Source organism: Tasmannia lanceolata, unplaced genomic scaffold (assembly GCF_043159265.1).
Source record: "Tasmannia lanceolata isolate RefF3 unplaced genomic scaffold, GAP_Taslan_0.1 ptg000044l, whole genome shotgun sequence".
In the NCBI taxonomy this organism is placed as follows: domain Eukaryota; kingdom Viridiplantae; phylum Streptophyta; class Magnoliopsida; order Canellales; family Winteraceae; genus Tasmannia; species Tasmannia lanceolata.
This window is the reverse complement of record NW_027518721.1, coordinates 22550039-22693042: the sequence shown is the minus strand read 5'-3', so window position 1 is coordinate 22693042 and position 143004 is coordinate 22550039. Positions and strand designations below refer to the sequence as shown.

At 38.1% G+C, this 143004-nt stretch overlaps 10 protein-coding genes across 14 annotated transcripts; 5 read left to right on the top strand and 5 right to left on the bottom strand.

Annotated features, from left to right (window-relative positions):
* Positions 1-18807: 18807 nt before the first annotated feature.
* Positions 18808-22045, top strand: SGR5 (C2H2-like zinc finger protein). 2 transcript variants are annotated; one of them, XM_077374696.1, is made up of 3 exons: positions 18808-19414; positions 19643-20030; positions 21110-22045. In XM_077374696.1, exons 1-3 carry the CDS (start codon positions 19294-19296, stop codon positions 21888-21890), a joined length of 1290 nt encoding a protein of 429 aa, XP_077230811.1. In that variant the 5' UTR covers positions 18808-19293; the 3' UTR covers positions 21891-22045. The 2 variants fall into 2 exon arrangements, with proteins under 2 accessions (XP_077230811.1, XP_077230810.1); XM_077374695.1 differs by having other exon boundaries at positions 19631-20030.
* Positions 22046-41112: 19067 nt separating this feature from the next.
* LOC143863507 (homeobox-leucine zipper protein ROC8-like) lies at positions 41113-46155 on the top strand. The gene is made up of 10 exons (XM_077374186.1): positions 41113-41716; positions 42461-42578; positions 42658-42846; positions 43143-43610; positions 43881-43982; positions 44065-44274; positions 44377-44557; positions 44658-44926; positions 45013-45102; positions 45279-46155. Exons 1-10 carry the CDS (start codon positions 41484-41486, stop codon positions 45654-45656), a joined length of 2238 nt encoding a protein of 745 aa, XP_077230301.1. The 5' UTR covers positions 41113-41483; the 3' UTR covers positions 45657-46155.
* Positions 46156-52131: 5976 nt separating this feature from the next.
* Positions 52132-53833, top strand: LOC143863642 (protein BASIC PENTACYSTEINE2-like). The gene is made up of 2 exons (XM_077374366.1): positions 52132-52276; positions 52725-53833. Exon 2 carries the CDS (start codon positions 52785-52787, stop codon positions 53646-53648), a length of 864 nt encoding a protein of 287 aa, XP_077230481.1. The 5' UTR covers positions 52132-52276; positions 52725-52784; the 3' UTR covers positions 53649-53833.
* Positions 53834-65270: 11437 nt separating this feature from the next.
* Positions 65271-66971, bottom strand: LOC143863777 (putative clathrin assembly protein At1g25240). The gene has a single exon (XM_077374541.1). The coding sequence runs from the start codon at positions 66623-66625 to the stop codon at positions 65477-65479; it is 1149 nt and encodes a 382-aa protein (XP_077230656.1). The 5' UTR covers positions 66626-66971; the 3' UTR covers positions 65271-65476.
* A 3042-nt stretch (positions 66972-70013) lies between these two features.
* LOC143863928 (calmodulin-like) lies at positions 70014-74646 on the bottom strand. Its single transcript, XM_077374726.1, has 4 exons — positions 74469-74646; positions 72414-72571; positions 70506-70586; positions 70014-70415 (listed from the first exon to the last, which is right to left on the bottom strand). Exons 1-4 carry the CDS (start codon positions 74542-74544, stop codon positions 70281-70283), a joined length of 450 nt encoding a protein of 149 aa, XP_077230841.1. The 5' UTR covers positions 74545-74646; the 3' UTR covers positions 70014-70280.
* Positions 74647-79711: 5065 nt separating this feature from the next.
* LOC143863927 (uncharacterized) lies at positions 79712-86059 on the top strand. 2 transcript variants are annotated; one of them, XM_077374725.1, is made up of 5 exons: positions 79712-79894; positions 79992-80093; positions 80187-80325; positions 80811-80892; positions 82022-85572. In XM_077374725.1, exons 1-5 carry the CDS (start codon positions 79867-79869, stop codon positions 82034-82036), a joined length of 366 nt encoding a protein of 121 aa, XP_077230840.1. In that variant the 5' UTR covers positions 79712-79866; the 3' UTR covers positions 82037-85572. The 2 variants fall into 2 exon arrangements, with proteins under 2 accessions (XP_077230840.1, XP_077230839.1); XM_077374724.1 differs by lacking the exon at positions 82022-85572 and adding an exon at positions 85581-86059 and having other exon boundaries at positions 79714-79894.
* Positions 86060-88129: 2070 nt separating this feature from the next.
* LOC143863518 (uncharacterized) lies at positions 88130-93975 on the top strand. 2 transcript variants are annotated; one of them, XM_077374199.1, is made up of 4 exons: positions 88130-88311; positions 88556-88591; positions 89460-89642; positions 93542-93975. In XM_077374199.1, the coding sequence occupies exons 1-4, from the start codon at positions 88255-88257 to the stop codon at positions 93746-93748; spliced, it is 483 nt and encodes a 160-aa protein (XP_077230314.1). In that variant the 5' UTR covers positions 88130-88254; the 3' UTR covers positions 93749-93975. The 2 variants fall into 2 exon arrangements, with proteins under 2 accessions (XP_077230314.1, XP_077230315.1); XM_077374200.1 differs by lacking the exon at positions 88556-88591 and having other exon boundaries at positions 93542-93974.
* Positions 93976-94510: 535 nt separating this feature from the next.
* On the bottom strand, positions 94511-109271 carry LOC143863517 (65-kDa microtubule-associated protein 6-like). The gene is made up of 12 exons (XM_077374198.1): positions 108799-109271; positions 107222-107425; positions 99237-99497; positions 97571-97786; positions 97341-97496; positions 97101-97260; positions 96582-96733; positions 95877-95964; positions 95711-95784; positions 95547-95621; positions 95110-95460; positions 94511-94946 (listed from the first exon to the last, which is right to left on the bottom strand). Exons 1-11 carry the CDS (start codon positions 108868-108870, stop codon positions 95119-95121), a joined length of 1800 nt encoding a protein of 599 aa, XP_077230313.1. The 5' UTR covers positions 108871-109271; the 3' UTR covers positions 94511-94946; positions 95110-95118.
* An 8131-nt stretch (positions 109272-117402) lies between these two features.
* LOC143863694 (uncharacterized) lies at positions 117403-130563 on the bottom strand. Of its 2 annotated transcripts, XM_077374450.1 has the most exons (9): positions 130221-130563; positions 128795-128897; positions 128043-128122; positions 127604-127933; positions 127289-127365; positions 127140-127182; positions 126954-127022; positions 119518-119650; positions 117403-117725 (listed from the first exon to the last, which is right to left on the bottom strand). In XM_077374450.1, exons 1-8 carry the CDS (start codon positions 130272-130274, stop codon positions 119636-119638), a joined length of 771 nt encoding a protein of 256 aa, XP_077230565.1. In that variant the 5' UTR covers positions 130275-130563; the 3' UTR covers positions 117403-117725; positions 119518-119635. The 2 variants fall into 2 exon arrangements, with proteins under 2 accessions (XP_077230565.1, XP_077230564.1); XM_077374449.1 differs by lacking the exon at positions 119518-119650 and having other exon boundaries at positions 130221-130557.
* Positions 130564-133727: 3164 nt separating this feature from the next.
* On the bottom strand, positions 133728-134707 carry LOC143863428 (uncharacterized protein At2g29880-like). Its single transcript, XM_077374092.1, has 2 exons — positions 134381-134707; positions 133728-134297 (listed from the first exon to the last, which is right to left on the bottom strand). The coding sequence occupies exons 1-2, from the start codon at positions 134705-134707 to the stop codon at positions 133728-133730; spliced, it is 897 nt and encodes a 298-aa protein (XP_077230207.1).
* Between the last annotated feature and the right edge of the window lie 8297 nt (positions 134708-143004).

Sequence of the window (143004 nt, the reverse complement as noted above, 5' to 3'; positions counted from 1 at the left end):
TATTATCGGGGGAGTCTTTGACTCATTTGATCTTTATTGTTGTTATTAGGGAGTCATTTGTCTTGGCTTTGTAAGTAATTAGCTTTTAGAAGGCCTGCTTGGCCTCATTTGTAGAATCCTCTCTGAGGTTGCACCCAATTTATTCCTCTGTTAATTAGAGACCAATTTAGTCAATTAGTTGTCTTAGCCTTGCTTACCCCTTGCAAGGGCAATGATAAGGTTATTTGGAGCCCATATTTGTGTGTGTTTGGGAGACCCGCCCGGTCTCATTCTCTCGCTAGTTCTCCTCTTTGTGCGTCGTTTGGTTTTTGGGAGAACACCCTACTCGGCTTGGCTTCATACTCCTACCCTTATGGGGTACTGGGCGCACATTTGTTGCACCCTAGGGCTAAGTAGCTGTCCGGCCCGGCTGGGTGTTTTACCTCTGCCAAATGTGCAAATTCTTGTTCCATTTCTTTTAGAGAGTCCTTGACTCATTTATCCTTTTAGTTGGTATTGTTAGAGTCTTTGACTCATATTCCCTTTCTTCTAGCGAGTCTTTGACTCATTTTTACCCCATTCTTGGTAGTGTTATTAGAGTCTCCGACTCATTTGTACTCCCTCCCTGGTGTCATTAGTGATGAGTTTTTTCTTTCGAGACTAACTCAGTCTTATTAGAGCCTTCCCTGCTTGGGATCTTAGATTGTTTTTCTCTGTTCTTGGGACACTTCTTCGCGTGTTGTGGTTCGTCTCTTTGAGACGCTTGTTGTATGTTCGGGGTTTCCCCTTTTGATTTAGGGCTTTGCCCTAGTTTGTGATTATCCTTGCGTGTTCCCTTGAAGGGTGAAAGCATTTAAGAATCTAAAAGCATTGGAATATTTTAAAATCCAAAAATATCAAAAATTTAAAATGTCAAAAACATTAAAAACTTTAAAAATGTCAAAAACATTAAAAACCTTAAATCTTTTGGATTGTTAGGTTTTAGTTAGGAGAGTTCGTTTCGAACTACGTTGGCTTGATCCTCTTCCACGAGGTACGTAGTGCAGCTTGAGATTCTTATCTCAGGTCCAGTCAAACTTTGTAAATAAACCATTCAAACTCTTTAAAAAAGTACAAAAATATTTCATAAACCTGTTTTTCAAAAATCTTCCTCTAGAGTTAGGACTTTGTCTTAGAATGAGAGTTTTAGAGTTAGGGGTTTGTGTTTGGTTTTAGTCTTTGATTTGTTATGTGCTTGTTTGCGTTTGTTTTAGGGTTAAGAGTTCCGTCCTTGGTGTGTTGTTTGATTGTTGTGTGTTTTGTTTGTGTTTGTGTTTGTGTTAGAGTTAGGAGTCTGTTACGCCTCCGTCCGGTCAGTTGGCGATTCACATCGCCGACTGATGACTAGGTCTAGGATGCGTTAGTGATCCCATTGTTTTCCTTAGGAAATACAGCCTAGTTACACATAGGTTGTAGGAACCACTTGCATTAGCTTAGGGCTAATATACATTTAGTTAGGGCATATAGGGTGTCCTAAAATCCACCATTTACTGGAATTTAAATAATCATACAAGAAACTTTAATAACTAGTCCGGTCTTTTAGATCGAGTCTAGGATAGATGTCTAGGTGTCTTAGGCATCCTAGCTTAGAATAGGCGCGAAGAACTACGTTGCCTTGATTCTCGTGGAGGCGGGGATACGTAGGCTTCTTTGGATGAATACCAGACCATCCGAGGACTCGGGCTAATAATTTAGAGTCTTAGGATTTGTTGTGTAGTCATCGTATGTTTTGATGTGTTTTCTTACTTTCTTGTACTGATCCTATACCTTTAGCTATAGCTTGCATGTGTTTGCACATCAGAATTTAGACACCCATTAGACATGTCACTCATAACCTAGCTTTGCTTAGGTGACACATTTTTCATTTCATTTTGTATGCTTATTTCTTTATCCTCAGGAAATGCATGCTTAGGTAGACGATTCCTGAGAATTGTTCCTATTTCATAGGATATTCGCCCGAAACTCTTTGAAGTTAATAATAAATAGCATAAGAGACCAAGTGCTTGCACTCGGACGAATTGGGGGTGCTCTCAGACCTTCTCCATTCGTAATCAGGCACGAACCCATATATATTTCTGATTATCCATGGTATACAGAGCATATTTTTGTTTAAAGGATCCATGGCCGTATACCGTGGATGGCGACTCTGAGTTTGTTTAGATACGTTTCGAATCCGGACTTGTTCCCGAATCGAGATGTATCTCTTTTATATCGCCACTCGTGCTATGCTATGAGGGTGGCAACCGTTTCGAGAGTTCCTTCGTAGAGCTCTCCTTCACACGTGGATGATCCAAGAGGCCGCTGGGGTTCGTCCCCCACCTCTCTCCCGGATCGGGGTCCACAGTTGGTAATTCGCAACAATATTCAAGATCCGGAGGAGATGCTCATGAATAAGTATTTGGGAGGCCTTCAACTTCATATCCAAGACACCCTTGATGTTCTTGACATCTGGGATTTGGGAGATAAACACCAAAGAGTTCTCAAGGTGGAGCATTCGCGTTCTCGAAAGCAACAATCCACATCCTTCACAAATCGATCAATTCAAGGTTCAGTTGGCACCACCAAAGCCGGAAACACAAGTGCACACACCAATAGCATCAACAAAGCCTCTGCCCCTCCCAAGGGTTCTAATCAACCCCCTCCTACCCGTCAAAGCTCTACAACCGGTATGCGTTGTTATTCATGTGGTGAGATAGGACATCGTGCTAGCAATTGTCGGAAGCGACAAGCGGGTAAAGCATTACTTGTGGAAAATGAATCTGATGATCCGGGTGAGGAAGACACTGATATTGACCCAAAGGATGATGAGAGTAACTTGGAGGATGAGCAAGTGCTTAATGCCGATACCGGTGAGTTTCTTATGATGCGAAAATTTTTTCTAACTCCAAAACAAGAAGCTGGAAATTGTTGGTTGCGCAACAACATTTTCCACTCGGCATGCACCGTTTCTGAAAAAGTATGTCGATTATCATTGATTCCAGATGCTGTGAAAATATAATTTCTGAGGCGGTGGTAAGCAAGCTGAAATTGGAGTTGAAAGAACATCCAACCCCTTACAAGATATCTTGGTTAAAGCGAAGTATGGAGGTAACCGTTTCCAAACGTTGTCTTGTCAATCTTTCTATTGCTTCCATCTACTTTGACAAGATATGGTGTGATGTTATACCTATGGATTGTAGTCATATCATCCTTGGCCGTCCATGGCAATTTGATAAGAAAACAATCCATGACGGGTATCGCAACACTTACTCTTTTGACTATGGAGGAAAGAAGATTACTTTAGCACCTAGTAAAGAGCCAATTCAAAGTCCTTTGGTTGAAAAGTCCCCATCCTCTAATTTTCTTGTGATGAAAGATGTAAAGAGTGCTATGGAAGGGGTTAGTGTTATATACATCTTACTTAACAAGTCCGATATTGGAGATGTGGTTGCACCAATCATTCTGAATCAAGTCAAGCCTCTTTTGGAAGAATTTAAAGATATATTTCCATTAGACCTTCCCTCTGGCCTTCCCCCCATGAGAGACATTCAGCACCAAATTGACTTGCTGCCCGGTGCATCTTTACCCAACCTAGCTCACTATCGGATGAGTCCAGTGGAGCATGAAGAACTACAACGGCAAATCATGGAACTATTGAACAAAAGGTTTCATAAGGGAGAGCCTCAGCCCATGTGCCGTTCCAGCCCTTTTGGTGCTGAAGAAAAATGGCACTTGGAGAATGTGTGTTGATAGTAGAGCCATCAACAAAATCACCATCAAATACCGCTTTCCGATCCCTCGTCTTGATGATCTCTTGGACCAACTTTCCGGTGCCACCATCTTCTCAAAGTTAGACTTAAAGAGTGGATATCATCAAATCCGAATCAAGCCCGGAGATGAATGGAAGACGGCGTTCAAGACCAAAGATGGACTATTTGAGTGGCTAGTCATGCCATTTGGATTGTCTAATGCACCTTCCACCTTCATGAGCTTCATGACACAGGTTCTAAAGCCGTATCTTGGACGTTTTGTGGTTGTTTATTTTGGTGATATTTTAATTTTTAGTATGACTACTAATGATCACTTGCAGCACCTTCAAGATGTGTTACGCTTGCTAAGGCAAGCACGCTTATTTGCAGCCCCTGAAAAGTGTTACTTCATGGTGCCGCAAATCCTATTCCTTGGATTTAACATTTCAAGAGAAGGAATTTCAGTTGATGATGCCAAGATCAAGGTGATCCAAGAATGGCCAACCCCAATAAACGTGCATGAAGTTCGAAGTTTCCATGGCCTAGCTTCCTTCTACCGACGATTCATTGCACACTTCAGTTCTATTGCTGCCCTACTCACTTCTTGTATGAAGAAAGGTATTTTTGAGTGGACCATTGAAGCCCAAAGAAGCTTTGAACAACTCAAGAAAAAGTTATGTACAGCCCTGGTCCTTGCGCTTCCCAACTTCGATCTCATTTTTGAGGTTCATTGTGATGCATCCAGAACCGGCATAGGAGGAGTTCTAAGTCAAGGAGGACGTCCCATTGCATTCTTCAGTGAGAAGTTGAATGGTGCCAAACTCAAATATAGTATCTACGATTTGGAGTTTTATGCCTTGTTTCGCACACTTGAGCATTGGAGGCAATACCTAATCCATAGAGAATTTATTTTGTACACTGACCATGAAGCATTGAAGTACATTTCAGGTCAACAAAAACTAAATTCTCGGCGTGCAAAATAGGCGGAATATCTTCAAGATTTCACCTTCAACATCAAGCACAAGGCAAGTGTACAAAATCAGGTTGCCGATGGTCTTAGCCGAAAGAAAAGCTTGCTCAATACCATGCACACTACTGTGCTCAGCTTTGACTCCTTCCAACAGTTATACATGGAGGATGAATACTTCTTCAAACTCATATCATATGCTCAAGATAAGAAGCTTTCTGATTTCACCTTATGTGATGGTTTTCTCTTCAAAGAAAATCGCTTATGTGTACCGGATTGCTCTCTTCGGCAAAAGGTGATTGGTGAGATACATAATGAAGCTCATTTCGGTCGTGACAAAACTCTCCAACTTGTTTCAGCGAAGTACTTTTGGCCGCATCAGAAATTGGATGTACATCGTTATGTTATGAGATGTCGAAATTGCCAAATTGGTAAGGGACAAACTACAAATGCCGGTCTCTATTTGCCTTTGCCTATACCACATGTACCATGGGAGGATATATCCATGGATTTTGTCCTTGGATTGCCACGGACACACCGAGGAATGGATTCCATATTTGTGGTCGTTGATAGATTTTCCAAAATGGCACATTTCATACCTTGCCGAAAGACTATGGATGCCTCGTGTATTGCTAGCTTATTTTTCAAAGAAATCTTTAGAATGCATAGAGTACCAAATACCATCACTTCAGACCGAGACATGAAGTTCCTTAGTCACTTTTGGCATCAATTATGGAAGAGTATTGGGACCACACTGCAGTATAGCATTGTGTTCCACTCTCAAACTGATGGGCAAACCGAAGTTGTAAACCGATCATTGGAAAATTTGTTGAGAACCTTGATTGATGACAATCCCCGTTCTTGGGAAGACCGCCTATCATTTGGAGAATTTGCTTACAACAGTTCGGTGAACCGTTCTACAGGTTGCAGCCTTTTCTTGGTTATCTATGGGCGACAACCCAAGTCAGCACTAGATCTTGCACCTACTCCATTTGCTGAAAAGCCCATTGCCCAAGTTGAAGATTTTGTATCTCAAATGAAGCTTATACATAAAGATGTTCATCGTAAGTTGGAAAGTAAATCTGAGACCTATAAGAAGGCTGTTGATAAGAGGCGTCGTGAAGTCATATTTGAACCCGGAGATTTTGTTTGGGCTTACTTGCCACCAGAACGTCACCCCGTTGGAAGCTACAACAAGCTTAGTGATAGAAAGCTTGGTCCACTTGAAGTACTTGAACGCATCAATCCCAATGCATATCGTCTCAAGCTTCCTTCCCATATGAAGATACACGATGTGTTTAACGTCCGCCATTTGACACCTTATGTGGGAGATTCCACTGATGATGATACCTCGAATTCAGAGACAAATTCTTTCAAACAATGGGGGAATGATGCAGCCCACACCCATGAGGTTGACAAGTTTGAAGCCCAGATGAACCATCCTAAGCAAGTGAGAAGGTCAGCCCGCATCCAAGCCCAACACAAGGCCCATGTCCAACTTGAATCCATTAAGCATAAAGACCACCATGGACACGCTGATCGAGCTGGAGTCTTGCATTAATGAGTATGATCACTTTTTGGAGTCCGTTGTTGGACCTCTAGATGGACGAATCAGAGAAAATGCTTAACTAGGAAGTTGTAGGTCTTTGAATTATCTTTCTAACAGATATTCATGGTCCTAATTTGGATAGTGGTTGAAGAGTTATGGCTATTTTGGTAGACTGTGTTTGCTAGCTTTGACTAGTTAGCGTGTTTAGAGTTTCTAAACTATTAATGATGTATGTGAGTCCTTCAACTAGTTAGTGGACTAGTTTGAACGAATTTTCTCATGTGTTTCTCTATTTAAAGAGTATCAAACATATTTAATGGAGTTAGTTAAATATTTGAATGAAAATTTGCTTAGTGCATTTTTCCTTGAACCATGAAGAGTTTTTCCTTAAAACCTAGAAGAGTTTCACTCCTTCCTTGAAAAGTAGGAGCTTTCCCCTATTGTTTGCATCATTGAAGAGTTGCAACCATCAATCTAGAAGAATTGATGTTACCTATCTTCCTTGGCAATCTAGAAGAGTAGCCATTGAAGTTATTTTTCTCTATTTTGCCCTGCTCTATTTCTAGAAACCTGTCCATTTGCATTCATCCACTTCCATCACCATTTCAAGCCCTTTATAGTATTTTTCTGAGCAAACTTTTGTGAGCAAAGTTGTAGATCTTTGAGTCCTTGAAATTTTGGCTTTTGAATCAAGTCATTCCGACCTATATCGAGGGAGATACGCTCATTTTACCGAACTTGCGCAAATCTGTTTTTCTTGAATCCGAATTCCTGAGCATTTGAGTGTGTGTCTGTCACTCTCCCGGTCCTTAGTCCAAGAAGCCTAGGAAAGACTTGCATCACATTATTTGGAAACCAATATTTGTGGCAGCTTCCTTCACCGTCGCTGCTCCTCGACGTTGCTCTGGCAGCAGCGAGACATCCCTCCCTCCCTCTCTCTCTCTCTCTCTCTCTCTCTCTCTCTCTTAAAACATGTTCATGAAGATGATGGATGTATTTTGTATCCAAAACTAAAATCCAAATCAAAATACAAATGCATGAGGTATCCAAACAGGCCCTTATTCTATAAAGTGAATTCCTTCTTGTGCAGTGATGCCCATATGAATCAGCCCTTTGTCGTCCAAAAAAAGGTGCAATGAACTGTTACAGTCCTGAGTAAGGGCCTGCCAAGGTATTGGACTAGGTAGGACCCAGCCTAATGAGACAGGTTTAAAGGGCCTAGCTTAACGCGTTCCATCAGCTCTAGAGCTTTTGGCGTATTGGTTAGGTACCTAACATGAACTCTCGGCACTTGAGATGCACAATGCAAGGACCGATTCATTTTTGAGTTGAGTCAAGTTTCGAGTTTTTGAACCATGGTGCAAACATTGTAGATTAGAAATTACACACAAATTACACGGAGATTTGGATTGCAATTTACACACAAGTTGTACAAGATTTATATTGCAGATTACGCCAAAGTTGTAGTGGAACACTAAGTGTAAAAAAGTTCTTTTACAAGTTTTTTTTTTTTTTTTTTATAGTAAAAATAGAGCTGAGCTTAAAAATGTAAGCTAATCAATAGCTATAAAGAAATATACAACTATAGACACATTTACATGCTCACTTATTACCAAATTTGGTTTAATTCATCTGAGGTGGTTGTTCTCTCCGGCAAAAGTGAGCTACAAAATGGCTTTCCCTTATCATTGCCTAGCAAATCCCATATACTTAATAGCTATAAAAAAATTATATTTTTTCATGCTATTTAATACTGAATGAAAACTTTACATTTATAAGGTTTTGAATAAACTTTGCATTTATATGCTATTCTAGCATGCCACAAGTTCGGTGAAATGCCCGGATAAATTGAAACGCCTAGGAATATAAATGGGGAGGTAAACTTATATCGCGAAAAAATTCACCCCCGTAAAAATTGACTCCCCCATTTATTTTTTACAGGGACAGAAACAGGTCCTGAGCATTGTTCACGCCAATGTACTTTGTACATATGAATGTTGTGACCCTTCATCTAGTGGGCCATGTTCTTGTTAGGTCACCATTCATAGAAAGGAACCGATTATTCGGTGGCTTATACACGGACGTCAAGTGGATAGAAGACCCATTTCATCAAACAGTTGTGCCATCTGTTGGACAGCAAGTACGTGTCTTTGGAGGACTCTCCTTCCATGGACTTTACCCTTTTTTATAACATTAATACATAAAGTTCATATCCAGTGCATCATTTTTTTAGTGCTACCATCACTGTTTCGAATTTGTTGGCTGCCATTTTGGGGGCAGGATTCGGTACAGTGGATAGACAGATAGAGAGAGATAGAGAAAGGAAGATAATACGTATAAAGAAGAAACAGTTTATCTTGTTTTGAGCTATTATAGTATAGGAATATGTTATAGGGTTCATTTTAGGAGAATTTATATGATGGGTGGCCGTGAAAACATGTGAAGTCTAAAAAAGTAGGTACGGCCTACTTTTTTTGATGATTCAAACCGTTCATCTGCTTGGGCACAATGTAAATAGGTTGTGCCCCAAAAATCATTTCCATAGAATGATCCTAACCCTCTGATCTGTAGAAGATTCCATAAATGATTTTTGGAAATCTCCATATTCAAATCAGTTCAGATCGGAAGGTTAAGATCATCCTATGGAAATGATTTTTGGGGCAAAACCTATTTACGTTGTGCCCAAACAGATGAACGGTTTGGATTATCAAACCTATTTACGTGGGCCGTACCTAGTTTTTTTAGACTTCACGTGTTTTCACGGCCGCCCATCATATAAATTCTCTCAGTTTAGATAATAAGCTACTGCTTATACTTTGAAAGAAGAGGCTACGTTTATCTACAAATAAAAAAGGAAGAGGATGGCTTATTTAGAGAGATATCATTATAAATTAAGTCCCTTTAAATAAAATTTGAACTGCTTTGGAAGAATGAAATGAAAATGGCCAATGGTTCTGGACCAATTGATTTTTTTGTGTGTTCTGGATCAATTTTCATCTATCTAGATCGCAACCATTCAAAATGTTCAAACAATCTAAACCTACAAATAAATGTTTGGTCGAGTTTATTTTTTTTAATCTTTTAAACGTCCAATTGCATGCTTACTAATTTGGCAGTTGGGTTCATCCAATTAGAGCAAATTTTAAAGGAAAATGATAATTTCGCTTTCTTTTTTTCGTACCAGCCCCCCCCCCCCCCCCCCCCCCCCCCCCTCTCTTGGTAGTTTGAAAACAATTGAAAGATGTCACGGAAGAACTAAACAAAGGTAGCCATGGTTAAACTAGGTGAGGTGCACTTGTACTTTTGCAAGACTAATAATTAATTTCCAAGAATCCCACACATATGCCATCTAACATACTATTTATTCCAAATAAACCTTGCCTGTTTAAGTCCTGTTCTTTTGAGATTATGCCAACCCCTTGATCGTTAGTTCAAAACCAATTATTGAGTGCAATAATTGGTTGGCATAATCTTAAACGAACAGGGCCTTAGATCTCCTAACTAATTATTGGACTTAAATTACATATTTTCTGTCCAATAATCAGTTTGGAGGCTCACCATCAGTTATTATAATCTCAAACAAACAGAGCCTTAATATGAAAAGTACAAAAAAAGATTGAAGCTTTTAAGGCTCCTAACATACACATTCTTTGCTTGTGCCACCTCTATACGGACAATACATACAAAGAGACCCGCAACTTAGTGAATCTTTGAGAGATGTGTACTTATATTTATGATTACTTCTTTTTCTTCTTAATCTGTTTGATTTACCTGATAGTGTAGTGGTTATAACTTCTCTCTTCTTTTCCTCCTAATCCAAAACAAAAGATGTTGCGGAGATATAATTTGAAGTTTTGAAACGGTGGCCTTAAGGTTATGGTCTCAAGAACTAGGAACTAATAAACAATTAAACAAGGATTGGCTGTGCCCCTCTACCATGTGAGACTTGATAATTAACTATTAATACACCTATTGATGTGAGCCTTACTTGTGCCACTTCTATCTTTCAGATCCAGTGACCATGAATCCAGCTTAGAACACTCGTGATCCATCAAGCTTCTTAGGGTTCTGCCAATAAAAGCTAAATGGTTGATTTTTTTTTCAGGTCTTTCAGTATGGGATGTTCTTTTGGGAATTGGACTAAGACCAACAAGATCAATAGCATCGATTGATCAACCTAGAATTAATCTTACCGTTGATCCATCAAGCTTTTTTTTAGGCAGAATACCGTCGCCTATTGTCACTAAGAAACTGAAAGAAACTTCAGAAACGGAAGAAAGGGTTTTTTTTTTTTTGCCACTATGCCCTCACATGCATCACACGTGCAGGCCAACTATTTATGTAGGAACTATACATAGAAAATACAAATGAAAAAGGTGATCAGACAATTAGATGCCAGGCTTGAGAGGGATATAAGGGTAGAATCCAGATTTGATTTGTTAGAGAAAAACAATGATATCCAGCAAGAAGAAAAATTAATTATCATATGGAAGGGCCCATTAAGACAAGACAAGCTCAGAATATTGTGTTTGGAAACATCCCACTCTCATTAAATTCCATCCAAACAAACCCACGCTCTTGCATTCCTGTCCATATGTTCTAAATTGCGACTAGTCAAATTACATATTACATCTAAGGAGAAGAAGAAATGAGAAACAAACAAGAGCACAGTGAAAAAGAAGAAAAGTGTTAGAAAAATCAAATACGTTATCAGAGTTTAGAAATAAAAAAAGAAAAAGAGTTCCCTTTCCCTATCATTCAATTTCCTTTGATGTTTGCTCAATGTCATTATCATCTCAGGTTATGCTTCCTTAATGGTAGCATGCCTATTAAAATCAGAAATTTGTGTTTAGCCTCATGAGGGTTTATTAAAGTAGAAGTTAGTTTATGTGATAAAAGGTGTTAAGGGGAACCATTCAAATAAAGAGGTGCAAAGGGCATGATAAATTCGCCCCATATTTTGTTCCCCGGGCCACCCACTTGTAGTGTAAAAAGAGGATCATAAATACACTAGAGGGGGCTGGCTTAGGAAGAATTTATCACTTCCCATAATCAATACCCAACAAGATCAATGCATGGTTTTGTCTCCACTCTCAAAGTTCACAAACCCAGCTGTAAATTTTTACAAAGGACTGAAAAAATCAACAGTTATGTTTTCCATGGTAGGGAACCCTAAACAAGGCCCAATGGATCAAGGGCTTAAGATCATCTGATCGAGCTGTTGCCCTAAACTTGGTTCAATGGATCAAGGAGTTTATATCATCCGATTGAGTTGCTTCCTTAAACATGGATCGATGGATCGATGGTATTTTTATATGTAGGCAGGTGTTAGGTAGGACCACTACCAGTGTATTAATATATATATATAAAAAGATTGTAATCAAGAGCACAAAGCATTACCTCTATCCCTAGAGGTCATATCTAAAAGAAAGGGGGAAACAAAGGAACTTAGGTGATCCAAATTCTTCAAACTTACCCTAGATTCCCTAGAGACAATAACTAGGGGAAAGCAGAAAAACAATAAATTCCCAATGATCTAATATAGATTGTGGATGTAGTTCAACACTCAACAGATGAGTGCTGGATGGGTGCAAGTGTCTTTTATGAAGGAACATGAAAGTAGACTTTCTTTCTAACCATTTCCATCCTTGAATTGCAAAACCAGGATAATACATGTAATCAAATGATGATTTTAGAAGGACCCACTCTACAGTTATATACTCTGGTTAATACAATACAATACAATGCTTGGAAATTACACTATGCTCTCATCACTAGGTTTTATACCATACCACTCACTAGTGAAGATAAGAATGCAAGGAAAAAGGTGGATAGAAAAAGAAGAAAAGAACAAAAGGCAAAGGTTTCAAATGCTAGAAAATGCCAAGCGCTTGTGGTGGAACCATGGCAGTGATTTGAGTGCTTCAAAGGTGCCCCCCCCCCGTGGACCCATGCAGGCCTGTCGGCCCGAACCTCAGACCCGGCCCGATATCCATCTACTCGCCAAATGGCACTCTCACAACCGTCTGATTATTCTGCCAGCTGGATCCCATTCCCTCTGGGCCCCACCACAACTCCAAAGCTTTTAATTACCAAAAGCGTCTGACACTTGCCACGTGTGCGAAGCACTCTCTTTATTGAGTAGGTTTTGTCTTTATGCTGGCACATGGGACAACCCCAGACGACGGTTAGATATAAAACAAGCGTCAAATCAAGAAGGGTTTTTACTGTTCCGATTAGGGTTTAAGGCGTCAAAAGGACACTAAAGAAATCCCTCTTTAGTCCTTTTTGACGTTTCCTCTGTCTAAATTGACCGTCACGATGACGACACCCTAATTGCTCCACATATGTTTGTAAGCTTGTGGGTTGGGGAGAATCTAATGACGGCGTCAAGGAGAGACGTCTGTCGCACGTGAGAGACCTCTCCTTCTTTTCTTTCTACTTTTTTTTTTTTTTTTTCCTTCTTGTATTCTCACCACTCTTTTTGACCATTTTCCACCCTTTCTTTATTGTGTGTCCAGTGCTCTTTCGGTACCTGTAATAATTCTCAGCTGCCAAAACCTTAAAAAAGAGAGAGAGTGTGTGGATGAGACTAAAAAATGGGGGAGTTAATATCTGTTTTATTGGGGATTTTGTTAATGAGGTCTTGTAGTTTGCTTTATTTGAAAGAAGAGTCTTCTAGTTTGACAATTTGCAAATACAGTCATTAGGTAATTTAGGTTAGAGTGAGATTAGTGAGATTTGCCTATCGACATCCATTTTTGTGACTAAAATACCCACTCTAAAAAAAAATTTGACGCATAAATAAACCAAAATGTCCTTATATGTAAGAAGACAAGAACTAAAATACCCTGGAGAATTATAAGTTTTAAATAAAGGGCGTGGGAATATCATTTCCATATATGCTAGAATTCTTGATGAAGCACGCATCTCTTGAATTCGGTAACAATATTCAGGAGAAGCAGCAACGTATCTTGCTACTTCCTTTCTAAAGTTAGAAAAAGATTACCATCAATAGATTTTAGGCAATATTTTAGGAAGGGTGATGATATTTTCACCCCCTGTATTACGTGCACGCTCAAATCACATTATAAGGGAGCGTGCATGTAATGCAGGGAGAATGAAAATATCATTTCCCTTTAGGATTTTTACTTCTATCATGAGTCCAAAAGTACTAGTTTTGTATTTTTTAGGAGTAGTAGTTTTAGGACTCTTATTTTGGTTATTAAAAGAACCGTATGTTACTTTGGGGATGGACTTTTTGATTGAACAAAAAATCACATGTTTTGTGTAGAGAAGATTGAGCTTCTTCTTGGAGTTTGTTCCCTATTGTGTTTGGATTATTGATTTCTTCATCTTCCGCTCAACTAATTCTTCACACATGTTATACACAGGTGTGAAAATTTGGGCCCACACCATAAAAACACAAAACTCGGGGTGTAAAACTGTGTCCTACCTTATACACGAGGACTCGGGTGGAGATTGTGGGACACACCTAATGCATGGATTTGAGTTGAGTTGGTGGGATCTACGTAATAAAAACATATCACTGAGCTTACAAAGCATTGCTGATATTTTGTTCTTTTTACAAGGTTAATTTTCTTGTTTACACGTACCAGGATATTTTGGTCTTTTATGAGTAAAAGCAATCTACTACGGGTATTTTTGTCACAAATTGATGGGATGACCTGATTTGCAAAATTTAAGGATGCAACTCGGGTTGGGTTGGATCGGGTTGAGGCCAACACAAACCCAACCCGAGCCTCAGGTTGAGGATGGTACGCCCTACCCCAACCCAACTCTAAATCAATCAACCCTAACCCAACCTATCTAACCCAAATCAGGTTGGGTTGAGTCAAGTTGGGTTTGAGTTCACCAAGGCCAAACAGAAAAATACAATAACCGAAAGAAAATCAAGATGAAATCAGAGGACAAAAGTTGGGTTCAGGTCTGGTCGGGTTGCCAAAGTCCCAACCTTAACCCAACCTGAAATTAAATCGAGCTGGCTTTTCCCAATACTAACCCAACCCAACCTGAGGAAAAATCAGGTCGAACCCATCGTATTCGGGTTGAGCCCGACCCAAGTTGCACCCCTAACAAAATTCAGTCAAACTTGATGACTCTATTTGTAAATCGTCAAACTGAAAGACTACTTTTGAAAATAAAGCAAAGTACCCCCTTCTTTTTTTGTCTACAGAGTGGCTTGATGTCATGATTCTCACACGAGGGAGTGAAGAGAAAAAGGCGTTTCTTTTGCAGGATAGAAAGTGAGGGCGAGCGAGACCGGACCCACGCACTCGAGTCTGTCCAGCTTTTGACACGGGTGGCCGTGTGAGTTCTCACGAGTAAGATTTTTTGAAGAGAGAGAGAGAGAGAGATTAAAATGAAAGAAAAATGAACCTCCGTTTACATTTTGACCCCAAGGGGAAGATTGTATGGAACTTCGGACCAAATCAATTTCACGTCAAGAGGTTTGACTTACGTTTGACCATGGGGGTGTCATAATTAAAAACCCACTCCTTTTTACCGCTCCTCATCGTGCTTTGGTTCTTTCCTGCTCTCTCTTTTCTCTTTTTGTTCGTGCCTTTCTTTTTTTTCCTTGGTTGTTTTTATTTAAGCTTCCAGAGGAAAAAGTGGCCGAGAAAAGCTAAAAAGGGTCGTCTTTCTTAGCTTGCTTTTGATCCTAAGCTTTGTCACTGCAAAGTTTAAAGGAGATGTCCAGAAAAGCTTAATGAAAATTAAGGACATGCCTGTAATATTTTATGGGAGAAATGATCTGGGGGTGAAGTACCTACACTGGGTAAATATTATCACCGTCTCAATTTAAGATTATATGATTTCAAGTGCATCCCTACTTGAAATTGAGCCAATATTACTGTGTTTAACGAGCTTGCGGATTAGCTTCACAAAGTTGAAAGTTGAAGAAAAAAGATAACACCTTTTTGCTTCTTACTAGGCTTTCGGATTCGTATAACTACATGTTAACGACTCTATTGTATAAGAAGAACACGGTGAAGTTAGAGGAAGACATGACATCAGTCTTATCGAATCATATGCAGAAAAAATATTTTCTTGATGGGAGTCGAGAGCATAAACTAGTTTCTCATGGTGGAAATCAAAGAGAAAGGGCGCATGACAAGGGTTCAAACAAAAGAAGATGAAAATCCATGGTTAGTAGAAAGGACGTGCAATGTTATCATTGCAATGAATACTGCAGCATCAAGCAGGACGGTTCGTAAAAGATCTGATAAGGTGGACAATGGTGCTATAAATATGGTGGTAGCAATAACATATGAGCAGAGTGAAACGGTAGGATATGTTCTCACAGTCTCCATAGGCAATCACACTATGCATCTATGAAACATGCTGTTGTATGAATGAAAGAATAGAAGTGTGGCGGGTTGTAACATCTGGCTTGGGACACGATGACTAGTGTTCCTTTGATCTTGATGACTAGTTGAAAATTGAGTGGCATGCGAATGCATAGCGTCTCTTTTGTAATTAGTACAAAGATGAGTTTATAGGGTGCAGATGATGGTGAGAAGGAGACAATACATGTGATAAGTAGGACAGATCAAGACCGCATTCTAAGATTGACTAGTTGAGTCAAATAGTTGGTAGCTACACACATGCATTGGTCATGTTGATCAAGTCAGGTGGAGTTGGAACTTGGATGATTCGATGATGTGTAACTGATATTTCAGAAGGCCAATGTTGCTTTTGCAATGATAGTAGACCGATAGCGACCTTGATGGAAAATCTTTGTGTCCGGGAAACAAGCCAAGGTGGAGATTATTAGGAAAGTTTACATCCCACGAATCCTACTTGTTGTGGGAAGCAAAAAACGGGCAAGCAGCTCTCTTTAGCTTTTTGTGAACCCTAAATATAAAACTCCTCTTTAACGAGAAAGAGTGGGCGGATGCATATGCCGGAGAGTGTTTTCTTATGGTACGTGAGGAAGAGTGATACAGAGGGAGGGAGGGAGAGTTTCCTCTCGGGTTTCTCTTGCGGGTTTTCCCCACTGTAATCCTTGTATTTTGCCTTCTCATATTGGAAGATTTTGTTTTCAACCGCAAACATAGGCATCTTGGCCGAACAACATAAAAACTCGGTGTTCATCTTGTGGTTAAGCTTTTGTTTCTAGTTATCAGTTTATTTGTGCATGATTGGATTGGATTTTGCCCAATTTCTCAATAGTTAGGCTATAGAGAAGATTTTTTGAAATGGATATAGAGATTATTTATACAACTACTCTCGCTTATTCCTCTTATATATCCAAAAGGATAGAAATAGTATTATTTTTGTTGCTTTCCACGATTTTAAATTGATTATGGAAATGGTATTCCTTTCAGAGGGAAAAAAAAAAGAGGTGTAGTTACTCTCTCCCTCTCTCTCTCTCCCCCTTTAATTTCATCTGTTTTTCGGAGACTTGGCTTTTCAGACTCCGACAGCACCCATCAAATAAATTGTCAGCTTCCTCTCGTTCTCTTTAACTCTACCTCTTTCAAAGAAAAATAAATGCAAAAACCTAAAAGAAAGATCCCTACATTTTCAAGAGAGTGAGAGACTAGGAGTTTCCCCAACCTGCCTTCTAGGCTAATTGGCCGTATATACACGCTCACTTTCGATCAGCCCTCCGAATACAAACAAATATAAACCAGACAGCCAGCATCAGGTGGCAGAAATTATTGAAGTAAATAGATAACCATGTCTGTATCCTGTTAGTGTGCATATCTCTTTGAAATTAATTAGAAAAATATCGGGCTCTACACATCGGTATCGGCCTCGTTTCGTACGTCCATTAATGAAAAAAAAAAAAACATTTGTTTGGGTTGGTGTGATTGGGAACCCAGTAGCAAGAATTTTTAAATGGAAGTTTAAAGTAAAGAGAAGGAAAGTGACGATATCTTATGACAAGTTTAATTAATTTAACAAGGGATGATTAGATTCGGGATCGAGAACGCTTGGGAGAGATGATTGCCAGAGACATTCTCATTGGATGCTGCATGTGTTGAGAATCCTTCTCCCATCATCTCCCCATTCCTTACCACCCATTAAACAAACAAAGATAACATGCTTTCTCTTCCCCTTTTTATATTAACTTAAACTAGAGTTTGCTCATAACACGCTTTCTCTTCCCTTATTATATTAGCTTAAACTAGGATTAGGGGACTTGGGTCTTTTTTCTTTATTGTGTTTTGATCTTCCCTAAACAATTGGATTTTATTTCAATTGATTTAGGTGGAAGAATTATGGTATTGGTATGGGAAGGGTCCCACAGCTTTTGATATAGACATTCACTAGGAAAGACCCTACAGTTGAGGAGTCAGAGAGAGAAGTGGCAGATAAAATGAAACGTTTGTTATGACTATAATACCCTTGAAAATGACCAAACTTCTTCAAGAACTATGGTTTGGAAGAGCTGAACTAGTCTAAGAAAGGAAAGATAAATTGTATGGTTTGATCTGGTCAATGTAGTACCTTTCCTCAGAAACGATAGGGACATTTTGGTAATTTGATGTGATATACGATATGATTCTGTCGTCGTGAGATTACAATTTCAAAAGATTCCTTACCCACTTTCTTTCTACTTTTTTGTCCTTATTAATTCAATCAATTTCTCAGTATTATTAGCTTTTTGACAGATTTTAATCCACAACTTTCTTCTACAACAAATACTCATTTTTCTTTCTTTTATTTCTCTTAGACTTCTTGCTATTATTGTGGTAGATGTCTCTAATTAAGGCCCGATTTTTTTCTAAGGAAAATTGGCCTAAAATAATTTTTTTGTCCTAGAAAAATAGGCGCAAATTTCTTTTTTTTTATGGGTAAGCTGGGGTTTAACGGAGACCCTGCCGATTTATTAGAAAAAGAAAAAGATAGAACAATAAAAACAAACAAGTCCTAACTCGGAACAAGCGAGACGGGGGAACCAAGGCTAAACAAAAATGAGCGACAAGCACTAAGCCTAAGAGAACAGAGGGATCAATACCTCTGAATCACATATAGGCGCAAATTTTTATATAGGAAAATTGGTGTAAAATTTGTTTTATGCCCATATAACGTGGGAAAAAAGAGAATAGAGCCATGTAAATCTATATAAGTGGGACATGTATACGAAATCCTGATCGCTCATATCGAGACCTAAGCTAAAATGGTATGATCAAACTACTGAGGCCCATGAAATCTTACTTACTGATCTTTTCATAAACACTATATTTAGAAGCTACTAATAGAAGTGTAATGCTGTCTTATTCTTGTGCTATGGCCCTTCCACAATAGGACCCACTAGATAATGAGTCTTGATCAAGGGCACCCCGTATACTTCCATTTCTTCTATGCACTTGTGTTTGTCTCTTGTCTTCTTTTTTCTTTTGTTTCTCTTCATCATGTTGTCCGGCTGACTAGTAAACACCTAGTAAAAACAAGTTTAGCTAAATCTTGCCGAGAATTTGATTTATCTGTAAAAGATGAGAGAGAGAGAGAGAGAGAGAGAGAGAGAGAGAGAGAGAGAGAGAGAGAGAGAGAGAGAGAGAGAGAGGCTCACGTGTATTTGGGGTCTGGCCTGCATTTATGCATGCAAATTACTGTGTGATGAATTATGAGTGTTTGTTTCTTTGTGGGGATGTTTTATTTCTGTCCCAGAGTGTGGGCTCAAGTTTCGAGTAATGTGATTGGATCAGACCCTTTGCAAGTTTTATTTATTAAGAGTCTCACCACACCACATAGCTGAAAAGAGGTATAGAGAGAGGTGGTGAATGGAAAGCTGAAAGCTTAAAGCTGAAAGAAAGCTGAAGACAACCGAAAGAGCTTTTCTTCATGTTCTACCTGTATTTATCTCCCCATTACTTATATTATTAGATCGACCAAGTAGAGCTGCACCCACAATTCTCACTCATCTCCAAATCTAGATATCTTGGGTGCTTTCCATTTCATAAAGAGAAAGCTAGATAAGAGAGAAAGGGAGAGGTGGGTGTTGGAATTTTGAAGAAATCAAAACAACCCAACACAATCCAAATACAAATTTGCCCATGTTTTGTTCTCTATCACCATCCCAAGGCAACAACGCCTCTTCCCAAATCCCACCTCAGTCATTTCCCTTAGAAAATGGTACTAACAGCAAAAGGAAAAGAAGGCCAGCAGGCACTCCAGGTATTCCCAAACTCTCTCTTTCTCTCATATAATTTTTCTCCATATGGGCATTTTTTGTTTTGAACGGCAAAATTAACTTACTAACCATTAATTATACCCAAATGTTTTTCATATTTAGCCATATGGGCATTGTTACAAATATTTTGAATTTCCTTCTTTGATGGGTGGTCTCCATTTTTATTTTTTTTATATTTGGGTTATTTTTCATTGTTGTAGATCCTGATGCAGAGGTGGTGTCACTCTCACCCAAAACATTACTCGAATCGGATCGTTACGTTTGCGAGATATGTAATCAAGGATTCCAAAGGGACCAAAACCTTCAAATGCATCGGCGGCGACATAAGGTCCCATGGAAATTGCTCAAGAGAGAGACACCGGAGGTCCGAAAGCGCGTCTTCGTGTGTCCCGAACCGAGCTGCTTGCACCATGATCCTTGTCACGCACTCGGCGATCTTGTCGGAATTAAGAAGCATTTTAGAAGGAAACATAGCAATCACAAGCAGTGGATCTGTGAGAAGTGCTCGAAAGGATACGCAGTTCAGTCTGATTACAAAGCCCATCTCAAGACTTGTGGGACTAGAGGCCATTCTTGCGATTGTGGTCGCGTCTTTTCGAGGTTAATTTCTCCTTATCTTGCCAATTTCATATAAAAACAAGCCTTAGGGACAAAGATTACCACTCATTTGTTTTAATTGTGGAATAATTATCGAAGCCTGTTACGTGCTTAATTCGCAGTAACACAAATAAACAAAGGAAAAGATAGAATAGAAGGAGAAAGGTTGATCCGAGACGACTAGACCTCCTAGAGGTCCAATTCGAGAGGAACCACTACTCTTTGGAAACATATCAAAGCCAGCAGAATTAGGCCTATGAATCCATGCTGGATATTGTTAATTGCTTGACTGATTTTATTTGGGTTATTATTATTATTTTTCTTTTGATACATCCTTCTCCCCCATTCAACATCCAAAAACCCAAAAACCAAGAATAATAACAAGACCCCAAATTAACGTCAAAAACCCAAATTCTATGAGGAATAATTAAGACACAAGAATCATGGATCCCCGTGTAATTCCTTGTTGGGTTTTTATCATCCTTCCTGAATTCAACAATACTGAGTGTCAGCGTCGTTATAAAAACTCAAAATTCAAGATCATATTTTTCTGGATCATCATGTCATTACTAAATTAATTTAACCTGTTCGGCCATTTTTCTTCCATTTTTTTTATCAAAGAATACATGATCAGTCTCAAAACTCAAGACACGACTCCCAACATACACCCCCATTGGTTATTTCAAGATCAACCAACAATTAATATTTTCTTGTTTTTCTTTTATTTTTTTCCTTTTTTTTTTTCACATCAGCACTTTAATGCTCAAACCCCAAAAGGCAATACCAAAAATTCTTCTTTATTTTATTATTTTGATTTTCTTTCCCCTTTTAGAATACATATCTTGACTAATTCTCTCTCTACCATCCATATTAATTTCTTTTTCTTTGATTCCACATTTCATCTTATCCTTTAATCAAAACACCACCCTACAATCCCCCTAAAATTCTCATTTTTTATCTTTGTGGTTTGTATTGTCTTTATCATCTTGCCCAGGTTTTCCAAGTCTTTCTTTCATCATTCCATTCAAAAAATAAAAAATAAAAAATCTTATTTTTATCCTTTTTTCCATTTGGATTTCCAGGGTGGAGAGTTTCATAGAACACCAAGATGCTTGCAATGCCGGACGAATCCGGCCCGAATTACATACCCAACAGCCCGCTTGCTTGTCTAGAACAGCATCAAGCCCAAGCCCATCAAGTGAAACAAACTTTAGTGCAGCCACATGGCCTAGTTTGAGAATTCCAAACCACTCCACTTCCATCTTTCTTCACCACAATCGCAATCCATCGATACCGACCGATCCCAAGAACAATCTCGAGCTTCAGCTCTTACCCTCTCCCAATAATCCCCCCTCTAACACTTCCCAATCCCCCAATTCAGATGAAAACCAGGCCACCCAATTGCAACTCTCAATCGGTTCGACAAACCCCGATTCGAAAAAAATCAATTCTACTGAAGAATGTTCATTAAGTACCATTTCGCAACTTAAAGAACAAACCCGCGAGCAATTAAGGCTCGCCTTCGCGGATAAGGCCTTTGCGGATGATGCGAGACAGCAAGCAAAGAGGCAGATCGAATTGGCCGAGCAGGAATTTGCGAATGCCAAGAGAATTCGACAACATGCGCAAGCGGAGCTTGATAAGGCTCAAATTCTCAAAGAACAAGCAACAAAACAAATCAATTCTACACTTTTACAGATCACTTGTCATTCCTGCAAGCAGCAATTCCAATCTTCGGCAGGTGGTGTTCATCCGGCGGACGAGAATTCATTGGCAATGAGTTATATGTCATCGGCCGTAACGGAAGGAGAAGGCGAGAACGAAAATCGGAGGAATCGCCGACCCATAATCTCCAACACATAACTTAATTTATTTCTATCTTTCTCTATTTCTGTGTTGTTGTAATTAATTACCTTTTTCTGATGTTGATTAATGGAGTGTTGTAACCTGCAATGTTGTGTTTGGGCTTTGTTATTTTTTTATTTATTTGAATGAAGAAGGAGATGGTGTTGATGATTTGCAAATATTGTTAATATTTCTATTTTCTATTCTCTATTTTCTCATGTGGGTATTTGTAATTTGCATGTTTTGTTACGTAAATCAATGACATCTCAGATTATTATTTTTCTTCCTTTTTCTTAAAGTTTAAAAATTAGTTTATGTTGTTGGGTTTTGTTCTCTAAATATGATGGTTGAAGAAGGCTAGAGAATAGTAGTATTTAGATTTTGTTTTGGTTGGTATAGTATTTAGACTTTCTTTGTACAAGCCTAGAAGGGATTTCCTTGTTGTAGGACGACATGGGGAGAATAGAAAGAGTATTGAAAATGGGTACTGGCTGAAAATTAGCAGTCCCATTTAAAAAATACTATAAAGTAGGAGGGAAAACATGTCAAAGTTTCTGATGCCCCCAATAGTCCTTTTCATTGCTGTTCTCTCCTTTTTAAGTGCATATAAATGCCATGTTTTTCAGTGCCATGGTTCAAAGGAGTTTGAAAGACATAAGACATAACTCTCTCTCTCTCTCACACTCTCAGAATCAGTAGCCACAACAGAGGAGCAGAGATTGGCATCTTTCCATTTATGCAGAGACCGTTCAAGCTATCAGTTAACAAGCATTTACACATTAAACTGTGAGTGGTGGCTGATCACTTTCAGAGCTTTAAGTCTAGACTAAAAGCCACCAACCGGGTGAACTATAGGAAAACGTTTCCGTTTCCATGCTTTTATAGGGCACTGTGCCCTTTCAAATCTACTCTTCTTTTTATCTAAATTTATGAGTTATGGGTGTCTTTAACTTTTCTTTACAATAGTGAAAGGGAAGGAGCTTGGACTTGGAGGGCTATTGTCCTTGCTACCTATATACATTTAAAGAGAACTGGACAAAGAAGAGCCTTACTTTTACAAGATACAAGACTAGTTTCATGTCTAAGCAACCAATGACCTTTTCATTCATATCTTTTTCCTTCTAGCATCTATATGAGAATCTTTTTTTTCGTGTCCTTTACAATATATGTGTAAAGGGAAATGATATTTTCACCCGGTTTTCCTGCATTTCTACCCCTTTCTGCTTGTCTTTTCCTATAGATGATTGCATCTTCACCTCCCTTTGTTTAACTTTTTCTGAGAAAGCCAAACAAAAGGAGATGAAAAATTGCAACTCCCCTATGTAAATTGGTAAGCCAATGAGAGGGCACATTAACTTTGTCCCTTAAAGTGCTCACTAAGCCAGAATGCTTACTGAGAATATAGGCAAGATCAGAGATTGGCAAAAATTGTACACCAAGTAGTCTTCTGGCAACCTGTTCACGAACAAAATAAAAGCTAGTCTCAGTGTGTCTTGTTTGTGCATGAAAATTGGAATTAGATTTGAGATAAATAGCGGATGTGTCGTTGCAGCATAGAATAGGTACACGAGGTAGTGTGATCTTGTTACGGTCCTCACACCGGGGGTGGGGTGGGCACCTTGGTATGGGACTAGGTGGGACCCAGCCTGGTATGGGACAGGTTTAAAGGACCTTGCCTAACGCGTTCCATCAGCTCCAGAACTGTTGGCATATTGGTAAGGTATCTAATATTTGGTATTAGAGCAACTACCATATCCCGTGATAGAAGGGGCGACTCGTGGAAACGGCTACCTGAAAAAAAGGCCAGAGTGATAGCCATCAGGGAGTGGGTCGCCGAGGACGTCGGATGCAGAAGCATGGTGGAATGTTACGGTCCTGAATGAGGCGCCTTGGTATGGGACAGGGTTAAAGAGCCTTGCCTAACACATTCCATCACCTCTGGAGCTTTTTGCATATTAGTAAGGTATCTAACATATCCTCAATTCAAAGAGAAGAGACTCAATCCAGGCGAGTTCCGCAGTAGTGTTGGTAAGAACCTTATATTCAGATTCAGTTACTTCTATGAACTCTAAGAAATAGTGTTCGATCTCAATAACTTTGATTATTAGTGATGATTTTTTGTGGTGAAGGATACGTAATGACGCCTCTGAATATTAAATTATTTTTTAAGAAAAAATATTAACTTTCTCCAACTGTTAATACCGTCACCATTGAACATAATAGAGGGACGGTCGTGGTACCATCGCGTTTCTTGTCGTCATAACTCTTAGTGATGATTGATGAATTCCAGGACGGAAGATTAACCTTCACCAAAAAGATATATATGGTGAAAGTAATATTTTTAAAAGCGGTTAATTATTTCTTGTATTGTGAGATCGCCAACTAAAAATCATTTGAAGGTCGTCAAACTCATCGTGTGTTTGGTAGATCGACAATTTAACATGGTCTTGTGATCTGATCTATTTTTCATCGCGCGTCTGTTATATAGGCTCATAGTAAAGTCAATTATGCCGACTATATCCCACCACTGGAAATTCCATAGGCAGTTATGTTATCTTCCACCAGAAAGCACCAAATTGATGCCAGTTCTAGCAGTAAAGTTCAAATCCATGTTGTCTCTGAGAAGGTCTTGTTAGAAGTTCTCAATGTACATCAGATTTGCTCCCATCAATCTCTTGTTTTCAGATATTTTCAAAATATCTTGTTTTTTAAAATAAAAAATGAGTTTTTTTTCAAAGAGTCACTTCTTTTTGTTACATGGTAGTTCCATTTGAAAGCCAGTTGCGTTGTGAAAAGGTACTTTGATTATTCAAAAGACTATTTTAATTGAAATTAAGGATACTTCCATTTGAAATTGTGCCTTCATGTCTTTTTATCCTCTATAAAAGAAGGCTTAGGGCCTCATTGCCATTAAAAAAATGTCCATAGGATCTCATTTTGATACATATACTCCTCATTTACTCTTTTACTCAAAGTATGGGCATATGGGTTGCTATTGAACTTGGGGTGCAACCCTTGATCAAAGTATATGCATTTTGACAACCCCCCCCCCCCCCCCCCCCCCCCGATACTTTAAGAGAAAGCCTTAACTGTCTTACCTGGCCAATCTATTGGGTTTCTTATACCTCATTCTATGTTTTCTTTGGGTTTCTTACTTCAAGTATTTGAATCTCCACCATTCATCATACCAATTTGTCCCAACATATGTTTTCACCCAAAGCCCACTTGGCAGCGATCTCTTCCGTTGGCAATTGAAGCAACTTACCTTGTATTTTATTACTTAAACTAGCTGTCAAAGGTTATTACAATTGAGAGCAAAAATCACTGTTTTTGGAAGGCCAATCTATTGTTTTTGGATTGAGAGAGGGAGAGAGTGCGAGCTGCCTAAAAAACATGGAAAAAATAAGAGTGGAGTTTTTTCCCCTTGTTTTTTAGTCTTTTCTCACGCTCTCTTGACTCATCCTCCCCTTCGTTTCTATTGGATATGCTAATATTTTATGGAAAAAAAATTTCATGGTTGCCACACAAGGCCTATATGTTTATCTTTTAGGCTTCTATCAAAAATTCAGGGAGAAATGGTATGATTATGGTTAATTTAGAGAGAGATTATCATAAATTGAAGGTCCATCCAAGTATAGAATTAGTTCAAGATATTTTTTTTGTACATAAACGTAATCGGGAATTTTAGAAATATTTTTCCTTTCGTATCTTCTCCAGGAAAATCCTGCAATCCAAACAGGGCCTTATGGAACGAATAACAATTCTTCTCTCGTGTTAGTCTTCCTAATCTTTTATCCTTTCATGGAGTGGTATTGAGCAAATTTATTTGTAATCACCAAGTAGAAGAAACTCATAAATTCTTTTGAAAAGCTACATAATGATGAAGAAAAGAAGGGAAAGATAAAGAATAGATCCAGAGGGGAGTAAAATTTTGTATTTTTTTAATGATCTCTTGCATAGGAAACACATTATTGGGAGGAAGGACACAGCTCAAAACTGCCCAATTTTTTCGTAGTTTGGGTGACCAAATGTAAGTTAAAATAAACATAGTGAGGCTATAATTTCTCTAAGTTGCTGACATTCACTCATTTCAGCATGTTATACAATCACGCACATGTAATCAGTAGAAAATAGTAGATTAAACTTTTGTAGTCTCTTAACAAAAAAAATTAATCCCATTAACAATAATCTTATGCACCTTTACCCAAAAAAAATAAATCTACTGAACCGTCTCTTTCATTTTCACATTTTCTGCCTCCCCCCATCACACAACCCCCCCCCCCCTCCCGGACCACACACACACAAACAATCTGACATTGAATCAACATGAACCCACCACAATTTTTTTTTACTTTTTCTGTCCGTGGCAGTATTTATTACACAAAAGCCAGGGAGACTTAGGGATTTTGCTTGGCATTTGGGTGCCACTTCAACAAAATTCCCCTTTTGGTTGCCAGTATAGCATTGAACTCATTGGAGATTCCTGAGATGTCTTCTGGCTCATTATTGCATGTCTGTTGTCACGGCAGCCATGTCCCCTACCTATATCATCTAAAGCCAAGATACACATAAAAGGTTGAATTTTGCTTGAAATTTCTTGGGATCTCTCTCTCTCTACGTTGGTAATGACACCCCCTTATTACCCTATTCTTCGAGTCTATTCCGCACAACCAAACACTACTTATCTGTTTGGTTACAGGTATTTATCTCGTAGAGTGGTGTAAGAGTGGTGTAAGGAGTCAACAGGGAGGAGAAAAGCATTGGGTTTACTTGTACTTACCTCTTAGAATAGTAGTAAGTAGTGTTTGGTTGTCAACCACGTAGAGTAGCGGTAAGGAGTGTCTCTCTCTCTCTCTCTCTCTCTCTCTCTCTCTCTCCTCTGTATATATATTATATATATATATAGAGAGAGAGAGAGAGAGCATCATTCCAAAAAACCCAGACAAAATTCAGCTTTCTTGTGGTTTTTGGGTTGGATTTTATTGAGAGAAGACAATGGTGACACAGCAGCACACATACAACGATCAACCAGGAGACATCCCCGGTGGTCTCCAAAGATTTCAATGCTATATTGGCAACCAACCAAGAGGGTGACATGGCACCCAAATGCCATGCAAAACCACTAAGCCATCCCAGCTTTTGTGCAACCAAACACCCCTGCGCTTTTGTTGCCCAACACCTGTAAATCTCCCAACGGAGACACACACACATACAGCCCCATAATTTTTACTTGTATTTGCCACCAAAATGTTTGCTTTTCGTATGCACTTTGGTTGTCCAACCCCTGTAAATCTGCAACCAGAGACAGAAATAAAGAAAATCATATTCCGTGTCCCTCTTGAATGCTCAATGATCAAATACCACCATCAATGAATCTCCAAATCAATGATCAAATAACACCATCCTCACAACAGGCCTTGAAACAGTTTCATAAAAGATCACTCAAATGGTTTAAAAAATAGTTAAAAGAATTACTCATGAAACAGAGAAGATTTGCACAGAGAATTACCACCATCGTCACTAGGAACTTTAACCATTTATGCAATTTAGAGGAGTTCAAGAAGTTGATTTAGAAAGAAGCCAGCAGAGTGTAAGGGTATATGTAGGCTGCATAACTGCACCAAACCAAATATGAAACTATAAGCTAGAATCCTAATAAAACAAAGCACCCTATTGAATTTCTTTCTTTTTCAAGTCCCACTCTGTTCATATTCCTATTTAGGATTTCATAGTCAAATCAGCCTTTTTGGAACATAATATTGGGTGTGTATTTCATTGTAATTGGTGGGCCTATACATTCTTACTGATACTTGGGTCACCATTATCAATATAGGAAAGTTTTGTTCAGAAATTCTGCTTTCATGATTCCCAAGCTGCGTTCAGATGTTTCTGCTACTATTTCACAACAACAACCACTGTTGTTTTCAGATGATTACAATAAACCCCCAAATTAATTGAAAGATCACAAGAACAGCCAATGATTTCCATGAGAAAAACCAAAGATTACAAGAACAGAACAAACCTCATCACAGAAGAACCAAAGATCTTGGACTTCAATGGACTCCATAATGGTCAGAACAAAAAATTTCTAATAAGTCGTAGATTAATATGAAGGCTCTGTGAGAGAGTCCAAGCGGCTTTCAATGACATAAAAAAGGTGAGTAGGGACCGTCTGAAAAGTGTAATTGTTGAAGGGGACTCGTTTAATGTTATCCGGTGGCTGAGGGGTGGGGTGGCTCCGCCTTGGAGGTTTTTGGATTTTTTTGACGAAATGAAAGATATATTGGCGGAATCAGATATTGAGTTGATCCATGTTAGAAGGTCTGCTAACGAGAAGGCGAATGCATTGGCTTGAAGAGGGGTCGTATGCAACTCGATGAATTGGTCTGATCAATTTCCTATTTGATGTCCTATTCATTGTGTAATTAGTTTTTTATTTTTGTGTTATGTAACTTCGGGATTTCCCTTTCGGGTGTCCCTTCTATTCTTTTATAATATTTGCCATTTCAAAAAAAAAAATATGAAGGCTCTGTGAGCTGTTAATCAGATGCCTGGCATGAAGGACAAATGAAAAAGAGCTCAATTGGCTTGATGACACAATAAACTAGTACTTTAACGTCCTAGCACTGAAGTGCAGAAAACATGTCTAACATACCATATTCATCTACAGTGAAGAGTCTTATATCTGTGATGCAGGACAAATGAGGGAAGAAACACTAATACTTTACTTTGGCTCTTCAATGAAAGAACCAATTGTGATCGAAATTTAGGGTTTAAGTAGCTTTCCAAAAATAGATAAAATTCAACACTTCTAAATTCTTTGAAATTAACACTTAGTGCTAATCTCATCAAATATTCCAACTGTTGAATCTTAAGATCAACCCAATGGTTGAGATCAGCTTAACAAACCATCAAACTTAAAATCAGAGCTGTTCAAATTTATCCTTTTGATAACATTAGTGAAGTCATATCTTCCATGGAAACTTTAGATTACAAAATCAATGAAAACAGAATGGTTCACATATATTCAATGGTTGAGATCGAACTATCCAGCCATTGGATAAAATATCTAAGTCGATTGGATGATTCCAAATTATGCTCCTAGTAAAATCGTTGAATAAATTCAACACTTTATAATGAAAAACAAATCTCACGAATGGTAACTCTAGAAATTTGGTCAAGAAAGAATAAAGAATGTGAAGATATTACCTTGAGAAGGATGAAAGAGAAGATAAATTTGTTGGAGTCACACGAACGAGACCAAAGACATCACACCGATGGTATTTCTTGGGCATTAGGGCATCACATTGTTGGCCTTGATCGATTAGGCATTACATCATAATCTATGGGGAAGAAGTGATGTAAAATGTAGGCCCAATAAGAGGCATATTTGCCCATTAGGATTTATTTATATTTTATTTAGTTTCTAGAATTTATTTTCCATGTTATTTAGTTTCTAGGATTTTATTTTCATATTTTTAGTTTTTAGGGCTTATATTTATTTCTATTGAATTTTAATTCCATTGTCGATATATAGGCCTTATGTAGTAGAGATTTCTAGCTTTTCGATGATTAATTGATTGGAATAAAGATTGGGAAGTGATATATGCACCTCTTTTGATTGTTTGGGACACTCAGCAGTAGTGTATCGGTGACAACAAAGAGGCTGATGTACTTCACGTCAAAAAGATTCAATGGGTATGATTGCCGCGTACGCTGCTGCTGAGTGTCCCAAGTAATCAAAAGGGGCGGAATATCACTTCCCTAAAGATTTTCTCCGTTCTAATTCTTCTCTTCTTCTATTACTAGTTCTCTTCTTCTTCCCTCGTCTCTTCTTCTCCTTCTCTTCCTCTTCTATTCTTCTATTTCACTTTCCAGGTCCATATATCAAGAAGTTTTCTTCGTAGCAAAAGCTTTTCTCATAAACCTAACGTTCCACAAAAAGTGCCTTGATGCTACACATATATAAGAAAAGAGTACTAGAAAGTACTCAAACTCTAAACAAAAACAACAGTTTTGGACTAAAATAACCTCTAATGACTTGAAAATTCCCCACTAAAATTTTCATAATAGTTGATGGACCGTACTGTTATAATGAATTCACTAACATAACTTAATTGATTTTATTAAAAGAAAAAAAGGACAAAAGTACTTCCATCAAAGAAGATACTTCCATCACAATGATCCACATCCGAGAATGGTATTCCTTACCACTTGACAAGATACTTCCATCGAACAAGATACTTTTGGCAGCTAATTCTTCTAGTAGATGAGAGTTTTTTCGCGAATAGATCTTTGATGTAAACTTTAAGCTTCAGCAGATGTGGTAGACAAAAAGTTCGCCTATCTGTCTCTACAGCACCAACAGATTCATCTTTCTTCTTATCAACTTTGTAGAAAAAATTTAGAAGTTGCTCTTCAATTCCACAGAAATTTTATAGGAAGCTCATTTGAACGTGTTGTGCACAAGATGAATGGTAATTCGGACCTGTTCAATGCCTCTTTTCGCAGCCTCTTGCACCTCTATTAGCAGTTTCAAAGTTTCCCTTTAGGCCTTGTTTGGATTACAGGAATTTTTTGGAAAAGTTTGGAAAGGAAAATTATTTCTAAAATTTCTTACTTTTCTAACACAAAAAAAAAAACATAACTTCATCCATCCCTATTCAATTTTTATTTAGAGAGACCTTCAATTTATGATATCCCACTAAATTAACCAGAATCATATTATATCTCTCTAAATTATGGAAAGAAATTTTTTTCCATCAGAATTGTTTTTTCTTGTAATTGCAATCCAAACAGGGCCTTAATTGAAGTTGCATCTCTTGTAAAGCATATTGTGGTATTGCATTTTCTTGAGTTAAGGATTCCTCCATATCAGCTCTCATCTATTTCTCTTGTGGTACTTTCAAAGTAAGTTCTTCAGCTTGCTTTCTCCTGTACATTTGGCAACCTGTAGAGAACTAGCTTCTTTTTCCATCATGTGAAGTTTCCATAGCTCCTCTAGTCTAGACCCTGAAGTTGCAACTCTAATAAAGCATAAAGCATATCGCACGATCCTGCAATTTCTTAATTGTTTCTCCTGTTGTAGTTTCCAAGTATGTTCTTCAACTTGTTTTTTCATATTAAACTTGGCAATCAGAAGTTTTTGCAACTTTGGCAATCTTTTCTCTCCACACACACTGAGTAATAATGGTTGCCTTCTTTGTCACAAATAATATCGACGAGCCACTAATTGGCGGAACTGACTTTGAATAACAATCGCAGTTTTTGTCTGTCGATTGAAGTTAAGATATTTACGGTCAATCATTCTACACAAACAAGAATGAATAGTAAGCTGGCTCTAGAATTCGCTTCCTTAGCCAGAAGATGAAAGAAGCCTTGGATCGTTAGAGGCTTATGCATGGTGTCTGGCTCTAGAATTCGGTTGTTTTAAGTTTTGATTTCAAGGGTATCATCTCCTTGGTTGTTATGTCCCCTTCCTTATTCATTGTTCTAAGGATTGGGGAATTGTCTTGTTGCTTTTATTGTATCATCTTTCTTTAATTAATATTCTGGTAGGGGTCCGCCTAACCCCAGCTTACCGATCAAAAAAAAAAATGAACTGTAATTGTCGAAGAAAGCAAATTTTTGTAAGCTTTCTTGGCAATATGTTTCTGTGCATCCTTTTTTTAGAATGATTTCAGACATGCATCTTTTCTTTACATATTTTTTAATAATGTCCCTGTACAAGCCTTTCCCTGCATTCTATAGATTGTTGTTATGTTTCATGTCTGATGAACTAGTAGACTTGTATGAGGTTGTTGCGAGCTTTGTCTGAAATCTGCAAGAGTAGGAGTGATTTTACGTGGAGAGTTACCTTACTGCCCTTTCCCTTCAACATTGTGGATTGTCCTTGGTCCTCACAAATTTCTCACTCGGGTTCTCTACCATAACATATTTTCCCATATATAATTTATATCTTTGAACATCAGTTAACTTGATTCCGGAGTTCATCATCCTCCATTTGCTTAACTTTCGCTCTCTATTTTTTTAATGATGAGTATTTTATGAAGATAAAATACAAGGCTCCATGACTGAGGTGGTCAGAGCTACAGCAAAAAGAGCAAATAACAATGAATAGAAGAAAACAGAAGCAAGTCAGGGGGGAAGAAAGTAAAAAATCTCTAATCTCTCTAAGGAAAACACCAGAACGAGCAAGACTATCCTCTTCATCATTAGTCGATCTCTGCACATGATGGAAGTGGAGAGTAAAAGTGTAAAACCATCCAATCGATCCCAGATCTCATCCAAAAATGGCATAAACATGCACAACGGAAAATGTGAACCATCTAGCCACCTGATAACATTGAGGGAGTCTCTCTTCATGATGAGATTGACTCAAGTCATGGATGTCGATAATCTGAATACCATGAAGCGTCGCTCTGACTTCTACCTCGTTAGAGTCTTTCTCCCCACTAGAGCCAGAGAAGGCTCATCTAGTCATCCCCCTTTCGTCTCTTAGGAGGCTCCCACTCCTGCCGGACCAATATTGCCAATGATCGATCCGTCGAAATTAAGTTTCAACCAAGACCCAGAGACCATCTAGGGATGATTGGCTCCGCCGTTTCTGCAATAGCACATATCTCCTTCCAGCATCTGAAGCAAGGCAGAATCGCCCCCTAGTGACCTAGAGATGATGATCGAAATAATTTTCAGATAGAGGAGATCTGGGCTTTTGGAAATGTTCTTGAATAGCAAACATCGAGATGATGACTTTTGTTCACATGTTAGTACTCTTGAAAACATTTTTGGTTACTGATCTTTCATATCTTTCATTGGGTGATTGGTGTTATTTTTCCTATTTTCTGCCCATCTTACCTTCCAAAAGGAAGGCTCAATCAAGATAAAAGGAATGGTGACATGGCAATTATATACTCCAAGATGAACCCTCAAAAGAGGCATGATCTCGACCCTGGCACGTCCGGCATCTGAACTCCCTCAAGCTCTAGAAAGGAATGGTGGCCAAGGCAATGACAAACTTCATATGAATGGAAGGTCAAGCCCGGGCCTATGGTTGACAATTCATGCCTTTGCCCACCTTTCCTGATCCAACCCTCTTCTTATCACACGCACCATCACGAATATTATTTTGGTCGTGTCATAGCGACATAGAATAGTTGGACAATTTTTAGAAGGTAATACATTAATTATAAGATCAAGAATTGAGCTTTATACAATCTATGAGACCTTGAATCTCCTAATTGAGCTTTAGACAGTAAGGTTACATCCCCTTATTAGTATACCATAGCATTTCTTCTCGCGAATCTCATAACTGTTCTCAAGCAAATAGAAAGAGATTCTTTAATCAGAAAGAATATATTCATTTCAAATGTAAAATACCTATCAAGAAGGTTTCACATGTACGATGGAATTATCAATGCCTATCAAGAAATTTTCACATGAACGATGGAATTATCAATAATTGTATCTTTTTATTACTCAAATCTGTAACTGACGAAAGCCTCAAGAAATTAACAAAGCGAAGTGTACGAACAAGATATCCATTAACTAACAGAAAAGGATTGAATGGAGGAACTATCAAGAATTTAATGATCTCAGATGTGTCAATATCAATGGTTGGTGACTCATTATTTTGAAAAATCATTTCTTCGGACAGACAAAGATTTTGTATACTCTTACTCAAAATCTCGTAGATAAAACCCGGGAGGGTGTGGCTCTTTGGCGTAAAGTCATGGGTATGCTCCCCAGTGACGAGCGTTCGAATTCCCCCTTGTTCAACCGATGCGAGTGGTCTACCGGGTGCCTGCGTGCATCCCTAGGGACTAGTCCCGCCCCACGAAGTGGGGTGGGGATACCCTATGGCATCAAAAAAAAAAAAATCTCGTAGATAAAATGAAAGATTGTCTATAATGATATACAACTGAAATACTTACTTATGATTAGTATTCATATGCTTTTATGTGATATTTTGAATTTGAAAAGGGGTTGCTTAACTTGAAAAGTTCATTTATTGAATGAACAAGTGATTGAATTGGATTTGGTTGGATAGTATCAATGAAATCGTGTGATAACTTTCATTTCTTTTAACTATTTAATTAACCGATCAACTTGCTATCATTTCTCTAATATCACTGCGCATTTCAATAGTGCATTGAAAAATTTATCTACGCTTATGGAACACATGTTTGGTAGTTCCTACAGCCTATCCAGAGTTGAGTTTTGATATTTGATATCAAACTTGAAAAAATCACCTACAAATGCTTTATGCTCAATCATTCTGGATAACACTTACATCTTCTACCTTACCATGACTGCTAGCACAAAGTTACTCAGAGCTTATTTATAGATATTGTCATTTCTTCTTCTCCAAGAAAACAAGTTCACGTGCAGCAGTTTTTCTACGTTTGTGCAGCATTGCTCTTTCAAGCTTTTGCCCATTACAAGAAATTCCCCATTGTTGCCCCTTGTAGGAGTCTAGGCCATGTCTCTGTCCCAATGTGGTCGATCATCCTCTCTGGCCAACTGCTGATCACCGCCTTGGTAATCGAACTTAATCCTCACCAACTAGCTAATAAGACGCGAGCTCCCTCTTGTGAAAATTTCTCCTTTTTTATCACAACCTATGGGATCCTATGGGATATTAAGCACCATTTTCAATTGCTTTCCCCTCCCAAAGGCAGGTTCTTATACTTTACTCACCTACGCCCACTGGAAAATTTATTTTTCCTTACATCCAAACTACCCTTGGAAAGAAAGGAAGGGATGTACACATTTGGTTCATCACATGAGTGAGGAAAACTAGAGTTCATTCACTGGCTGAGGTAACTTCGTTGTGTTATATTTCCAACAAATATCATGAATTTATAGCCATAAATAACATGGGAAATAAATGAAAATATTTCCCCATGATTTTACTCGATCCTGGTAATAGTAATCCATTACTATTGTTTTAAATGGGCATCTAATGTAAGATCCCACTTGATTGTACCAACTTCATTGACCTTGAAGGGGCCTTTTAATGGGGATTAAATGCATTTATCTTCCTTCCTATATAATAGACCTAAAATTCATTTGAATGCTTAGCTTATGATAGCAAAGCATACACGGGCAAGAAAACTGCTATCCAAAATACAGATTTAGTTCATGGGAACTATAAATTCACCCCACTTTCTTCCCCGGGCCAACCCCTTGTAAAATGAGAATCATATGGCGAATTTATCACTTCCCTAGTTCATCTCTAAAAAACGAGAATGAGAGAAAGAAAACAATGGGTGAGAAGTGAGGGTTTAATACGGACTTATATCAGGAAAATAAATTATAAATGATACATTAAATTGATAATGTCACTTTCAAGATCCACAGGCAGAAAGATGTGTGAAATCGCGACCTTTGATCGTGTAGAACATCATGAGGCAACCCACATGATCTTGATCCTATCCCGAACAGTGATATTCGACCCCTAAGATTAACTACGTACTATATAAATCAATTGTTTCACTTTTCTCGGAGGACTGCTAAGCGAAGCTTGCTAAATGAAGGGCCTAAGATCATCTAATCAAGTTGTTCTCCATGTCATTTAGCCGGACTTATGGTTGCCATTCAGATCAAATAGTGAACAAGAGGTCGAAATGGGGCCAGTAAGGCTTTGCTTGTTTTGGATTTTGAGAACTGATTGCGTCCAAAAGTGATCATTGGATTCGAATTTGTGTTTAGGCCCTGTTTGTTTTGGATATTGAAACCGATTGTGAGTCCAAAACTGATTATTTGATTCAAATTTATGTCTAAGTTTGAGGCCGATAATCAATTTTGGGCTCAGAATCAGTTCTCAAAATACGAAACAAAGGGCCACTTTTTCAGTCATAATAATTAGTTTTGGACTCACAGTCAGTTCTCAAAATCCAGTAAGGCCCTGTTTGTTTTGGATTTTGAGACAGATTGTTAAGTCTAAATATGATTATTTGACTCAAAGGTAAACGTAAATGTCAATTTTGGACTAAAAAATGAAGTACTAAAGGGGGCAATGGAATAGGTCAAGAGGGTCAACTGCTCAAGACTTAGATAGTAGCATTCCTTCTACCTAGTAGATAAGTCTCAACGACTTATCAGACAACTTTATTAATGATTAAACTCCATTAACGTCCCCACATCTAGTTCTACCATCTCCGTTGGGAGAGAGTAATAGGTAGTGAGCTATCTCCAGTTAGAGGGAATACACAAAGTACAAATTGAATGTATGAATACTATAGAAAAGGTTGCGGCAAGCATGACTCAAGCGGCAATCGCCATCGACAAGCTTTCGGTGCATGTTGACCTTGTAGCATGGCAGCTATTGAGGTTGACGGTTATACCCACAGGTATATTTGAGGGTGTTGGAGTGCCTCAACTGTAACCCGAAAGAAGTTTGTATGCTTATGATCTATAACGATGAAGAGATGAAGTCTTACAGTAATTGGACGATGTCTTGTTTTATCTATACTGTATTTGACAAGAAATTGGTGATGGATATGGAAACTTAACATGCTTCAAATTCGACTATTACCAGTATGGACTTTTGATATATGCATTGTATGGATTCTTGATATTTTAGTTGTATGGACATTTGATTACTTTTGAATCTAACCCTTACTATTGTATGCTGTTAATTTATGCGTCTTATTGACGAACCCAACTAGTGTCAGGATTAGACTTAGTCAATTTGAGCGGGATAAATCCTTTCACCTTCTTCATGTAAATTTTCTAAAGGATTCATTAGCTGAAACCCAACTAGTTTGGGACTAAGGCTTAGTTGAGTTGAGTTGAGTTTTTACATAGGTCAACTAATATGTATGGCAAAAAAAATTATTATGTTGTCTCCAGGGGCAGGTGACAGAGGATATTTTATTCTTGACCAGAGTTTCATGTTCAAGTAAACTGTTGCAGTAGACTTTCGTGTAATAGTATGGAGGAAGCTGAAGAGCAACTGATCGCATACATGGGTCAAAACATTGGTAGATCCACTTCATGCAAAAGTGTGTAACGAACCTAATCTTACAATGTGGCTAATATTGTAGTTTTATATATGATGGCCGACCGAGTAATTTACAAGGGGGCCACCTAGCCCTTGCTATTTTGACGGTCGGGCATCACATAAATTCTCCTAACTAAATCCATCACTTATATTTTCTGTTTATTTTCTTTATATAGTTTCCTAACAACTAGACACCCATATCATAGGTTTTCCATTCCATTTATCCCATTATTTCTATTTCCTTCCCCACTGGAGCAATGCAGAACAGGGCAATGAGGAATGCTCTGGTAGGGGTACTACCTTACATATTGTAATATAATGACGTGCATCTATGATGGCATTATGTGTCTCACCTTAGGTTGATTTGAACCAACAATTTCAAAGGGCTTGGTATGGATGACTTATGGCCCAAAATCACGCCAATCACGCACTATTATATCTTTTCTGTTCTTGAACATGGATGGCAAAAAAACTTGGTACATTCAACAATTATATTCAATAATAAGAACAAATTATTGGACGTTGCTGTTGCAGATGTTGGATTATAGGGGATCCAAACCAGACCTTATAAAATGAATGGTCTAAATCCATAAGCAGGGCCACATAATTTAGTTTGGCTTCACCAATGTCCTGAACAGCTTTTATTTAGTTTTCCACCCCTAAACCCATGTTAATCAATGACTATGACCCACACTTACTCATTCCTCTTTCTGTTATGTCTCTTAATGCAAAAGACTTCAATCTTAAAACATCCCATTAGGGGTGTAAACGAGCCGAGCCGAGCTTGGCCAGGCTCGGCTCGGCTCGTTAAGCTCACAAGTGAGGCTCGGCTCGGGCTTGGGCTGGGCTCGGTCAGGCTCGCGAGTGGCTCGCGAGCCTTACCGAGCTCGGGTTATATTATGTTCACACCCCTCATCTTCCCTGGACAGCCCTACTAGTGTAATTTGACTACTTTTTTTACACTATGGGGGTGGTCCTAGTAACAAATGGGGTTCCAAAAATGAAGTGACATATTTTGCCCCCCCCCCCCCTTTCACTCCATGGACAACCCTTTTAATGCATATATTAATATATAATATATATATTTAAGAGGAAAAGGATTGTACGCTCGACCGTACCTAGAGTTAGGTACGGTAGAGTGCCAAATCACATGGGTCCCCCATTTTTGGTGGGCATCTAAACTATTCATTTGCAAGGCCCCATCATAGATAGGGTGCATACCAAAAATTAGCTCCATAGGATCATCCTAACCCATCCATTTGTGGAGGCCAAAATGGACAGACAGTGTTTGTCCACAAATCTGCCCATTTTGGCCTCCAGTTTTAGAGGGGTTAGGATGATTCAATGGTGCTGATTTTTGGTATGCACCCTATCTATGATGGGGCCTTGCAAATGAATAGTTTAGATGCCCACCAAAAATGGGGACCCATGTGATTTGGCACTCTACCGTACCTAACTCTGGGTACGGTCGAGCGTACAATCCTTTTCCTCTATATTTAAATATATTAAATTCTTAACGAGCCTTAACGAGCCGAGCCGAGCCGAGCCTGGCCTAACTCGGGCTCGGCTCGTTAAGGATTCGAGCCGAGCTCGAGCGAGCTTCCGAGCCCGAGCCAAAATTGACACCCTTACATCCCATGCATTCTCTTTAATGGTACTTAGTTGAAAAGATAAACCCATCCCAAAAGATTTCATGCGTATCTGTCACATGCCCACCAAATAAAATAAAATAAAATAACTTGATTCTTCCACCCCCATGATTGATTTTCGTATTATTATCTTAAATAGGCAAATCCTAAAACATCTTTCTCTTCCCCCGCTATGATGTTTTGTTTAATGAGGGCTGGCTGCTGGCAAAATTTCGGTTTGGAAAATAAAGACGAAATCCCATATTGTGACAAGCATGGTTTAAAATTTCGGTTTCGGTACCGGTTTCGGACCCCTGGAATTTTGAAATTTTGGTCGAAATCTGGTACCACAAAGAAAAAGGTATTTTATTTAATATTAAATTTCGGTCGAAATTTCGGTAAAATATTAAAATAATAATAATAAAAGGTTTTTTGGTTTAAATTTAAGCTAAAATAAATGACCGTTTCGGGGAAAGGCCATCTCGGTGTTGGTCTCCACCGAAATCCGAAATTTAAAACCATGGTGACAAGACGAGGAAATGACCAAATCCTTGGTCAAATTCACTTTTGTCTTTATTTTTCCCGACGAAATCTCATTTTTGGAAGTGTTTTCCTTGTTTTAATATCTTATTAAGCACGCAATGTATAGACTTACAACTATAATAATATATCATTTTATTCATATTTCAGTCGGTAAGTGATATATTGGCCCTTTTCTTTACTTGGTAGAGCCCCAGTGTATGTTTTTACTACTCTTATACACTACAGGTGGCTGTCCTAAGCATAAAATAGGGGCGAATATATCACTTCCCATATAAGTCTTGATAAAGAATGTCTCATACACACGGACATTGCCTTTCCCTCACTCTATCTCTTCATTTCTTCACTTCACTTCGCCTTACATGCACATGTAGATGTAGGCCCCGAACAATAGTGGGGCCCATATTTTTGGGTGATCCGAACCGTTCATTTGATGGGCCTGATGTAAATAGGGTGTGCCCAGACAATCTTCTCCATAGGACGGGACAGTATAAAACTCTCCACGGATCGGAGGGTTGGGATCTTTTCTGGGCACACCCTATCTAGATCAGGGCCCAACAGATGAACAGTTCGGATCACCATAAATGTGGGCTCCACTTTTTTTTGGGGGGTACACGTGGCGGAGGGTGATGACGCACCCAGGATCTATTTCACACGGCCCTCTGACCGGTGATTAACGGTTTCTCGTCGTGGAGCCGCTTTCTAAAAAGGTTCTGAGGGACGTGTGGGATTTTCCTGACCGTTCGATCTTTTGGTACGAGACACGTCGGATGAAAATCGAACGGTGAGTAAAATAAAAGGCACAGAGAATGAATAGGAAGGGACTGAGAGGGGTAGAATGGGAAGTGTAAAAAGACGAAAATTTAACAATAAATGTGATCTGACTTTTGTCACCAAACTTCCGTCCAACGGTATAAGGACGAGTAATGAAGCCGTACGGCCTTTGAAAGTGACGGGATTTTGCAGGTGAAATGATTTACAAAAAGATAAAGCTACTTTTTTATTTACTAAACCCTAATCCCCAAATAAAGTACCCCAGATTCACCTTATATTTCCAAATTAATCCGATTCTTATGCCGGAATTACCCCTCCTGTGGACCGGGGTTCGACCCTTCAAAAAATCCTCGATCTCAGAGAGAGCCATGGTTCGGTAAAAGATGCTCTCGGTTGAAGACATGGTTGAATATAATATGGTCTAAATTTTTGTACTCCTCGGGGCATGGCTTTAAATTTCGGTTCCGGAATGCGTTCTGGCCCTCACCGAAACTCATCCGGTACACCAATAAAAAATAATATTTTATTTAATACCAAATTTTGGCCGAAATTAGCGAAATCTCCGTAATTTTGGGAAATACTAAATAATTAAGAACTTTTGGTTTTTTGGGTTGAAATTTCGAAATTTCTGCCGAGATCCAGTACCATTTCGGATTTCAGTCGAAATTTAAAACCATGCCTCTGGGTCTACGGAAGTTGATAGTCTAGTACAATGTCCACCATACATGTAACAATTCAATGGTGATTTGGGAAGGTGTCTAGGGCCCGCCATGGAAGAGGGTTTGAGTAAAATCTTCCTATTAAGGTAGTCCTAGCTATTGGATTAGTGGGTCTCACTGATCCAAATTTGATGAGTAATCAACTGAATTCGGCTTATCTAGTGAGAATTGTTATCATTTTCACTTTTAAGTGTATTCAGAAGACTAATTAGTTGCCTATAACTGTGGACTGGGTCATCAACAGTGGGCCCAACCGAATGCCCTAGTTGGAAAATGATATGTATTCACACCCTTTTTACCCGATCTACCCCTTTTAGTATAAAATGAATAGTCATAAATACACTAGAGAGGGGTGGCCCGGGGAAGAAAAGGAGCCTTGAAATAAGGTAGACATGGTGGCGGAGGGGGACCACCATTTCAAGTCTCCCACAATAGCCCTTATTTATCTAAAACAGTAGTACCCACTTTGACTTCAGAGTTTAGAAGAGGCTCAGGGGCATTTTCGTCATCAAGCATATCAACGTTCATAATTCATATCACCCTTATAATGAGACTTGAGAGAGAGAGAGAGAGAGAGAGACTTAAAGGCTCGAAGCTGTATCCGAGTCTGCGTACCAAACTTCAAGAGAAAGGGTTATCATCGAATGAAGAGAAGAAGGATTTAAAGACACGGGCTTTAAATCCATCAGTTACGACCGAAATTTTGTATTCAATAACCCCAGATTCATGCCGATATTTCCGATATTCGGGCCGTTTTTTATCCTCTACAAATGAGAAATGGGTAGTAGAAAATGTGAAGGATCAAGAGAGAAGAATAATAATGCTAGAGAAGAAGAAGAAGAACAAGCACGTTATTATGGGGTGTCTTTCCTTTTTAGCCTATTCTTCTATTATTGTTTGTATCTTGTCATGAAACAAAAAAGTTGGTCTTCTTCATTTTTCCATGTATTCGAATGGGTTTGTGGGTGCAAATGGGGGAGCGTTCAAGAGCTTGTTTGGATCCAGTTTTTTGAGAAAAGAAGAGAGTTTTGGTGACCGGAATACGAGCAGTTGGACGGCCGGAATTATGGACGCCGGTGGCAGTGGTGGTGGTTCCGGCGATGACCAGGATGTCTCCGATCGAAAGAAAAAACCTTACCATCGACACACTGCTCGTCAGATTCAAGAGCTCGAAGCGTAAGATTTTTGTTTTTGTTTTTTGTTTTTTGTATAGGGTTTTATATTTTGTCCTCTTTGAAGGTTTTTTGGGTTTTGCTAAGCTTTAAGTTAAAGTGTTTTGATTGCCCATTTGGGTTTTGCTTGATTTTTATTGACTTGAAACTAGAATGATTGGATTCTCTTGTAGTTAGTTTGAGTGCACTATTGTTCATTTGGGTACAAATTAGAATGGATGTGGATTTTTATTTTTTTTAAGGGTTTTTGGGGCTTTCTTAGGCTTTAAGTTAGTTTGATTGCCATTTGGGATTTGCTTGATTTTTATTGACTTCAAACTAGAATTACAGGATTCTTTTAGTTTGAGTGGGCTGTTGTTCATTTGGCCATTTGGGTATTTGATTTCTCTTACTTGGCTTCAAATTAGAATGGATGTGTGTTTTCTTGATGGGGCAGTCCTTTGTGCTTGTATTTTAAACTTTGTACCTTAATAAAAATATAGAGAATTTGCGACCAAAATAGAAACTTATGTTTCAGGAGAGTTATGGTTCCTCTCGAATTGAACCGTTAGGAGGTCTGGTTGCCTTGAATCAACCTCTCTCCCCCGCTTTTTCTTTATTTTTTGTTTGTTTATGTTAAAGCCAATAGGCACATACCATGGTGACAATGAGCTTTTAAAAAAAACATGGTGAGAATGATTTTTCTATCAAAGTCGATTCATTTGTAATGCTGTTGATTGTGTTTGTCTGGTTTTTTATGGGTATGAAGAATGTTCAAGGAGTGCCCACATCCTGACGAGAAGCAAAGGATGCAACTGAGTAGGGATTTGGGGCTAGAACCTCGCCAGATCAAGTTCTGGTTTCAAAATCGAAGGACCCAGATGAAAGTAATAATTCTTCTTCTTCTATTTTTATTCTTTATCTGGGTTGTTTTCTCTCTGCTTATTCGCTTGTTCGAACGGTCAGGCGCAGCATGAACGCGCTGATAACTGCACACTTCGGGCTGAGAACGACAAGATCCGGTGCGAGAACATTGCGATTAGAGAAGCATTGAAGAATGTGATCTGTCCTTCTTGTGGTGGGCCTCCCATTGGGGAAGACATGTATTTTGATGAACAGAAACTGCGGATGGAGAACGCCCGATTGAAAGAAGAGGTAATTCTTCAAGACTGAAAGTGGTTCTCTATGTATCTTTTTATTGTCTCTTAAAATACCATCATTTTCTAGATCCAATTATTTCATCTATTCACTCAATCCTTCTTTTTTTACTATCCTTCTCACATCAATAAGAAGAGTTTTTTTTTTTCATTATCCTTCTCTGATACATTTTGTATAAAGAAGATAATTGATGATATATCTCCATGTAAATTATGTTTAACGGTTATATTATGTATTTTAATGCATCTGGTAATATGTGGAAATGAGATTCATGGGGGATTAGTCATTTGCAGCTTGACAGAGTATCCAGCATTGCTGCAAAGTACATTGGAAGACCAATACCTCAACTTCCACCGATTCAACCGATACCCATTTCATCATTGGATTTAACAATGGGCAGTTTTGGGGGTCAGGGGGTTGGTCCTCCTTCCCTAGACCTTGATCTTCTCTCAGGGAGTTCATCTATTCCAGCAATGCCACCGCCTTTGCAAACAATAGGCATCACAGAAATGGAGAAATCTCTCATGGCAGAGATTGCTGCCAATGCAATGCAAGAACTGATCAGACTATTACAGACTGATGAACCATTGTGGATGAAGTCTGCGAGTGATGGGAGCGATGTTCTCAATTTGGATAGCTATGAGAGGATCTTTCCAAGGCCGAACCACTTGAAAAATCTCGATATCCGTATCGAAGCATCAAGAGCTTCAGATATGGTGATTATGAATGGAATGGCATTGGTCGACATGTTTATGGATTCGGTGAGCTTCATGACAATTAATGTTGCATCCCTTTCTTGGATTTCTTCTTTTGAGCATTTATTTTTTCTGAATTAGGTGTTTTTTAAAAATGGTTTAATAACATCAAACACCTAGTGACATGTGCTATCGCGCATGTCTGACAACTTAGGGCACACCACATTTCACATGCAATTCATATAAATATAATTATGTAATGCATACAAACCACTAATGCACTTATTATTTTCCATTTCAAAAGAAATAAATAGTTTTTTTTTTTTTTTGATGCAGAACAAATGGATGGAGATGTTCCCCGCAATTGTTTCAAAGTCGAGGACTATCGAGGTTCTTGCATCTGGAATCGCAGGAACTCAGGGTGGTTCCTTGCAAATGGTAAACACAGGACCTTCTTTTGAAATATGATCAATAGGCTGTGGAGTTTATTTCGAATTCCTCTGATTCAAGGGTGATGCAGATGTACGAGGAGTTGCAGGTTCTCTCACCTCTAGTCTCCACGAGGGAATTCTACTTCCTTCGTTACTGTCAGCAAATCGAACAAGGCTTATGGGTGGTTGTAGACGTCTCATTCGATCTATCAAGTATGAATCAGTTTGCCCCTCCTTCACGCTCTCGACGCCTTCCTTCCGGTTGCTTAATTCAGGACATGCCCAATGGATACTCTAAGGTAAGCTTATAATATCTATATTTCCAATGTTCAATCACAACTTATGCTTTAATATGTTACTCACCAATATGTGAAGTTCATTTTGTTGGGAATGCTTAATAGGTTAGTTGGGTGGAACATGTGGAAATCGAAGAGAAAACCCCTACTCATCGAATCTACAGAGAACTCATTAATAGTGGGATGGCATACGGAGCTCACCGATGGCTTGCTACTTTACAGAGGATGTGCGAAAGATTTGCGTGTCTAATGGTTACCACTACTTCTACTAGGGACATTGGAGGAGGTATCATTATCTTTCTTAGGAATTGATTTCTAAAGCTTCGAAATTATGTTATTATTGCACATGATATTTACTTGACCCTTCATCCATACAATGTTATCAGTAATTCCATCACCAAATGGTAGAAGAAGCATGATGAAGCTTTCCCAGAGGATGATTCACAATTTCTGCTCATGCATAAGTGCCTCAAATGGACACAGATGGACCACACTCTCAGGCTTAAACGATATTGGAGTTAGAGTCACAGTCCACAAAAGCACTGACCCTGGCCAACCCAATGGTGTTGTTCTCAGCGCCGCAACCTCTCTTTGGCTACCCATATCTCCCCAGAATGTCTTCAATTTCTTCAGAGACGAACGGACAAGATCTCAGGTATAGAATCAGTCTAGAAATGAATTTTCAATACTGTTTATAAATCAAACCAATTGATCATGAAATTATACTTAAATACTTTTCAGTGGGATGTTCTCTCCAATGGTAATTCAGTTCAAGAAGTTGCTCACATTGCAAATGGGCAGCACCCTGGAAACTGTATATCCGTACTACGGGTAAAATTCTCAACTGGGTCTCTTTCCTTTTATTGGATTATTACTTAATCACTTGCCAAGCAAACCTTCTGTTATTTGATTTTAAAACTTTCAATTGGGTCTCTCTCCTTTTATTGGATTATTAGTTAATCACTTGCTAATCAAACTCAAACCTTTTGTTACTTGATTTTAAACAGGGCTTCAATGCTAGCCAGAACAATATGCTGATACTCCAAGAGAGCTGCACAGACTCATCTGGTTCGCTCGTAGTCTATGCTCCGGTCGATCTACCGGCCATCAACATTGCGATGAGTGGCGAAGATCCTTCGTACATCCCTCTCCTCCCATCTGGTTTCACCATCTCGCCAGATGGACAGCCGGATCACACAGGTGGAGCCTCGACTAGCTCGAGCAATAGTCTTTCATCGGGTTCACTAATCACAGTGGCATTTCAAATTCTAGTTAGTAGCTTGCCATCAGCAAAGCTTAACTTGGAATCAGTTACAACTGTTAATAACCTTATCAGCACCACTGTCCATCAAATAAAGGCTGCCTTGAATTGCACTGGTGCCTGATCAAAGCCTCTCCTTAACTATAGACACCAGATGAACACAGAGCTCTTGATTTCTGCATTCAAGATAGATATTTGAAGTTAGTTGGCTTGCCTTGAATGCTATCATCAAGAGCTCAAACGGTTAAGTACTGTCCAATTAGTAACACCCACAAATTTTTACAGACACCCCCATTTCCCCACATTGACCTTCAGAAGTCCTTAAAGAGGTAGTCAAGAACGCACCTATAGCTGTCTTCCTTGCACATATTTTCTTTCTATCCTTCCCCTCTACTTTCCCTTCAACCAAACCAGCAAGGATAATGAATGGTTCGGGTATTGACTTCTTTCCAGGGACTTCTATAGTTTGTCTTATCTTCTTACTACAGCAGGAAAGCTTCTCTTTTGAGCTGTTTGTTACATGAACTCTGATTTTCTGCACTCCACGTGGACATTTGTTCTCCTTTTCCCTCTTCTTTTCTTACATGAGATCTCTTTTCCCTGAAATGGGTGTTGTTTTTCTTCCTTTTTTCTTTTCTGTTTTGGTCTTTTTTTTTTTGCTAGTATGAATGTATGATGTGTGTGGAAATTTGCTTGGGGGCCCAAAGGCTCTAAAGTTATCTTTGACTAGGTAAGTGCTATATTCGCCCCCTTTTCTTCCCCCAAGCCACCCCCCTTTATTGTATTTATGACTACACTTTTTAGTAGGGGTGGACATGGTTCGGTTCGGTTTTGGGGCATACCCAGAACCAAACCATATATAATTGGTTCCCTAAAATTGGAACCAGAACCGAACCATATAAGTTTGGAACCGAACCGAACCAGAACCATATATAATCGGTTCGGTTCAGTTCGGTTCAGGGTTTACCCAACCAAGCTACAAACAGCCAAACAGGCCATATCAAACATGCCCTATCAAATTATATGTGAACATGTATATATAGACTACAAACGGGTATATACCATTCGTATCAAAGTTTTGGGCAATTCCTAATATACAATATCCAATGCATATCAAAGTTGGGATAACATTTATATATGTGGACTACAAATAGGCCCTATCAAATTATATATGAAGTTATGAACTACAAATCGGTAAAAGGGGGGTGAGTTCAAATTTTAAAGGCAAAGGAAAACGTTACAGAGGGGTGAATTAAATGGGGGAGGACTGATTTTATCAAATCCCTAAGTAGTGTCGGTTCTCGGTTCGGTTCTCGGTTCCGGGATCCCAAACCCAAAACCGAACCGAATATCCACCGGTTCCAAATTTTTAGAACCGGAACCGAACCATATATAGCTGGAACCGAACCAAACCGAACCAAATGTGCCGGTTCGGTTCGGTTCCCCGGTTCGAACCGGAACCATGTCCACCCCTACTTTTTAGATTACAAGAGGGTGACCCAGTGAAGAAATTGGGGCTAGTATGTCATTTCCCCTTCTTATTGTACCAAGGCCCACACAGTTATTTATGCGTAGGTACCATTCTTATAGAAGGAAAACCACACAAACTTTTTCTTCTTGTAGCTACTACTGTTGGGAAGGTACTTTCGTCAAGGGGTTATCGTGGCAAAATTTCTTCCTTGAAAACGTTTCCAACTGTAACTCATGCCCCAACCCCCAAATCTTTACTATACTACTCAACTCAACTAAGCCTTTGTCCCAGACTAGTTGGGGTCGGCTAAATGAATCTTCATAAAAAATTTATGAAGAAGGTGAAAGGATCTACCCGGCTTAAATTGACCAAATCTATTCTATATGTAAGCAAAAAATTCATGGAAAGCCAATTCGTGGCTCACTTTTGCAACAGAGAACAGCCACCTCAGATGAATATGAATAAGACAAAATCTGCTAAAAAGTGAGTCTGTGTGGCTGTTCTCTACTGCAAAAGTGTGGTGAAATGGCTTTTGAGAAATTGCCTAGCAAATCCCACTTATCTTTTCCTTGTGGTTGGATTTTCCACGTGCCCACTTCTACATTAGCTCTTTTTAGGGCGGACCTCCATTATGCTAAGGTAGAGTACCAATTGGGATTGGTTTATTAACCTATATTCTTCCTACGGGTGCAAGTTTGGCCCTGTCAGCCCTGACCCGCCCTAAGCCCGAACAGGATCAGGGCTGGATTTTCCAACCCTGAGGGCGGGTCAGGGTTCATTTTTTTAGACCCTGACTCAGGTCGGATCGGGTTCTGGGTTAATGCCTCGGGTAATCCTGACCCGGCCCGATCCTAAGTTTTCTATTATAGAATTGAATCATCTGTGCATGTTTCTTTTGCTAATGTTTTCTATTATCTTGGATTGATGTTTCTTTAGATAATTATTATTAATTGTCTTTGTTGCCCGTCATGTTGTTGAATTCATATTGTCTTATTTTGTTCCCTTTCTCTGTTTATTGATCATTTTGTTACATATGATAAGTGGTTGCTTTATTTTTGGCACTCTTAACAGGTATTTGCACTAGGGTCAATTAGGGTTGGCCCGGCCCGGCCCTGCCCAATTAGGGCCAATCAGGGCAGGCCAGAGCCAGCACTGAGCCATGTAGAGCGGGCAATGGGTTGAGGTTTTTCAGCCCTGACTCAGGGTCGGGGCCGAGATAATTGGATCCAAGGTTGGGCTAGGGTTTTGAAAAACCCGACCCAACCCGACCCTGTTGCAGCCCTAATTCTTCCTATTACTCGTTCGTTTCTTGGATCCTTAGCTTGCTGCTTGGAGTCAGACGCTTGATTCCAGTCCAGATTCCTTGTTGCTTGTTCCTTGTTGCTTGATCCTTAGCTCAGGTAGAGCATCAATTGTTGCTTGTTCCTTGTTCCTTGTTTATGACAACCTACCAAAACGAATTGTTGGACTCAAAATTAATTTTGAGTCCAACAATTGGTTTTGGACTAACAATCGGCTGGCACAATCTTAAACGTACAGGGCCTTAATGTTTACCAAACATGAGAATTGGAAATTAGATTCTTTTGAATGGGAGAAAATGAATAGGAAAAGAATGTAATTCCTATTCCGATATCCTATTTCAGCGTACAAAATGTACCCATAGTGTGTTTGGTTATGAAGGGAGGGTTAGTTGTCTCCTTATAGAAGGGGAGAGAGGAGAGAAAAGAGAGATAAATCCCACAACTCTACTATTAAAAAACTTCCTTTAAAAGGCCTTTTTTAGTAGTAGAGTTAAACAACACCACTTCATCTGACCATAGTTTTAAAATTCTCCCGAGTCAACTCCCTTTTTCCTTTGCCGCATTCCACGTTTTATGACTACATTCCGTGTTTTGCCCTGCGGAATCAATAAAAACTCCTTTATTCTCCCAAATTATGACCGTGTCAACCGAGTACTCAGCTGCGTCAACCGCATTCTTGGCCGCGTCCGCACCGAGTCGACAAGGATTTTCTTGGGCGCATGTTGACCTGCATCCACATTTTTAAACACCACATCAGACAATGGACTGACATATAGGATGTATTTGGATTTCTAAAATTAGGGGTGGAAATAGTGTTAGAATATTTACATTTCTAATTTCTGGATTCAATCAAGCCATATATCAGACCCTACTGGACAACATCTAATTTGTCCAACAAATAGTATCCTATTTCAATTCCGACATTTCGTTTAAAAAAATGTAGTCGCAGGATGGATATTGGACCATGTATCGTGCCCTAAGAGTTGGAGTTGGGCGAAAATCTGACCTCCAATGGGCCTCACCACATGGTGCTGAGGTGATCGGAGGCCCATACGGCCAAAACGACAAGCGAGGGCACAAAGGTCATTTCACACCTCACCCCGAAGCCCTAACTTAGAAAACCGTGCTTTTATAGGAAACTCAATGGCGTTGAGGATAGAGATAGAAAACGACTTACAAGGCAAGTTGGCCGAAATAGATGATCAAGAGAGAGATTATGATTTGGATTATTGAGCTGAAGATTCCGACCTTTGTGATCGTGATGCAATTACTGATGATCGTGATCCTTCTAGATTATCGACATCTCTTGGACGGATAGCAAGGAAGGTTGAGGGGGCTGGAAAGCTTCGGTTGTTTGCTATACCCAACTAGCTTAAACAAAATCTACTAAGCCCGCTCACGTGAAGCAAGGCAACATTGCATGCTGCTTTACACGCGCGAGAACAAAGATCAAAACGTTGACGAACCAAGGAGTTCACCGTTGAGAGCCTTGCGAAGCTGGTGGACCAGCAACCCCACTGAGATACATTCTAGTGCGCTAAGAGCGGTATGCAATAGTTGCTTTGTAGCGGGCAAGGTCAATTTCATAATATAGTATAGCCCATAGGAAATGATTGAATGAAAACCTTGATTTTACGCCGATAGGTTGTCAACCCCATGATTTTGGCTCGAATAGCGCTAAATCCGCTCTGAAAACTTCATGGAAGGCAAGTTTCCTAAATTGCCTCCAGCTCCAAGTCAATAAAAGGGGACCCCTGACAAAGGTACGCATCTTCTGGACTCCTAGTTACAATGCCATCTCATCTTCTCTTGCTCTTCCTGCCTTATGTGCTTGATCCAAGTTGTTTGGTGCTAAGTACTGACTTGAGCATCAGAGGGTTCCCCAGAAGTCCAAACTTTGGGCCCACTAACGTGTTTTTTCTCTGTGCACGCATGCCGTCTACGTTAGCCAAGCTCGGCTTCACCTTTCTCGAGGCTCGAGTCCGGATTTCGACCTCAACCTGTAGCATTCTGATTATGCCACGTCCACGCTACACCATAGTAGCCGGAAACTCCTTGGGTGGGTGGGAAACGAGTTTCCCCTAAAATGCATTTTGGAAAGGTGGGAACCTCATTTCCGAAATGCATGGGAAACATATAAGAAACTTATATGAAACATGTGATAAACGTATGGAAAACCCATAGAAAACATATGTGAAACGTGTGGGAAATATGTGTGAAACTTAGGAAAATCATTTTAAAAAACAAAAAAATTATGGAATAGATATTAAGAAGGAAAACAACAGCGTATGCCGTAATAAAAACTAAAAGTAAGAAATATCCAAATAGAAATTTGAACTTCTTTTGCAAAGTCCTCCTAAATTTTACAACTAGAGAGGTCCTTTCTCTCATGTAAAATCCTTTCCAGCATTGGAGCATTTCTTCCTTGGGTCGTCTAGGGCACATGGGAAGAATATAATAGAATTTGAAGCAAGCAATAATAGTAATACTATGAAATCAACTTGTCTCCTGCCTTACAAGTTACAATGAGACGTTGTGATTAAGCAGACATGATCCAAACCGTTCATTTAGCCGGTGCTGTCACCATGGAGATGCCACACCCAAATTCAATTTGATGAGATGATCTTAACCATTTAACTGATTTTGCTGGCTAATGGATAGTGACACAAAAATAAAGTCACTTGCCCTGATTTAGTGGGGAAAAAGTATTCCTTTTGACATATTGAATCTATAGGAATATCGAGGAAAACACGGCGGATAAAGATTTCAAACTAATACAATTTTCGGGTAGTTTTGGACTTCACTTCAAAACACGCACGAATCTTGAAAAAGTGGTGGTACAAAGATTCTTTTGCCCTTCCTGACACCATCAGAGTCCAACCTCTTTCATTCTCTTTCCAGTCCCAATTTGAATATTTTATTATTTCCTACTGTTTCTTTCGACTGGCATTTAATACACATTGATTCCCTTGCACTGTAAAAAAACCCTACCATTAAGAATGGCCACGTTTTTAGTTATACCGGCAATGTTTCTTGGCCCATAATTTCCAACCTATGGAAACCCTAAACTAAGAATGACAATGTTATTAAGTATACCTGCTTCGTCTTTTCCAATTGATCTGAGTTGATTAAGATTTGTAGTCGGTAAATCAGAAATGACAACGTTATTAAATTTACTGCCAACATTTTTCCCACTCCAGCCGTTATATCCACTGATCGAACCATCATTAATTAAGGTGGTTGATCACCCTAATCGGAAACAATATTCAATATACCGCCACCGTTTTTTCCGCTTGAACCTTTATATCCACTAATTAAACCATCATTTACTAAGGTAATCGAACCAACATTACCCCTCTATGAATGGCAACGTCTCTATCTTATAAGGGCGTGGTATAGTTGAGGTGTAGACTCGTGCAACAAATCCGAGTAGGCTCCTAGGCTCTGATGGTGTCAGAAAGAGCAATAGGGTCTTTTTCGCTCCACCTTTTCAAGATCCCCGCGTGTAAAGTCCAAAGGTACCTGGGAAATCATATTTATTAGTTTGAAATCTTTATCCGCATGCCGTGTTTTTATCAGGAATATCTGTTAATTGTCATTTTTTGCGATCGTAGCATCTTAAAAGTGGGACCCACTAGACGATTGGTCTGTATCCTGTTGACATCTTGACAGTGTGGCCCACAACGTCAATCAACGGCCCAGATCATCAAACCCTACCACATGTATGGTGGGCCATGGGGGGCCTCTCTAATCAGGACAGGTGTGTAATGGATAAGTACAGGAGAAAGTGTTGACACAAAATAGGCTCTGTCTTACCTGTAAAAAAACATATGTACTTAGATATTGAGTACCAAACTTAGAAACTAAATAATAAAAAGGGGGTCCTATACATATCTATTCGCATCTATATTTCCGCATTCTGTTCTCTCCTCTCTCCAAAGAAGAAAAGAACCCTAAACTGCTTCTCATCGAGTAAGTTTTCTCTCAAATCCTTTCTTTCCTTTTCCTTTGCATTGCCTTTTTCTTAATACCCATTTGGTTTTTCTTCTTTTATCTTACAATCTCCATTTTTTCCTTTTTTTTTTTTCAAGATTTTTTGGTTTTCTTTCAATTATCTTTTCTTCTGGGATCTCACTCTAAAACCCTAAAAGCTGTAATCTTTCTGCTTCTGCTATGATTCAGACGATTTGGGTCTTTTGGATTTCCATTTAAAATGGTATTTTAAGCATCTTTCTGGTATTTATGCTATAATATTTCATCTGGGTCAATAGATCTTACATTTAAAATGTTATTTCTTGTTTGTTTGAGTTCTTGCTTCTGAATTCTGATACATGCATTGGGTTTTGAACTGTTCCCTTTTCTGATTTTCTCTGAAATTTTGTGTCTATTTATCGATCTGCGACATGGGTTTTTCATGTAGATGGGCTGATCAGAAAAGATAGAGAGATTGTGTTATATATAGATACTTGTGTTTGGTAATATGGACGATGATGGCGGATTGGGTATCCGAAATTGGGGTTATTATGAGCAATCTTTGAAAGGAAACCTAGGGTTACAGCTCATGTCTAGCGTTGCAGAACGCAATGCAAAGCCCTTTTTACCAGGACGTGATTCGCCTATCATGGTCAATGGCAATGGAGGCTTTATGCATCGCAATTGCGTGGTCCCAGAACCACACATGTCAATGGACTTCGTGCGAGATAGTTGGATGAATCAGAGAGATAATAAACCAGTCCATGTATTACCCATGAATCAAAATTTTATAGTTCCATCTGAAGCTCAAGGAGCCCACCCATTGCAAATTTTACCACAACCCGAATCGCCCAAGGACGAAAGGGTTGGGTTGGTTGAAGAGGTGGATAGTAAAAAAAATGGCCCTTTGAAGAAGAGATCAAATGGGCGAGCGTATAAAGCTCCAAAAACTAAGCAGACTAAGAAGAATTCTAATTCTGTTTCTACCTCATCAAAGGATGAATGTAATGGTTCTGTTTCACGAGCAAAGAGTGTGAAAAAGGACACTGTTGTTGTCATTAATGGGGTTGATATTGATATCTCGGGTATTCCAATACCGGTATGTTCTTGCACTGGTGCAACTCAGCAGTGTTATAGGTGGGGTTGTGGGGGTTGGCAGTCGGCGTGTTGTACTACACTTATATCTATTTATCCGTTGCCGATGAGTACTAAAAGACGTGGGGCGAGGATAGCTGGACGGAAGATGAGCCAGGGCGCGTTTAAGAAGGTCTTGGAGAAGCTTGCGGCTGAAGGTCACAACCTTTCGAATCCGATTGATCTGAAAACTTACTGGGCAAAACATGGTACCAACAAGTTTGTTACTATCAGGTAGATGTACAATTTTGATAACATTAATAGGCCTCTTATTGCATGCGCTCTGTTTCTCCTGTATCTATTTGTTTATGGTGTGTTGCAGAGGCCTTTTGAATATTCCGTACTCAATGAATTTTCTCAGTTATTTTAAATGGATTTTGAAATTCAGACAGGTTCTTTGGATATGATGTTTTTTTTTTCCGATATGTAGTTTTAGTGTAAATGGACCAATTTTTTGTGCAGCGGAGGTTATTATCTTCAAGGAATTAATTGTTTATATCGTCGTGTATGGGTTATAATCTTAAATCAAGGAATTAATTTTTCATATTGTCATATATGGACCCTTTGATAGTAGTAGGAGGCTCTTTGGATGCTATAAATGAGACTGGATAGTCTTGGACGTCATTTCTAACCTCTAGATCTCTTTTTTCCATGTTGGGAGAGATACTACTTTGAATTCTGTATCTATTTGTTTATGGCGTGTTGCAGAGGCTTCTTGAATATTTCATACTCAATGAATTTTCTCAGTTATGTTTAATGGGTTTGAAATTCAGACAGGTTCTTTGGATATGATGTTTTTTTTCCGATATGTAGTTTTAGTGTAAATGACCATTTTTTTTGTGCAGCGGAGGTTATTATCTTCAAGGAATTAATTGTTTATACCGTCGTGTATGGGTTATGATCTTAAATCAAGGAATTAATTGTTTATATCGTCGTATATGGACCAGTTGATAGTAGAAGGAGGCTCTTGGATGCTATAAATGAGACTGGATAGTCTTGGACGTCATTTCTAACCTTTAGATCTCTTTTTTCCATGTTGGGAGAGATACTACTTTGAATTCTGATTCTCTGTCTTGACTTGGTATAAATATGCAGGTTTTGGTTATTAGCAATCATTTATTGTTAGTTAATGCGGAGCCTTAAATATCCAGTTTTATTTTAATCTATGATTTGTGGACATGGACACGAGTGTCACGTGTCAACAAAACGGATACAAATTGTCTGACATGGCAACATCTAAAAATCTAGAAATGTTGACATGTACTCATACTCAACTCAACTAAGCTTTTGTCCCAAACTAGTTGGGGTTGGCTAATGAATCCTTTAGAAAATTTTCATGAAGAAGGTGAAAAAAATCTACCCGGCTCAAATTGAGTAAGGCTAATCTTGACACTATTTGGGTTCGTCTACGTGGATCATTTTCTTCCATTCTCTCCTATCCAATGTTATGTTCTCTGTTATGTTCATAGCCATCAAGTCTTTCCTCGTTGTTTCTACCCAAGTTGTTTTCGGTCTGCCCCTACGTCTTTTGCCCAAACCATCTTAAGCGGTGCTCTTTCATCTTCTCCTCAATTGGAGAAATGTTGACACTTATATATATATATGTGTGTGTGTGTGTGTGTGTGTAACAATATAAATGTGGTATTCATCTAACAAACTAATAAATCTTAGAATTAATCAACTATAATAAACATGAGATAATCAAATAACTACACATTCATCAATTTAATCTAGTTCTCCGTTTCCAATATACGAGCAAGGGAGACCAATATGATACAAATGACACCGGATAGTCTTGGATGTCATTTCTAACCCCCATATCTCTTTTTTCCATGTTGGGAGAGATACTACTTTGAATTCTGATTCTCTCTCTTGACTTGGTATAAACAGGCAGGTTTTTGGTTATTAGCGATAATTTATTGTTAGTTAACTCGGAATCTTAAATATCCGGTTTTATTTTAATCTATGATTTGTGGACACGGAGACGAGTGTCGCGTGTCGACACGGACACCGAGTGTCAAACGTGGCAAACCCCCAAAATTTAGAAATGGGGACTCAGCTAAAATAGAAAGTATACATAATCATAATTTGTGGATATGGATTCATGTGTCGAGTTTTGACATTAATACAAATTGCCTGACATGGCAACATCTAAAAATCTAGAAATGGTGACACGTACATACATATAAAATTACTTATTACTATCATAATTTGTAACAATATAAATGTGGTATTCATTTAACAAACTAATAATTTTTAAAATTAATCAACTATAATCTAAAAAAAACAGGAGATAATCAAATAACAACGCAGCCATCAATTTAATCTCGTTCTCCGTCTTCAATATACAGCGAGAAAGGGAGACCAAATATGATATAGTGAAAATAGTATCGGAACAAGAGTTTGTTTAGGGTTTTAGGTTTAGGGGAGGGGATATAACAACAAATGTTAAAGAAGAGTTTATAATAAGAAGACAGTTTACACCATTCAAAAAAAATAAAAATAAAAATAACAAGAGAGTTTATAATAAAAGAGGTAAATACAATATTCTATAATAAAATATGATGTCACACTTGACACGGTACAAAAATGTGTTCACATGCCCACATTAAGTCTAACACTCTAGCAGTACATTTAAAAGTGTCCAAAGGAGTGTTGACACGTGTGAACATGCGTGTCGTGTCGGACACGTCATGGCAGGTATTTTAGCAATAAATTCAAAGTGTTGGCTAAATCATAGATTTTAATTCTCTTCTTTATCTTCTCATTGTACCTTCCCGACCTGCTCACTCATGTCCTTGTGTTTCGATTTTGTCATTTTTAATAGAATTTTCAATTTCTTTAGTAAACAATGGAAATTCTAGATACAAGATCACATATACTCTGATGCTTTCATCGTCTATTACTTCTTTGTGAAAATGTCTTCGTTGTTGCTTCGTAGGAATTCTATTTCCCTTCAGTCTCTCTGTTGTTTATTTATATTATGTAACTTCCTTTGTGTTCAAGAAAACCCATCACCTAACCATTCAAAAAAAATGAAAAAATAAAAACCCATCACCTATAAAAAAATTTGATAGGCTATATTCATTATGTATGCCGTGATTCATGATGCTGTGAACCATTTCAAAAAAAAAACATGATGCTGTAAAATAGCCTAAGGGGGAGACGGTACGGTCTCATATGCTTTGTAACTAATTTAATTGCTTCATTTTTTATTTGTTTTAGTAAACCTAATTCTCAACTTTGCTAATTTAATTGCATCACCTCTGGGTTCTTTCGAGGCTTTGTTTACACGCATGTAGAGTAGTGGGGTAAGTAGAAAGCTAGGAGGAGACAGGAATTGGAAAACCCAGGAACTTGCTTGGGTTTTCTGCTGTTTGGTTAGGGTTGAAGCAGAAAAGCCAAGAACAAAATAATAAAAAATACAAAAAAGAAAATAGGAAAATGACAATCGTATCCTGCCCCCTCCCTCCTTGAATGATGAAGAATGGCATTAATAAAGAAGGAAAAGGAAACAAGGGATAGGGCTGCCCCGATGTTCGAGATGATAAAATGGGACCTGCAATGAGAATATGCCATGTGTTAAAGAAAAAATTACTTTTGATGATTTCCCTAAACTTAAGTGATTGCTCACGTCACTAGTGACGTTGTGGTGTTAGATAGTGATGTTGTGGCATGAAACAATTTTTTCGGTCCCCTTTTAGGTCCTACTTTCGGTTTCCCTAGCATTACTCAAAAAACAAAATACACGAAAAACAAGAAAAGATGAACCCCCGTATCTGAACACTTCAAGGGGGGAGGAAGTCGAAGACTTCCAAATCATATTTTGTCCCCTTAAAAAAACAAAATGTAAAATACCCTTTACATCCCATTTTTGTCTTTTTCTGAGTTTTCTTCTTCCTTCGACTGGTTTTTCCAGCTTCATGAAACTCTTCTTCTTCTTCTTCTGAGAGAGAGAGAGAGAGAGAGAGAGAGAGAGAGAGAGAGAGAGAGAGAGAGAGAGAGAGCTACCTTACCCACACCAAAATCAGCAACTGGTTTTTCCTGTTTCCTGAACATGGGACGCCAACATCGACAACTGTACGAAATGATTCGGTCCAAGCAGAAACTCCCATGCTATTGTCAAACCGATTATTCCAGCACCAACGATGACAGCATCAAATTCCGATTTTTCTATTCCAACCAAGTTAAGCGACACATTTTTGGAGTGATTGCATGAACAATGGTCGGATTCCAGCTTTCTGACGTTCTTCCTGAAGCTCGTCTTCTTCTTCTTCTTCAGAGAGAGAGAGAGAGAGAGAGAGAGAGAGAGAGAGAGAGAGAGGAGCAAATCCCTGTGTTTTCTCCGCCTTTCACCTCTGATTTTGAAGACTTTTTTCGGGGATGCAGCTAGTGAGTTTATGCAACCAAGTGAAGGGTGAGTTTATGCAACCGTGTGAAGGAAATTGCATACATGGAGATTGAAATCCACAAAAAATCCCAGCTAAAGCCTGGAATTTTGGCAATCATACCCTCAATGACAACTCAAGTTTTTCAAAACCCTCCTAGGTTTATATAACACTAATAATACTAAAAAATGCCCCATTTTTTTAATGGAAAATAAAAAATATTAATAAGAGGTAAGAAACCCCACGACCGAGGTGGTCGGATACAAGACAATCACACAAACAATACAACTAAGAAACTACACATAGGAATCTAGGAGTACAAAGAAGTCGAAGAGGAAGATGCTCTGGTGCCTTTTCAGATAGTGGGCGTCTAATTCTCATTCGCAACGGAGAAGTCGGGGGATTTTGTGGAATTTTCTGTTTAGGGCGATGAATCCTGATTCGGATTGGGGATTCCGCTTGTTCTTGTGAAGGTGCAGGTGAAGATTCCTATATATTTTGGAGGTGCGTAACCCTTATTGGTGAGGTGACCCGCATTTTCTGCTTGACAATGGGTGGCAGATCAAATAAGTCCACTCATAGTCTGCTTAACAATATAGGTGGCAGATCAAATATGTCCACTCTGGTCCGGATCTCACTGCCTCTACCTCTATTTTTTATTTTTTCTTTATGGTCAGTGGTCAAGATATGAGTCTTCATTCAGTAAGTTGCCAATAGAGAACACAGTCAGCTGAGTATATCTTCCTTCACTGTCCTTTGTCTTTAAGGATTGAGATTCATTGTCGGGTTTGGTGTATCTTGGCCCCCAGCTATGGAGGATTGAATGAGGAAAAAACACATGGAAAGCCTCTTGGGTTTCCCCACCTATTGGCTTCATTAAAATTAACTTCGATGGGTGCTAATTGGGAAGCCCCAAACCTGCTGGAGTAGGTGGCGTGTTCAGAGACAGCAATGACGGGATTTTTTGGGGCTTTCGGGTCCCATTGCTAATTACAAATTCCAACGAGGCTGAAGCCAAGTTCCTATTGACTGGGTTGTAGCTCTTCTCGTCTAGGTTCACTGGTCCCCTTATGGTGGAAGGTGAATCCCAAAATGCGGTAAACTGGGGAGCCATGAGCAGTAGAGTACCATGGAGCTCAGGGGCGGAGCTAGTAATTAACACTTTGCCTGGATTGGTCACTGGGGGGCTGTGGCCATATAAAAGGGATTTTGCAAGTCATTTGCCCGGGGGGGGGACCTGAGTCAAACTCCAAAACTGAAATTTAATCAAATAAAAAGGTAATCAGACTAACAAAGCTAAAAGCCAGTCATAGGGCCTTTTACCATTAGTGTGCATTTGCTGCACAAAAATCTCACTATTATGTGGAGCATCTATACTAAATCTACGATACTAAGATATTTGTGCAGGCCCAATGTACCATGTCCGGCATTTTATGGTACTGATTCTCAATACTCGGATACTTCATGGATATTTTTGTTGGTTAAAATAACTCTTATGTTCGAAACATATCTCACTCTTTTCGAATTCAATATAATGCTTTTTGTTTGTCAGAGTCGTATAATTGCTATTATAATTTTGAACATGCGATTCTTATATATGCTATTTTAAGTTTACTATTAGTTGCATCTTCTAAATTAAATCTAGTTAAATTTCATGATATTTTATTTATACATGTCTTGTGTCTTATCTCATGCAATGGGACACCTGTTTCTGTGTATCCTTATCTGTGACCTAGAATTTGGAAAAGGCCTATTTGTATCTCTGTTCCCGTGTCTATGTCCGTATCCGTATCCGTATCCGTATCCATATCTGGGTATAATAGTACTAAATACAAATAGGCCTTGTTAGGGGTAAAAAGAGGCGACTCGTGCCAAATTGATGGAGGAAAAAGAGGTAGGGGCAGACCGAAAGCAACCACCTGGGTAGAAACAGTGAGGAAAGACTTGATAGCTAGGAAAATGACCTTGGATAGGATAGATTGGAAGAAAATGATCCATGTAGAAGAACCCAACTAGAGCTTAGAGCTGGGTAGATTCCTTTCACCTTCTTCATGAAATTTTCTAAAGGATTCATTTAGCCACCCCAACTAGTTTGGGGCAAAGGCTCTGTTGAGTTGAGTTTTATTCACCTCCTTTGAATGCATATACTTTTTGAATGCTTTATAGATCCCTTGGAGGTAGAATTTCATCCAAGGTATTTTCTAAGCACCCCATCTTTTTGGAAGATCTCCAAAATGCCTTATTTAAATCTTTGCATTCCAAATCCTCATAGGGATGTCCTCCACATCCTGAGAAGTTGTGAATTCTTGTTATTGTTTTTTTTTTTTTTTTTTTGAAAAGGTAAATTCTTGTTATTGTTGTCTTTCCATATGTTCCCTTACCAACCTATTCTGCACCTCATTTTGCTTTAGTTTCTCGAACTACATCCAAGAAACTATAGAAAAATGGTTGGACTTGAAGTATATCCAAGAAACTACAGCAAAATGGTTAGCAAATGAGAAACAACTATTCCTAGATGGGCACATTAGTGCTTAAGGACACATGTCCAGTGAGTGGGAGTATTTCATTCAAGCTATATCTAAATGCCCCTTCAAATCTCCAAAATGCGATTAAACTAAAGCCTCTTCTCTTTCCAAATCCTCGCACAGATAGCACTCACGATCTGAAAATTTTTTGAAATCCCTCTCATTGTTGTTTGACTTGTCCCTTTTTGATATAGTTTCTTGGATGTACCTCAAGTTCAACCATTTTGCTTTGGTTGACATGTACAGGCTTCAAGCTTGTCCAAGTTTGAAATTGCTTGCCGGTTTCTTGTGTGTGCACGTGCATGCATGTGTGTGTGTGCCCGAGTCAAACTCCAAAACTGAAATTTAATCAAATAAAAAGGTAATCAGCCTAACAAAGTAAAAGCTAGTCATAGAGCCTTTTCCCATTAGTGTGCATTTGCTGCACAAAAATCTCACTATTATGTGGAGCATCTATACTAAATCTACGATACTCAGGTACATGTGCAGGCCCAATGTACCATGTCCGGCATTTTACGATACTGATTCTTAATACTCGGATACTTAATGGATATTTTTGTTGGTCAAAATAACCCTTATGTTCGAAACATGTCACTCTTTTCGAATTCACTATAATGCTTTTTGTTTGTCAGAGTCATATAATTGCTATTATAATTTTGAACATGCGATTCCTATATATTCTATTTTAAGTTTACTATTAGTTCCATCTTCTAAATTAAATCTAGTTAAATTTCATGATATTTTATTTATACATGTCTTGTGTCTTATCTCATGCTATGGGACACCTGTTTACGTGTATCCTTATCTGTGACCTAGAATTTGGAAAAGGCCTATTTGTATCTCCGTTCCCATGTCTATGTCCGTATCCGTATCCATATCGGGGTATAATTGAGTACTCACGTCCTTTGAATGCATAAACTTTTTGAATGCTTTATAGATCCCTTGGAGGTAGGATTTCATCCAAGGTATTTTCTAAGTACCCCATCTTTTTGGAAGATCTCCAAAATGCCTTTATTAGATCTTCGCATTCCAAATCCTCATAGGGATGTCCTCCACCTCCTGAGAAGTTGTGAATTCTTGTTATTGTTGTCTTTCCATTTGTTCCCTTTCCACCTATTCTGCACCTCATTTTGCTTTAGTTTCTCGAACTACATCCAATAAACTATAGAAAAATGGTTGGACTTGAAGTACATCCAAGAAACTACAGAAAAATGGTTTGCAAATGGAAAACAACCATTCCTAGATGGGCACATTAGTGCTTAAGGACACATGTCCAGTGAGTGGGAGTATTTCATTCAAGCTATATCTAAATGCCCCTTCAATTTTGATGAATCTCCACATTGCCCCGATTAAACTAAAGCCTCTTCTCTTTCCAAATCCTCGCACAGATAGCACCCACCATCTGAAAATGTTTTGAATCCCTCTCATTGTTGTTCGACTTGTCCCTTTTTTATATAGTTTCTTGGATGTACCTCAAGTTCAACCATTTTGCTATGGTTGACATGTACAGGCTTCAAGCTTGTCGAAGTTTGATGTTGCTTGCTGGTTTTGCTTTTATGGTTGGATCTGTGTTGACCTTATCCATTTTTTCTCACATCTGCATAATAACATGATATGTTCTATAGGATTGCTTTCTCTATTTCCTAATTAATTGCCATTTGAAGTCCCATCTCTCTCATGATCGTTTATACAATATTGTAAACTGAGATTTAATTGGTAGTATAACTTGATCCTGCATGGTTAGTGCTGTCTTCTCTCATTGGGCATGGTATCTTCAGTAATTTACTAGCACATAAGGTTTAATAAAGACCCCATAGTTCCTGTGCTACACAAAATTGTAGAAGAAATCTAACAATTGATTGAATCTACTCCTCGACCCCAATCTTTTGTTTCCAATTGTTCTATTGAATCTACTTATAGACCACATCTCATTCTATCTTCCATACTTTTTCTATCACAGTTCAAAATATTGGTATCAGTTGTTTTATTAGCCACTTCCTAAAATTGATTTGGCTGTGATCTTGTTTTGGTCGAGTCTTAAAAGCACAATGATGTCCTTTGGTTTCCACCACATGTTTTTTTAATTTTGTTTTTATCAACACGTGCGCGCGCGCACTCCATAATGTTTTCGATTTGTCAGCAAGTTCATTAAGCCTATCTTGTCTGTAATTTTTCTATCTACCGTCAAAACTACAAGTTTTACAAACAAGGCAAGAGCTAGGGGAATGAGCTATATTAGTATGTAATACAGTAACACAAGTTGCACAATACAACTTTCATTTACACACATCTTAATAAAATTCAATCTAGGAGTGACATGGGGTTGGTTGTATCAGGAATATATTGGCTTTTCCTTAATTGAACCTAAACTAATTTCAGTCACAGATCTGAAATACTATGGAGTAGGACTTTCCATTGTACTTCATGTCATACTCTGGAAGGCTGAATATGTTCTAATCTTCATAGTTTCTTTTCTATTATAGTTTGGTATGACAGAAGTTTGATTTGTTCTTATAATATTTCTTGTTTGGATGGTCTGTTTTAAATATAAAGCTTATCGATAACTGAGTTGTGCTGCTCTTAAATTTCTTGTTTAGATCCTCTGTTTTAGATATAAAATCTATCGATAACTGAGTTGCGCTGCGCAAGTCTGAATGTTCATGTTGGGAGAAAAAAGTGAGTAGAAAGCTATGGGTGCAAGGAAGGAAAAAAAAGAAGAAGAAGCAACAGCCTGTTAGGACCATAGTTAGCAAAATCGGCGTTTTGTTTTTTTTCAAAAAAATGCCTTTTAAAACTCGTTTTTAATGGTTTGCCGTTTAAAACTTTCACCGCCAAATTTTTTTTTTGTTTTGAGGAAAACATTTTAAGCACGTTTAACGCGTTTTAAACGTATTAGACACGTTTTTTGGCCAACTTTACCCCTACTATATTGTGTAAATTATAAAATTTTAAATACATGTCTTTTCTGTGCTTGGGTGTTTTTGACGACGTTTTTTTTTAAAACAAAACCGTATTAAACTTGATTTTTTGCCATCTCATTTTATTGCCGAATTATGTTTTGCTAACTATGGTTGGGACTGCTTGCAGATGGTAATCATACAGATATATTATGAAAGCTTTGTTAGCTTTCTGCAATACTGTTCCTAGACTCCATTTTCAACATGGAAGACATCCTTGGTGATGTTTGTGCCCATTTCACTTCTGTGAAATAAAAATGTGCTTGTATTGTTTTTTAATCATTCAGTTCTTAGCTGGTAAAAGTTGTTCTTCAAAATATAGGCAAATATCCAATTTCCTACCGATTCATGCTATTGAATTTCACAAAAAAGGAGCCTTGAGTCTTTCAAACCATTGGAGACAGGTACCATGGGATTTAAAATGTATCATGAATGACACTGTAGACATCTCATTTTATTTCTGCCTGAATTGTCAAAACTGGAGTAATCAATGCTTTCAAAGCAATTCTGAAGCTTTCAATTAAGGTACTTCAAAGGGCTTCTAAAATCCCAATTCGGAAAACAATCAAATACCCATTTGTCAGCCTAAGTACCAAATGGGGGTCTATCACCTTTTTGTGAAGGCAATTCCTGTTTTCGAGAAGAAATTCCAGTTTGAACCTCGTAATTTGCTTCCAATTCAATCGAAAATGTTTTATTCGGATTAGGTTTTATTCGAGTCGGTGGAGAGGACGTAGAACATGCATAGGAGAAGGATTTCACTTGTTAAAATAAGTTTTGTTCTTCACATTTGACTCCTAACTTAAATTTTTTTATTTTTATGAAATTCATTGGCCTATACGCATTGGGGAGGGGAGTCAGTGGCCCATATTTTTATTCATTGCATATATGCTAGTTCCATTTGGAGCCTCATTCTTATGAGGTTTGGTATATTGTCGGTCTTCCCTTCAAGCATGTTCGATCTAATTGATTGTTGGTCATGGGCTCTATGTAAAAGAAAAGGGAGAATCATGGGGAGTCTAGTCCTCTTTAGCAACTATATGGGTGATGTGGAAGGAAAGAAATGACAGGGTTTTCCGTAATTCCGCCAAAGGCCCGCTGTTCTCATACACAAATTATTTCACTATACATATTCTGGGCAGTCACTTCCTTGTTTTAGTTTCATTTTTAGTTCCTGTTTATGGCGCAAATGGCGAGAAGTTTGCTCAATTGGATCCTCCTCTCCCTAGGTGGTCTCCCCTTGATTCAGGCATATTTTGATGTGAGCCTTCACAACCCCGGGCCCGCTGGTTTTGGAGGGCTTCTCAGGGATAGGAGATCTGTAAAGTGGGCTTTCTCTAGTCCGATAGAGAGCCGACTTGAATGAAGTGGAGGTTAGGGCGGTCCATTCAAGGTATCAGGCTAGTGGATGACAATATCGTGTCAGCTTTGGTAGTGAAAGGGGATTCCCTTAATGTTATTAGGTGGTTGAATGGTAGCAGGGGCGGAGGCACATATGCCCCCCCCCCCCCCCCGGGACTTGTTGATGGTTCATGGCTATACATGCATGCCTAGATATTTTAGTGGCCATAGGAATCATACCTTTAGAACTATGGAATTTTTTTTGAGAATTTTAACACTTTGGGCATGCTGGGCAACCATGATTCTATTTTATTCATGATAAATTAGTTTCTCAAGTGGTAAGAAAGGGGTTGTGCGGGTGGGAGAAGGAGAGACTTGACGGGCATAAATGAGTAAGGTTGAGAAGCGGCTAAAAAACAAGTTGAAGAAAAATCATACTTTGGGTGGAGTATTTTGTTTCCTTGTTTTTCAGGCTTTTCTCACCCTCTCTTAACTCATTTCTTAACTCATTGTCTATAGTCTATACCTCTCCCACCCTCCCTCACCATTAGGTAAGCTAATATTCCTGCAAAAAAAAAAGATTCATGGTAGCCAAACATGCCCAAACTGTTCGGTCACCATAACTTATTAAAATCCCAATGTCACCTCCTTCAAAAAAATCTAAAATAAAAATTATCTCACTAACCAAACAGAAGAACAAGAGACAGTATGGAAGGAGATTTCATCACTAGTTACAAGGTCGAAAAATCACGGTTAAAGATGGTATCCGTCTCTCTTCGGACTTCCAGCCTGACCCTCCATATCTTTCATAGAGAAGGAAAACAAGGGGGGGAAAACAGAGACATTTTCTTGTCATTAAAGGCAAATTAGATTCTTCTGGTAATCCAACACTGATGGATTGCACTGAAAAATCGATACGTCGAAAGCAGGAGGAGCACCACTGCTACTACTACAAAAACTAGGATAAATACCAAACGAATCCTCATTCCATCCATCAAAACCATTCCCTCCTTTGATCTTCAGATCGTCGTTAAAAACTACCCAATTCTCTGTAACAATTGTCCTCAAACACCCATTCCGATACTCCGTTTCTTCAACCGATCGCCTCTCTTTCTCCCCATCAGAAAAACTCAAACACCCATTACTCGAAATGCCACATATTAACCTCTCGAGATCACGAATATCCTCTTCTGGGATCTGCTCAACAGGCGGCAATTCAGCTGCATTCAACACCCCTAAACCCCTACAGACCTCAAAATACGACGATAGCTGACCGCTTTGCAAACTCGCCTTCTCAAGTACCCTCAATGCCATAGTAGCTTCTAAATTCCCAGCTCCAGATATACTTGCTAGAACATTAGCAATTCCATTACAAATCACGCTATAGACTTCAAAGATCTCAATAAGTACGCAATCCATAGCTTCAAGAACCAAACTCACCTCCATCCCATCGCCATAAGGTCTAATTTGTAAGAGCAAATCTAGTAAAATTTGTGATCTTTCCAATCCCAACAGCTCTCTCCCAATCGAATTTCCCTCTTCTTCGCAATTTAAATAAACTGACCGTTGGTCTAGGAAAGCAAAGTAGGCCCGAATCAAAGCACTGAATCCCAATCCTTTGATTGAGTGGGAGAATCGATCTTGGAAATTGGATAGATCAAATGGGAGCCGTCCGATCTTTTTAAGAGCGGGGATTTTCATGCAGAATACACCATGGATGAGCATGAGGCCCTTGAGAGCAACAACCCAACTCTTGGTTTTCTCTAATCTTTTTGTTAGAGCCCATATGAGGGGTTTTAGGAAGGTGGGTGAGGTTCGAACCCATGCGAAAACTCTTTGGGCGTTCTTATAATCGACGGTGGATTCGTCATGGCTCGTGGCTTTGATGATTGCGATCTCGAGGTCTGGATTTCGAAATCCTTTCTTACTTGCCACCCTTGTGATATAGAGGCTGTGCTTGTCTTTCGCGGCTTCTTTCGCCCTTCTCCATAGTTTTGTTGGCATTTCTTTCGCGTTTTCTCTCCTCTTTTCAGCTCTTTTTCTTCTCTTCTATGCCTTGCTATGCAAATTTGGGATGTGGGTGGTGAGATTCATCTCTTTTTCTTCTTGTTTATGCCTTCCTTTCATCTGTCTTGAATGGGATTTTGATTATTTTTATTTTTTTTTGCTGTTGGTGAGAGAATAGGTCTAAATGAATTGGTGGGTAATCAAGAAAATAGCATAAATGAAAAAAAATAGCTGGTTTTTTGTGGAAATGAGAGGCACGTTTGCCGGCCAAAAAAATGACCGTTGTTCTCTGTCTCTCTCCTCTGTCGTGTCTCTAAATGGTATACATTTTGAATTGGAAGCGGTCAATGTGAATTATTCAGTTGGATCTATGTTTAATTGGGATTTGCCATATGGCAGTGCGTTTTATGCGGAATTTTGCCGTTCATGGTCTTTAGGACTACTAATTCACCATTAATTCCGTACCGTGGTTGTATTGGATCCTTCTACGAGTACTTTTCGGATCTTATTCATGTCCTGATGTCCATGTCCTACGCATGGGCCTAAGAAGCAGCTGTGAGGAAAGAGCCTAAAAGGTACCCCATTTTAGTAGGGGTGCAACTTGGGTCTGGTTCAACCTGATTTTGGCTCCGGTTGGGTTGGTGTTTCCTTGGGTTGGGTTAGGTTAGGGTTAGGAAAAGCCAACCCGATTTAATTTTGGGTTGGGTTAGGGTTGAGGCCTTGGCAACCCTACCCGAACCCAACCTCCGTCTTCCAACCCGACTCGATTTCAAGTTAGATGGGTTGGGTTAGGGTTGGCCTCAACCTGATCCAACCTTACCTGAGTTGCACCCCTACATTTTAGGCAATTTCTTTTGTGGGATGTATAACGTTCCCTTGAAAAAAGCATAAAACTAAGGACATGAGTGGCATTATCAAAACAATGGAGTGCGGATTTCATTTCACAGAAAACTTAGAACTGCCCATCATCAATCAACTTTTGAAATCTTCTATGCTAATACTACTTGAGCCTATGCAATACACAATCCGAGACATTCATTTTCTAATTGAATCGGGATTGAGCCTCTAGTTCAATGGTCAAGGTCAGTGGTTCAATTGGAGGTTCAATCCCAGCTTGCCGATCTGAAAAAAAAAAAAAAAAGGTCAGAGGTTCAATCCCAGCTTACCTACCAAATAAAATAAAATAAAATACTGAATTCGAGAGAATAAATAATGCAGGCGAAAACCACCAAGAACATATGGTTTGTCATTGACTACAAAGCATGTCCTCTTTCCTATCACAGTGATCGAAGGGCCATTTTTTCTATTTATTCTCCATGAACCTCAGATTTTTTGGAATGAATCAATAAACCACATATTTTTTTTGTCCACTGCGTGAGTGTGGATAGGGCTGCAACTCGGGTCGGGCGGGTCGGGTTTTTTTTCGGAAAACCCACGATTCCCAAACCCGGCCCTACCCATGATAAATCTCGGGTCGGTTCAGGTCGGGTCAAGTTTTTTCACGTTGCCGCAATTTTTTAAGGAAAATTCTTATTTGGCAAGGCAACTCAACTCATAGAAGCAGAAATTACACTCACATTACACTTGAATCAAACAATGTTGTAATCAAACAATGTTGTAATTACAATCAAACAATGCTGAATCAAACACTTGAATCAACTCAATTCATAGAAGCAGAAATTACACTCACATACAATAACAGTGGGTACGTGGGTTTTCACTTTTAACTTTTAACTAACAATAGAAAAAAATGTACATACTATAACTTACGTAACTCGGGTCGGGTCGGGTCGGGCCCCTTCAAACCCGGCTCGACCCGAGATTCATGCGGGCTTTTGAATGCTCAACCCGGCTCGACCCGAAACCCATGAAACCTGAACCCAACTCAGGCTATTTTCGGGTCGGGTCGATGCGGGTCGGGTAAAACCCGGCTCGAGTTGCAGCCCTAAGTGTGGAGTTCCAAATGCAGGCTTGTTAGATCGATTAGGATTTCATAAGGCTCTGATACAGTGCTAAAATAGTAAGATTTGGTCAAAAAGAGTCTTCCTTAAACAAGGATGACAGTAGGCAGTTTCAGGGGATATGGGTTTCTTTGGAGGAATTTGTTATATAATTCTGATAGAGATCTGGATAGGTAACAACCTTTTCTAGTAGAATTTCAGAAGAGCTTCATTTGAGTGCATAGGAATGGAAATAAATAAGAAGACATAAATGCAAATACATGGACTGTACTAGATCTAACATGCTATGGCCTTCCCCATATGTAATTGACCTACTTAAAGGCGCTAACAAAGGGCTTAGTTAGCTAGTCCTAAGAAATGGAATAAGAGAGAAAATGGGGGAATGGAACTTTTTTTATGGCATTCCCTGTTGATGGGGTGTGGGGGAATGGAACTTCTTTGATGGCATTCCCTGTTGGGGGGATCCTTATCAACGTTGATTCGGTCAACACCAAAACCGAAATTGCATAAACCTGAAACAGTACCAGATTTCGGCCGAAATTTCGAAAGTTTGTAATTTCGTCCAAAATTTCGAGAAATTCAACCCAAAGATCTCAACATTTTTAGTTATATCGCATTTTTTTTATAATACATTAGTTTTTAATTGTGTAAATTTTTGAAATTTCAGTTTCGGTGAGAGCCGAAGCGGTTACCGAAACCGAAATTTAAAACCTTGATCCTTACCTAATGTTGGATATTAAGTAATTAAGGCAATCCTAAGGCTCCTGTCTCTTCTTTTTTTTTTGTGTCTGGCGTGGGTTAGGGGAGGCGGGGGTGCTGACTGAAATTCGGTGCATTTCGGTTTCAGTGTTGACCGAAATTCGGTCGAAATTTAAAACCATGATTTAGACTATTGTTAATGCTAGTAGATTAAGGCTAGGGTTTAACTAAGCCTTTGGATGATTTTATTACAGCATTTGTTAGTAAAATTTTGGGATGATTTTGCATGAAGAGAGCAGATTCATTTTTAATTGTTATAGGATATAATTTCTCATACTTTAGAGAGAAGTGAGAGGAAAAACTCTTATTGACTAAAAGCATGGGTGTTTTGGTTTTTTAGATTAATCCTTGCTATAGATCATCTAAAAAGGAGTAAATATCCTTCTTTGATGTAACATCAAACCATCCAAAAGCTATAGGAAAGTCAGGGTTTGGAAAAGAGATGTGTTAACAAATCATTTCTCCCTTGGAAAAGGCCGTCCAAGAAGATTCATCTCTCACTAATGGCAGGGTAATATTGGGGAACCATTTACAATTCAAATCCTATAATTCACAGGAATCCTATGTGCTTTATCAATTGAAGATATGAATCAACCTCATGGATTGAATGCTACCCTGTGTTGCCTCTAGATGCTGAACGATTGGGTTATATAAGACAACAGTAGTACAAAAAAACAGAGGCTTCATATATTACTTACTGATGTAAAAATCTATGTTGAACAGGTAAGTAGTAGAACTTTGGGGCATAGATTTTTACATTACCATCATCTCCACAACAGAGAATGAAAACCAAAAAATGAAAACTGAGTCTAGCAATCCACTTTGCCAAATCTTTGTAATTAAAGACAGAAAAACGGTTCAAGGCCGCAACAGTACTACGACATAATTATGAGAATTTTTAACTAGCCTGGAACAAGAGTCCGACGCGGCTTTTACTTAGCGAGCATCATTCTCACAAACTCCTCGTAATTCACCTGCCCATCACCATCCACATCTGCTTCACGGATCATCTCATCTACTTCCTCGTCAGTCAATTTCTCTCCCAGATTGGTCATCACATGCCGTAACTGCATGTGTTTTCATGCCAATTCATATTTCAGTAAAATAAATAAATAGCACATCAATAACTATTGATGAAGAAAAAGGAAGAAATTTACCTCTGCGGCAGAAATGAAACCATTTTGATCCTTGTCGAACACTTTGAAAGCTTCCTTCAGTTCCTCCTCAGAATCAGTATCCTTTGCAAGTGGAGATTTAAGGGGTTAGAAACAACTAATCAAAATCAGTAATCACTAATGACAGATTATTAGAAGTGGACACATCACACTTGCATCTTGGGTTTAAATATAAACAAGCATATGGAAAAAATGCACCCTATGCCTTCATACTTGATAAAAAGATATCCATACTGGAACGACACATAGGAGAGCTTAAACACTAAACGTCCATCCCTACCAAATTAGTTGATTATCTAATTCACAGGCATTGACGATTTAGATCTCTCAGGCCTAGTGTTTGTCGCGCATATGTGCTGAACCTTGGTTCTCCCCTCTCGCTTGTTCCGAGTTAGGGATGGTTTTGTGCTTTTATTGTCCCCGTTAAACCCCAGCTTACACATCAAAAAAGAAAAACATTATACATCCACCTTCAAGCAACACAACACATAAGCACTTGGATCAATGCTCTTGTACAAAAGCCCTAAAATCTTTAAAGCAAGCACAGGAAAATCCCGGGTTCCCCACAAACAGTAGTAGCTTTTTTTTTTTTAAATCACAAGCAGTAGTAGCTTGTACAGTACAGATGAGTAGGCCCTACTCTATAGCTATTAATATATTGTCCCCAATCAAGTAGGCCCTACTCATCTACTCATCTCCACAACCCAGCATGGATGGTCAGTGGTCACCAAGGTTTAAAATTTCGGTTTCGGTAACCGTTTCGGACCCCACAAAAAACTGAAATTTCGGTCCAAAAATTGGTAATTTGGTTCCAAATTCCGGACTTAAATTTCGAAATTTCGGCCGAAATTTTGTAACACTTTTTTTAAAAAAATAAATAATGTCATTAAACTGAAATTTCGGACCAAATTTGGTAAATGGCGAAAAATTGAATATCAGAAATTCTCGGTTTCGGTTCCCACCGGTATCCGAAATTTCGGATTTCGGTCGAAATTTTAAGCCATGGTGGTCACAGCACAAATCTCCCACTGATTGGATGATACATTCCTAACCATGATTTTTGCCAGTTGAACTGTGGGTCATTCTATTTACAATGCATTTGATCACAGGGTGACTCTTTAACCATTAAAAAAAGAAAAAAACAGGGCTATTCTTTAGCATGGCCCATTCACGGTGCACCCCAGGACTCTACATAAAAATGAATGGCACTCCAATAATTTATTGGCACAAAGCACAGACACGAAAACAACGCCTAAATGCACATCCACTATACATGTACATGCTAACACAACTCACGTCTAAAAAAAACCCACAGCAACCATTAAAATTCACAACACTACAAGTTGGGGTTGGCGATTTCTACCCAAAGAGGATACTTCAACCCATACCATAACAAATGATAACAACCCAGTTTTCCAAATATTATGCATCACAGTTAAATAATAGCTGCAACACCAAGACTCACCCATCGGTTAAAACATAATAAAAATGAACAGAAAACAATGAAATTAGATTGTTTTCATTGGAAAGAAGTCTAATAAAAGCATTATGCCTAATCCATAAAATAATTCAAGACGAAAAGAAGAGTCCAATAAAAGTATAAAACTAAGAATATTAAAAGCATGAACAGAAAACACAATCCAAAGAGCACCTTCCTGTAAATATATGATAAAACGAAGCATCCCAAGACAGTTTAACAGTAAAATAAAGAAGGATGAGCATTTATGAACTCCCAAAATTAGGAGTATATTAGAAAGTTTATCCACCTATAACTTTATAAACTTGAACACATCACCAAACCAACTACTGGTCCAGGAACATGAGTGCCGTGGAGTAAACCAAAATTCATATACTGAGATTCTGAAGACAGGGAGTGCAAGGTAAACTCACTTTCATTTTCCGTGCCATCAAATTCAAGAACTCCGGGAAATCAATAGTTCCATTTTGGTCAGCATCAACCTCGTTGATCATATCCTGGAGCTCGGCTTCAGTAGGATTTTGCCCCAGAGATCTCATCACAGTTCCCAATTCTTTGGTAGTGATGCAGCCTGCATTGAGAAAGATCAGATGTACATTAACAAGGGATTGCTTAATATGAGAGGGTAACAAAGGTTAACAGAGGAGAAGCTGAGTAAATTAACTACAGAAAGAAGAACACAGAAAAAGGTGCATTTCACGTTCGAAGAGCTTCAGAAACACGTGTGAATTAGTACCCTGCTTGGTTTCCAGGACCTCTTGAATTCTTAAAAACAATGCCCCAGCAGCTTCATGTTATCCAAACATATTCCAATTTTGAATTTTCAGAAATGTAGGTATTTTGGAAGAATGACAAAGATTCAAGGCGTTACTAATAGTAACCAATGACAACAACAGTGCAGCCCGGAAAGCAGTTAGTTGGTGAAGGGTCATTGACACAAAACTGAGAACTAATAGAAAATTGTCAAGAACCGAAATAATTGCATCAATGAGAGATAAAATATGAAAGATAAATCACCAACTGCTACTTATATAGAACTGATTGCATAACGACAACAGTATGTACCACTTCTATTCGGTTTATTGGTAAAATAAAACAGCATGCGCTGTGCAAGAACATGAGTCATGCAAAAAAAAAAGTATTTTTCTACACTTGGTCTTAGCCAAAGTAAAAGGGAGTCGACTTAGGCGAGTCGACAATGACATGAGGGAGTTTTGAAACTATGGCCTAAAAACCCAATCATACACATCCCCCCCCCACCCATTCCCCAAAGCCATACAATGACTTGTCTATGTGTAGAAGGTTGGCATACAACATTCTACTAGAGAGATATAATGTATCCTAATAACATTAACAAAGCAAAAGTCAAGAACTGGATATCCATAAGCTAAGAATGTAAGTCTCTTGATAGTCCCCTGTTATCTATTACCAATAGAACATTTTCTATGGGGAACCAGTGATTGAACATTTGAACCTGTATCCTGAATGCCCTATGGGCCTTTTATGTTCTCTTTTAATAACCTGTATCAGTGTGCAGCGAAAAATCGACCCTCAAATATCTTAAATCGACACCCCCCCCCCCCCATGTGTCTTTCTCCATCCTCTCGGTTAGAGAGAGAAAGCGGAGAGAGAGACATATAGGGGGTCGATTTATCACTCCCCTAATTAAACCAACTGGAAATCCCTTCCACAGTTCGGACACGATGATAGGAGAGAAACACTAAACAACAGCAAAAACAAAACCTTTCAATTTTTTAGAAGGCACATAAATCACAAAATATCATAACTGAACAGAGATTTTGACAAGATCACTCCATACCACCTTCACGATCAGATCAGATCAGATCAGACAAAAGCAACTTCATAGCGTTGCTAAACAGGCCAAAGATAACATAAAAAAAACATCAACAAATAAATAAATATAGATCCGTCATTCAAAGATTTCAAATAATAAACATCGATCCATCTCATTCACAGATTTCGGATAATATACATCGATCCGTTATTCATAGATTTCAGATAATAAACATCGATCCGTCATTCACAGATTTTAGATAATAAATCCATCAGATCTGCTGAAAACAGCAAATCTAAAGTAGAAATTCCAGAACAGGCAGCGAGATCAAAGGAAAAATCAAGTCATTAACCACACGAACATGTCGAGATGCAAATGTCAAACTAAAATAAAAAACAGAAAATAAAAAGAAAGAAAGTAACCTAGATCTGCCACATTAAATAAAGAACGATCATAAAACCACATCCGAAAGCAAAAACCCTCGATCTCTCCATAATCAAGGCTTTCAAAACGAATCTACAACGTTCTAAACACAAATCCATCACTTAAAACCCTAGAAACATAAACCTAGGCATTTTAGGGTTTCGAATTGGAAAAAAAAGCTCTAGAAAACGAGAATCAAAAACAAAAGAGAGCGAATATGAAGATCGGAGATAAAGAAATAAAAATATACCATCACCGTCCTTATCGAATAGGCTAAAAGCTTCCTTAAACTCAGAGATCTGTTCTTCGGTCAGCTGTTCTACCATTTTTTTTATTTTCTTTTGTCTTTCTCTTCCTCAAACAACGAAGAAAAATGAAGAGATGTTCGTATCTGATCGTGATTTCTGTGAAAGAAGATGGATTTAAATCGGAGTTGGAACCCTATTTATAGGACTCTCGGGCTGCCCTAGTGGCGACATGTGGCGTGATCGGAAATTGTGTCTTTGATCCTACGGCTGGTAATGTAACGCGCGGAGTTCGAACCACGGTTAATATTTCGACGAATGTGAGAATGACATGTGAAATGTGTCACTGGTTAAATGACTGAAATTTTCTTAAGGCTATGTTTGGATTGCAAGAAAAGAGGAAGTCTAAATTGAAGGGAGCCCCCGCAAAAAAGAGGTGAAAGGGCTCTCCTATTGGCTACACATCACCATCATGCGAAATATTTTTCTTACGAGGAATTCTAGACCGAAGGGAGCCCGTGATGGTGATGTGTAGCCAATAGGAGAGCCCTATCACCTCTTTTTTGCAAGAGCTCCCTTCAGTCTAGAATTCCTCGTAAGAAAAATATTTCTGACATCAAAATTTTCTCTTTTCCTTTTGTGATTTAGGGGGAAATGATGTGATTATGGTTAATTTAGAGGTTACTCTTAAAAAAAAGATAGATGATGAAAAAATTGCATTATATTTTTCAAATGATATGTGAGTGGTGTTTTATTCGATTTCATGATCACCCCGTATGATGAAAAGAGACCAAAATGACTTGTTCTTTGTTGCGGGCTTAATTGGATGTAGCTTAGATAAACAAGAAAAAGAGAAGGGAAAGAGGCTGATTCGAGACAACCAAACCTCCTAGAGATTCAAGTAGAGAGGAACTACTAGAATGAAGTGTCTTTTGGTGCTGTAAATATTCTCTTCTCTCTCTATTTCATTGAAATAAAGAAGTTAAATACAACACAAAGGTGTGCCACATCACCAAGCCATTTACCCACCTACATGACACATAACAAGTAACTAACACCTACAAATCTAAATGCATAATCCTACAATAACTACTCTGTAACTAAATCATATGCACAATAACTAGTATCATTCTTCTTCTTTAGTTTTTCTATTTTACCATTTTCACCACTGCCAACAATCATCATTGTAACTCGAAAGAGAATAAAGGGAAAGAAGAAGCAGAAAAAGAAGAGGAAGCGGATGAAAAGATAATGAACAAGAGAAAAAAGTAAACTCTGTAACCCCAATTCTCACCGAGTTGACCCCAAATCTCATAGACTCAACCCCAGCTTTCCTTTCTTCTTCTTCTTTTTCCTCGTTTTCTTTTATTTTTTTTCAGCATCTTCCAATAATTTTGACGATGATTCTTCTTTCTTCCTTCTTCTACTTACCTTCTTTTTCATTTTTTCGGCATTCTCAATTTTTTCCGGCATCAATTCCCTTTTTCCTTTTCTTCCTCCTCTTTTTCTTACTCTTCCTACTTATCTTCTTCTTCTTCTCCTCCTCCCCCCTCTCTCTTTAAAGTTGCAGCGATGGTTGTCGGTAGTGGTGGAGATTAAAAAATAGAAAAAATTTAGGAAGAAGAGGACACTTTTGTCTTTTTATCGTACAATGCCAAATGGACGTGAAATCAAATTAAACGCCGTTCATGTGTCATTTCAGAAAAATAACACAATTTCTTCATCAATTATCCAAATAAAAATTGAATAGGGTTGTTTCAAATTATCTTTTTTGTGTGTAAAAATACTAATAAATTTTACAAATATTTTTCCTTTCCAAACGTTTCTAGAAAATTCCCTCAATACAAACAGGTCTAGAAAAAAAAAGAAGATAAAAGAGTTATAGAGGTCTAAATTCATTTTCATGGTTAGAAATGTTTGAATAGTGTGATTTTCAAAGGCCTGAGATGGAAATTCTATTCATGCTAACATCATGTGAGTTATCCCAAGTCAAGATTATGTTGCACTTTTCACAACAAGAAATTATTCTGAGAAGTTGCCCATGTATTTCCATGAAGTTATATGGTTGCTACCCATGGCTTTTGATGAAGAAGATATTCATGACAAGTTTCTCAGCCTGCTGATGCTAAGTTTCTCATCAGCTTCATGAGAAGTTTCTCATCAGCTTCATGAGAAGCTTCTCATTCTAGCATTCTCCTTTTCGAGGAATGATCAATATTTATATAGTATTGTAATGGAGAATGATCAATTCGAAATGGTAGGTTTCTTTGGTTGACTTGGGTTCTCTAATTTGGTCAATTCGTAATGGTAGGCTTATTAGGTTGACTATGGTTCGCTAGTTAGGTTTGCTCTGCCATTGTCTTTGGGTTTACTAAAGACTAACTATTCAAAATCCTTTTCAAATCATCAAATATGTACGAAGTGAATTGAAACTATCAATACACAGGTCTACTTAACTTATATCACAAGCAGTATTACCAACCAATTTGTGATGTAGGTGCAACCCATAGGGTTTGACGATCCAAACCATTCATTCGTTGGGCCGGCTTGGGCCACGACTTAGAGGTTTCTATGATGTGCCACTGATATGTACGTCTTTACATTGTATGTGTTGTAGTTGTAAAGAAGTTATTAGGTAGTTACTTATGTAAGGTTGTGGGTGTTAGTTTCATTATGTGTCATGTTAGTGGGCAAAGTTTGTAGGGAGTGGGTTATGGAAGTGGGCAAATGGGTTAGTGATGTGGCACACCTTTGTGTTTGTATTTAAGTTCTTTAATTCAATGAAATGAAGAAGAAAAGAATTCTACAGCAAAGGAAACTTAGTAGGAGAGTCATTGTTCCTCTCGATTTGAACCACTAGGAGATCCGGTTACCTCGAATCAACCATTCTCTTATCTCATTCTATCTTTTTTCTTTATTTAATTATGTTACGGCGGATTAGGCACGTAACAAGTGGTATCAGAGCCGTTGATCTTGCGCCATGACTGGGTCGTCGGAGTTTTGGGATTCTATACGTGAAGATCTATAGGAAATTAAAGCATTGGTTTTGAAAATGATTGAAGGACAATGAAGATTTGTGGAAGGTTTGAAAAAAAATCAACACGGTAAAAGAGGAAATGTGCAATGGCGAAGAAAAACATAATCTTAAAAATGTTGATTTTCAAATGGAGAAAAATGTGAGAATTGATGGGGACGAATATACTTTAGTTGAATACCACGCCAAGTCACTCAATCATTCCACCATTTCGATGCGGCTTCAGGGAGAATCGCATTTCTTTCCAACTCCGTTCACAATGGATTTTGATGGAGGGGTTCAAATGATCGTGACCATTACGATATGGGACCCTGGTGGATTAAAGTATTTTATTCGATAATTTGAACTTGAGGACAAGGTCGTTTGTAAGGGGGGAGGAATGATATGTACCTCTTTACAGTGTATGTGTTGTAGTTGCAAAGAAGTTATTAGGGAGTTATTTATGTAAGGTTGTGGATATTAGTTTCATTATGTGTCATGTTAGTGGGTAAAGTTTATGGGTAGTGGGTTATGGAAGTGGGCAAATGGGTTAGTGATGTGGCACACCTTTGTGCTTGTATTTAAGTTCTTTAATTCAATGAAATGAAGAAGAAAAGAATTCTACAGCAAAGAAAACTTAGTAGGAGAGTCATGGTTCTCTCGATTTGAACCACTAGGAGGTCCGGTTGCCTCGAATCAACATTTCCCTCATCTCTTTCTATCTTTTTTAAACGTAACAGCCACGCTCTATTAATTAACCCTGTCTACTTTAAATAGGGTTTAATAAAAAAAAAGATCTATTAATTAAAGATAAGGCTGTTTTAGTCTTCTTGCAAACCAAAGAGTAGTTTGATATTTTTCATCAGGGCAGTAGTACTACTTCTGGTAATTTTTTTAAAACATAAATCCGTGAATAAGAGGTGGTCAACCATGCAATGGAATCGGCATCCTATTCCAATTCTGCCTAATTCTGATATTTGGTTAAAAAAATGAATGAAACGGACAACGGTGCAGGGTAAAAGGATAAAAGATGTCGGAATCTGTTTCCCACCACAAGAGGTGGTATTCTCGGCCTGGAATGCAAATCTTATTAGAAAATTTTTTGGATTAAATTTTGGGGCTTTTGCAAAAGAAGTCTTCTACTTTGCTTTATTTGCAAAAACAATCTTCTAGTTTGACAATTTACAAACAGAGTCATCACATTTGATTGAATTTTGCAAATCAAGTCATGCCATTAATTTGTGGCCAAAATATCAATCGTAGATTTTAATTTTTACTCATTAAAGACCAAACTGACCTTGCACGTGAAAAGATGAAAACGACCTTGCAAAAAGTCGAAAACGACCTTGAAAAAAGCGCCACCCTTGATGTTTGATCCAACCGCAAGAAAACTCCACGAATATTTGATGACGCTATTTGTAAATTGTGAAACTAGAATACTGTATTTTGCAAAGGGCGATGATAAATTCACACTCCCTGTAGGATAATTCGCCCCCCTTTAAAGTGGGGTACGTGGCAGACTTTAACGCTCTTTAACGCCAATTCCCATTAAAGAGTTGCGAATTATCATACCAGGGTGCAAATTTATCATTGCCCCTTATGCAAATAAAGACTCCATTTGTAAAGGGAAATGTTATCAGCACTACTATTTTGATGAGGGCACTCCTCACTTTATTAAAAGTATGGTATTGCCGGCACCATAGGATGATCCAAACCGTCCATTAGATGGGCCACGGCTAAAATAGGTTGTGCCCCAAAAATCATTTCCATAGGCTGATCCTAACCCTCTGATCTGAATGTTAGAGGGTTGATCCTAACCTTCAATAGATCGGAGGGTTGGGATCAACCTATGGAAATAATTTTTGGGGCACAACCTATTTAGGCTGTGGCCCATCTAATGGACTGTTTGGATCATCCTATGGAGCGGGCCATATCGTACTTTTAATAAAGTGAGGAGTGCCCTCATCAAAATACAGTAGTGCTGATTACATTTCCCTTTGTAAATTGTCGAACTAGAAGACGTTTTTTTGTAAATAAAGTATTTGTAAATTATCAAGGGCAGTGATAAATTCACCCCATTGAAAGGAAAATACACCTCCCATATATCTGTTAAAGGGTGTGTATGCTTCTTCAACGGAGGTTGTATTCTTCTTTCAAGGGGGTGAATTTATCAGTACAGATCGTTATTCTAAGACTGTTTTTTGGCAGATAAAGCAAAGTAGAGGACTCCTTTAATAGGAAACCCATTCCTATTCCTTCACAAAATAAAAAAAGCCAGTGGGTGGATATACTACTTTCAGACCCTAGAAACAGTAGAAAGCCTCTGGTTTTCATTTTCATCATACATCCTAAGAAAAAATTCAGCCCATTTTATCATCCACCATTGGAAGATGATCTCTGGGTTAACTTATGCCTCAGGTTTTCTTCCTCTCTCTCTCTCTCTCATGCATTTATAGTTTCTGTTCTTTCTTTTTTTTATGTTTGTTTACATTTTCATCTTCATATATTTTTATAGGTTTGATTCAGGCGAGTAGTTGCAAACTACCCTTTAGGATTCAGAGACCCAATGAAGCTAAACTCAGATATTCCAATAAATTTCAGCTAGTGTTAGGAAATGGTAATTTTCATTTCCCTATTTAATTATTAGAAAAGTCTTATATTTTTCGATTTTTTTTTTGGGTTTATTTATTTATTTTAGATTCTTATTCAGGTAGGCTTAGGTATGGTTCTTCAGATGCAAGGCTCATAAACTGTTCTGCATCAGAGAGGAACAACTATCAAGCATTGCGATTTGAAGACGAGTCCCATTCGGACCCATTTTGGTTAAGTCTGATTAAGGAAGCTTTTTGGTATGATTGGATTGTTGTCTTTTTTTTATTTTGAATGGCAGATTGTTGTCCTTATTTTAATTATGAAATTTAGAAAATTTTCTTTTAATGCACAATAACTAGCTAGTGAAGATTTTCAGTTGTGATGCTAGTTAAAGGAATCTAACAAGCAAGGAATTTTTGTGGGTATTCATGTCGCTTTGCACATGATTCTATTGTACTTATTATGAATGGAAAATTAGGCCACTTTGCATATTTGCAAATGATTCTTCATGATTTTTTTGTATTGATATGTTCCTGGTATTTTTAAAGAGTTTTGAGTGAAAATTAAGACTGTCAGTAGAGGATTTCTGTGCAGTTTCTTTTTGAGGTTTTGCTCAGGGTTGGGAATTGCATTAGAAAGTTTGTCATGAAGAATCTGCACAATTGTGTTTGGATTGGACTTCTAGAAGAGCTTAATAAAGAGAGTAAGTGACCATTGAGTTGCCAATTTTTTGTTTCTGCAGGGCTTTGAGATCATTGTTAGTATTTCTGATCGAGCAGCCTAGTCAACTGAAGTATATCGAGTGGCCAACCTTTCAAAGCACGGTGAGATATTCACTACCCAATAGTTTTATCACCAGACCTAATTCCTTTAAGACCTTACATAGTAAATAACTTCATTCATTTAGATGATTTTTGTACTTATATATTTTCTTGAAATAATTGGAAACAGCTTCTTTTTGTGAATCAAGGGTAATTTAGTCTTTACCAAATCTCAATAGCTCGTTTTATTTACTGTTTCGAATATGATGAATAAACTTCAGTCGTTTCTCTTCTTGTGATCAGGACTTTCATTGTTCCCTTCTAACTTTAACGTATACAATACAGGTTCTACCGTCCATGATCCCATAAGATATTTAACTCATCTTTCATCATATTCTTTTGAACAAACAGCTTAGGTACACATTGAAAATAATATGATGAATGATAGTTAGGAAAGTATAATGCATCGAACTTGATTTTGTGTTCGTGACATGCGTCATTGAGAAACCAATTCTTCTCACCTGTTTCAAAAGGACCAGCTTGGTTAGATTGTAGTCTATCTTGGCTAGGTAGTCTTGAGTCTTGACTAGGCTAGGTTGTAGTTTTTTTCTTAGGCGTGGAGTATCAGTGCACAGTGTTCTCACCAAACATCAACAATGCATGACTACCTAGGTTTAGTGAGCTTTACTTACAATGTTAGAGTTAACCCTAGTTTAGCAGTTTGTTTAGCGAGTTTAGGGATGTTCTAGAGAGGACTACTAGGTTTTCTCACTGGATTCACTATTCAACCATAACAGAGGAGAGTTCGTGGCTATGAATAAAAGCTTTCGTCATGTCATGAGAAAAAATGTGTCTACTCTGTGTCATCCAATTTGTGAAGTGAGAGAGTAACCCACCTTTGATGAAAAAATGTGTCTACTTGTCTTCCAATTTGGGAAGTGAGAGAGTGACCTACCTTTGCAGATCATGGTCATTTTTGAGGTTGTTATTGATATCCTTGATTGGATAGGATAGTTTCTGAAATATCCTTATAGTCACAAATGGCATCACAGACAGGTTTCCTATCTGTAGCATGTCTATCCCAAATGTTCTAGATTTGCTTCATTGTTAATCTGATGCCACATTTTTCTTGGCTTCTCTGTTTTAAAAGCTGTATAGTTTTTCAATTTAATATATTGCATTTTTTTTATAGGTAAGCTGGGATTGAACCTTCAACGTCAAGGTTGAAAACCAAAGCCTTTGACCGATTGAGAATCAGGCTCAACGCCATATAGTGCATTTCGTTGGTCAATAGTAAATGGTTCTGATTAGAGATTAAACAGAGAAATGTTAAATTGAAGTAGTCTGTAGGTTTAGTTATTGATTCTTTTGGTTTAGTCATTTATCAAGCTGAAGGTGAATATTTTAGAAGACACTTAGGTTTAATTTGCAGATTGGACTGTAGCCAGGACCATTAGAGTCAGCTGTTGTGGGCAAAAAAGTGTGTGCTTCTATAGCAACGCCAGTTGGAAACGTGACAAAAACCTCCTTTGACTATGTGAAATTTTAGAATTCTTCTCTGCTTTTCAAATATCTGAAGCCTTCCTCCATGCATCATAAAACCCAGAGATAGATTTGTGATATGTCTCTTCATGAATAACACAATGGTATATCTCTTTGTCTCTATATATTATGTGAAATGATATTTCCACCCCTTTTATTAGCTATTCCACTCTCAGTTTTTTGTCTATTGGCGCAAGCTGTCATAATTCTTTCTGGATTAGTTTTTTTTTAATGATAACTTGCCGGATTAGTTGTACGGTGTTAAGCACTTCTCTATACAACAAAAGCTTTTTCTTACCTGGAAAACTCATTGCCCCTTTGGACGATTTCTTGTGAAAGGCAACATGAGTCCCACTGTTGCCACAAAGGCAACATGGTGCCACAACATGAGTCCCACTCATTTGTATTCACGACTAGTTTTTTTTTGTTGGCCTTCACACGGAGGCCGCGGGGAGGGCATCGACCTTCCTCACAACCCTCATTGGATACAGATGCCGAGTCATGTTAACCATTAAAGGACAATAGGAAAGAGATGTGACGACGAGAGAGAAGAGAAATGTAGGGATTGTAATAACAACAGAGAGAGAGAGAGAGAGAGAGAGAGAGAGAGAGAGAGAGAGAGGGAAGAGATGTCATGGTTGGTTGAAGAGGGTGAATGAAGAAGGTAAACATATAAAACAAATAGCTTTAAGAAATAGGGGACTCATTTCGCCTTCGTCTCTTTGGCCTTGATAATGGCGTTGTGGACAATCGTGGCATCGGTAAAAAAGACTTGAAGATGCACGTGCGGGGGCATGCCTGCTTGGACAGCAGAGGAGTGGGGATCTAGCGGCACTTGACCCTGGATTTCACATACCCCTAGCATTCACAATTCTTGAGGGACAAGCCCCAATCAAATTCAATTGAATCATACGATCTCTGTTGTTGCTGTCACTGTTTTTTTTTTTTTTTTTAAAAGTGACAGAAATATATTGATAATTCGTACGGGAATTACATGAAGAAGGGACCCGGAGTCCCCCATGAATTACATCGTATGAGGACCCAGGAGATAACTCTAGGACCCTAAAAGAAAAAATCCAAAACTATTCCCCTTTTCCATACCCTTTACATTCACCCATCCAAAACAATAATACTAAACTTTCAAGTTCTGTAATCTTCGTAGAAGATCATTCTTAAAAAAGCCCCTGTTAAAACTACCAAAAAAACCTTTACGAAGATCTTGAAAACAACCATTCCATAAGATAAAAACTTCTCTCTTGTGTGATCTCCCTCGAAGATCTTGAAGACAACCTACAAGGTTAAAGCAAAAACTCTCAAAACCTTCCGTCAACAGCGCCCATTAAAACTCCCCTTCAGGAAGAACATTTCCCTAACTCCCTCAGACGAAACTCAGTCTCGAAGCCAAGCTCATTCTCTTTCGTCAGGAAGACAAGAGGATCCACAGAGACCTGTTCATTACTCTTGGAGTCCTTTTTGACAGCGATCAACTCTTCCAACTTTCTAATCCCCAACTCTGTCAGCTGTCACTGTTGTTGTCGTCGTCGTTACTTCTGCAACCCCCCTCCCTCTCCTTTTTGCATCCTCTCTCCACCAACCTTTCTCCAGTTCTCTTTAAACACCACACTCCCTCACCTCACTCGCCCAAACCAAAACCAAATCTCATTCTGGAATCAAACCCTTCTCCTTTCACTCTCAACCCACCACCCATACAAAGGTCCACAACATCAACTCCTCCATCCAACTCAACTCAGAGGAGAAAGAAAGAGTAGGCCACCATGTTCGACTTCATGAGAAGGAAAGATACGAGGAGTGCTTTGTTGTCTAGGTTAGGTGCATTGCCAATGTCATAACCGGCTCCTGTTCAGAGTAATCCTTGTAGTTGGCAGGAAGGCCAAGCGGTCAGTGCTGACTGTCCACAAATCTGTGACCAATGCCAATCAAAATATCATCATGTTGGAGATATCAAAAATTGCACCACAGAAACAACAGAGAACTAAAGATTGATCACGGATGGGTTGGGGGGGAAAAGGGATTAGCTGGTTCTAGGATATGGGCTGCAACTACAATGAAGCACAGATACGGGTACAGGGTGCGGGTACGACACGATACGGGTACGTGGATATGTGATTTAAAAAAAAAGAAAAGGATATGGGTACGTTGGGGGTACGCTGAATATAATATATTTTTATATTTTATTATATTATTATAAAAATAAAAAAATAAATATTTTGTTAAAGAATTCAAACAAGTTAATTGGAGAACAATCAAATAACAATAACATCACCAAAATCTAATATTACTTCTAAGTTGTTAGGTTTTTAATTATGAGATATATATATTATAAATATTTTGATATATTCAACCCCCCTTTTGTTAATTAGGACAACCCCTCTATTGTAAATCTATAATTTTCGATTTAATCTGAACCGGGTGCGCACCCGATACGTACACAAACCCGACTGTGTACCTAGTACGCACCCAAAGAGTACCCAAGAGCACCCGCACCCGCACCCGATACGCACCCGACACGGGTACGTGGGCCTCCGGAGAGTACCCGTGCTTTTTAGGCTGCAAGGAAGGCGGAAGAGAGTAAAAAACAAAATAGAAAGGGTGGATTCCTGAAAAGGGGGATGGTTCGATGGAAATATCGTTTCCCTTGTATTATAATGATATTGGACATGCCCTATACATAAATGTGAGCATGGATGTGTGTTTCAGTGTTGATTCATTTATTCACATGTCAGAAACTATGACAGCTTTTCATTATTTTCAGTGCTACTTAGTTGTACTGTGTGTATGTTTACCTCAATTTCGATTGATCGTTCTGTTTGATTTCCTCATTGAATATCCTTGCACCAGCTATATACAATCAGATCCATGTGCATGATGGATTTTTATTTATTTCACTTTAGCTAAGCTAGATGAAATGGGACAAAGAGAAAAAAGAACTGACAAAATCTACATATGCTCTATAAAATCTGTTCATTCTGAACAATGTCGCAGCTTGCATGGATTTGGGCATTTTCTAATTTTTCATGGTATCAAACCCGTACCTCACTTCCTATTGTCAGCAAACATTTGTTTTTTATTTTCTAAGATGTACTGGTTTCAATTTTGAAACAAAACTAAGACCGTAACCATTTTTTCTTTTAGGCACTGCCCTTGTGCTGGCCATATCCTAATTGTTGGGTTTCTTGGGTGTTTTCCAGCTGAAGACTGCTACTCTTACTCTCGTTCTCGTAGCCTTGCTCATTGTTGCATTGTCCTCTGTCGACTCAGCCCTCAGTTATCTACTGGCTTTGCTGCTTCGAAGAAAAGCATGATCCATTTCAGCCCCTACAGAAATCAATAGGTGTCACATATCAAGAGCTTATATTGGGACCTCTCTGAAAATCACATCATAGTACTTTATCTAGTGCAGTTGATCCAACCATTGAAATCCTATCCGCAGGTCATAGATGTGCTACACTCAACAGATGTTTTGGCAATTCTTCAAATTGTTTTTGTAGTCAGCTGAAAAAACTGAAGGGCTTCTATATCTATGGGAACAACTGTGGAACTCTTTAGGAAAGTAATACATCTTAGATTCTACTCTTGAAACTGGCTGTGGATATCACCAAATTGGCCCACGAATATGATAGATCCTGAGATAATATTCCAAATTCCTCTTTTAAGTTTCTAAGCAAAATATGAATGAGTATTTACTGTGTGGGATCTAACAGTGTTTAAAGTTGCCTGGTGAAGGTCCTTTTTATTTATTAATCCCTTGTCCCCCCCCCCCCTTTGGAGATTAGATGGACATGTGAAAATCAAACTCCAGTAATTTCAATCTTTCTCAATCAAATTTGTCATTTTGAAGGAGATATGTGGTAATTAGATGCCCAAGAAAAGAACCCAGATAGCTTCTAGTAAGAAAATTGCATCCAAGGGTGTTTTTTGAATTGGATGTACATCCAAGGGTGTGTTTGGGGCAGCACCCAATGCTGGTACAAGTTTAATTGTGGGCTGATCCTAAAGTTTGTCTATATGTGAATGGCCTATTGGGGCCTTTGGAGGCCAACCCAACTCAGTTTGCCATTGGAATTGAGGTCCAACTAGACTCACATAGTTTGGAATTACTTTTTTTTTAATGATAGCAAATTTGATTGAGAAAGGACCGAGATGGTCAAATTACAAAGAAAAAGGAAATACAATCGGGGAATAAGAGACACAGAGATACAAAATATTAAGGAGGAAGAGAATCAAATAGAGCTAATGCCTCTTTCGAAACCCCATTCTTGCCAAATTATCCGCCATCTCGTTAGCTGATCTCCGAACATGCTTGAAGGATAGAGATAACGACTTAGAACAGTCATCCATCTCATCAAAAAATCTATCGAATCTCCAAGGGTTTTTTTTAAGACCTTGGAGCCATCTTATAACATTTGAAGAGTCTCCTTCAATAATCACTTTGTCATCACCCTTGATTGCAAGAAATTTTATTCCTTGATGGACGGCTCTAACCTCGGCTTCCGATGCATCCGCAATCCCGATCGGACCCGCATAAGCCCAAGCAACAACACCAAGTTCATCTCTAAATTGCGGATCGGACCCGCATAAGCCTAAGCAACAACACCAAGTTCATGTCTAAGAACCCCGCCTATCCCAGCTGGACCCAGATTGCCAAAGCTAGACCCATCAAAGCTGAGTTTAAGATGACCATTCAGTCAAGGTACTCATCTTGTGGAATGATCTCAACCATTCAGTCAAGGTACTCATCCTGTGGCCACCTTTAGATCATCTAACCCGTTCAATTGTTGGTCCCTAATGTAGATTGATTGTTCGTGGCCCAAAAATCTTCCCCATAGGATGGTTCTAACCCCATGGAGTAGATCTTTGAGGCATGAAACTAACAAATGAACCAATTAGATCATCTAAATAGTTGGGTCTCACTTTACTTTTTTGTGTATTTATCCTGAAATACACGCCTGTGTATCATATAAAATCTCTATAAACCTAATGAACATTGGCCATGTATTATAATCCAATTTTGGATAGATGGCTAATATTGAACGCCTTAGTTTTGCCTCAGATCATCAGATGCCAGCCGATCCAAGGGTTCGTTCTCTGCTTGGTTGGAGGGATTTACCTCGTAGAGTAGTGTTGTAAGTAGTCAACAGGATGGAGACAAGCGTTGGATTTACCTGGAACTTGCCTCGTAGAACAATGGTAAAGCTGTGATTGGTTGTCAAGCTCGTAGAGTAGTGGTAGTGAGTGTCATTATCAATAGAGAGAGAGAGAAGCATCGTTCCCTAGAAATCCAAGCAAAAAACCACCCTTTTGTGGTTTTTGGCAGATATTTTATTGGGAGGAGACAAGGGGAACACATTCACATACAAGCAATGATTAACCAAAAGACATGCCTGGCTGTGATTTCAAACATTGGCAACCAAACAATGGATTTTGGACGTGGTACCCAAATGCAAAGCAAAACCCCTAAGCCATCTTGGCTTTTGTGCAAATCTTGCTTGCATTAGAAATAAAATAAAATAAAATTGAACAACTCATCAAATGTAAAACCAGAGTAGGGGTGAGAAAGGGAATACATGTCCTTTTCTCATTTTTCTCTTTCATACCGCTAAGTTCCTTGTCTTTGAAAATGGACCTGTCTTTTGTTGGCTAGAAAGAGGACACTAAACAGATTATTGCGTATTAGGTAGAAAGTACCCGTTAATACATCCAAAGCAACAACTCTTTTTGAACATAGCATATCAATCTCTTCCAACTCAAACGGCTATATTTACAAAGCTACCAAAAAAAAAAGTTTCAATGATTTTCTCTCTACTACTAATCTTTTTGCCAAGGGAAAAAGAGAAAGACGTATTGAGTGAGTGATTGAGAGAGATGGTAGGAATTTTTTCTCGTTTTACAAGCTACAGGCGATCAGACTACTTCCCAATGGTACTTCTTTTCATGCCCTTCTTTTTTAGCTTTGTTCCTTATTTCATTTGGCTTTGTTTTCATGTCATACGTTCTTGGTAGTTTTCGTCCGCCTGCATCACCCCTCCCCCGTCTTTCAAAATGAAAAGACACCAGGTGTTTGTTTGTTCTTCCCCAAATCCTCCTCACTCCTTTTCTTCTTTTTCTTTTGGGGTTTTTGATGAAGCTAACCTCTTGATTTTGTACGTGTTTCTCGCGTAAGCAGATGACCGTTTCCATGGGCTTTTCATGTGGAGATATAGTAAGGGCTTCCTTTATTTCCCACCTCAGTTATTTCTTTCTTGGTGACCTTTTGGCTGGGAAATTTCAGCAAGAATTTTGTTTTGTAGGTGATACATACACGTTATGGTGTATATGATATAGTTACAAAGTAGTTATAGTAGGGTCTAGTATTTTAAATTTGTGGGTGTTAGTTACTTATTATGTGTCATGTAAGTGGTTAAATGGGTTGGTGATGTGTCACACCTTTGTGTTTGTATTCAAGGAGTTGTTTCGTAATGAAGAGGAATGAGAGAATGAAGGGCGCCCTTGCAAAAACAAGCTACAAAGGCACCCCCATTGGTCCATCTTTATTAAGTGGCCACAGAAAATCAACGAAGTGCATTTACTACTCCATTTCATGATTTTTTGTGCCCACTTAGTAGAGATGGACCAATGGGGGCGCCCTTGTAGCTTGTTTTTGCAAGGGCACCCTCCATTCTATCATTCCTCCTAAACGAAAGAGAAATGTTATTAGCACAACCATGTTGTTATATTTGCACAGACCCACCCAGCTGTCTTTTCTTCTTTAATTGGCTCGTGAGAGCTTTTTGAGAAATGTAATAACCACTTGACAGCTCTTTAAATAATAAAAGATAACATGGGTTAGCGAAAATATCAAATTGTGGTTGTGCTGATATCAATTCCCTAATGAAAATGTAGAGAATTTGCAACCAAAACAGAAATTTATATCTCATGAGAGAGGTTTGGTTGCCTCTTTTTCTTTGTTGTTTCTCTGCTTATTTGTGTTACGTCCGATTAGGCACGTAACAGGTTGGTTCCTTGATTTTGGGTTTGTGGTATTTGTTTCTTTTTCTTGAGTGTTTGTTGGGTTTGTGTTATTTCATTAGGATATAAAGGAAAGCCAGAGCCCGAGGAGTGACGAAGTTGGAGACACAGTTCCCAGTGGAACAGATGGGTGTGATCATGGTGTGGAATTAGATGATGAATTTAAGCCGATAGAGCACCTACTCGAGCCTCTTGACGAAGACCGCCCTGTGAAATGCCCAATGCCCAACTCTTCTGTTCTAAATGTAAGCTTCAATTCCCTCTCTTTGCTTCTCATTCCACCATTAATGTTGTTTGTTTATCTGTTTCCTGCATTTGTTTATCCGCATTCATCGCTATCAATACCTGAAAAAAGTCACTGAGAGAGCAGAGAAAAACCTGATAAAAAAATGGTTTCACTGGGGTGTACAGCCTGGAATCGTAGGAGTTAAAATTACCATTGTCTGCCTCTGTAATTTTCTTCATGATGGTTGGGAAATCTGAACCACTGTAGAGCAAATGGTGGATAACCTTTCTTTGCATCATAATTTGCAACAAATAGGATTCTTTTTTCCCCCTTAAAGGGATCGATCTTTACACTATCCATTACTCCACTATGCGCAGCTCTATTTGCAAATGATATAAAACTGTCATTCTGTAATTCATTTTACATTCATCTATAAGTGTCACTCCAAGCATGAAGCTGTGATGTAGTGTTGATTGCATACTAAAATGGCGTGGCAACAAGGGTAAATAAAAGCTTCGGCTTTAAAAATAATAGAGAGTGAAAGAATAGTGACCTTGAAGGTGATGGGTCCAGTATGTGATCCACATGAAGGTTTCAGAGAATTTTTGGGTAGGCAATGCTCTTTTTCTTTTCTTTTTCTTTGCTTGTTTTGTATACCACACTTCCAACATGTGAAGAAAACAATGCAATTGCAGCAAGTAAAGAAAAGCCTCAAACATATATGTTTTTATCATCTAGTTTCAATCACAAAGATTGCAAGTGCTCTTATCTAGAAAACAAGATCGTCATTATCACCAGAACTTCACATTTTTGAGAATCCTAGTGAGCAACCACTAGAAATCAGGAACTGAAATTTTAAAGACCCGCTAGAAGAGGCAGCTACTTTGATCATTAGGGTCATGCCCTAATGATCAAGTAATGAGGGGACAAGCTGTCCCCAAAGAGTATGACTTTAGGCATACAAGTAATGAGGCAAGAGAGACAATCAAAAGCGTAGAATACAATCAGGTTATCCGACACCTAGTTGAGGGAGGCGACGACCTCCACACTAACCTTTGCCACTCCATTCTTTGCTAAAACATCAGCCTTCTCATTGGCAGATCTTTTCACTTGTTGGATTTGAGGGCCAATGAACCGCACCAAGTCTCTTATCTCTGCAATAGTACTATCATGCTTCCAAGGACCCCTACTCTTATTTGACGCCCAAGCCAAAGCATTTGACTAATCTCCTTCGATGATAAGGGGCTCAGTTTATGCTCCGCGTACCATCTTAAGTACATTTGGTTTGTATCAAGAGGAGCTTCATCCCCTACTTACATCAAAACCAATTCCAAGAGATGGACTTGTGATCTGAATCTCTCCCTTCATAATATATGGGTGAGTGATAATCTAAGAAGCACGGGTACTCTCCGGAGGCCCATGCACCTGTGTCGAGTGCATATCGGGTGCGGGTGCTCTTGGGTACTCTTTGGGTGCGTACCGGATACGCACCCAAACATCAAACAAAACTAAAATCCAGTTTGGGGGTTTGGGTACGTATCGGGTGCGCTTGGGTGCGCACCCAGTTCGAATTAAATCCAAAATTACTGATTTAAAATAGAGGGGCTGTCCCAATTAACAAAAAGGGGGTGAATATATCAAAATAATATACATATGAGATAAGTGTTCCTACACGGCCGTGTAGATAAGCTTATCTACTCCTCCCTTAAAAAGTACAGTGGGCCCACTCATTGTGGATGATCCAAAGCATTCATTTGATAGGTCTTATCATAGATAGGGTGTGCCCAAAAAATCAGCACCAAAGGGTCATCCTAGCCCTTCGTTTTGTTGGGCCTTGTACAAACAGAATGGACGCACTGTGTAAGATGCGTAAGATGCGTCCATTCTGTTTGTACAAGGCCCAACAAAACGAAGGGCTAGGATGACCCTTTGGTGCTGATTTTTTGGGCACACCCTATCTATGATAAGACCTATCAAATGAATGCTTTGGATCATCCACAATGTGTGGGCCCACTGTACTTTTAAAAGGGAGGAGTAGATAAGCTTATCTACACGGCCGTGTAGGAACACTTATCTCATATATATATATATATATATATATATATATAGAGAGAGAGAGAGAGAGAGAGAGAGAAAACGGTTCCTACATTGTTTGGGTGATCCAAACAATATGTGTAGATAAGTTATCTACACACTAGCTTAAAATACAGTGGGGGCCACATTATTTGGGTGATCCAAACCATTCTAAACGGTTCCTACACATATGTGTAGAGAGTTCTCTACACACTAGCTTAAAATACAATGGGGGCCCACATTGTTTGGGTGATCCAAGCCATCCATTTTAAAGGCCCTCACATAGATAGGGTGTCTACAAAAAATCAGATCCATAGGATCATCCCAACCCTAGGATTTGTAGAGGTTAAATGGATGTCTTTAAACCTTCACAAATTAGTCCATTTTTTGCCTCCACAATTCGAATGGTTAGGTTGATCCTATGGATCTGATTTTTTGTGGACACCCTATCTATGTGAGGGCCTTAAAAATGAATGGTTTGGATCACCCAAATAATGTGGCCCCCACTGTATTTTAAGCTGTAGGAACCGTTTTCTCTCTCTCTCTCTCTCTCTCTCTCTCTCTCTCTCTATATATATATATATATATATATATATATATATATATATATATATATATATATATATCCCTTAATTAAATACCTAACTTAGAAGTAATATTAGATTTTGGTGAAGTAATACTACATTTTGGTGATGTTATTGTTATTTGATTGTTCTCCAATTAAATTGTTTGAATTCTTTAACAAAATATTTAATTTTTTAATTTTTATAAATATATAATAAAATATAAAAATATATTATATTCAACGTACCCGTATCCTATTTGTTTTAAAAATCACGTATCCGCACCCCATACCCGTATCTGTGCTTCATTGGTGATAATCCTCCTTTCCAGGTTTTCTCTGCTCTTTCTTCTTGCCATCAACCTAATACCTTGATTCAATCTGATCTGCGACCTTGGTCGCAGACTTGTTTTGTCTTCCCAGAATTATTTTCATGTTACATCATTCTCAGAGACAGTGTGAAAAAGTTCTCCTACTGGAAGTGTGGGGTTGCTTCTTGTGCAATTCCCCATATACCTTTGGTTTCTACGACTGTCTTCTTCTACGGAGCGAGTCAACTCAGCCCTATCAACGCCCGTGTTACTTCGGATATGGGTCATTTTTCTCTCAAGTTTGCTGATTTTACTGTTAGAAATCTTTGCATAAATCTAAAATATCGTTTGTCTTCAAGAGAATTATTGTAATTCAAATAATAGCTATTCCAAACACATAAAACTGAAAGCTTATTAGTATTGATCATAGAATGACTAAGTTTTCAGCAGATTGAAACAGCCCAATCCATGATTCTGGTGCCAAGTGTTGCTTCTCACAGACAGACCTTCATAGCAGGCCAACTTTTAGTGCAAAGGGTATTGCATGATAAGGAAACACTGATCTCTAATTGGGCAAAACTTACTCTGTTGTAGGATACTACTACTGGGTGATGATAATTAAACTTTTGTTTTAAGTATTTGAATTTGAAACATTTGAGGTGTCTGTGTGGTACATCTTGCCCCCTCCTTTGTTTCTGGGCTTTTTTTCCTAATAAATAAAAGTTAACCTTTCAAAAACAAAAACATTTGAGGTGTCTGGTTAAACTGTTCTAAACCTTTTGTTTTGATGAGAGGCATAGCCCCCTTGAACATCATTCTGTTAAACCATTTAACCTTATCTTTTAATAATTGACAGATCAAAATTAATTTGTAATCTGTGTTTTGCCATGCCTGCAAGTTAGTTATGTTACAAATATTTTAGTTGCAATTCACTTCTGAATATAAAAGAAAGTAAATTTCTTATGTGTGAAGGAATGGACTGTGGAAAGCTTGAGGAAGAGGGCAGAGTTATCAGCAGCAATCGAAGAAGGGATGGTTGTGGCGGCCGCACAGCCTCCGGTAGATGCAGTTCAGAAGAGGCATCATGCCCTTTCTAGCAACCAATCTGTCTCTCCCTCATTTAGGGTTCCTCAAAACAAAATCTTCCAAGTTCTTGAATATGACGCCTTTGAATCCTGACAAGAACAGGGAACCAAGATCTTTTTTTTTTTGTTTTCTGTTGAGGGAAGAGATAGTTTTTTTGCATGAAACTGTAGTACTGGAGAATCAGATACACCCACTTTTTTCAAAGGCTTGTAGTTCCAGATTTGGGGATTCATATTTGGTAAAGCATCTTGAAATCATACTGGCTCATGAACAAAGTTATTGCACATTATATCTAAGTACCACTACCCTAATTTTGTGACTCTTTTAGTTTCCTTTCGCAAACTTCCTGTTTCCTTTGGCACAGCACCCCACAGGCAGTGATGCTGAGAAGTCACTCAAAACCCAAGACCATGCTGCATTTTTTTTGTATTGAAAAGCCTTTAGCTCAACTGATCAAGTCTTTGTTCTTTAATCTTGAGGTCGGAAGTTCAATCCCAGCTTACCTACCAAAAAAAAAGTTTTCATCTTGCACAGGTTTCGCCCTACCAAGTCAATTAAAACTCCTTGACTTTCCAAAAAATTTGACAGCGTCTATCGTTGACCAATCCAACTCGACCCTTTTATCGGTCGAGTTCTCGTCTAATGTCCAACTCTGAGTTTTGAAACAGACATGACCTGCAAGTGAAAGTGCACTGCATGGTGGGGAACAATTTTCTCCCACCATTCAACTACTACATTCCTCTGAGCTCCTGAGAGGCCCATAAAGGCTCATTCTACAATCAAATTGTGTACACAAGCATCAGACAACCCAGATATATGGGGCCCCTGATACATAAGAATGATCCTACATGCAGATAGCAGAAAACCCACATCGGCTTGGAGATTAAGAATTCAGGCAATACAACAAAAGTTTACAATCTGCAACTATGTTCAAAATACCTACAATACCACTACCCAGGTACCATGAAATATGTACACATGTAAGACCAAACAGAGCAAGCGCATTTCAAAGAGTCTAATAAGAGAAGCCTGTCAACACTTTCACCTTAGCCCCTATTTCTACTAAAAGCAAAAAAAAAAAAAAATTATAAATGTTAACCAGATTTCAACCATAAGTCACCTGTGTGGCCAATGCTAGCAAACTCCTCAATCCTCACGCAGATAACACCCAGATTAAAGCTCTTCAATGTCAATTAGCAGGCGTCCGGGCACATCTTCAAACACTAGTGTACATTCTTATTCACAAGGTTTCTGCGTCAATCCAATTTACAGTCACTGAAGTTTTTTCTTCCTGCAGAAATAGGAAAACCATAAAGTTTAATGTCTAGAGGCATAGATTTGTACAGTTGGAACCTGTAGATTAGTGATTCCAATGTATGGCGATGGAAATAAAAAAGATATGGACATAGAAAGACAGGAAAAAAAGAAACGGACAAGTAGTCGAGTACCAGTACCTTATAGGCTCAGATTTGAGATCGAGGTGGAGATCCTTGTTCAGAACTGTAGACAGATGCATATGAGATGGTATCCTCTTTCGATAGGGCCACGAAATTCAGTGGTGCAGTTGACAATCTTCTCAATTCCTTGAAGTATCCATTTTGGCGTCCAGAGTGAGAACGTGGTGTCATAAGCTCAGGTGTGGCACATCCAACGGAGAGTCGTCGAGTCGTGGGAGTCATGGATCCATTTCCATTTCCACGTAACCCGTTTGCCTTGTTAAAACTGTTACTCCTTTTAGGGCTTGGCTTAGATCCATACATGGCCTCCTTCTCAGTAAGGAGCAGATCTTGTAACTTCTTTTGATCCTGCCAAAGAAAAGGAAAATAAAGAAAATAATTTTTGTCTGATAGGGAAATAGATGGAGAAGTGTGACTTTTAAACCAACAAATACCTTGAATCGTTTCTTCTCCTCCTCTTTCTTTTGTCTTGCAAGTTTATACTCCTCCAAAATCGCCACTAGACGCACCTGCAAATAGAAATTGCACATTGTTTCAGAAAAAATAAAATAAAAACAACCACCAGATATCTCTGAGATGTACCAAATTCCCCACTAACCCCATCATATAGAAATGGCATATTTCTTTCTTCTTCCCAAGCAAATACCTTGTTCATCAGATTGTCTACAATACCTGGATATAAAGTTCGAAGTCAGCTAACAAGAACCCAAAAAAGTAATAATGGACACCCAATTTGTGGATAGTGCCTTCATAAAATAAACTACCAGGTATCTTGTTTACTGCCACTCGAGCCCGTTCAGCACGTTTGAGGTTTATATGGGCACCTCTTCCTGCACTGTAGCGGTTCTCGTCCTGCATCTCAGCAAGTGTTACCTTCAGATCATGCTCAGAAACCGGGGCCCATAAAAGCAATGAGTTCCAAATAAAACATGATATAATTCCATTTTTACATAAAATTGCACAAAAACTATGAACAAAAGAAAGCATGCATCTTCCCTACAACTTTTCTGTAACCCCAATAACACAAATGGTATGGAATCTTCATAGATAACTGTTGAGTTGGGTGTCTTGAATTCAACCTGGTTGGGGTCCGAAATAGTGTGACCCGGATTAGGCCCGTTTATTGCCGTTTGGCCCGGCCCGATTATGGCCCATTTTATATGAAGGGATTTTAAGGCTTATTTTCGTTGTCTTGTCTTTGAGAAGAGGGTTGAGACCTCAAAAGGGGGAAAAAGGGTGTACTTGGGTTTCTTGTGGGTTGGGTTGTGAGATATTGATCTTCTCTTGTAATCTCTTGTTCTTATAGTGGCTTTTCTCGTTGCCTCTACCGTGGATGCAGGCTTTGCCGAACCACGAAAAATCTTAAGTGTCTTTGTGTGATTGCTTGTGTTTGCCTGCTTTGTTTTGGTTCGCCATTGAAATTGCAGATCGCTATTTTAGAGGGGTTTTTCACAATAAAAACTGCTTACTTGGTTATAGTCTTCAAGCCAACTTTCCTCTTCACAAGCAGCAACCCATTTGTCAATTCTCTCCATAATTTCTTTCCTGCTTGTAGATTCTTCCTTTGCTTTCACTACCTGTGCTTCAATGTTGGCCAGGAGTTCAGAAGGATCCACAATACCTGAACAAGAAGATAGCATGATGATCAATGGCACCATGGTCTTAAATTTCAGCCGAAATCCAAAATTTCGGCCTAAATATTTCGGTTTCGGTCCAAACCGACACTGAAAGTACATTAAATCGGTCGGTTTTGTACAGGCACCGAAATCTGAAATTTCGCCAAAATTTCCACCGAAATTTTAAGATTTCAAAATTTCGTAAAATACTGAAATTGCCGAAATTACTGAAATTTCCAAAATTTCATAAAATACCGGAACTGTTTTTTCAGAATTTTACATGAAACCGACACCGAGACCAACATTTAAATCCTCGGATGGTACTGCAAGACTAGATACATATTGCGGCTGCATTGAAGATAAAATTAATACCAGAATCTATCAATGCATTAGCCTTCTCAGGAGCTGTGCTCATATCTGGTTCAATATGTGCCCTTCTACATATTTCTTCCAACTCTAACCTTTTCTTCAGAACCAGTTCTTTCATTCTGCTTGCTTTCTGTTTAGTCAGTCTTTCAACCTCAGCTGCTGTCTGTCAAACACACAAAGAGAAAACTAAGAAACTACTGTTTAGATATAAACATAAGGTTGAGTGGGGGCCAAATTTAGAACCTGAACAATCATTTCCAGTGAAAGAACACCAGATTCCGTAATTTCATGCTCTGATAATTCAACGATAGAGATAACCCTTCCAAATTGACTCCTCTCTTCCTTTGGTGAATCCATCAAATTCCATAGTTCAAACAGAGATGCCGCAAAATCTTTCAACTACAAGTCCAAACAGGAGTTTATTTATTCACATAACACACGACATAAAAATTTTGAATCATGCTTACTCTTACCTTTTGAACACGATCTTTCTTTTCTAATTTCAACTTAAGGATTGCTTGAGCTAGACCGTCCAATGTATCATTGCTGATGTTAGTGGATTTTCCTGGACCTGCCTCGCGCAAACTTGGATCCACTTCACTCACAGTCTTCCCAAAATCCAGGCCCAGCACGCCACATAAGACATGCACTTCATTTACATATTCGAGAACCTTATGAAGGCGATCAGTCTGATAACAGGGGAGACCAATGTCAGGGTCAGAGCCGAAATTAAAAAGAAAAAAGCATAAGATGCATAAAACCATCTAGGTGAAAATAGGCACCCACACACTTGTGCATAATTAACTTCAAGAATATTATTGTAATTACTGTTTTCATTTCTCATAATTACTTTTTTTCAAGACACACATATAGCCACTTCTGTTTAATTATGTTTGCATAGTTGCTAAATACACTTAGTGGTGACTTGTAAGTTGAAAGTACAAAAAATATAATTGAAATCAAGAATGCTATCAAAGTAATATAGTTCAGATATGGAAAATGGCCATAAGGTCGTCTGGGAGATAACTTCTCAGATACTTCAGTATGGGTATCAAATTACACCATTGTTGTTTCAATACCCCTACTCTATGCTTGGGCAATGGATACACACATGTTCCTTCAAAAACATTGTGTCAATGAGGTTCAGGTGTGTTTGGTTTTCTTTTACGCATGCCCCCTACTTTTATTTCCACTAATTCCTCAGCGGTCCTCCGTTTTGAAAGGTGGTAAGACGTGCAAAGAGGCGTCAAGTTATAATGTTGGTGAAATTCTTAGGAATTGGAAAGTGGGGATGCATGAAAAAGGAGAGAAAAGGGAAGTAGCTCTGAAGTGGACACCTCCTTCCCAGGATGGGTAAAATTAAATTTTGATGGCAGTTCTAAAGGCAACCCAGGCATGGCGGGCATAGGTGGGCTTTTCCGAGGCTCAACCAGGTGAAAAATTCTCTCTTATTCAGGCCCGGCAGGTGTGTGTGATGTGAATGATCTGGAAGCAAAGGTGCTACTATGGGACACGAAATGGTTTGCGGTCAATGATTCCAGGCCATTGATCATGTGTCTTCCTGCGCTGGGATGTTTTCCGATGGGCTTTATTGGGTTTTAGTGTAGCTGTATAATGTTGCACAATTGGGAGGTCTTGTCCCCATTGTTATAAGTTGTTTTTATAGCTATAAATAAATTGTTATCTTTCAAAAAAACAAGAAGTTGTGATGTGTGCAGCTCTTCATGCCTTCCCTAGGGTAACTGGTGAACTATCATTTCAGTTATAAATTGGCAATTAGTTTACAATCCAAATGGCCAAAGAGCCAAATGTAAACTAGTATGCAAGCTAGCAAAGTTTCAAAATATAGCTAAATCTCATTACAAGGGACAGGAACTTTATAAGATAATAAGAATAACAAAAAGAAATATTGATGGACTGTGTAATGGTGATCGTCATTGGATATTGACGCATATCTTAAATGAAATTTTTACATTTATAAAGATCTGGATGTTGAGTTTTTTCATGTGTAAAGAGATGCAAATGATGTAGCCAACTCCTTTGCCAAAGAGTGGACCAGTAGAAATGTTTCAGTGACTGCACAAACTCTCTACAAAAAAGAAACAACAAATTGACAGAAAGCATCATAACTTAGCGTACCTTCTCCTTTTGCAGGGCACGGAGATGTGTCTGATATTCATCAAGCCTTCTCAATGACAAGTCGTGTTCATCGACAGTCATGGGATTAGCCATAGCATCGTTTAATTGTGAATAACCTGAAATCTCTCCACTAATCTTTTCAACAAGTGCTTTAATATCTGCAAATTGTTTGATGCGTTCCTCTTTCTTTACTCTCAGATCTTCTAACAGTGGGGTGACGGATGCAAGTTGTTCTTTCAATGAAGCTAGCTTTTTCTCTGTCTGAATACAAAAAATTTACAGAACAATGAGCTCACCTGAGGCTCATATTTCATGATAATTCTAAAGAGTATGTTCTTTTAAAATTCAAATCAAGTATAAACATTGTAGGGCCAAAGAGACTAGTGGTGCATCCACAATCACAACGGTAAAAAGGTTAACATTAGATTAATAACAAAGGGTTGGAAATGATTTGGAAGAAGGGAATAAAGAAACATCAGCTACCAAAAGGAACCTAATTTCCAATAACACAAGACTGGACACCAAAAATTTCAGGTTTCCCTTTTAGCGGCTGGATTCAAACCAAACAAAGGCAACTAGTTTTCACCTGATATGTTTACCATGGTAATATTTTGTATTTTGCAATAACTAGTATATTACTCTATTTGTACAGTTATTTTTTCCTTATCAAACAAATAAATATTAAATGGGAAAAGGTCAGAGAAATTCCATAAGGACCAAACTAACAATTAAGTTTCAGGCAAATGATCCCAAGCTAATAATTTATTAATGAGAGGATATGCTATGATCAATCTCCTGAAATATAGGCATGAGCCAGTATGAGCCACTGTGTTGGAAAGAGTTTTTTACCCAGCAGATACAGTTTCTAAACTAAAATATTTCAAAAACAACATGTTATATGCATGCACCAAATGACCACTAAGGTGGTCTCGGAAGAAGTGGAGGACTACAAAGTACCAAAGTAAAAAATGTTATGTCGAAAGATGTGCCTTTGGTACTTTTGACCAATTAAGTAGGCAGTTTTGTACAGAAAAGAGAATTAGCTTTACATAACTATGAAGGCGCAATGTCAATCTAACCTAGTTTAGCAAAACCATCAATTGCCATCCGTTAAGTGCCTCGGAAGGTAGGAGAGGGATGCTTTCTGTAAAATTAGGGGAATCAATATAGATCCAGAAAGAGCTTTTGCCCAAAACTAAATGGGCCAAATCTAGCCTAGCCCAGTTACAAGTTTTTGACGGGTAACTTCTTCCCTCCTTGTACCTCTCTTTCTAAGTAATATGATGGTGCCTTTTCAAAAAATAAAAATATAAAAATTAGAAGTTTGTTCTGATAAGCCTGTGGTTTGAAGGGTCAAAAACCATATCTAAATTAGATCAAATGACTGTTTCATTAGTCTCTTTTTTCTTGAATGCCATTGATTGCTTCATTTGTTTAAGAATTAAGACTTTATAACATATATTGAACATCACATACTAATCCTGTAAGGTTATCTCCTAAGTCTTTAATCCTGAATGATGCTTCTTTTCCAATACAATTGATCATACTTCAATTTTGTAATTAGAAGCTAAATCCTAGTCTAGAATAAGGCATGGTTATTGTAGTTCTAAAATCCTCCATAAAAATGCATGCATAGTACGCTTTTTCCCAAGCAATTATTTTTCATCAATTCAAAGGAAAAAAAGGGCTATAATGTGAATATGATTCTAGATTGTTAGAGTAACAACTAACACCAAATATTGGTAGTTCATCAATCTCATAGTTGATTTCTTAATGGAATTGTAATTTTCTGCACACTGACATCGACATGGGCGAAAGTAAGTTGCCCTAGTACATTTGAGAGCACTCCACCGATCTTACCTTACACGTGCAACATTTAGCTCAGCATAGAGTTGCAAATGCCATCAACAATTGGCTTCATCCACACACGAGGGAGCTTCAAACTCATCAAAATGAGAAACCACTGGTGTGAACCCTTGATTTATCTGATACACATTCAACTAATTCAGCTACCTTTAAAGAATGGCTAGGGCAACCAGGTCCAGAAATCCCTAAGAAAATTTTCAATCACTTTGTAGCAGATGTTGATCTGCGCATGGAGTGCTAGAGTTATATAATGTGGGTTTTGCTAACGCCCATCGCAAAAGGCATTTCGCGGATGGCCTGTTGCATGTGAGAGCAGCCACATCATGGATTAAGACACAATCTGCTGAAAAGTGAGCCGGTGTGGCTGCTCTCACATGCAACAGGCCATCCGTGAAACGCCTTCTGCGATCGACGCTAGCAAATCCCATATATTGTTATTGTCATATGCTTGGGGGCAGTTTGGTTTCTAAAGGGATATTCTTAATCGAAAGATTCCAGGTTCCCTCACTTCTGCTACTAGGTACAGATAGGAAACGAGAATGAGGATCCCGCTTACCACTGATTTCCTCCATGAAAACTGTGCGTGCAATTCCAGATATGAGTTGGAATGAAACCCACAACTGTGTTCGGGGTTGAGTGGGTTCCCTCAACTCAACTCAACTAAGCCTTTGTCTCAAACTAGTCGGGGTCGTCTAATGAGTGGGTTTCCTATTGCTGCTTTATTAAGCATAGAGCAAACAGCTCCATAATCTTCCCCACCTGTAATATGCCCAAGTATATACGTTGCGCACTAATCACATGGGAATTGCAATCGTCCATGCAGTGTTTCAAAATGTGGATGCGGGTCAAAATGCAGCCAAGAAAAATTCTTGTCGACTCGGCACGAATGCGGCCAAGAATGCGGTTGACGTGGCTGAGTACTCGGTTGATGTGGTCATAAGTCGGGTGAGTCAAAGGAGTTTTTATTGACTCTGTAGGGCAAAACACGAAACACAGGGGCAAAATGCGGAACACGGCCAATGGAAAAGGGAGTCGACTCGAGGAGCCTACAATGACGCGAGAGAGTTTTAAAACTATGCATCCATGAAAGGGGCAGGCAGGGAGTGCAGCTGGAAAGGCTTACGATCCGTTGCAGTGTTGCTAGAGTATTGGAATAATTATAGGTTATATTAACAAGAAGCTTTCTCAACAATACTCTCATGGGAGCTAATATTGCCTTCTATATCTATTTCAAGCAAAAGAATATGTAAGACATTAATTGAGACAAAAAGATTCTCGATTTATTTGGGTACAATTCTGACAAAAGGATTCTCGATTTGTTTGGGTACAAGTCTGACAAAAGGATTCTCACCACTGTAAGATTTTCAGCATGCTCATTTTTTTGAACGGTATATTAGGCATGCTCATAGATACGTGAAATTTTATTTGTCAAAAGCATACTTTAAAACCGATGTTTTAAAACTCGTCAACCCCGCTTGGAACTAGGCCATGTCGACACGGTTTGAAGCCTGTCGAGTTATAGGAGTCTAAATCCGGCCGAGTTCATTTGAGTCAAAGGTCCAATCTCAAAATTGTTTTGACAGCCTTCCTGTCGACAGTTTGCCTCCTAGGGACGCCACACAAAACTGGATAACAGGGTGCAACAAGAATAGTCGCATGCAACCAAACCCTGAAGAATGTCTCGAAAGGTTAGAGAGAGCACACTTCGCATAAGTTTACTCATGCCATCACAAACTCACAATACATCTCCCTACATGAACCCATTGAATGGCCCAGACCCATGCAGTATCAGCTGCATAGGGATCACAGCAGATGAACAGGTGGTTTTTCAGAAGATTTGAAATATGAAAAAAAAAAGGGGAAGGTTTTCGAATAAAAATACAGGTTACTTACCTTGTTTATTTAAACACCTCTTCACGAATTCCTTTCTCTTCAGTATCCCCCAATCTCGTCACCGTTCCCATCCAAAGTCAATAGCATCACCAATCGCTAAAGTCCATCAACAATCACGGCCTATCTTTCTCAGGCCGCCGTGTTTTTTTCTTGCTTTGGTTTCACGCACCATTATCACCCTCCTTGATAGCCCCTCATTTGGTCACTCATTTGTCTCCATAGAGGTGCAGAAGGCCAAAACCTAATCCCCGAAACCTGTCTACAGCTGCAGCTCCTTAAAAGTGAAAAAGGGAAATGATAAATCTGTTACCTTTGTTTAACAAGCACGCCCCCTTCTCATGTTTTCGTGAATAATGAGGGAGGGTAATGGATAAAGAAGGGGGTGAATTTATCAGCACTACGTTTTTCCTATGGAAGACTAAATCATTTGACTTGGCCGAGTCAAGGCTTTACTTGGCCGAGCTGACTCCAGAAAGAGCATGATCAAGCTTTCGACATGCTTTGGTTTGGTTTGGTTTCACGCACCATTATCACCCTCCTTGATAGCCCCTCATTTGGTCGCTCATTTGTCTCCATAGAGGTGCAGAAGGCCAAAACCTAATCCCTGAAACCTGTCTACAGCTGCAGCTCCTTAAAAGTGAAAAAGGGAAATGATAAATCTGTTACCTTTGTTTAACAAGCACGCCCCCTTCTCATGTTTTCGTGAATAATGAGGGAGGGTAATGGATAAAGAAGGGGGTGAATTTATCAGCACTACTCTTTTCCTATGGAAGACTAAATCATTTGACTTGGCCAAGTCGAGGCTTTACTTGGCCGAGTCGAGGCTTTACTAGGCTGAGCTGACTCCAGAAAGAGCATGATCAAGCTTTCGACAACATACAAGTTTTAAAGCACTATTTAAAAGTGAAAAATACTATAAACATGACTACATGATATATCTCAAACTCAGTAAGAAAATATTGTGCCCCTAGATTAAATAATTAAAGGTTCTTGAAAAGTGAGGATGCAAATAACAGTGCGGTGGCGGGGAAGGGATCAAGAGCTTGGAAATCTATCACCTCTTCGCGGGATCAATTCCACAGAAACGTCAGATTTAAAGTGGGTATCGGCACCAAGGTTAGATTCTGGTGTGATCTATGGTGTGGGGAGTGTCTTCTATTGGAGGAATTTCCGAATTTGTTCCGATTGGCCGTTAATCCAAATGCGGCAATTGCTGATTATGTGGTGCGTGATACTGGCTCCTCTAAAATATTTTGGGATATCAGAATGCGTCGGAATTTAAAAGATGATGAAATCGTTCATTTCGAAAGCTTACTGAGCACCTTGTCAAAATGTTACTTATCTCCTTTCCGTGAGGACGTGTGGATATGGATCCCTGATGCTGATGGGGTATTCTCGGTTCGCTCCTTTTTTAAATCGATGAACGAAGGCAGTGACAATCAATCTAAGAAGGCACGTGTATGGCTCACAACGATCCCTCCTAGAGTTGCTGCATTTGCGTGGACCGTGGTATCTGGTTGTATTAACGCTTGTGAAAGATTGAAAAGAAGGGGAATCCAGATGGCGAGTAGGTGCGTCTTATGCAATAAGGCGGAGGAACGCATCGATCATCTATTTATTTGGTGCCCGTATGCTTATAGATTGTGGACGGCCATCATGAGATCGTTCGGATGCTGTTGGGTGTTCCAAGGAAGCATATGCGATATAGTGCTGAATTGGCGTGGTAGTCTTAATGGTTGTCTGGGTCAATCTTTATGGAAGGCAATCCCTATAGCTGTATTGTGGCACTTATGGAGGGAGAGGAACAACCGAATCTTCCTAAACAAAAGTAAGGGATTCTATCATATCGCGTTAGAAGTAAAACTTTCACTGATTGCTTGGATAAAGGCTAAGGGTGGACTTCCCTATCCGGTTAGCATCATCCTTAGAAACTGGAATCAGGTGATGTCGGAAAAAAAAAGTAATTCTTGTATCAAACCTATGTGGTCCCCTCCCCCATGCAGATGGCTAAAGCTTAATTTCGACGGTAGTTCGTTAGGCAATCCGGGATTGGCGGGTTTTGGCGGGATAATCAAAGACCCGGATGGTAGAACCATAATGACGTATGCGAGTTCGGCGGGGATTTGCGACGCAAATGAAGCTGAAGCGAAGGGCCTCCTATTTGGATTAAAGTGGTTTGCAATGAACAATCTTGGGCCGCTGATGAATGAGGGCGATTCTAGCAATGTCATCGCATGGGCATAAGGGAGATGTGGCGGTCCATGGCGTCTATATCAGATTATAGAAGAAATCAGAGATTTGATTCGGATTTTAAATCCGCTGCTTAACCACAAGCACCAATCTGCAAACTCAAACGCAGATGCTTTGGCTAAGACGGGAGTATTCTTAACGGAGACAAGGGTAGTATACCCTTCTGCGGATGAAAATGCGATGTAATTCAGTATGATTTTGGTGCCCATGCACTCTGTACTGTTTCAACTTGTGGGACATCTTGTCCCCTGATTTCAAATAAAATTTGTTACCTTTAAAAAATATATATATATAACTTGTAAACAGGTTGATCCCAATTAGATACTGTTAACTTACCAACTTCTCTAACAGCTTCTCAAAAAGCTTAAGCTGTTAGAGAAAGGAGTTATTTATCTTTTATACTTTAACACTCACCCGCACGTGTGGCCCACTTGGCAAACACGTGGCACATGTGGTCCCACTTTGGGCCGACCATCGCAAGTGGATTTTGCTATCCGGGAGGTTTGAACTCGAGACCTTTGGCTCTGATACCATGTTAGAAATGGGCTAATCCTTCAAGAAGAAAAGAAGAAGAGTCTATCTCCCTCCACACCATCATCTCTTTCTCTCGTATCTCTCTCGTATCTCGTTTTCCTCTCTTTATCTCCCTACAGTTTCTCCTCAAATCTTCCCTAAGATCTCTCTCTCTCTCCTACTGTCTCTCTCGTATTTCTCTGTTTTTGTTTCAAACTTCTAAAATCTCTCTCAGTATTTTCAATATCTTCATTTCTCTCTCTGCAAATCCATTTTCCTCGGCCGTATTTACTCTCTCTCTTTCTCTCGTTAGGGTTGCCATATGGAGTGTTGTTTTCTTGTCCTTCATCCTTATCTTTGTTTTCCACCATCTATATTTGTTGTGTTTCATGTCTTTTGTCTTCCTCTCCAAGGTACCCACCAAGTGTTTGATAAAATATCTCAAAGGGGTTTTGTGCCTTGAAAGTCTTCTTTTCGTTTCAAGTTGAAGGCATTCGGCCTCAACTTGAGGGGGAGTGTTGTCTTGTATTGTTTTTCTTGTTGTCTTGTATTGTTTCTTGTGGTTCTCTTATTTTTTGCTTTGATACCATGTTAACTTACCAACTTCTTCAAAAGCTTAAGCTGTTGGGGAAAGGCGTTATTTATCTTTTATACTTTAACAGATACAATGTATGACCAGGCATCAACCCATCGAAGCTAAGCACACCTAAAATGTAGCGGAAATCATAATTTATAACTGAAGATACTTCCAGGTGAACAAGTGTAGAAACTTGAAATCGCATAACAAATGTGACCGAAGGACATAATGTATCACATATTTCACCAGTAATCATTAGCAATTCAGGTGTATCAGAGGCCCAAAGCAGTGCAACCATCAGTCAGACAGTCACATATGACTCATCAATTTATGAAAACATATACTTCGGTTTTTTTATAAACAGAATCGGCTCTTTTTCAATAAAAGACACTGTGCATGACCTGGTAAAAATCCATGGGAGCTAATTAGACACTAAACATGATGTGACACAAATCCATGGGAGTTAAGAAAACATAAAATGGGACGAAGGCCATAATTTATCTCATATTTCACCAGTAATCACTAGCAATTCCAGTGTATCAAAGGCCAAAGCAGTGCAACCGCCAATCAGACAGGACTTACAAATTTCCAAAAACAAATAATTCAGATTTCACTTATAAACAGAATCAGCTTTGTTTTCCAATAAAAAAGCACGACTTTCTCAATCTCATGCACAATGTAAATAACTTTGAATGCCCTGAAAAACAAATAACTCATCCTAACTACAAAACCCAGATTTTATGTTTGATGATGGCAGAAGTGTTAAAGGCTTAAAGCAATGAAGACAATGGGGAAACAATTGATGCATAGGCGATCAACTGAGAAAAGGAAAACAATTGAATACATCTTTATCAGTCCTAGTAGACCGGGTCTAGTGAGAGAATACCTGGGAATGAAGGTTAAGTTCCCCAAGGGAGGCGGTGAGTGCTGCAAGCTCAGCTTCTTTGGCTGCAACAGACTGACGAAGACGTGCTTTTGCGTTGCTTGCCTCATCAACCTTCCTCCGGTACACTTCCAGGCACTCCTTCTCCAGCTCTAACAGCATGCGGTCCTTTTCTGTTTCAGTCTCACCTATCTCGTTCCATATATGCTGCGCCAACAATAAACGCAACAGTTCCAAAGTTAAAATTATAGTTCAATTCATTTAATTTTTTTGAAGCCTTTCTTTAGAGAGAATGTAACTAAACATGATGCATTACGTTGGAGAAAGAACAAATTCCCAATCACGTTTAGCTGAATGTAGAAGCCCCAATTTGAGAGAACTTATGAAGAAACAACCTATGCCACAATTCCACTTCAATAAATAATGAAAACATATTAAACTTGTTCAAGAAGAAAATCATAAAAAAAAAAAAAGATGCATCATGACTAAAGCCTCACAAATTCAAATTTCATCATTTTTTCTCAAATTTCTCGAGTCAACAATTCATTATAAGAAACCTGTTATACAACAGCTGCACATTTCAACCAGATCACTTTCTTTCGAGAAACTTCTCTATTGGAAAAAAAAAAAAAAAAAAAACAACATTTTCAGAAAATCAACTATTTTTAAAATTTTAAAAAGGTAAATACTTGTTCCCCATTCTTTCAATTTGAAACCCAAATTATATATTTTCAGACTACCTACTTTTGGAAAAAATAACAATTTCACTTCCATACAGACTATTTTCTTCAATTTCTCAACAAGCCATGAATTCTTACCTGTTTGGATTGCAAGAAAAACATTTCTGGCAGAAAATCTTTTCTTGGAAATTTTATTCTTTCTACGATTTAGAGGGAAATGATATAATTCTGGTCAATTTAGAGGGATAACATGATAAATTGAAAGACTCTCCAAATAGAAATTGAATAGGGTTCGTTTAAGTTGTTTTTTTTTTTTTTGGTGTTGTGTAAAAAAGGTAGGAGATTTTAGAAATATTTTTCTGTTCAAAACATTTCCAAACCTGTCATCTAACACCACATTAAGCAAGCAAAATGGACCCAAATTTCAGTTAAAACAGAATTAAAATGTCTACAAAAAATATAACACCTGCACAATTCAACCAGATCAATTTAGTCCAAGGAAAATTAAAATTAAAAAAAAAAAAAACAAATAAGATAATAGTACAACATTTTCAGGAAACCATCAATTTTTTATATTTTAAAAGGTAAATAATTTTTTCCCATTCTTTCTTTTTGAAACCCAAATTCTATCTTTTCAGACTACCTATTTTTGAAAAATAACAATTGCACTTCCATACTGACTATTTTCTGTAATTTCTCAAAAAACCCATGAATTCCTAAAGAAAAATTAATAATAAAAAAAGAACTAAAGAAAGCATAAACCTATTTCCCCCAAACCAGTCATCTATTACCACATTAAGCAAGCATAATGGAACAAGATTCAGCTAAAATAGAATTAAAATGTATGCAATCAAAAGAAAGGGAAAAATCAAGGAAAAAAGAAAGAAAGAAGAAAAGGACCTGGAGTTCCCTAAGCAAAGCTCCACAGCTAGTATCCATAAGGAAGCTTCTAGGGTTTTCGATCACCTGCATTTGTGCTGAAAAAAGGGAACTTTTTTGCGGCCAAATTAAAGAAAAGAAAAAACAGAGAACCTAAACCCTAGCTCTTTCCAAACCCTCGCTCCAAAAACCTAGATCCAAGTCCAACACAGAATCAAGCTCGAGGGAAAAGAATGCCCAAAAAAAAAAAAGGAAAATTTCGAGCTACATTTATGGAAACAGCGAAGACATCAGATCTGAAAATTTCAAGCAAGAAAATTAACCCAAAGAAGAAGAAGAAGAAATTTAGGGTTTCTGACGAAGAAAATGGAATGCTGTCAAAGCGGGTGAAAAATCGAGTGAGGTTTTAGGGTTTTAAAATGGAGGAAAACGGCATTAAAGATCAGAGAGAGGGACAAGGTTTTGATAAAGATGTTGAAACGAGTGAGAGTAGAAGAGAGTGAAAAATAGTGAAAACAACGAGGCAAAAGTAGTCTCTTATTTGATAACAGCACTCACCTCTTGTTTTCTATTTAGTTGGTAGTTGGTTCACATCCAAAAGCTATCCACACCAAAAGGAAGTTGTACATAAGAATAACAGTGCTGTTACCAAAACACATGGATCGCCAATTGGGATATTTTCAAAATGTCATAAAATTGGAGGGTAGGAACTGTTGGATATTTTCAAAATGTTTTGGGGCAATTCAAAATATTTGAAAGTGTTTTATCAAAATAAAAAAGAGAAATTAAAACAGATTTTCAAACAAAGGAGTTTCGGTCGATCTCATATTGGAATTTGAAAATATATATGATTTCCAAAAAGGTTTGGCCTGTCGACCGTAGGTAGTACGGTCGACTGCGGTTGGATCGGAAGAAATAAAAAGCCTAGAAGTATATCGGCGGGCGACCGTGGATGCGTGAAAATCTATCATTTGGGAGAAAAGTAGACACATATTTTTACTTCCAAATTTGAATCTCTTCATGTCCTTTTGTTTTCCAACCGTCATCCAAACTCAATGGACACTTTATGGATGATCCAAATTAGTTATATCACGAAGATGCGTGATCTAACGGCCATTGTACAAAACTAATCTAAAGGGTACTTTGAATGAATGCTTTTCACATTGAAAAAACATCTATCGCTCTATAAAAAGAGCAGAAAATCTGTCTTTTGATATATAGTTATTGCTGGATCTTTTTTCTCTTGAAATCCCCTATTCTTCTGTTTTTAAAGGTTGAGTTTTATATAACATAATGCTCTAAATATTGTTTTTCTGCATAAACAGTTTTGAGTGAATTTCTCTAAGGCTTGTAATTCTTAAAGGGAGTTTTGGGTTTGATTCCGCTTGTGCAAAGCTTCGTCAAACATTTGTAGGATATTCCTACAAGGCTTCATTGTATCTTAGGGGCAACTCACGGATCCTCTTTGCACACTACTGGTGGGGGCAAAATTTGTCTTAAGGAAAGCGATTACGCGCCTTGAAGCATCACTTCTTGTTGATTTTAAATCTCAATCATCACCCAATCGCACTAACAAGAACTCTCACCCATGGAGATTTGCCCACTATATTGAAGAGATTTTGAATCAGGTGGTGGGTTAGAATGTTTCTTTTCAGTAAGTTAGAAGGTTGGTTAATAGTGAGGGGGATAGACTCGATAGAGCATGGGCCTAAATAGATAACTTGGAAGTCTTTGATTTAATTTCTACCTTCCTTAAGAGGCTACTTTTTGTTCACTGTAAGTATACAGTTTCCCCTCTTAGCTGTTTGTAATCCCTTTTCTGACCTTCTTAGTTGGTTTGGTTGTTTTTTTGTTAGCTTATTTAATAGATCCCCTGTTTTTCAATTAAAAAGGAATAAATTATGAACTCTCTGTTTACATATTCGCACTCATTTCTTTATTTTAAATTTCTTAGTATCATCCAATTGAAAATTTTTATTGCACAGACCTATCTACACATGAGACCAACAAATGAACGGTTTAGATCTTTCAAAATAGTGGGCCCGACTATATATTTTGTGGGCTATGTATTTTACACTGAGTGGGTCCCACTTGGACGCCTAGTGTGATGCAAATGAAGAGAAAGGAAGCAGGTCCTTGTCAGTCTCTTCTTCTCTTCCATCTTCCACCTTCCACACGCAATAGAAATTAGAAAAGACAGAAATGCTTTTCTTAGAATGGTTAATGGGACCACCCACTACATTTTCAACTGTTCTAAGAAAATGTGATGTCCTTCTGGTCTCTGCATTTTATCTATAAATTTTTCACAGAGAGCCCACAGTTCTCAGCTGTGTTTTTTTGTATAAGAGATTATATTCTATGTATTTCCCTGTCTTCCAGGCTGGAGCTTGGAGTCTAAGTAGGGATTTTCTATTCCTCACAAACATCCATACCAGTAAAAACAATAGGTTTGTTCTAGAACAAGCAATGGTTAGATTGTTTCTTGTGTGATTTTTCAAATGGATGAGTCATCATTGAAACCCATTTCCAACAAATAGTCTTGTGTGCATGGCTATACACTGAAGCTTGGTGTATGTATCATCTCTACACTTAGAGCCCTGCATAAGTCCATTGAACATCGATAGTAATGAACCACCACCTGGATGGATAATCAGTATTTAGCATGCTTAAAAATCATGGAGAGTCGAATAATCCTCACCGTTGGATCAATTTGTTTTCTTTTTAGATGATCAATAGGAAGTAGGGGACATGGTCCACAAGAAAATCTATTATTGATGGAGAAAGGAAAAAGGAGACAATGTTTTCAGTTAAGAGGAATGAGTAGAGTACTGATTTGTGGTATTTAGGATCGCTGTGGATATTGGCAAGGTTTAAAATTTCGGTTTCGATACCGGTTTCGGACCCATGAAATTCCGAAATTTCTCGACCGAAATTTCAAAATTTCGGTAATTTAGGTCGAAATTTCGGTGAAATATTAAATTTATTTAAAAAAAAAACAGATTTTTTGGGTCAAATTTCGGAAAAACAGAAATTTCGGCAGAAATAAATGACCGTTTCAGTTTTGATTGATTTCGGTGTCGGTCTCCACTGAAATCCAAAATTTCGGATTTCGGTCGAAATTTAAAACCATGGATATAGGTAACATTTAAACGACCCAATCAGGTTACAACAAAAGTTTACAATGAAGGAAGCACTCAATTTGCATGCCATCATATAATTTTTTCTATAATATAAAGTTATAAGGATTAGGTGGTAAAGATATGTACATTTGTCTTATAAAATGATATTATACACATGAACTAATAGGTGATGGATGTAACTATGGACCATACTTACAAACAATATTTTATGTGATAGGCGGGCGTGTATTTCGGTGTAAAAATAAGAAAGAAAAATGTAAAGTAGGGCCCACTTTTTTAGACGATCTAATCTGTTCATTTCTTTGTCCCCACCATAGATAGGATTTCAATGGTAAAAGGCAATATTGGATTCTGAAGGAATATATAATCGGGAGTTATGTATGTGAAATCGAGACCGTTGATCTTGCAAAAATCAAGAGGTGAAGAAGCAAAAGTGGGGCCTGATAAATGAAATTTAGGAAGGAGCTTAAAAGTAACTTTCTTTTTAGCAGTTTCCATGTGATTAAAGCACCTTATGCTTTGGCAACCACCCTTGCAAGCAATCTTCACAAAGGCCAAGCTCTAACGAAAGGCATTAATATAGTATTAATAATCAAAAGAAGGGATTTGCTAAGATCCATCGCAAAAGGCTTTTCACAGCTGGTTTGTTGCACGTCAGACCAGCCACCTCGTGAATGGAGACAAAAGCCCCTGTAAAAATCAAGAGGTGAAGAAGCAAAAGTGGGGCCTGATAAATGAAATTTAGGAAGGAGCTTAAAAGTAACTTTCTTTTTAGCAGTTTCCATGTGATTAAAGCACCTTATGCTTTGGCAACCACCCTTGCAAGCAATCTTCACAAAGGCCAAGCTCTAACGAAAGGCATTAATATAGTATTATTAATCAGAAGAAGGGATTTGGTAAGATCCATCGCAAAAAGTTTTTCGCTGCTGGTCTGTTGCACGTAAGACCAGCCACCTCTTGAATGGAGACAAAAGCTGTTGTCTTCCTTAACGAGGTGGCCGGTATTATGTGCGACAGACCAGCAGCGAAAACCCTTTTGCGATGGACACTAACAATTCCATCAAAAGAAACATTGAAACGTTTGTTGAAATGAGAATGAGAATAAAGAAAAACAAGAGTTCTAAATTGTTTTTTTTTTTTTTTTTCTACTCTCTAATCTCAAGACATTCTCATGCGCCAATCATCAACGTTTTAAATTTTTGTTTTTGTATTAGAGTTGGTGTTTTTTTCAACAAGGAGTTCCATACCTAACTTTCACCAAGTTTTTTCCTTTATTCTTTTTTGGGAAGGTCTGCAATGGTGGTTGGAGAATTGTTTGTTTTTAACAAAGTGGCAGTAACTTTTCATTATAAAATTCATATGCTTTCTTCCTAACATTTGTTTCTTCTAATCCTTCAAGACTAGTTTCATGTCAACCTTCTTAGATAATAACAAATTAAGTTGCCTTCAAGATTTGTTACATGATTGTTTAAACTTAAAAATAAGTATGCTTTTGGTGAAAAATGATCATGACACTTGAACAAGAAATTTATAATATAGTCAAGATCTCTTTAGGGCTTGCTTGGCAACCATGAAAAAAATATTCCATGGAATATTAGTCAAGTTAATTGTGAGAGATGGGCGGAGAGGGTGGTGGTGACGATTGAGGAGACCATAAAAAGCCCCTGAAAAGCAGGAAAAATAAATAAATTTTGTCCATGTCCGGCAGCCAGGAATTTTTTTTTTTCCATGATAAATCAGTGTCTCCAAGTGGTGTGCGAGGGGTAGGGCAGGTGGGAGAATGAGACATTTGAGAGGACAGGGATGAGTTGAGGGTAAGAACCGGCTAAAAATCAAGAAAAAGTCGATCACATTTGGAGTGGAGTTTTTTGTTTCCTGATTTTTCAGGCTTTTCTTGTCCTCTCCTCCTCACTGAGTCTCTCTCGTATTCCCGAAAACAAATCCCTCTCCGAGCCTCCCTCACGACTTGAAGAAGCTAATTTATCATGAAAATAAATTTATGATGGCCAAACGTGCCCTTAAAGTAACATATTTTTTTCACCGTTACTGGGATTCGATGCTTTTTCCACCCCTTGCCTCTCTAGTCTCTCCACTTCCCTCCTTCAAGCCTCCTATGTCACAATTAGGCCAATGAATATTCCATGGAATAATTTTTCATGGTTGCCAAACATGCCCCTAGGCCTCATTTCTAGCAGAAAACTTTTTCTCATGATACCTTTTTTCTTTACACAATTTAGAGGGAAATGGTATGAGAATGCAAGGCTTTATTTGCAAATAAGGTTATCAGTTTTACTTAGTTGCTAATGAAACAATAATATTATTACGGCCTCTTGGATGTCATTAACTATAGGCTATTGATATTGGCACCACCATGTTTTGATTATAAGACGTAGTCACCTTGTCTTTTCCTTTTTAATCGGCTGCTAAGAGCTTTTTGGGAATTGTACCAGCCTTTGACCTCTGGCTAATTATAAAAGACAAGGTGAATTCGTCTTATTATCTGCGCATGGTAGTGCGAATATTGTTAGCCACAATGTCATCTAAAGCTGGCACTCCTCTCTTAATAGCACTCTCCTCTCTTCAATAAATAATTTTTTTATTGGATCTTTACTGGTTTAGGGGAATTATAAAAAAGAGAAGTGATACATTCACCCCCTTTTCTTCCCTGGGCCAGTCCCCTCTAGTGTATTTATGACGACCCTTTTACACTACAAGAGGGTGGCCAGGGAAGAAAAGGCGGCGAATATATCTTTTCCATTTAAAAGGCAAAAATTAAAGAAAGGAGTGCCATTATCAAATAGGGAGTGTGGATATCACTTCCCTAATTTGCAAATGACACTATCTCATATTGAGAAAGTTCAGGAGTGCCAAGTAGTTGATTGATGGAGATTGATTACGGCTCTATCTAGAAAGGAGAATCAAATCTGCAAGTGGCCAAAACTCTTTTTGATTATCTTTCAAATGCCCCTTTTATCAATTTTTTCGCTTTGCTTATTAAATTGTCTTGAACATGGTTTTAAATTTCGACCAAAATCCGAAAATCCGAAATTTCTGTATGAAATTTCGGATTTTCGGTGGAGACTGACACCGAATTCGATCAAAACCGAAACGGTCATTTATTTCGGCCGAAATTTCGGTTTTTCCGAAATTTGACCCAAAAAATCTATTTTTTTAATATTAATTTAATATTTCACCGAAATTTAATATTGAATAAAATATTGGTTTCGGGTTTTGTACCGGATTTCGACTGAAATTTCGAAATTTCAGGGTCCGAAACCGGTACCGAAACCGAAATTTTAAACCATGGTCTTGAACAATGGCTTCTTCTTTTGGACTCAAATGGACCTCGAAAAGAAAAGAATGAACGATAGCAAATTATTGGTTTAGAAGATTGATGTATTATCACAGAACGTGATCGGAAGAGTATACAAATTATTAAAATAATGAAGATACCAAGAAACATATTAAGTTCCATTTAAATATACATGCAGACTACTCTACTAAATGATTTGGGTGGTGCTTATAACAAAAAATTGAAGGCAATTTAGAAGAATATCCGATTAGCCCAGCAGATCAAACGAAAAGATGGTAGCCAAAGCGTAAAACCTGCAATAATCCCTAGAATCTACAAGGGAAGAAGAAGAACCCTAGAATTTGTTTGCTTTTTCCTACTTTTACTACTATAGAAGAGGCCTAAGTCATCTATTTGCCTCCATTTTGAGAAGCAAAGTAAAAACTGTAACCAAATACAATGAAAATGGTGCAAACAAGCATATGTCCATAGTGACAAACTCAACACTCTTCATTATCTCCTGTTTAAAAAAACCCAACTCTATTTCTATCTATCCAAAATCTCATTTATGCCAAATCACTCTGATGATTCATATCAAACATGTCATTACAACTGTGGGACATTTCCCTCTTAACAGTTAACATGATTTTAGTCAATGGTGGATCCTACCATGTTAAAGAAAGATTAAAAAAATGGGAAGCAAGGAAAGGAGAAAGAAAAGGTGATGTCATTTGTTCAAGCTGTTTTGAAAGTCCAAGGGGAACTTCAGAGTCTTCCTTGTCGGCTGAAATACATGTTGGAGAATACACCTAACAAGTAGTACAGTTTCTTCTTTGTACCAGCTCACAAGCTTCCATGCAAGTAAAAGGTTTAGGTTTCTTCCTTAGAATCAGCTGTTTTTTCAGAAAAGATATGATAGAATCTCCAAATTCTTAATAGAGTTAGGATCTCTGAATGGGGAGGTAGCTAGTGGGTCTCACTTCACTCTCTATTTTTTTATTTTTTTATTTTTTTTGAATGACAAAATAACAGTGAGGGTGAAAGTGACTTTCTTGTAAGCATAGTTTGGTAAGGTTGATGTATTAAAGAGGGGCCAAAAGTCACACCAATTGAATGATCTTAACCATCCTATCAGGTAAGAGTTTTATTGGTCGAATTTGACCATTGATTTCTTTCTTTTTAACCAGCCATTTGCATGCTTCTGATAATATGGTTAGGCTTATTCAAGTGCAGCAAAATCAGGACCATTGATCCTCAATGGGCCCATCAAATGCATAATGTAGATCATGTTGGTGTCATGTGGGTGGGCCCAATCACATCCTAATAAAGTCCCCATAATGACATTGAATATCTACATCATTATATCATTCAATCTCTCTATAAAGGGCTGCTATTTTCACCCCTCAGGACAAAATTCTCACTACCAAAAACACAGCTAGATAACCCCATAATGCCTCAAGTTTTTACTAATAGCAGATTTTTGGGCTGGAAATTGCATTCCCATGTACATACTCATGCTAATAGAAGGCTTCAAAACCTTCCATTTTGAGCCAAAGGACATGTATAGTTTACCGGTTGCTTTTTTTTTTTGGCATTTATCAAGTCACTTTTCACTAAATTGGTTGCAAGCTAAACCGCATGATTTCCCATCCCTTCGCATGTCACAATTTCTTTGACTGATCTCTCTGTCTTGCTTTCTGCAAGCCCATACGTTACATCCACCATTCAGTTTTGAACTCACAATCGGTTCTCAAAATCCAAAACAAACAAGGTTTGGATACAGGGATTTTATAATCCAGGATTGTACGCTAAAACCTGGATTTTATAATCTAAAAGTTGGATTTTATAAGCTAAATCCTGGATTTTATACGCTAAAGAAAGTCTGTTATTAGTAGTCGAAAAAGAAAGTCTCCTCGAATTAATATTTTTTTAAAAATGGTAATGATAAATATATTCAGAAGAAGAAGGGCCAAATGTCAGGACCGAGATGGTCGGTACAAGCCAAACAAAAGAAAACAAGGTGGGAAAAGGGTTATCCCTCTGAAAGAGAAGAAAATGTCCACCTTTTGAAGTTTTGATGAAATGAGTCTTAATGTGCCTCAAGAATGATCACTGAGTTTTTCTTTTTTACTTTTCTCAACAGTTATTCATGGCCAATAATATGATCTAACCCCACAAGCTCCTTGACAACTATACAAGTAAAACTCAGTTCCTTAAATTTATGCATCCATCAAATAATTAGATAACAAGGATTAGGTGTATACTGAAAGAATGTAGAATAAAAAACTAGTTTCCATTGTATACCTGGGCTCTAACCTTAGTAAAACAAAATTTAGCCCAAAATTAAAAGAATAATAAATAAGGGACACTTTTAAAAAGTAGTTTCAGCTATCACTTACTTGGTTTAAAGCGTCATGTACCTTTTCTATAGTAGCATGCCATGTGTGATCAAGTAGCTAATGAAGGAGGAAACCAGTAGAAAAGGATAATTATTCGTCGCTGAGATAGCCGGACTCCTGCAAACATCAACCACTTGCCTGTAATATATCTGGCATTTCTCAGAGAACAAGTAAAATTCAAAACATTTCAATTAACCCAGTGACTAGGTATACAGCATTACAGCCATATCTATGGTGCTATATCCTATTCAAAAGAATAAATGTAGGTTGTTGGCGTTGTCCAAGTTAGCATAATTCTCTTACAAAATTCATTCACCTTTCCTCTAATGGAAGCTCAGGTTTAAGTATGTTCTATCTTCGTGAAATAAGGTAACGTTGCAACATGATTTGCATTTTGATCATTATAAAAGTTTAAAAAGGGAAGAGGAGATTGATTTCTACAACAAGATCCATACAAGCATAGTTATAGTCAATGTTTAAAAACTAGTAGTCAGATGAGAACCCAGCCAAGGTAAAACTGTGAGAACAGAATTTTTTATTTGCTCAGTAGAGCCAAAACTGTGTTGACTAGGGAGTGTCGCTTATTGACTCAAGTTTTTAAATGACCGAACCAACCAAAGAATTTCCTAAGATGCACATATGCTGTAATTATTTGGCCATAAGGGTAAAGTTTTAACATTAAGACAATAAACCTCCAGAACAATGGAACATGAAAAAACAAGAAGTGAACACTCAAATGACATATATGTGTCATGAACATCCAACTCATTTTAAAGGAAATAAAGGCCAACATCACCCCTCCCAAGTCACTTGTGCTGACCGGTCAGGATTACCTAAGGAGATATTGTCAAAGTTAAGCTTCGGGTGACCTGTCTATGATTAACCCCTTCAAGTCAACTCCTGTATAGCCATCCTGGCACATTGATTGCCCACCGGTGTCACCAATGTGTTATATTTTAAAAATCAATCAAACATCAGCTAGACTTTGGATAAACGAACAAAAAAAAAATTATTAGGAGATTTGTAACATCCCTTGAGAATACAACCTATTTCTTCTTTGATAAAAATAGTATTTGTCTTTCTTTGGGAAGTTATTTGAAAACAATAATCAAGAATTAAATAATAACCAACAAAATACTAAAAACTTGTCATCTATGTTACATGGATTCTTCTGAATGGGCAAAGAATCCATGTCGGACAAGTCTCGGATTCTAATACTGTAGGATTCAAAAAGAGACTCTTCTAGGTCTCTTTTAATTGTTTTTTTTTTTTTTCCTCTGAATACCGCTACCACAACCTTACAATTCCTGCATGTTGCAAGTTTTATCCATCTTAATAGTAAGTTTTGGCGAATCCACGAATCTTTCTTTTTGAGGTTTGCCGAATCTGGTCGGATTCCGACACTCGTATCCGTACCGATGCAACATAGCTTGCCATATATTATCATTTGTTTTTGTTATTCTAAATGTTTTCTAACCTTTATATAAGCATCTATTTTTATATATTTCAAAATTTTATTTGTCATATTTTCTTAATAGAGCCTCAAAAAATTATATATCTCCAGAGAAATTTCCGAGAATATGTTAGGTTGTTAACTAATTATGGAGTATTTTGTATAGAAATACTTGTGTCGTGTCATCTGTTGGAACTGTAATTGTATTTTTTGCTTTTCCTTTTGTTGCTCGGTTTATTGTGAGTCCTTTGCTTGTATTTTTGTCCTTTGTAATGAATTATTTGTTATATAAAACCCAAGAAAATTTTCGTTAATTTCAAAAAAAAAAAAACAAAGAAAAAGATTTTTGCCTACAATGCCCTTGAGATATGACATGATTTTCAATTCTTTCTTTCCTTATTTAGAAAAATCATGTTGTATGTTCTTTCAAAATGGACCACCAGGTCACCAACTAACCTTTTTCGACTATGGCCTCTAGAGGAGCATAGTCCATGCCTCCAAAAAGATCATCACAGATGCTGATAGTAAAGCCCAATGTCTAAACTGTGTACTTTTCCACCAAGATAACCCTCAACTAGTCAGCCACCACCTATGAAAATATTAAATATCCATTTAAAATTAATTCAGTGTCTGCTTTCTTGTAAAGAAACAAGGTTCCAAATTAAAGTCCATTCCAAATATATAAGAACTCACTCCTAATGGATAATTTACTGAGAGCAACTCCTAAATCGTTCAATTGCCAAACCAAAGAAATCGAGGATAGGTGAGGCTTTTGAAGAGATTTTTTTTTTCAATCCTAAGATGCTTGAGGATGTTTATTGTAACATTATTGAGTTTTTTTTTTACGAAAGCCAACTTCGATTTGCTTCACCCAATCAGGTTGAGCTTTACTTTACATAAGCTCTGTACTTGGGAGTTGATTCCAGTGTAGTAGCTCTCATTGTCTTTCAATTCTATTTCAATTTTTAACAAATTACCTTTTATTTGCTGATTAAAAATAATTTTTTTAGTTTATTGTGTGTGGAAGATAATGTGCATTAAATGAGTTGATAGCAGGATATTAGTTCACTTATTTAAGACTAGCTCAATTGTCAAGGCTTTGTTCTTCAACCTGGAGATCATAGGTTCAATCGCAGCTTACCTACCAAAAAAATCAGGAGAATGATAGTTGTGCTATATTACATGGAAATTAGAGCAACGTAATTAAAATGAGCATGTTTGTGTGGCATAAGTTTTTTGAACTAATTTTTATTTTGCTTTTCTAAAAGCATTTATTGGCGTGAATAAGAACTTAAGCTTCAGTACCTCTAGATTCTAGAGCTTACCCTTCACTACCTTGTGGTCAGGGCCTTCTTGAGCACAAGGCTAACTAAATCTTTTGCGAACAAATTTCTGTCTTTCTGTTTTGTTCAAATAACCCATCTTGTCTTGTGATAGTCTAAAATTAATGGATAAATAGGGGCAGGTTATGAATATTATCAGCTTGCATAGTAAAGTTTGAAACAAAACAACCAACACTCCACTTGAATCATATAATAACATCTAGAAAGTTTGCAAAAATGGACAATGAATGAACTTCGGATTGATCTTCCCTAAAAGTGAAAAGCACAGGACAAAAAAAAAACAAAGAAACTAAACTTTCACAAAGACATGACTGGTCATTGTAATCATATTCCTGAAGTTAGACCAACCTAATCCATGACCCAATAAAGATAAAGTCCATTTATTAAAAGTCAATGCTGACTCCATTATCCTTCATTAGTGTCTGTTATGGCATCATTTATTTCCAAACTATACGAGCTGGGCTCACAAAGCCTAGATACAATTCTGGCTGGTTGCCCTAGATCATTGACAATACCTCCATAAATCTAAGAAACAGTAACAGTGTTATTGCTTACTGGGGTTTCCTGCCCTCTTTTGGTAAGTGTTTTATATTACTTCGTCACTTTGTTTTGTGTGGCACATGCCCAATATCCTGCATTTGCTACTTTTGGGATAGCGTGCCTGGATCTATTGAAATGTAGATCCCAACTTGATAATTCATTGCAATGATAATTCATTTTATCATTGCTAATTGGAGTTTTCCTAGTGTTATACTGCAATGACTAGAACAACTAAAGAAGCTACCAAGATAAGCTAATATTTTTCATAAGCCCAAAATGTTTGTCATGGCAAGTTGGATAATGATTTCTATATTACGACCAGGTAAAATTCTAAGGGTTTCAGTCAATATTTTTCTTTAGGTTTTCTTGAATTTTTATGGAGTTTAGAAATCACAAAAAATCATGATTTCATGTAGCCCATTTGTCCGTAGGAATTATACAATGTAGATTTTTTTTTTCTAAACGGCAACAGACATAGGATATATTAAGCAAAACAGAAAAGAGGATACGAAGGACAGAGATTGTCAGAGCTCGAAATAAAAAGAAAAAGCTACAGATTGCGGAAATTAGAAAAGAAATCAAGGCGGCAGGAAGTCGAAGAGCTCCAAAGAATTTCTTACCACACCAACCCCGAGCTAAGCTATCGGCTACTTCATTTGCCAACCTCCTCACATGCCTGAAGGTAATGGCGATGCCTTCAGCTCTGTCGAGAATCTCATCTATCCAAAGCGCGAACCTCCAATGGGGAGGGAAGCTCCCATCCAACCCCTAATGACGTTGAGGGAGTCTACTTTGACCACTAGGTTCTCTGCTAGTGGGTAACCTAGCAAACACAAGCCCTGTAGCCTCGATCCAACCTCCGCTTCATTTGAATCTGTTACTCAGATGGGGCCTGAGAAAGACCACCTCGTGGCTCCCACATGGTCCCTAAGCGCACGACCAACTACAGTAGGACCAGGATTGCCCTAACTCGAGCCATCGAAATTCAATTTTAGAGACCCTGCCTGGGCTGGAGCTTCCACTGTGTGGTACCATCCTCTCCTCATGCCTAGAGCAAATGTCTCTCCAACCCTGCCACAGATGAAAGGCGGATACGAACCTAAAGCTCGGAAGGACTTTTACCCCAAACAATGGACAAGGCAATCATCTTGATATATGTAGAATGAGGAGACTTTGCTTTGTCCTTGAAAATCAGGGCGTTCCTTCTTTCCATAAGGTCCCAAAAAGTAGCAAGTAAAAGCCGAAAACTCCTTGGGCAGGTGGGAAACCCATTTCTCCTAAAACGCGTTTCGGAAAAGGTGGGTGTTAAACTACCAGTTACTCCAAAAGCTTAAGCCGCTGGAGAAGGCGTTATTTTATCTTTTATACTTTAACACTCCCCCTCACGTGTGACCCCTCTTTTTTAGGTTTGCCATTCCATGTGGATTTCAGGTAGCAAGGAGGTTTGAACTCAGGACCTTTGCTCTGATACCATGTTAAACTACTAGTTACTCCAAAAGCCTAAGCCGTTGGAGAAGACGTTATTATATCTTTTATACTTTAACAGTGGGAAACTCGTTTCCCCTAAAAGGTAGGAAACTCGTTTCCGAAATGCATGAGAAATATATAAGAAACTTATATGAAACACGCGAGAAATGTATGGAACCTGTAGAAAATGTATGTGAAACGTGGGAAATATGTGAAACTTACAAAAATCAATTAAAAAAAACACAAAAAACTTGTGGAATATATATTAAAAAGGAAAACATCAGCGTATACTGTAATAAAAACTAAAAGTAAGAAATATCCAAATAGAAATTGAACTTAACAAAATTTAAATCTTCAAAACCATATATTTCATGTTTTCCTAGTGTTTCACATGTGTTTCTCTATCATTTCTGAAACGTTCCTAATGTGTTTCCTAAGAAGTTAGTCGTAGGATTTTTTATTGTTTTCCCGTTTCTCATTTCCCCTCTATTTTTTTCTTGTATTTCCCGTTTCCTATTTCGCATCCCGAATCCATTTCCCACCCTGGCAACTATGAGTAAAACCACTTTCCAAAGAATCTTCCCTTTAGAGTTTAGACCTCCATGGCGCACACAACCACTCCTCCAAGTGATCGATTACTGATTTGAGGAATACCCACATCAAGCCAAATCTACTCAAGATCTTCCCCCATTAGTTAAGCCAACGTTTAAAAAATCAGACATGAAGGAGAACTTGGCTGATGTTTCTGTTTTGAAATTTTGTACCGAAAGTGAAATGTTTTCGTTTAGCTGATGAGCAAAACTGAAATTTAAAACCTTTGCTCAATTGTTCATGTTTGACTTGTTTGTCAGGTGGTTATGCCGTGTTGCACTTCATTTGAGGTGTACTTCGAGGCCTTCGGTTCACTAGGGTTTATTATTTTTTATTTTTTTCAGACTTTGTTCACTTTATGAATGATTCCTGTACATTCTTGTGTATATTAATAGATTTTTTTTAACGATATATATATATATATATATATATATATATATATATATATATTGCATTTTCCACTCCACCTTTGATTGGGTTAGGATGATCCTATAGGGCTGATTTTTGGTACACACTCTATCCATGGAAGGGCCTTCCAAATGAATGCTTTGGATCCCCCAAAAAATGTGGGGCCACATGTGTTTTTGAGTTATAGCTTAGATAAGCTTAGATAAGCTATAGCTTAGGAACACTTTTCTCATATATCTATATACTATATAGCAGAAGAGAAAATGAGAGAATTATTTGAATTTCTCCCAAAATTCTATGAGAATTACACATCACTTTTTTTGACTTTTTTTAACAAAGGCACCCATTCAACCCACATATTTTCAATCCTACCCCCTCCTTTATGCTTTTTTCACAAAGGCACACATTAAAGCCACATAATTTAAATCCTACCCCCCTCCTTTATGCTTTTTTAATAATGGAAAGTTAGAAACCTCAATAGATTGGAGGGCAAGGATCAGCCTATGGAAATGATTTTACGGGCACAACCTATTGATGTTGTGTTCCATCACATTGGACGGTTTGGATCAACCGATGATGTGGTCCGTACAGTTCTTTGTCGGCCCGTGCATCGCCCGGGGTTTTTTACTAGTGTGTGTGTGTATATATATATATATATATATATATATATATATATATATATATATATATATATATAGAGAGAGAGAGAGAGAGAGAGAGAGAGAAGTGTTAGGAATTTCCTAACTGATTTTCTAAAAATTTGTAGTTTAAACCATGCAGATTATGGGTTTAAAAAAATAATTTCTGAGAAACTATTGGTTTAAACCATTGATCTTTGAAAAATTAGGTGTTTTCTCAACTGATTTTTAAAATATTAGAGGTTTAAACGAATGATATCTCACAAATGATTAGTTTAAACTAATGATTTTTCAAACTTTAGGGGTTTAAACCAATAATGTGTGAGAAATTATTTGTATAAACCATTGATCTTTAAAAAGATTAGGAGTTTTGTTAACTCATTTGTTATATATTTAGTTTTTAACCCAATGAATTCTCAAAAATTATTGCTTCAAACCATTTATTTCTCAAACTTTAGGGGTTTAAACTAATAGAAACTATAGGTTTTAAACCATTGATTTTTTTAAAAAATTAGGGGTTTTCTCAAGTGGTTTCAGAAATATTAGGGATTTAAACCAATGATTTCTCACAATTTAGGGGTTTCAACCAATAAGGTATGTGAAGTTTAAACCATTGATTTGTGAAAATTTAGGTATTTATCAACTGATTTACATAATACTTGGGGTTTTCTCAACTGATTTTGGGGTTTAAACCAGATATTTCTCCCAAAGTATTTATTTAACCATTAATAGTTCAAAACTTAGTGGTTTAAATCAATAATTTGTGACAAACTGTAAGTTTAAACCATTGATTTTTCAAAAATTAGGAATTTCCCAACTGATTTTCTAAAAATTTGTGGTTTAAACCATGCAGATTATTGGTTTAAACCATTGATATTCCGAAATTTAGCTGTTTAAAACCAATAATGTCTGAGAAATTATTGGTTTAAACCATACATTTTCCAATAATGTGTTCCCAATAACTGAAGGAGAACAATAACTGAAAAAAATTAGGGGTTTTACAGACTTTATGGGAACAATAACTGAAAAACTCATTACATTTGATTTTGACTTAAAATGAAACAGTTGTATTTGTTTTACTCTATATCTCTACTTTTTTGCTAAACATAACATAACTATCTCATCCCTTTCACTTTTTTGGAGCCGATTGTTTCGTTTGTAAGAAAACATTTACATGAGAAGATAGAGACAGATTTCATCATTCTTTTTACTTAAGATGACAGAGTTGTGGATGTTTTACTCTATACCTCCATGTTTTACTAAAAATAGCAGAACCAATGGGAGGCGTTATAACCCCCCAAGCGCACAATCTTATAGATCATATATATATATATATATATATATATATAGAGAGAGAGAGAGAGAGGAAAATGATTGTGAGCTTGAAGCTCATATAGCTTATATGAGCTTGAGGGCCCAAACACATGGGTCCCACATTTTTTGTGGTGATCCAAACCATTCATTTGCAAGGCCCCATCATATATAGGGTGTGTACCAAAAATCAGCTCCATTGGATCATCCTAACCCCTCCAAAAGCGGAGGGCAAAAATGGGCAGATTTGTGGCAAACGGTGTCTGTCTATTTTGCCCTCCTCTTTTGGATGGGTTAGGATGATCCTATGGAGCTGATTTTTTGTACACACCCTATCTATGTAAGGGCCTTTCATGCTTCGGATCATCCTAACAATGTGGGCCCACATGTGTTTGGGCCCTCAAGCTCATATAAGCTATATGAGCTTCAAGCTCACAATCATTTTCCTCATATATATATATATATATATATATATATATATATATATATGAGGAAACTGTTGGTGAGCTTAAGCGCACCAAACTTATGGTGCGCTTAAGCTCCCCAATCACATGGGTCCCACATTTTGGGGAGTGATCCAAACCATTCATTTGCAAGGCCTTATCATAGATAGGGGGTGTACCAAAAATCAGCTCCATAGGATCATCCTAACCCCTCCATTTGTGGAGGACAAAAATGGGGCAGATTTGTGTCTGTCCATTTTTGTCCTCCACAAATGGAGGGGTTAGGATGATCCAATGGAGCTGATTTTTGGTACACCCCCCCATCTATGTAAGGGACTTTCAAATGAATGCTTTGGAACATCCTAACAAAGTGGGCCCCCATGTGATTGGGCGCTTAAGCTCACCATAAGTTTGGTGAGCTTAAGCGCACCAACAGTTTCCTCTCTCTCTCTCTCTCTCTCTCTCTCTCTCTCTCTCTATATATATATATATATATATATATATATATATATATATATATAAATGCTTTCTTTTGGTGCAAATTAATTTTCAATAATTAACTATTTTATTTTCAGCTAGTGAAATGTATCTCTAGCTATTCTGGAATGATCCTGGGTGAGATAGTGATTGATTCCCTAACAGGGTCTAAGACAAAAGATACCAGAGCTTGAAACTTCTGATGAATTTTGTAGCAACTATAAGTTTTAGCTCACAAACAACAAAAAACTTGAATTGATTTTGGAGAAATAATTAACCTGACTTGAAATTCTTCTCATTATGAGTTGTTCAAAAGGGAAAATAACAATCCCATATAGAGAAATGTCAGAGATACTCAAAATAGTACCAAAACGTGCGTATGTTGGAATTTTTTATTTCCAAGGGTGGCGGCATAACAAGCGCATGGGGTGCACAAGTTTTATTGTGCGCCTCTATTGTGTTGTGTAGCCAGTCACGAAATTGATTCACATTGGGTGAGAAGACTATATTAACATCAAGTCTTTAATGAAAATAGAAAACCAGAGTTATGGGAGAAAAACTATAAAACATGTGCACTTCTATTGAAACAATTCCATTTAATACCATGGAGATGCTTGTACAAAACATGCACAGAGGTATACATATCCACAACTATATGTTGGCACTAAATATACCTCCAATTTGGATTTGGCCTCACGGTCAAATGCTTTGCAAAGAATCTCATAGCTCTTTTCAGCTCCTATCTGCAAGCAAAATGACAAAACCTTATGGAGCTCATTGTAAGAGAAAAGAAATGAAAGTACAAAACAGTTTATTTCTGAATTCATGAGTTTTAAGAGGTAGGGCAAAGAATCCCATACCAATGGATCAACTCTTGATGGAGAAATGGTTGAAATCGTATATCTGCATTGACAAGATTATCCACGCTCAAATTAACTTCGAAGCATCATATTCATAATGATATAAGGCATATATGGTACATGGTAAAGCTGCCATGTCATGGGTTTACCTTAGCTTGCTTATATAAAAATTCATGGCTGATAAGTTTGACTTCTGAACAGTCAGCATCACAGCGCCCATGTGATTCTGCAAAAAAATAAATTTATTACTTTCACTTCCCGCTAAACCATGCACAGAAGGTAGCTGGATTTTAAGCTTAAGGGCATATTATAACTTTATTAAAATATAATAACAGTAATAACAATAATAGTAACAATAACTAAAATAATAATGACTATAAAATTACTTTCAGCTGAACATGAGATACAAGGTACTATATAGTATATACATAAATATTGATGTCTGAAAGAAAGCAATTAAATACCTTGCGAGCAATAAGTTCAATTAGTTGCATTAGGAATTTCCCTAGTCCCCTCCTTTGTACACAAAGATCCAGTTGTAGTTCATAAACATAAACAACAGGTATTTCTTCCTCTACAATAAAACGATATTGTACAAAACCAACAATAGGGTTCCCATCACCCATCCAATGAGAACAATTGGTTTTCCCTTCTGTCCTTGACGAAATCTCATTAATACTTGCACTAGAAGATTCTCGTACAAATATATAACGTGCCTCTGGAGCAATCATTTCCCTACGCTTCACCCTCTCTTCAGTTGCCCAATCTGGTCCGTATACCCCCTCCATATTAACCTAGAAACTTTGGATTAGTTTTATGTAGCATGGTCATACAGCTAAGAAAATAAAAGCAAATTTCAGCTTGGTTGGATTTAAGATTAACAAGGCTACCAATTTGTACCACCTTAAGAAGATTTTGGATGCATTGCTTCATAAGAGACGAAAGCAGCTCTCCAGATCCTGACTCCAAGTATAATGTCAAGCCTGGTCATTGAATTAACATGAGAATTAAGCTAATGGTTCTGATTTATAAGCTATGCAAATACAATTTGAAATTGAGGAGCTCAAATCATATAAAAAGTATATGGAATCACAGTCACAGTAGAATGGAGCTGGATAGACATAAAATTGTTGAATGAAAAACATCCAATAAATTAAATAATATTAATAAGAAACCATTTATTTGTAGGAAAGCAAACAGAACAATGTGCTCCTTTTTCCCAGAACAAATTTTCTTTCTGTAACATCTTTAACAGTAAAACATTGACAGGAGTATTGGATTTTAAGTTTAAGCAACTGAAGGTACACATAATGTAGAAGTCACTAAGTCAGAACAGGTAACTACCAAACCCATATGTGAAATGCCTTCTGCAGTGGTCACTAGCAAATCCCATATATACGTGCGTGCGTGTGGATATTTGCTAGGCAATTTTGTGGAAAGCCATTTCACAGCTCACTTTTGCAGGAAAGAACGGTCACCTCAGATGAACTAAATGAAGAAGAAGAAGGAGAATCTAGATACGGTGATTCAAAAAATTAAAATCACATAGAAGGAAGGATTTCAAGCAGCCTAAAATTGCAGCACTGCAATGATAAGCCAAAAACAAACATTGGTATTTATATTAAAATTATGGATGGTGGACGTCTGGTATTTACCATTCCTGTCATACTGACGAAAGGCGGGGAAGGAAGCCAAATGGTCCTTTTCAGCAGATGCAGCTTTTATAACTTCATCGATAGCCTTTTTCTTTCCCAACAACTACTCTAACACAATAGAGATTCACTCCATTAGTATGGAAGAGATCATTAGAAGTCCCACATATCATTAAGCTCATAACGACTACTAAAATCACAGATAAACAATCACATGGTAAGGTGAGACATTATCTAATTTAAAAAGCAGAATCATATATTACATAAACTTCCATATCACAATCAACAAGTTCAATGCAACATCACCCAACTGTGAATGATCTTAGATAAAAAAGGCTGCAAACAAGCTAATTAAGGTTTTTGCACATATAAGATGCCAAAAATCACAAAAGTTTTAAGTAGTTAGTGAAGCCAAATTACTTCCATTTTTTACAATAGACTCATAGATAAAAAACCAAGAGAACCAAGCATTATCACAAACCAATAAAAACAGCAATAGGAAATCCATTCCAATATACCCAACATTCTGAGAAGTACAACTTTTTTCTTTTTCTCAGTATAGTTATGTCCAAAATTATCTAAAGCCCCTTAGTCTTCTCTAACTAACAACGATACCCATGTTGTTCTCCCGGAGTAAATTATAAAACCCTTAACGCTACAGGGAAAAGGGGAAAAAAAAACTAAAACAAAACTCCTTTTATGGTACACAATCTAGTGGTTGCAAACTTGCAATACAAAAAAACATCAAACTGAGATATGGGCCTAAGCCGAAACTAAAACAAAACTTGACAATTATTTCTCTTAATCCTTTGTTAGTAATCACTTCCTGAGGGTCCAACTTTTTTACATACTAAAAATTTGAGAACAAGACTTCATCTACTAAAAATTCTCAACACTTTGAATAATCTAAGACATCAAACAACCATTCTTTTCTTTTTTTTTCAATTAGGAAACTTTCAGCTTACTTTTCAGCAAAAACCAAGAACAGGCCTATTGTTCTGCAAGATAATCCATGCAGGTTAAAAAATAAAAAATAAATATTGACTTATTAGTGCACCCATAAACACATCAATCCACTTCAATCACATATAAAAATACCCAAAAGACATGGAGAATCAAAGAGCTAAAAAGTAGAAAATAAAAAACCCATTATTCATCATGATAAATACAAGACACTTCATATTACTCTCATCCCTGACCCAAATATTCAGTTTAGTATTCATGAAATTCCAACACAAATATAAGCCTAATCCAGTCATTTCACCCTCCAACCTTCTAAACTAAAAAGAAGCTTAAACCCTAATATCAAACCTTACTCTATTACTATCAAAACACAAAATAGCCTAAAACCCAGAAAAAAAAAAAAAAAAAAACCCAAAAAAAAAAAACACAGAAACAGATAATAAAGTGAATATGAATGAAAACAAACCTCTTTTCTTTTGATTTTCTTCTCTTTATTGCTCTGAAGTCTCTTTGATTCCATTAAATCTCTCTGTCTCTGTCTCTCTCTCTATGTTTAAATTTCTTTTCAGAAAAACCCCACGAAGTGATGAAAAAGGAAGGAGAATCGATTTTCAGACACGAATGCCTTTTGTCTTTTCTTTATTTTAGAGGGGTATAAATGGTATTTTAGGGGGAAAAAGAGAAAACGAGAACAAAAGGCCAAGTAAAAAGCGAGACATTTGGATGACTTGGCGTGGAAAAGTACGCCCTCTTTGAATGGCTGCTGTAACTCGCGAGATATTACCGATATTTTGGTTTAATAACTCGTTTCAGTTGAAATGACGAAAATGCCCCAGCATTTTAAAAAGGTAGCGGGAATTCCACGCCGGGGAAACCGTCCTTACGAAACCATCATTTGTGGACCCAATTACGGGAAGTGGTGGGCTGCGCGTAATGTTAACGGATCCACTTCGGATCGGATCTTCTATCCCTAATTGGTCGGATCCTTTTTGGATCCTATTTTCAGTCGGTCCACGTTTGGAATTGGACCGTCCATTGAATTGTCCTAGGTCCTATTTACGTTGAACACAACTAGGGCTTAGATTTAGGAGAGGGAAAAGAGAAGAATATGGGGAGAGAGAGAGAGAGAGAAAACAAGGGAAATGATTTAAGCACTCTACTCATTTTAATAAGGGGCAATGATATTTTCATCCCCCCCTACATTAAGCAGTCGCTCCCCTTTTAACGTGATTTGACGTCAAAAAGCACTAATGAGGGGAGCGAATGCGTACTGCAGGGGGAGTGAAAATATCATCGCCCTTTTATAAGATGCTTTCGCGCATCTTATCTATTAGTATTTAGAGGGCTTGTAAAAGCTTTGTGAGAACTGTGATATTCTTGTGACAGCCCTTTATCTTATAAATACATAGCAGCGTTGATATCATTTCCCAGTAAACAATCGTCATCATCTACGTATGTCTTGAATCCCTTATTGGTCGGATCCTACTTTTTTAGAGTGGGTCGCAATCGTCCATCAAAATGTCCTAGGTCCTGCTTATGTTTAACACAATTATGGCTTAGAATTAGGGAAGGGGAGAGGGAAGAAAATCAAGAGAATGAAAATAATCGCCGTCAAAAATTTGAAGGGCTTTTTCTTACATAAGTGGCCTCCGTTCGAATCTAGGACGCTCTATCGGATTTTGTGGCGATGTTTTGTAATACCCGGCTCCACCATTGGTCATAACCGCATCGTATTCGTATACGATTCAGGGATAGATGTTTGAAATAGTAATTGGAGTTATCGAATCATCCAGATCAATGGTTAAAACTTAGGATTTTTATTAGATCACTTAGGGCCATCGAATTTTGGATTGCTCAGATCAAGGGTCGAAAGTTACAGACCCATGATTGGTCTGTTCTAAGACCTCAGATCAACAATTAGGCAATGTCATAACTCTGATCAGACTGCTCAAGGCCCTCAGATTGATGATCAGGTTGTACAACTCGACTCATCAATTCCATTACCATTATAGGTGGTTTTGATCATCATAGTGATGGGCGCCACCTATAGCTAGTATTTTTCCTTGTTGAGAAGTTTCCATAGTTGTTAGTTTTGGAAGTAGAGAATGTAGGGGGTTGTAACGTTACTACTTACTAGGAAAAGGGAGTGTCAATATCAATTTTCTTTCAGTTTCAAGTTGAAAACAAAATGTTCCCAGCTAAAAGTTTTGCTTTCTTAACAAGCCAAGGGAGTGTGGACGTCCACCTAGTTTTGGGTGTGGCTCGGATATGATTGTAGTTCCCATCTGGATCAAGTCAAAAAAATCAAAGGCCAAAATCAAAGGTATATGATTTTTGATAATCTTTAAGTAGTTTTTAAGGGAAAAAAAACCAAAAAAGTGCCTCTGTTTAAGAATGTTGCTAAAAATGCCTCTGTTTCTTTCAATAGAATCATCTATCTAGTTGTTTATTGGGCCAAATCTCTTTCTAAACTCTCTCTCTCTCTCTCTCTCTCTCTCTCTCTCTCTCTTCACACGGCATCAGGCATTAGACGGTGCTGGAAAGAGATTTGTTGTAGTGGGAAAATGAAGAAGTAGTGGCTCCTAGATGGTCACCTCCAGATTATGGGTGGCTAAAATTGAATTTTGACGGTTCTAGCTTGGGAAACATGTGGCTCTCTGGGATAGGCGATGTTCTTAGAGATGAGAATAATACCACTAAATGGGCTTTCTCAGGCCCGATAGGAGTTACAGACTCGAATGGAGCAGAAGTGAGCGATATTCTCCAGGGCATAAAATTGACATCGACAAGCGATATGGATAATCTTATTGTGAATGGTGACTCTTTAAATGTCATAAAATGATTAGAAGGTCGATCTCCTCTCTCAGAGATTTTCTGAGTTCTTTGATGAGATCCAAGATCTGATTTAGGGTCACATGGTCCGTTTGCATCATGTTAGGAGGTCAGTGAATGGAGAAGCGGATATGCTTGCCCTTCAAAATGCCCAATTAACCCAATGTTGCAAGTCTAGGATTTTTAAGGGTAATTATGTGCTTGCATAAGCTGATGCTAGCACCGTTGATTTGTGTATTGTAACTATTGTTAAAGTATTCAAGTCTTTTATCGATGGCTATAAATCCAGTCATGTGAAATGTCTAGTTTGCCCATGTTTTGGACCAATTGAGTAGGTTTGTCAACGGGCCTACAAGGTCCGATGGATCCTATGATTCAACTGGTTTTTAGTGAGTAGGTCTCAACCAAATTATGATTCAAATGGATTGTGACACAAACGTAGGTAGATCTGACCCGAATTGGGTTCATTGACGGGCCCTAAAATTGGAGGCAAACACTTATGCTCTGTTCTCTCGTAGGGAAAGGAAAGGAAAGGGAAGTGAAGGGAAGGAAACTGATGTGGCTAGAAGGAAAGTGAAGGAAAAGAAACCTGACAGAAACCTGTCAGATGAGCGTTTCGTTGCACAGAAACCTCACAGAAACTAACAGAAACTACAGAGATATGCGTTTCGTTGCAGGAAAACTCAATAGAAACCTGTTAAATAGAAATTGTGACAAACTGATATGCAGAATGATGCCAACATAGAATCTAGTCTAAAATAAGTGGGTCTAACCCTCTGAAGTCAATCAAAATAAGAAAACCATGACAAACAGAAGTTGAACAATAACAATGCCAATCAAATTGTCACAAATATAGAGCTGCCAAGATATAAATCAGGCAACCAACATAGACTTGACAAAAAACTGTCACAAATATAGAGTTGCCAAGAAGAAGCAGACCGTAATATCGCTTAACAAAAAGACCAAGCTAAGTCCTTACATCTATAAGTCCAAGCCAACTAACAAAAATAGTACATAAACATGTTCACCAAAAAGAACAGACAAGCCAACCAAAAAAAAGATCATGTCCAAATGAAGTCCACATCCAGAACCATCCAACAATCACATGTTTATGTACGTCCACATCCACATCCACAATCACTCAGAATTCAAGGTTTTTCATCTTCCTCCACATGTAGCGCTCCCTCCTTTCTACTGTGTACTTCATAAAAGCACGAACTTCCGTAGGGTTACGGTTGAGGTACTCATAAGCCCTCTCCAAGATTTCCTCCTCGAATCCTTGTAACCCAAACACGGCATCATGAAGCTCGTCATTGTCAAAAGGTTCCTTCGATAGATCCTTGATTGCATCTGCAACCTTCTCCAAAGTTGAAGTAAATCCTTCCATCACATTCATATATTTTGCTGCACTACGCTTCGTCCCCCTCTGACCTTCATCGCTTCTTGCAAAATCTCTAACCGGAGATGAAGTTCTAGGCCCAGGTTCCCTACTGCTCTCACCCACCATAGGAGACTCTGGAATTGTTTCAGTCTCAGGGGTATCGTCAATCCCCAAGTCATCTATATGCGGAGCTGAGCTCTGCACCTCCTGACTAGGGGCAACGTCATCTCTACTCCACCCACCCGTGGCATAGTCTTCGCAAAAAATGTGACGAAAATCATCTATCAACACATGTTTCTCTGTAAAATATTTCTTATGTTCAGGGTGAACCTACAAGAAATTCGGAAAATAGTTATAAATATTACGAGCCAGAGTAATTAACAAATAAAACAAAGATGTCACTTTGTACTCACAGCGACCCAAGCATTGTAGACATCTTCCGTCACTTCGATCTTCTTATTGACGTTATCCCAGCCAAATCCGCTTGTGTTTATTATAGTGTTGACGGCCATGAATTTCTTTTTAAGGGTCTTGACTCGATTTTTGATATGCTCTTTCGTCATATCTTTCCCATATCGACTATTCATTGCTCTGCTTGCCGCCGTGTATGCGACATCTTTAAAGCCATTGGGCATCTTGTACCCTTCCGATTCTTGTTCCAATAACGCATCCACCAACACCTTATCTATCTCAATATTCCAGTAATGGTTCCTACCCACGCAACTTGGACTTATAGCCATCCTATATGAATTGAAACAATAACGAGAAACTCATAATACCATACAATAATGAGAAACTCATGAGACCATACAATACGAGTTTATTGTTTTTTAAAAAAAGCTACAAACAAGCCATAAACATAAAAAAAAAGGTGATACATAAATCAACGTTAAAAGTCATTCCACATATTCGTGGTCAATTCATTTCTAATCCTAGTCCCCTCTCGTGCATCAACGGCCCTACTAAGTGGAACATATGGGACATGCTCTTCTTCCTCAGGCGGGACCACTGCGCGTAACTCTAGATCTACGTCATCAAGAAGATCATCATCTGCCATCTCCCTTCGAATGAAATTGTGGACACAACAACAAGCTAGAACAATATCAATCTGTTTTTCGTATGGGTACATCGGTTCCTCGTTTAAAATTCTAAAGCGCTTCTTGAGGACGCCGAATACACGTTCCACTACATTCCGGAGCGATGAATGTCTGTGATAAAAGGGTTCCTCTGGCGTTCGTGGTCTTCGACCCCTGATTTCATTTAAATGATACGCTATGCCTCGGTGCAATGTTATAAAACTACGAAGTAAAGGATAGCCACCATCGCCGAGATAAAACTTCCCTACAACGAAGAAAGTATTGTCTCAGTATCGCCATTGTCTATTCATAACCGACATAATAAGTAGAAGGAAAGGTAAAGGATACCTGGAAGGCAAGGAAGCCCATTAGGTCGTGATGTTGCATTTCCTAATATCCTTGAGTCGGATGCCGATCCTTCCCACCCAGCCAAAATGTAATTGAACTTTAAATCGAAGTCACAAACTGCCAACACATTTTGAGAAGGATAACCTTTTCGATTAATAAACCGAGGCTTATATTCGGCTCTCACTTTATCAGGAATAGGAGTTCCGTCTATTGCACCAATGCAATCCTAGCATAGAAAGGTTAAAATATATCAGTCGGTCTCTTGAAATAAGGCCAGAATCTTAGTATTTGAGGTTACCTTGAAATAAGGCCAGAATCTTGGATTAATGCGAATGACTTCTGGTATCTCACTCGTCGGAGGTTTTATAAACTCGGATTTCAAGCTTAGAATAGTTTTCAAGACCTTGTTGAAACAACGAGAAACTGTGGAACCTGATCGTTGTGTGAAGGCTCTAATTGACCGGTTCTGTTGATTGTGAGATACAATATGTAAGATCATTGCAACCTGCTCGTCAATGTTACAATGTATTGTATCTTTAAGTTCGCCGATGCTTCTAAGCAGTCGAACAAATCGTCCGAAGCACCTGACGTTCATCCTAAGTAAGTGCTTGCAATGTTCGTCTGACGTCACGGCACGCGTAATAAATTCCCGATCTGTGAAGTAGTTGTTTTCGTATGGAGCTCTTCGTAGGTATTCGTCGTAATACTGTTGGAAGAATATGAGTGCAGTGGTTGATGTGCTCACTATTGTCGCAACAGCACTCACAATCAACTTTGCCCTCTTTGTGGGGCGACCATCCTCGGTTCTAAGTCTCCTATCGTCCATCTAACAACAAGTGGATAGTACTAAAAAACAAATCATGAGTTAACAATAACAATTAAAATGTGAACACTCAAAACCCAATTAAAACATGAATCATGAGTTAACAATTATGTGGTTTAACACAGTAAAAACACAGAGTACACGACAGAAATAAAATCAGAAATTTGGGTTTCATTCTAACCAATCTATAAAATCAGAAATAATTGTAAAATGCAAAGGGAAAAAATGGCAGTAATTATAAAACAAAACCCATATCATCATCACTAGAAAACCCTTAACTCATTAGAAACCCCTATTTCCACCGACCCTAAACCCATTAATGTCTGTAAAAAAAAAGAAAACCAAACCCATTAATGTCTTTGCCTTTCATGTTTGAAAAAACCCCATTTACGCCATTGACAGATCATCTAATCTTCTCCATTAACACCTACAAAAACAACCTATTTCTGCCATTAGGAGTCCCTTCTCACATGTTCTTATCTCCAACCTGTCTGCAAATGAAATGCCCATCTCTGGGCGAGGTTGCTGCCATCAACGAAGGCTGAATCAAATGGAAGATGTGGAGAGAGAGAGAGAGAGAGAATACCTGGTTTGGGAATGGAGGTTTGAGATCGTGGAGACGATGGAGGCGACGATTGAACAGAGAGTAGCAGCTTCTTCTTCTTCTCGCGGAAAGGGAAGGGAAACCTAGGGTTTCCGATAGTTTATATCGGAAACTAAAGAGAATAAAAGTCGAGGGAACCCATTTTCCACGTAATTAATTTTATTTTCCACGTTTGAAAAAAAGTTTCCGAGGAAAGTAAAAGAACACGTTAATTTTTAGTTTCCCTGGAAAATAAGGCTGGTTTCTGCGGAAACCAGCGTAAGAGAACTGAGCATTAGAATTTCAATAGTTGCCCTCCAATTATACAAGGGATTTGCTAGGGACCATCACAAAAGGCATTTCGCAGGCCGACTATTGCATGAGAGAGCAGCCACCTCATGAATGAGACAAAATCTCTTGAAAAGTGAGCCTAGGTAGTTGCTCTCTCATGCAATAGTCGGCCCGCCTAATGCCTTCTGCGATGGTCCCTAGCAAAATCCCATTATACAATAATGGTCTATAAATGGACAATCCCTCTCTTATTTACATACCTTTGGAAGGTTATAAATAAGGCCTAAAACCACATAAAATCCCACAAAATTCACCTTTGTAAACTGTTATTGACACCCCCTCTTGTTCCTTACTTCTCTCCAACTCACAAATCAGATCATAGCAAAGAAAGCATTCATAGTTGGAAGAAGGTACTCCATGCAACTCAAGTGAAAACTTGAAGATGAATGTGCAAACATCAATTGTTGTTAGTTGCTTATAATTAATGGAAAAGTCCTTAATTTGTTATTATTAATTGTTGGGTTTTTTATTGTCTTAGTAGAGACCATTGTGGGATTTTAAACACATCCTAGAGAGAGAGAGAGAGAGAGAGAGAGGTAAAAATGAATTCTGAATTTTTAGGTTTTGCGGTATACTAGTAAAAGGGCACGTGCGTTGCACGTGTAACTCAGGTATTTTACAACATAAAACTGCAAAAAACATATTTAATTTACAACACAAATTCATGAGACATTTTCATAGTGTCATGGGCCGGGCCGGGCCGAGCAGCAGCCATGTAAACATTAAACAAATATGGGGTGACCAATAGCCTTGTGAAAATTTAGGAGTGATACATTCATAAGGTGTTGTACCCTAATAACTCCACATTGAGCTCGAAAAAAGTTGTAAAACTGCAATGCAATTTCTTCTTTCCATCAAGGAAGCATTGGCTCTCCAAAGACTCCAAATGCTGCGACTTTTACTCCATTGTGTCATCCAACAATCTGTCACCTTGAAAGGCCATAATCCATATTAGACAACTCTAATAAACCACACAAAAACATGACTGACAACATAAACTCATTAATTAAGTAAAGAATGATTCATTCATATATGTGATTCGAAGAGAAACATACAACCATCAATAGTTTTTGTCTTGAATCATATGGTGGTTATGATCTTGGGCAATAGAACTAATCACAAGCACTATCACTACAACAGAAGACTAGCATGCAATGGCAGTACTTTATATGAATGTCAGTAATTTTTATGAATATTGTCCAATATTTTTAAAGAAGATGGCTAATTTTTTTTTAAATATTAAAAATAAATGAAAATTAATTGTTCTATCCTGAAAAAAAAAGATCCAGGCAAATATCAAGAGGTTTTGATATCATAGACATCTATTGAGACCTCTCTAGCTGACTTCATTTTGTTTACTAATAGAAATTTTAATGACAAAATAATATAAAAATAATATACACATGTTGTGAAACTTATGTACAAACAACCCAAAACTAAGAAATACTCACATCTACAAAATCGCCAAGAAGCAATACAGATAGAAAAGTAACTACAATAGCAACCATATGTAGTTTATTTGCAAAATCCTACCATGAAAAACCCATTTGACTGGAAACATAAACTTTTCACCTGTATTGGAAAATAAAAGAACATCTTTTCCAATAAACATTTTTAATATTTTTAATGGAAATACCAGCTCCAGTAAAGATTTCAACCTTGTGGACAAGTTCCCTGCCATAGAAAAGTGAGATGTAAGGATCTTAAAGTAACATTATCATGTAACATTTTATGCGAGCTAATCCTGGTTGCGATAAGCATGCTTAGGAATCTCTTTTTTTTTTACCATGGAAAAGATGCACTTTCGTATCGTACAGGCTATAAATAAGTTGACGGTATATAAGATTTCAGTAGCGGTATAGTTTATGATTATGACATTATTTTTGGATCTAACTCCTATATGAAAATCTGGCATATCCTCAATAGTTGATTCTTATATTCTTCCTCGAACCTACCCACTTATCTTGCTCTTTCCCATGCTTGCTCCCATCAGTAGGGCAAAGTGACTTCATAACCTTCACTACTTATGCGAGATTTGATTGATGCCTCTTCCGTCATAATGATCAGCGAAGAAACTTTCTTACGATCTAATTTCCTTTTAAATCAATAAAGAAGGTGCATATTTGAATGCATATTGTGCTCCTACAAGTCCTAAAGGATAAGAGTCTTGGAAAGTAATCACAGTCACAACATCAAATTAAGATGTTAAAACCTAGTTCGTAATGCAGCTAGTGCTCAATCTTCACTAACCTACTAAAAGAAAAGAGTTGTGTTTCTGCAAAGAATTTTGATATGTAAAAAAATATTGTGTTCCTATAGATTAAAATAACTACTCAATCTCACTTTGTTTGTATCCCATTTACAGCTTGCTCCTATATCTTTATGGATGCTATATATTAAAACCGCATTATTACTTTGGCACAGCTCCAACCATACATAAAGTTCAATATAAGCACTTACAGACGCAACGGGTAACTGACTTAGCATAGTAATTAACTATTTTATTCTAATGACAGATTAATTTAGCAATCAAGTGAGCTAAAACAAACATCAAATGTATCCAATTTTGTGAAAACTACAAGCCCACTCAAAGACCTCATGTTTCAGCAAAACAACTGAAATAGAGATTTTCCTCTTCTCAAGTCTAAAATAAATTTCAATACAAAAGGGTAGCAAAATAACCTATTATTTAAAGCTCTAGGTAATTCAGAAAATTCCAAAGCTCATGAAAATACCAAAGAACTGAAATAGGCAATATAAGGCAGTTATTCGTCAAATATATCCTAATTTTGTAGAACTTGTGTTTGCATTCACATAATTGACATCATCTTCGTTTACACCTGTCTCTTGCAAATCCTCCTCTATAATAAGAAGGACTATGTCACCTAAAAGATCATGTGATAAGCATCACATGTCATACTCCCTCCAAGGAACTCTGCATATATTTCAACTCCCTTAGACTGATAACCATTTAATCGTGTTCCATGAATACACTTTTTATTCAACATAAAACTATTGGGAAAAAAGATAAAGTATGATAAACAAAAAATTTGGAATAAATTTTAGGATGGTTATAAACAACCCAAACTATTACCTTCACATGTTCCAGTTCTTCCAAAAGGAGCAAGTTTGCTCCCTCTCCCATGAATCATCGCGATCCTCGATAAGGTAATGATCATCATTTATCAATACAGATCAAACTTCCAAACCTTAATTCTTCTTTACTAATAAAAAATATACAGTAGAAGTATGCAACTAAGAAGGTGTTAACCAAAACCATTAAAAGATATTGAATGAGAAATGTAAATTCTACCATGTCCCCTTCTTTTCTCACAATTTCCTTCAACAACATCCAAACAGACATTTAGGCTATGTGCCTGCTACTATTTTTAGTATTGATGCTAATATTAAGGATAAGAGGTAACATGAATGCTCTTTACTGCTGGCTTATTGAGAAGCTTCAGCTTCCTCTCCACTTCCAAATCCTTTTCCGTCGTGGATTCTGCACTCCCTCTCCCATTTACACCATTGCCCAAAACCATAAAATATCATTGCCACCAAAACCATGTTCCATTTAAAGGAGAAGCTTGCAAACCAAAAACATATTTAACCTTTGTAATAAGAATTTTGTGACAAAGCTTGCAAACCAAAAACATATTTCTTACACTCCCTATGAAAAAATAAAAAAACTGTTTAACTTACACCATAGGATGATCCAAACCGTCTAATTGATGGGCCACATCGTAAATAGGATGTTCCCAAAAAACACATTTCCATGCGATGATCCTAGCCCTGCAGTCTATAGAGGAACGACATATTTAGGAAACATTTATTGATTAGAGGGTTGTAATTATCCAATGGAAATGAGTTTTGGCACACAACCTACTTACATTGTGGCCTATCAAATGTACGGTTTGGATCATCCTACGATGTAAGCCATACAGTACTTTTTGAAAAACAATACTCACTATAAGGACTTACACTATATATAAAAACTCTCAGAATCACATCATTTCCCTCTAAATCATGGGGAAACGGTCAAACGGGCCAGGTCAAAGTGCAACCGGATTTTTGACGTATGTTTCTAAGATTTTTTTTTTGTATAGGGATTTGCTAGCCACCTTCGCCGAGCGTACTTGTCTGCTTGTCGCTCATCCTTTGCTGCAAAGATTGGTAGAAGTACGATTTGTGCAAAGGTGGCTAGCAATACATAATAGCAATAAATAATAATCATGCGGGTACTAAGTTTTAAATGAAAAATTAAGGGAAAATGGTAGCAGAGCAGAAAAATTACGAAAAAAATACCGAACAAAGGTACTAAAATATAACAATTTCTGCCAAAACTGCAAATAAAATTGAAAAATAATGACAATTACGGAACAAAAAAGGCATAAAAGGAGACAGCTGGCGTCTTTTTTTAACTCATGTGCAAAGGCATATGAGAAGCAGAAATGACGAAAAAAAAGTAGTGAAAAAAGGACATACGTGGGAGTTTTACGGAGTATAAGGCGGGACAGAAGGGGAATTAGAGAAGAAGAAGCCCAAGAATTTTTTTACTCATTCAGGCTTTAAGAGTAGTAAGGATAAGGATTTAGATCAAACCAATCAAATGTTAGTCCTTCCAAGGGCGCATTAGTCCATATGATAAAGCAAGAAAAAAACGTAACGTGTGCCATTAGAATCATAAGGTGAAGGGAGGGTGTGTGAGAGAGAGGTCATTGGATGTTTTCTAAAGATCAATTTTTGACCTCATCCATGCCATTTGAATGTGATTAATATGTTGATCTAAACAAAAGTTTGGCCTACTATTTGTCACTTACCTCGATCAGATGTGTGGAAATGTCAATGGACCCAGATGTAGAGATGTCAAGGGAACCACAAATTCTTATAAGCCTGACAAAAGTTATAGTGGATCGTGGATTCCACGAATGAAAATTATGGACCAGCTTTTGCATGAAAGGAGTGATTTGGGCCTTGGCTGGGTCTAGGTTCCTCTAACTTGTTATCAAGAAACTAATTAACTATGTTAGTGTTAACGCTATAGTGAGAAACCCTGTGTGCTGGGCCATCGTGGGAAGCCCGCATGGAAGGGACATAGCCCAAAAACAACATATGGGCCCAAAAACTATACGAAGCTCATTGCCATAACATCTACCTTGTACACATGGTCTGACGATTATGGCTATTGATCTAGTGGGCCCTCACTTCGATAGCCCATATGAGGAAACACAGTTTTTCCCCCTTTGAGAGGGTGGCAAGGGTCTAGAAAACAGGTTTTTAAGTTTTTTCTTTTTCACTATTTTAGAAAATAGGTTTTTTAGTTCTCTCTTTCTCTCTCTCTCTCTCACATACACACACACTCACGGCCGTCAGTGGGGCCCGCCTAGGTATCGGTCTGGGTGGCACCCAACCTAGTATGGGACTCGTTTAAGGGCCTTTGCCTAATTCGTTCCAACTGCTCTGGAGCTTTCAGCATACTGGTAAGGTACCTTACATTTGGTATCAGAGCAGCCACCATGTCCCATGTTTGAGTCACGGAAGGAGTGACTTGTGGAGAGGACTACCATGAAAGGGTTACCTAGTAAAGAAAAAAAGCTAGCGTGAAAGCCACTAGAGTGAAGTTGCCACAGGGTGGGACGCTGCGGAAGTAACGACTTGTGGAAAGGGCTACCTGAGAAAAAGACCAGAGTGAAAGTTGTCACAGAGTGGTGGAATGTTACAATCCTGAGTGGGGACCCGCCTAGGTATGGGATTGGGTGGGATCCAACCTAGTATGGGACAGTTTTAAAGGGCCGGACAGTTTTAAAGGGCCTTGCCTAACACCTTCCATCATGCGTATTGGTAAGGTAACACCTC

Coding starts and splice junctions, on each gene's coding strand:
- LOC143863517 (XM_077374198.1), bottom strand. CDS start 108,870: ATGCAGGTGATCGAAAACCCTAGAAGCTTCCTTATGGATACTAGCTGT. Junction 107,426..108,798: donor CTTTGCTTAGGGAACTCCAG/GTCCTTTTCTTC, acceptor TTGTTGGCGCAG/CATATATGGAACGAGATAGG. Junction 95,965..96,581: donor GGCTTGAAGACTATAACCAA/GTAAGCAGTTTT, acceptor GCTGAGATGCAG/GACGAGAACCGCTACAGTGC.
- LOC143863777 (XM_077374541.1), bottom strand. CDS start 66,625: ATGCCAACAAAACTATGGAGAAGGGCGAAAGAAGCCGCGAAAGACAAG.
- LOC143863428 (XM_077374092.1), bottom strand. CDS start 134,707: ATGGCTATAAGTCCAAGTTGCGTGGGTAGGAACCATTACTGGAATATT. Junction 134,298..134,380: donor TCTACAATGCTTGGGTCGCT/GTGAGTACAAAG, acceptor AATTTCTTGTAG/GTTCACCCTGAACATAAGAA.
- LOC143863507 (XM_077374186.1), top strand. CDS start 41,484: ATGTATTCGAATGGGTTTGTGGGTGCAAATGGGGGAGCGTTCAAGAGC. Junction 44,558..44,657: donor TACTAGGGACATTGGAGGAG/GTATCATTATCT, acceptor CAATGTTATCAG/TAATTCCATCACCAAATGGT. Junction 45,103..45,278: donor ACTGTATATCCGTACTACGG/GTAAAATTCTCA, acceptor GATTTTAAACAG/GGCTTCAATGCTAGCCAGAA.
- SGR5 (XM_077374695.1), top strand. CDS start 19,294: ATGTTTTGTTCTCTATCACCATCCCAAGGCAACAACGCCTCTTCCCAA. Junction 19,415..19,630: donor AAGGCCAGCAGGCACTCCAG/GTATTCCCAAAC, acceptor TCATTGTTGTAG/ATCCTGATGCAGAGGTGGTG. Junction 20,031..21,109: donor TGTGGTCGCGTCTTTTCGAG/GTTAATTTCTCC, acceptor TTGGATTTCCAG/GGTGGAGAGTTTCATAGAAC.
- LOC143863694 (XM_077374449.1), bottom strand. CDS start 130,274: ATGGAATCAAAGAGACTTCAGAGCAATAAAGAGAAGAAAATCAAAAGA. Junction 128,898..130,220: donor AGAAAATCAAAAGAAAAGAG/GTTTGTTTTCAT, acceptor GTGTTAGAGTAG/TTGTTGGGAAAGAAAAAGGC. Junction 127,366..127,603: donor TTGAACTTATTGCTCGCAAG/GTATTTAATTGC, acceptor ATTTTTTTGCAG/AATCACATGGGCGCTGTGAT.
- LOC143863928 (XM_077374726.1), bottom strand. CDS start 74,544: ATGGTAGAACAGCTGACCGAAGAACAGATCTCTGAGTTTAAGGAAGCT. Junction 72,572..74,468: donor ATTCGATAAGGACGGTGATG/GTATATTTTTAT, acceptor TTCTCAATGCAG/GCTGCATCACTACCAAAGAA. Junction 70,587..72,413: donor TGATGGCACGGAAAATGAAA/GTGAGTTTACCT, acceptor CCACTTGCAAAG/GATACTGATTCTGAGGAGGA.
- LOC143863518 (XM_077374199.1), top strand. CDS start 88,255: ATGGTAGGAATTTTTTCTCGTTTTACAAGCTACAGGCGATCAGACTAC. Junction 88,312..88,555: donor GATCAGACTACTTCCCAATG/GTACTTCTTTTC, acceptor TCGCGTAAGCAG/ATGACCGTTTCCATGGGCTT. Junction 88,592..89,459: donor GCTTTTCATGTGGAGATATA/GTAAGGGCTTCC, acceptor TTATTTCATTAG/GATATAAAGGAAAGCCAGAG.
- LOC143863927 (XM_077374724.1), top strand. CDS start 79,867: ATGATCTCTGGGTTAACTTATGCCTCAG. Junction 80,326..80,810: donor CTGATTAAGGAAGCTTTTTG/GTATGATTGGAT, acceptor TTGTTTCTGCAG/GGCTTTGAGATCATTGTTAG. Junction 80,893..85,580: donor GGCCAACCTTTCAAAGCACG/GTGAGATATTCA, acceptor GGTGTTTTCCAG/CTGAAGACTGCTACTCTTAC.
- LOC143863642 (XM_077374366.1), top strand. CDS start 52,785: ATGGACGATGATGGCGGATTGGGTATCCGAAATTGGGGTTATTATGAG.